The sequence below is a fragment of the Rhamphochromis sp. 'chilingali' genome, assembly GCF_963969265.1.
Source record: "Rhamphochromis sp. 'chilingali' genome assembly, chromosome: 14".
NCBI classification, from domain to species: Eukaryota; Metazoa; Chordata; class Actinopteri; order Cichliformes; family Cichlidae; genus Rhamphochromis; species Rhamphochromis sp. 'chilingali'.
The window spans coordinates 23587708-23731886 of record NC_137941.1 but is presented as its reverse complement, the minus strand read 5'-3'; the positions used below and the strand labels follow the sequence as shown (position 1 = coordinate 23731886).

At 40.8% G+C, this 144179-nt stretch overlaps 4 protein-coding genes across 6 annotated transcripts in view; 2 read left to right on the top strand and 2 right to left on the bottom strand.

Annotated features, from left to right (window-relative positions):
• Positions 1-31557: 31557 nt before the first annotated feature.
• zic2a (zic family member 2 (odd-paired homolog, Drosophila), a) lies at positions 31558-35480 on the bottom strand. The gene is made up of 3 exons (XM_080903650.1): positions 34110-35480; positions 32761-32924; positions 31558-32564 (listed from the first exon to the last, which is right to left on the bottom strand). The coding sequence occupies exons 1-3, from the start codon at positions 35080-35082 to the stop codon at positions 32370-32372; spliced, it is 1332 nt and encodes a 443-aa protein (XP_080759776.1). The 5' UTR covers positions 35083-35480; the 3' UTR covers positions 31558-32369.
• A 4325-nt stretch (positions 35481-39805) lies between these two features.
• Positions 39806-47080, top strand: zic5 (zic family member 5 (odd-paired homolog, Drosophila)). Of its 2 annotated transcripts, XR_013974143.1 has the most exons (3): positions 39806-41052; positions 42352-44319; positions 44623-47080. XR_013974143.1 is itself a non-coding variant. In XM_080903429.1 (2 exons), the coding sequence occupies exons 1-2, from the start codon at positions 40011-40013 to the stop codon at positions 42789-42791; spliced, it is 1482 nt and encodes a 493-aa protein (XP_080759555.1). In that variant the 5' UTR covers positions 39806-40010; the 3' UTR covers positions 42792-47080. The 2 variants fall into 2 exon arrangements, 1 of the variants encoding a protein (XP_080759555.1); XM_080903429.1 differs by having other exon boundaries at positions 42352-47080.
• Positions 47081-57708: 10628 nt separating this feature from the next.
• clybl (citrate lyase beta like) lies at positions 57709-127591 on the bottom strand. 2 transcript variants are annotated; one of them, XM_080903300.1, is made up of 8 exons: positions 127432-127591; positions 85929-86142; positions 70845-71033; positions 66185-66286; positions 64729-64822; positions 63919-64086; positions 59939-60063; positions 57709-58773 (listed from the first exon to the last, which is right to left on the bottom strand). In XM_080903300.1, exons 1-8 carry the CDS (start codon positions 127473-127475, stop codon positions 58678-58680), a joined length of 1032 nt encoding a protein of 343 aa, XP_080759426.1. In that variant the 5' UTR covers positions 127476-127591; the 3' UTR covers positions 57709-58677. The 2 variants fall into 2 exon arrangements, with proteins under 2 accessions (XP_080759426.1, XP_080759425.1); XM_080903299.1 differs by lacking the exon at positions 127432-127591 and adding an exon at positions 93390-93537.
• A 9388-nt stretch (positions 127592-136979) lies between these two features.
• The window catches only part of LOC308410064 (G-protein coupled receptor 183), a 12927-nt gene continuing 5727 nt past the window's right edge, over positions 136980-144179 (top strand). The window contains exon 1 of the mRNA XM_080903153.1: positions 136980-137044. Within this exon, the coding sequence (XP_080759279.1) occupies positions 136981-137044 (64 nt within the window). The 5' untranslated portion in view covers position 136980. The remainder of the gene's footprint in view (positions 137045-144179) is intronic.

Sequence of the window (144179 nt, the reverse complement as noted above, 5' to 3'; positions counted from 1 at the left end):
ATATTGATTTGAATGGATGGAAGGGAAGAAAACCTAGTGGCCTATGAATAAGTAAGTAATGGATAATATGGGCTAAATCAAAAGCCATTCAAACTGGATATGCGTTCTCAATGATGCAGAAGTCCAGTGTGTCTTTCTCTCTACATGAGGGCACAGCAAACTACAGTACTGAACCGTACTGTCAAGCCTCCTCATGTCATGTCGCTAATATTCTCCAACTAAAAAGCACAGAATAGAGACAGAACAGAAAAAGGGAAAATCAAAAAAGATGAAAACTCTTAGCTGAATGAGTCTCATTTAGATGAACTAAACCTCTTTGCTCAAATTGTGTCAAATATTAATCAATATTTTACATCAGAAATGCTAGTGAAGTTTATTAAAAATGATATTTTGATCGACAGAACCACTCACCAATGTGAATATCACAGTAGTCGCACCACTACTACAACTTATTAGATTCCTGCAATGACTGTTGGCTATTTTGTTTGGCTTTTAAAATCTTAATCACAAATTTCTTCACAGCACTTGAGAGGCTTCAGTTCTTTTTGAATAAACATCACACACTCATCGGGGGTTTTAATTTACCCAGCAGGAGAACTTGTGCTAAATACCGTGTATTTGAAAAATGAAACTCCCCCAAACTTCTTAATCCCCCTCACTCTCTTGCCCCTCTTCTCCTTTCCCACTGCAGAGAGGAGTACCACAAACTGCAGGAAACAGCGTATGAGCGCAGGGCCCTGCCAGGCCCCGGCTAGCTGTGATTCGTGTTCGACATGATGACACTGCTGTTCAGACAGACACAGCTGAAGACGTCGGGTTGATAGCGTGGCACCATTTACACTAGCGCAAGCTCCCGCACGCCATCCCTCTGTCATCTCCCCTTCCCCTCACCTTTTCAGCTAGCCCCCTCTTTCACTTTGACCCCACAACCCTAAATCCCCCTAGCACACGGCAACATGGCAGACAGGCAGCCACGCAGACAGGTGACCGTAAACAATTAATCAACATTGTGACACCTCTACATCTGCCAGGCCCAACACGGGGAGGGGAGCTGTCAGCTAGCAAAACAAAGCAGCCCCCAACACACACACACACACACACACACACACACACACACACACACACACACACACACACACACACACACACACACACACACACAATCATGTTGGTGAGTGACTCACTAGCACATAAAGAATGTCACTCACAAAACGCAGAAGCTTGTAGACATGAAATATTTACCACACACTGAAGAGGGAGTGACATGACATGCAGCGTTTAACAACTGATTTTTTTTGCCCGCTACGTGTCAGTGGATGCCACTTGCAGCAAAATGTGTCAGAGTTAAATTTTTAACAAAAAATTATACAGATGATATTTTATGTATATACTACTACTGTCTCGTGGCTCGTGTGTAGGTAAAAAAACAGTGTTGAGGTTTTTTAGCTTCCAAATAATAATACTAAAGTCACTTTGAAAGAAAAACAAAATGTTAAGAGTCAACCAGCAGATGTGCTTTTCATCCAAACACACCCAAGAAATAAAAATGCTTTCCACGTATTTTATAGAAAACAGGTTAAGTGAATAAAGCTCACAAATGATAGCAGTTTTTTCTTATTTTGGTCGTTTTTGTTACCTGTAACCTTCTCTGATTGTTTCCTTTTGTTTTTATTTTTTATTTTTATTTTTCTAATTATAAAATAAAAAGGTCCTCAATTACATATTTATGCCTTTGCTCTCTACAAGGCACATTTTTGTCCTTAAATGGTTCTTAAAGTAAAAATCGAAATAAAAAAAGTAGCTTGCTAATCAGCGTTAGCTTGAATTTTGAATGAAAAACAAGCATTAAATGCAAAATTTCCACAAAAAGCTCTCCCTATTCAAATTGATATACTCAAGTTTTTGTTTTCACCTTTTAACATGAACCCCAATATGAATACAATCTGTTACCCTGCACAAATAATTGTTTATCTTGCCAGTGTTTTTTCCTGATATGTCTCTATTGTCTTAATTAAACTCCCCCATGCCCTAAAGTTGTCCTGCAGGCTAAGAAATAGAAGTGGATAGTGTATTCATATGGATAAGTGTGGCTAACAGGTGATGAATGTCACAGCCACTGGTGGCCTATTGTCACCGAGGACAAGGACAATATGAGAGGAGATGGAGAGGTCAAAGCTGCGAAAGCTGCGAAAGTTGTTAAAGTTTTAAGCCACTGCTGACTTATGTCATCCATCAATACAAGGTAGAAGCTCTGGTGCAATTCTGCATGGGAATATGCAAAACTGCTGTTCAGGATGATAATGAATAATTTCAGGAATAGCATTTTAAAATGAAAATGTTCTAATATTTTTCCTATTTACATAGCTTTTGGTGTCATTTCACCGCATGTCTATACTGTGTATATGTTGGGTCTTGCTAACACCAAAATGCAGAGGGGTATGCCCCTGCACAAACACTCCTGGGGAATCTAATAACAATACTGTGGTCCTGGGGAGCCACAGAGCTGCTAGAGCTGTCAGGCCTTTTGTTTCAAGGGGCCACTCATTACATTACAATCCCAAAGATAAGAATCCTTTGGGGGGTACATAAGGCCGTGGAGGAAGAGGTATTGTTCTTCACAACATGCACACCTCTGTGCTTTTGCAAACCTGCAGGAAATGCACTCTTATAAAAGGATAAATGGTAACAATACAGAGATGTAGGCAAGGGCACTGTGCACCTGGTGTTAGGAGTAAGGGAGGACAAGAAAGAGAGGAGGGGACTGAGGAGGAGAAGAGAATGGAAAAAAAAGCTAACTTGGATTTAGATTAACCTGCCATTTTCATAAAGGTAGTCATTATGCTGCCAGTAGGAAACTTGTGGGATGAGAGTTGAAAGCAGAGGAGGAGAACACAAATCTCTAATTTGATTTTTTTCTTCTTTTTTGTCCAGAGTGGTTATCCATTTTTGCGAGGTAGGTGATGAACAGGTGTACAGTTGTGGAGGAGATGTTTACACTGGTTTTGGGTTTGGGGGACTTGTTTGGCGTTCGGGTTTTGACTGCATCTCACACATCAAATTGAAGCAAAGTAACATGTGAATGTTGTGACAAATAAAAGACACATGACAAAAAGCAGAAGTAGGTGAGAATTGGGAAGCAAAGGGAAGGTTTCCCTGGGGAATGCGTGTGAGTGTGTGCTTATATATAAATAAAACTGTGTGTTCAGATCCTGCATGTATGTGGAAGCTGGGTTTTTTATAGCTGCTGAAAATGATAAAAGCAGCGTTACATTTTGGGTCATCATTATGGAAGCATTTTTAGCACTTAAAAAACCACAAAGGCGTGCTCCTGTAATCGTTTTAATGTGAGGAAATCCTAAGTGTCCAAAACTCTTTCACTATAGTCTGTCTCACATTCTCCATGGAGACAAGGGTGAAGTAAGGCAAAAAGCTTTTCAGGAGCTTTTAGAAGTGAAACACTAATCGTCTAACGATTATAATTAAGTAAGGAAAACTACCCTTTTTCACTGGTGATTCTGCTGATAGCAAAATCAAATTGCATTTAATCTATACAGTACTAAAGGAGTTTGGCAGAAATCAAAGCATGCATTTAGGAAGATATAGTGGATTCAGAGAAAAGCTAATAATATTATGATCACTGCCTCAAGTCACTTCACTTTGATATATTTAAAGTGATGTAAGTAAAAACAGGACAGCCAAAGCAGTAAAAAATTTGTAAAAAGTGGAGATTTAACAAAAAAAAAAACCTAAATACCTGCTTGAATGAAGGAATTCAGTCAGAGCTTCGATATCATTCATTTGCTTTAAATTTGCTTTTATTAATAAGTGGTGATGCGCTGCTACATTTCCGTATCTGGCCAACTTGCTGGAAGTCGGTTCCTCAGAAAAACAGTTCAACCTGAAAAGGTTTCCTAATCTAGCACAAGTTTGTTTGACACGGTGTGCAAGAACCAAAGATGCGCGTTTTCTCTCATTTGGTAGGTGCGTCAAAAATCTTACTCAGTCAGCAGTCACGTGAATACACACCAAACCGTATTAAACGGGCATTACACACAATGGATCTGCTTCGGTAGGTGCAACACTTGGGTAATATAACATGGTGTTTAATGCACTACAGCTTTGCTAAGTTCGTATTTTTGATTTGTTTTGTTGGAGCTGAATACAGCCCTACTATATTTTTCATTGTGTTTGCCAATCACATTTGCTGTGGTCCCCAAGCGGTACCTCACAGCCTCAAATGCAGTAGCGTTACATTTACCTGCAGGCGTATATTTGCTGCAATGTAGCCAAATGGATGTAACTCTTAACGTTGAGGTGAAACCACATTACTTTATCTTGAAAATTGAATTATTACTACATCGCAACTGTATCTCTGCCCTGTGAAATGTTTTTATTTGTTTGAACTAAGTTGAGGTGGCAGCTCAAAAATGTGGCAACCAGCATCCAACAAGATGTCAGTGTTTAAAATACTGTGGTCATTAAGGTCTAGAAGACCGGTCTGTAATGAAAGGGTGTGAAGGAAATAACACAGTGATCCCCCTTGCTCAAAAAAATCTGACGACACTTTCATCACCTCGCTGTCTCTTTCTTCCTGCAGCCCTTTAATGTTCCACAAATGCCACCAAGACCTTCTTTTAAGCAAAGATTAAAAGATGATCATGGGTTTTTTTTTTAGAAATATTTGATAGCTGGATCCATTTGTTTTGCATGTGTTTATAGAGCTCAGTGTGATAGCTTTCTTAGCTGGAATAAAGCAGCTATATAAATATGCAGAATTTAAACTACATTGGCGTGTTCATTACTTTCTTTTCATACAGGTCCTTTGCAGACCCATTCTTGTTCTTATTCAGTATTAATAATACACTGATACACTTTTGCACTAGATGGGGCCGTTCTTAGTGTAGATACATTTAACTTAAGTTTGCATCTTTTCTTCAGAGGGCCCTAGAAAAGTGAAAGTTGATCCAATCTCAGAGCCTCTAGGCAACTTCTGCTCTAACTAGGACAAGCCTGAAGTCTCTTGTTTGAAGGATTCTACCTATACAGAGCACTGTCACTGCCACTGTTAGCTCTTTTTGGAGATTGCAATGCTACTATAAAACTCACACAAAGGCGTCTGCTTGAGGTGAGGGTTACCTTCCAGACTTTAATGTAGAAAATGTGGTGATTCATTGATAAACGTGTCAGCCTGCCACTTTCCTCTCCTGCCTGCCGTGTTCTGCTCAGGCCATTTAAGTTGTCTAATTATCCATACAGAAATAATTGGTCCTCCTCTAGGTACACTGACCCTTGTGTTTCGTGCATATGCGTGGGCAGGCACACGTGAATGCACGTACGTGTGCAAATCAAGTTTTCACCCTGACAATCACAGCTTTAATTAAATTATAGCAAAGGTGTTAAAGCCGCTGATTGTCACTGTGAACGGGCGAGGAGCACATAATACAATGCATATCAATGCAGCCATGAGTGACTGCAGTCCCCCAGGTGTCAGCCAAATGAGTGTGAATATTCAGCTTTTTCCCCTCCACTTAACTCTCATTTCACTCTGATGACATTTTATTAGCCCTTCCTTGGCAGCGCTGGTGGGTAAGCGTTCCGAAGAAAACTGCTTTTTTGTTATGTTCAATCCAGCCAAATACAAAAAGATGCAAATAGAAACAAGCAAAACAAATATTTTGTCTGCCTAGCAGCAGAAGCCCGCTTACATGGGTTTTTTATTTCATTCAAATACAACCAATTAAATTTTGTTGACTTTCATTTATTCTGGTTTAACTTTTTAACCAAGGATCTTATTAAACAGCATTTTCATAAATGACAGCTGTTATTATTGTTATTATTTTTATTTTATTGTTTTAAATCCATTATTTGAAAGCATGCGTAATTTGAGGAGATACACTTCTCCCCGCTCCGCCTCCTTCAGGTGTGCATCGTCTGCCCGTGTTCTTCATGTCAAAGCAGATCTGCGCTCGCTCCTGATGGCCACTCCCATTCAAAGTCAACCTCCTCTTTCTTCTGCGCTGCATATCGATTCAAATGAAAACAAGTTGCCAATCCAAATAAACACCATGTCAAGGAGCCATCCAAGCAGACAGAAATATCTGCCCAGCATGATACCATAGGGCAGAAAACCACAGGGGCACTGGTGCTTCTGACCTCACAGGGGGTCCACAGAAGAAAGTGAGGTGTATGTGTGTGTAGACACGTGCATACGCTCATATGTGCATGGGTGAACATATGAGTGCCTAATCATGTGTGTGGTTGCGACTCTATACAAGACATTTATCTGGTCAATAAGTGATATCACTGGTATTGCAGGAGCTGCACTGTATTATAAGCAGTTCTGAAAGCACTCTAATATAGATTTGCTCACATAGAAAGATCTGCTAATCGGCTTCTGGTAGTAGCGTAATATGGCAAGAGTCTATAATGACTTCTCAATTGTCATTTTATTTATTTTTCTATTTTAATTTTTTGCAAGAAGCTACTTTTCCTGATAAACACAATGCAATACTGTTCAGTAAAATGTAATTCAATCAAGACCACTAAAGTCTTTGAGAGATTTTATTTTAGCTCTGGTCATTTAGATTTGGCAAGCTGGATCTGTTATGAACCTTTATGTCTTTGCAAGTGCGTGAGTAGAAAGCTGGAGGCTGGGAATGAAACTACAAGACCTTCATCACAAAACTGAGCAGGCATCAGTAACAACAGATCTGACACTTATAAATAATGGAATATAAGCAGGATTTTGGGAGAAGGTGCTCTGCAAAATGGCTTGCAGATGTACAGCAACTGTGCAAAGCCTAATGGTAAAATTATGGTTCAGGAATGGTAGCGATTGAGCAGTCTGTTGGCAATTCACGAGCAGCTCCAGACTGTCCGTCTATCTGTAAAGAGTGTCTTCTGTCAGAGGAGGGCAGTGTCAAAAATATGTAATACAACTAGTCTGTGTGGGCTATGCTTGTTTGTGTCGTTGTTGGTCCATCAGCCAGCTGCAGAGAAGGGCATTTATACAAAGATTTTCTGACTTTGACTTTTTTTCGTGTCTCTACCATTACTGGTTATATCTGCTGTTGCTCACTTCCCAACCAGTCAGCATCTGACCAACACATTTTTATCCACATTATGCACTGTGCAGTTGGGATTTTGGAATTGGTTAACAGTGGTTAACCCCTCTCCGCAGGCTCTCTGTAGTCAAATACATCTGTAGATACAACAGCAGTAATAAGCCTAACGCAGATTCAGTACTGTAATCTATATTCTATTTATCAAATTGAATTTTTAGAAGACTGTCACACAACAGTTTGCCAGAACTGCTTGGAGCCCAATCAAAAGTGTTGTTCAATGGTATCTTTTCCAGCCTGTTGATACATGTCACTTGCCAAGGACTCCTCTTCTGCCTGACAGTACCCTTACAACTGGTCTCATTGTTATACATAGTCCCCCCATTTTCAGATGGTCAAAAACAAATGGACAAATTAACCAAATTTAAATGTAAGGACTGTTTTTTGTTTTTAATTCATGGATGGAAACCTATGCAGTCTAGAACTGCAACCTAACTGAAGTCTTTAACCCATGGACATCACCATATGCTGTGTTTCTTCCCTGGAGATATTTTGCTAGGCCTTTAGTGCAGTCACTTTCAGTTGTTAATTATTTGTAGCCTCCTCCTCTTTTGTCTTGAGTAAATATGTAAATGCTCGATTGGGTTGGGATCAGGTGACTGATCAGAAGATTTTTTTGTTTCTTTGCCTTGAGAAACTCATGGGTTGTTTTTGCTTTTGGTCATTGTCCATTTGAACTGTGAAGTGTTGTCTGTTAGTTTTGGAGCATCTGGTTGAATCTGAGCAGGGAGCCCTGTACACACACGATTAGAATTCCCCCAGCTACTTCTATGAGCAGTCACACAATAACATTGCCTTCACCATGTTTGACAGATGATGTGTTATGCTTCAGACTGTAACCTATTCCTTTCCTTACTGATAATTTAGTTTTCCCATCCTCCTGGTACAAGGTCATTTTGGTTTCGTTTGTCCAAAGATATTTTTTCCAGAACTCTGCAAGGTCTTTCAGATGTTTTCTTGTAAAGTCTCACAGGTTTATTTTGTTTTTTCAATGTAATGGTTGCCTCTCTCACTGGCATCAACGTCACTTTCGGCCTCATACTGATAATTCCTTTGAATAGCTACCAAATGCAAGTTCAGCACTTGGGACCTACTCCAGATCTTTTATCTTAATTTATCACAAGTGAACAGGCCTCGTCTGTTTAGGATCCCCGACCCTTGTTTTAAATCCAGAGCAATTCGTCTTTGGAAATTATAGTGCCTAACCTTTGGAACACCTTTATCCAGCCTATTAGGTTGGATAAATCTGTTGTTTGTTTTAAATGACAGCAAATTTTCACAGGTTAGCATTTCCTTAATCTTTCTCACCTTATTTTTTGGCCACAGTTCACATCTGCATAAATGGACGTGTTTATGATGGAATGAATGTAAGACTGTAGGTTTGATTGTGTGTTTGTATGCTGGAACATGCCACATGTCAGTCATTTGTACAGTTGCTTTAGAGTCTCTGGAAATGGGCAGTACAGTGCCTATAATTCCCTAACACGTCAACCAACATATTTTTAAAGCTTTTGAATTAAAGCTAAAAGCCTTCACTTCAATGACATCTTGATTTTGGATTTAAGATCGACGATGGTGGTATACAGAGGGAAAATTAAAATAAATAAATGTAATTGGCCAGAAGTTTGGACTTGATTACATCTGTTATAAGCAGGGTTGGAGGGGCTTTGTAGAAATGGTATGATATGACTGACAAACATATTCTAAAAGTCTTTTTCTTGCACCTGAACAGTGGAAGTATCAAGTTTTACACTTTTTTGAAAAGTAAGCAATCTCAGTGACAACAACAACTCTACAGACTTTATTAGTTTTAGAAATTGTAAAAGACTTTGTGGCATCAGTTTGTTCTGTGATACCCAAAACTCAAACTTTGTCTTGTAGAAAATGTAATAAGCAATTCATTAAAATGTCTGGAAGTCATAGAAACAGATTTTTCATTTTTGTGGTTTTCTGTCCTGATTTGCCCGTAACAGGGAAGTTACCAGTTTGTGTGTTTTTGATGTGTATAGAAGCATTTTCAAAAATATTGGAAAAACCTGTGGTGGGCTCATTATATTGAGGTTGTGTTTTAAATTTAGCCAGAACATGCTTCTGCATATGGTTAGGTTTTTAGCAACAAAAGGACATTTTTGTTAAAACTAAGTGAGGACTCTAGTTTGATTTTAATGTGTTCTATCATAGTATTATGGGTACTTGTCATGGCCTCTGACTGCCAAAAAATACCAATAAAGTTTAGTTGTTCTTTAATTCTTGAAGTCAGGACTGTGCTTTAAAAGCATATTCAATTGAAAACAGTGAAACAAACAACATTGTTAATGAACATTTACTGGAATACTCATTTAGTTGATCAAAAATGTATTCCAATAAGCACCTTCTTCATAAAACCTATTGGCCATTGTAAATTAGCAGCACTGAGTTGTGACCTTTACAAACTATTTTAGGCTCCTATTAAATATCCTTTTGGTGTTTTTAGCTTGGCTTACTCTATTACACAAGTGCTGCTTCTTTCTTGAAGGCACAGTATACTATGAGCATGAACAGTCATTACAACCAAGTAATTTAAACAACATTTAAAGAAGCTGTGGAACCTTAATTGGCTATGTGGAAACTCAGAATGCCTTAACATGACTCAAAGTAGAGACATCCTTAAAGGCAACAATTTAAATCCAACAACAGTCTATGCTGCTCATTTGAGTAATGATGATTTGGGGATAGATGACAAAGAAGTTATCCTCAAGGAACCTGGGGGACCTGTGACCCCGACTTGTGTCCTAATGTATTCCCTCAGGGCCCCGTGAACTAGAAGGGCCACAGTAATCGACTGGATCCTACTGTGTGTGAGCACAGCTGCACCACAGTCGGGTCAAAAAAGAAGGACAGGCAGAACTAGTGGTCTACAGGGCAAAGGAGAATGTGCCGGTGAGTGTCAAGGCTCTCGTGGTGTTTTTAGGTCATGCTAATTGCCGTGGATTTACAGCATGAGCTCAGTTAGCTATACTTCTGCTGAGGAAGATGGGGGGTTGAGGAGGTGGTGGTACAGGTGTGGACCTTTAATTAAATACCACTGCAAAGGTTAATGCACAGAACCAAGAACTGCAGTCACTGTTAAGTGGAGGACATTTAAACAGGGCCAAGAATATGCCACACACTCTGTGTGTATGTGTGTGCAGTGTTGGGGAGTAACGGAATACATGTACCGCCGTTACGTATTTAGAATACAAAATATGAGTAACTGTATTCCGTTACAGTTACCGTTTAAAAAGGTGGTATTCAGAATACAGTTACTTTGTTGAAATAAATGGATTACACTGCGGTACTTTCCTGTTTCATTTTGTCGCGGGTCAGGACTGTTTGGGTTTTGTTTGACAGCTACGTTCTTTCGTTCCAGGCGGCAGCGTTACGGTTGCCATGGTTACAGGGCGACGCTGTCTCTCTCTTTCTGCGACTGTGTGTTTCTTGGGTGAGAGAGCGCCTTTTCGTTGTTGTTGTTGTGCTAAGCTAACAGGCAGAATGCTACAAGCATAACTCTAAAGAATGTAGCATCATGGGCAGTATAGTCCGTGTTGCAGGGAGAATGCACTGCCATACACGTTATGTGTCTGTGAGCGCGAGGAGGGAGAAAAAGGCGAGTGGAAAGGTACGAGTTGTCGTCGAGGAAAAACGGGAGCTGGAAGCATGTAAATATAATAATAACCACTGCAGCCAAGAAGAGTGCCTGATGAGCCCAGTTGTAAGTAAGCTATTAAGACTCGACTGTACACCGTGTTCGTGTTTTCCTCCGAAAACAATAAGTTCCGTTGGAGCAGTCTTTCAACGCCTCTCTCTGTCTCTCGCAAGAAAAATTGACCCACACAACAAAGTAAAGCTATTTTTCGGCTATGAGCCGACAGGGACCCCGCCGTATTAGTCAGAGGTCCCTTTACTACAGCTCGGAGTCGCGGACCTTCAGTAATAGTAATAAATCACACAGCAATAGTACATTCACGTTGTTGTAAAAAGCACGATAATATATTAAGTAATCCAAAGTATTCAGAATACGTTACTCTCATTGAGTAACGTAACGGAATACGTTACAGAATACATTTTGGGGCATGTATTCTGTATTCTGTAACGGAATACATTTTAAAAGTAACCTTCCCAACACTGTGTGTGTGTGTGTGTCCATGAAGAGGAGGAGGTGATTTTTTTTTTTTTATAAAAAGAGTGAAATTTAATCTGTTCTCTTTTGGAGGTCCAGGAAGTAGATATTGCAGTGTAATGAAAAATGACAGTCATTGCACAGAAATAAGACTAAATCTATTAAAGGGCTAGTAGTTGATGAAAAATGCAGTGCAGTAAAAATAATCTCTACACTCTGTGCAACGTCATCAACTAATTTCATCCTCTGTTAAGTGCAGCATCTGTATGATTTCGCAAAATATATTGCAAAGAAAAAGAAGACGCTAATTTAAGAGGTATTGTGACCCCATGAATAACCTTAAATAATATGCATGTGTGTGTTTGTGTGTGTGTGACCCTTGATAATTAGCACCATCTGCCATATTAGAACACCTCTGGAGAGACAGGTGAGCTTCACAAATGGAAAGACAGACAATTTGACATGAATTTCCCTGCGACTGAGACAACAAAGACTGTGCTGGTTAAACACATGGATTGACAAATTGGCTCAATGAGACAGGAAACTGTCTAAATGAGAGACTAACAGAAGCGCTTACGAAACATAGGCTCGGAAACCATTTGCTCTGTTTCTTACCATTTCTTCTTCTCCACACCTAAAAGACCTTGTGATGCAGCTATGCAGTTGAAATACACAGTCTAGCTGTAGGTGGAATCCTCCAGCGTTCAACAAATAAATATATAATGAATAAATTAAACACGTCTGCCCCTATTACAGTTTTGGCTTGAGATCAGCAGCAGAATTAACACTTACACACATAAATGGCTACATACATGCATAACTCGCTCCTCAGACTCACCATTAGGGAACTGCGGACTGGAAAAAACGAGCTTAGGGATCATTTCAGCATAACAAAGATATTCACAAAGCCAAAGAATACACACCAATTCAAATATGTCCTCCTGAGAAAGAGAGAAAACACTCTTTCATCTCCAGACTCAAATTAGTCAAAACACATAAGAGTGAACTTGTGTAAAAACTAGAAAAAAAAAATCAATGCAAACTGCTTGTCATGGCGTTAAAGCTCTGCATCTGGAAAGTCACTATGTATTATGAACCGGTGAACCCATGGAGAATAGCCAGGCAGTGGTTTGGGTTACTCTAAACCTACCCAAGCATGCTATTAGGTCCTCACTCAAAGCACTAATTGGGTATTCATGTGGCGTTTTGTTTGTTTATCACCGTATTACCACTGCAAGTCTTCGTTCAGCTCATCTCATTTTCATCCACAACATGAAAGCTGGAGACAGTGGAATTTTTGCACTGTATTTCTGCCACAGAGCATAATCTCGGTTAACACAAGACGGTCCCAGTCGTTTTTTGGTCTGAATTACCTCCCGCAGTGGTTTTCTTGTCCCCCTCACACCCCCATCCCTGCATGTTTTGTTAAATAATTCAGTCTGCCTTTTAAAATTCTCCCATTATATATACCTTTTTGCATGCAGAGGGGTGAGGTGGAAGATGGCGAATATGCTTATGGGTCTTATTTAATAAGTAGGTGGCGGTGGTGGGCATGACGCATGGTTACATGGTGAATGGTAAAGAAAATGAACATAATGACCTGAATTCTAATCTACATGGTTCCCCTTGTGTTACCACAATTCAAATACTCAAGTAATACCACACTGGTTGCGCTAAATCAATACATCCATATGCATTATTCTTTTTTTCACATTTTAACCACATATCCTTTCCTTGTCGTACAAACGAACGTGTTCGTGACCGTTTTCCTTTCTCATCCACACTCCAGAAAACTTGCCCCTTTTTCTGACCATGAACCCCTGTGACCCCAAAACCTATCCTAACATATGACATCCCACTTCCCCCTCCCATTTGTCTTATTTCATTCAGTTTATTGGTCCTTCTCTTTCCACTGCTCCCTTTTTTTTTTAACCAAAGCCATGTATCTCAACTGTTTCCAGGGTTTTGAGTTTCGGGTATGTCTAAGCTGCTGTCCGGCTGAGAGCTGAATCTTGCCTCATTCAAACTCACAGCTTGTGCTTGCCTCTGTACTCCTCCTCCACCTCCTCCTTTGCCTTCAACTTCTCCTCCTCAGCTTCCATGTTGTGGCTGCTGCACGACATGGAAGCCTTTTGGGAGAGGACCAATCCCAGCAACCACTACCGCCATTTTCCCAGCTACCAGCATGTCCATCTTACATGGTGCGCATGTAAAATAAATCAAAAAATGGACACTTCTTATATTCAGTCTTGACCAGCCGAGCTGCAGCTGTTGCAAATACCAGAAACCATCAGATATTTCATGTAAAAAAAGATTTACTCTTTAAGTAAGAAGGCGGTTGCCTACAGTCATGGGCTCTTCTTACACAATCAGAATCACATTTGATTTAGGTCATTCTTCTTCCACTGACAAGAGGCCGCCTGTTGTACAAAAAGTAATGAAATTGCTAAACACCCTTTTTCATATCAACACTATGCAGCTGTTATTGCTACTCTGTGTATTTTTGAAAAGAGAAACTGTTGTAATTTAACTTGTTTAGTTTTCAGTGCAGACAGTCTTAACTCTCATTGAATAACCTATTTTTTTATACTTGAGAATAAATGGTTGCCAAAAACAGGGTTGTCACAATATCATATTTTCACTCCACACTTATCCTGTACAAAACAATTCATGATACCAATATCTATTGAAAAAAGTGGTTATCAGTCACTGGGTGTTAGAAGCTCCTAATGCCTTGAATATAGTTCATAGCATAGCTGTTTATGTGAGTATGCTAGGGTCCATTCAGGTCCAAGATACACCTGCCTGATTTTTGTTACCCCAGCTGACTCGTTAGCAGAGAATTTACATTAAAATACATCAACTACACATGCGCCCAAAGCAGCAGGCTGTTAAGAAGAATGGCTGTTTGGTCATCGGATCTCAAAGTGAATCTGTCCATGTCCACAACACAGTATGATCAAAGATTAACACAGGATGTGATTTTGGGGTTTCAAAAACTGTTCCACCAAATCTTGTCAATCAAGAGCTGAAAAATAAAGTAACTAACAGACATTAAAAAAAATTGTTTTTCTCAAAAACATAGTGCTAGGTCTGGGGTTTTATGATGGCGATGAGTGTTGAGGAAAAAATAGAGCAGTCGGTCACGTCAATCACTCATCTGAGAGTCAAAGCAGAGTGTCACTTTAAAATGGTGCAGCTAGCATCTTCTAATGCTGCTTTACTATTTGCCTTGGATGCCAGATGTTGGAGCTGGGAGTGACATCACTTCTGAGTGGAGTAAAGTCAGAAAGGCAAAAACAGGAATTGCTTTACTCCTTAGAACGGTAGAGGCAGTCATGCAACACTACCAATAAAACTCAAGCTTGTTTATTGCCCCTTTGAAACACATGCAGCATGGATAGAGGCTAATGAATGCTCGTTGTATGGCTTATTTATCCAGTAACAAATAAATAACAGATTACAAGTTTCACAGTTTTACTAATGTTTGCATACACTTCCACCATTTTGGATTGCGAAGATGGGGTTGATGGGACTGCTGCAACTTTCTGAGTTGGATGTTCAGTTTCTAACTTGAGGCTGTATTTTAGTTGAAAATTCCAGGTAAGAACTCAGGAATTCCAACTTCTGGCTTAAATGGAACGCACTATGAAGCCAAGAGAAAGCTAGGATCCACTCCTCAAACACATGGCTCAACACAGGAGAGCCACCTCAACAGGACAAGACTCACTACATTTAAAGGAGAAGGGACACTCTTGCAAGGATGCCAGTGTTCCCATTTTGGACCGAGAAGGCAGATGGTTTGACAGACAAGTAAAGGAGGACGTCTTTATCCACTGTGAATGACCATCATTAAACAGATGCGCTGACTTACGACACCAGACACTTGACACTTGAGAGCCCCACACACTTTGCCTCAGGTGACCTCAATAGGTCAAATGATGGGGTGTGGCAAGGTCTCCCAGTGGTTTATCCCCTAACCACCCCCCCCCCCCCAGTAATGGTAATGACCCGCTCCTTTTTTCACACTTTGGCTCATGTAATGACTAACATGCTTAATAGTGGGTCAACAACCTTCAGGACCACCTCCAAACTGGATGGCCCCGACTATTTAAATACCTGGGACCCTCCACCTTTTATTTTTAGAACTGAAGAAGCTTCTTGGATGAGGAGGCGAAACGGCTTCACAAACCCAAAGAAGGCCCCTTGCCTTTCGCTTTCAAGCTCTCAAGACTGCCATGATCTGGATGACAGAGAACCTACACAGACTTGAGGTCAGAAAAATGTAGATCTTGTCATCAGACAGTGAGCACAACTGTCCGTGTGGACATTTGAACGCATCTCTGTTTTCTGTAACTGTGCAGACTTGTCAGCAGAGAGTTTACATTACACTGGGCCATCGGCAGCTGGAATGACTACTTGATCACCAGGTCTGCAGCTCTCTGTGTCCTCGTGTACAAAGCAGAGCACAGTCAAGGCTTTAGGGCACTTTGAAATCGGAGAAAAGAAAAAGAGCAGCAGTAAGTAAGCAAATTAGTCACTTAGTGATTAAATTCTTAACAGCTCACCTGCCTCCAGTTCATCCAGTTTTCAGCCTATATGCACTTGCTTGAGACTAAATCTAACTTGGCAAATTTGTTGTGGGTGGTAAATCTCTCGCAGTGTGTGTGAGAGAACTAAATGCAGTTTCCAGTAGTCAGCTTATACTTTAATCAGCCGTGAAGTGTGTACATACGCTGAAGCTCCAGTATAGTAGTCATTAAAATGAATGAACCTGCGATAAACTGGAAAGTGAGTCTGTAGCCTAAGTGACTAAGGTACATTTGCATATTTTTAACATGATTTTATTTTAAATCGCCATGGTTATTGTCTATAGTTGCCTCTTTTCTTTTGCAGGACCTTGAAGCAGAGTAGAGAACTTGAATGTTGTCCCCTTGGGCCTTATGTAAATAATTTAGCATTTTGACATGCTGATATGCTGTCTTAAAGCACCTTGGTCACTTTTATGTCAAAATCTTAACATCAGTCTCACTAGGCTGGACCTTGTAACATTTCCATGTCGCTTTCAAGTAGAGTTGTACAAGTCTGAGTTTAGTGCTGTCAGAAAAACGCCATGCCTTGCACGCTGTCAGACAATATAATAGTGTAGGCAGCTCAATTTGTTCTCTAATAACTTTGTATTATGATATTGATGCAAATATATGAAAGGATTAAATGAGAGAGGAGGGGGTGACTATCCCCGGGTCTCGAGACGATAGTTAATTAAGGCTTCGACAGCCAGTTCTAAAGCCCATCAGTGATGCAGACCTCGAGAACAGAAAGCAGTCTTCTTCTTTGCAGTCATGATAGTTTCCTTCACTCTCCTCCTGTGTCTCTACTCCCAGCTTTTTCTTGTACTCTAAGTGCCAGAAATTACAAATGCATCCAGATTCTGTAAAAGCACTCTTACGTCAAAATGAAGCCATAAAGAACATAAATGTCACCTTTTTTTTAAAATGACAAAGTTGTGTTGTTTCACTGCATTTCAAGATGTGTGCCTGCAAGCAGAAAATGAACAACTTTTGATGACAAGCATGAACTCATTCCTTTTCACTCACTTAGCCACCTTGCTTCACATCAAACATTTGGGTTCCTACTACCTGCTCGCACAAATTAGTGTCATGGCTGATTTCCTATTTTGAGTTTTTCCCCCCTAGAATTTATTTCAGTGTAGTTAAGCACACTTAAGCAACACAGTCTAGCAAGAGAAAAAAAGACTCTGTGATCTCACATATGCCACAAAACACTAGAAAAAAAACACCTTGTCATTGATAAGTGCGAAAGCAATGTGTTTTACTACATCTAAAAAGAACGAGGGGAGCCTTTTAATGGTCACACGCTCATCTCCTCTCCACACTAATCTCAACTGCTGTTTCCTCCCAATTAACAGAGTTTGTGGTTCCTCTCATCATTTCCTCCCCTGATGGATCAGCTCGTTCCTAAAAGAAACACAGCTGCTTTTCCACGGATGTCCATGAAAGTATATTTAATGTACCCGAAAGTGTGTGTTGGTCATCGTAGCTCCACCCGGCTGCCAACATTGTTTATACATGCAGACTGAAGAAGCAACATTCAGATGCTGCTCTGCACTGGCACCCTGGGTAGATTGGTATAATTAAATGATTCGACTAAAAGGGATGCAGTGAATATCCAAACACAGGGTCAGGTCAGCGTTGCTCGCAAATTAAAGCCAGGGGCCAAAAAAAGGGTAAACACTAATTTATCTGAAGTGGCAAAGTAGAAGAATATGTTACCGGCTTAGCTTATGTTTAATTGTCTGTATTTAAGAAATTCATTTTTGCATTCTGTGGATGAATTTGATTTGATCTATTTCTGAAACTGTATTTTTTTCAGCAGTATTCAGTAGTATAGATCTGTTTTGGGGGTGGCTCCATATTGCAATAGTTAAAACATTTGTCTAACAAGTGCAAGATCCCTGGTTCAAGACCGAGACAACGCATAGATCCCAGATCAATTCATGTTGACTAGCATAAGGCAGAGAGAACACACCTCCAAGTCATATATGGAAATGGACAGATCATGAAAGATGGAGGTGGGTTGCAAAGCAGCTTGCACTGGTACAGCAATTAAAAGATGCATTCTTTTTTTTTTAGGTCTGGATAAACTAGGTCAACATGATAAAATGTTGGAAATAAAATGCAATGAACCAGCTCTCTCCCACAGAGCTCCCTCGTACAGGTCTGGGGAAAGCCCAAGGTAGCGACACCAGAAGATTATGATATGAAAAAGCATGCCTATGTCTACCGTTTACTCTCTGTATACTATCTTCTATTTCATGCACGCATTAGGCTCTGCAAACATAAAAATAAACAAGGCAATTACAATTGACAAAACAAATGACACGTGCCTACTCTCCTCACAGCTGTATATGCATGCTAACACAAACAAATTTACCTGCAGCATGCGGTGCTAATTAAGAGAAAGTGAACAGCAGGGGGTATAATTCCAAGAAACCTATCCCCGACAGCAGCAGCATAAAGTATGGAATCTGTATGTGCCATGGGCACTATTGTGCTCCTTCGGTTCTCCTCATGTCTTCCTCATCCCTGTGTCTCCAGTGCTTATGTTCTCTCTCCTCATTTGTCATGTACACCCTCTATTGCTTTTCATGGTTGTGGATTGGCAGAGTCTTTGGACAGCCTTGGAGACAGTTGTCTGTAGCTGTTTCCTGTCACTAGGGGGCAGCTTCACAAACAACAGGTTTCTGGGCTGCTTTTGCTTGCACTGTTGTTGGTCCTCCAACCAGAGATGAAGAAGAGTGAAAGTATAAGTAACAAAAAAAGGTCAGAGTTAAAATGAGCGTTGAAAACAATTGTTTCACTCTCTTCCGTGTTGTAGCCAACCTTTTAACCAGTCAGCAATACACATCTTCAAGCTAAGTTCTGTTGGTGTTTTTGGAGGAGTGCACACAAGCACATCTTCTTAGGTTGCATACTCAATCAAATATAATACTATAAAATCTGCATTATGCTTAATTTACATTTCATCAGTGCATCTATGTAGAGCCTACGATGTAGTCACTCAAATGATCATTGCTGTTGCTAGCATGCAGGATGCATCACCAGGGACATGTACTTCCTTTTCTAGGGAGGTGCGCAACAGAGGTGGCCGTTATGATTTACCTGCAGCATAGATTTAACACAGAAGTATAAATCCCCCATTAGTCCCTCCCACATGAAATACAAGCAGAGTAGGCAAAAAAGACACCCAGGGAGCGAGAGAGGAGGCAAGTGGCATTTAACAAAATGAGGCATTGTTGCTTCAGCTTTATCATCTGTCCATTCTTTCATTAAAGCCTACTGCTGCGTTTGCTCATAGCTTCTTTGGTAAGCCTTTGTATTCAAGATGAATTTTAGGGTTTAAAACACCTTTCAAGATGGCCAATTGACACACAAGTCAGGAAGCTTTAGGAGCCTAATCTTTATACCATCCTTTACATATTTGCTAGTAAGTTCGGGTTCCTGTAAATTTCCTCGTCAAGGGATGCACGTGAGGCTGTGTGCAGTCTTCTGCATATCCTGCAATCTGTTGCGACTGCACAGTTTTTTTTTTAATGATATATTATTCATGTCTGAATATGGTATTTTGAATGGTAACTGTACTTAGATCAGTTCAAGGATTACCATAATTATCACACCACGGTAAATGAGCTCTGTATTGACCCTAGAAATGTCATCCACTGAGCCAGGCTGTAGTTGAAAAGGACAAAGACGGAAACAAGAAGTGAAGCATAATGTGACATGTCACTAAATGCTTGCTTGACTCTTTTGCTATCTGAAGAGTACCTAAATTCAATTCAGTCTAATTAATTCACTTCATTAAATCAAATATGGTCAAGTCAATACGAAGGGGTTTGCATGAAAAATGTGATTAGCTTGCAAATGACACCCTGATTCTTGACACCATGCCAACTGCACACTTCAGCCTTGTAGTGGCTGTAGCTGGGCAAAATGACCCGACACTACATGTTCTGGAGCCTGATTGATAATGACCCCTTCTGTGGGGGAAAACTGGTGCTCCATCTGTAGCTGCAGTTTCTAGAAAGTGGGATTGGGAGCTGGGAACAATAGCAGAGCAGCTAAACGTGGTCAAAAATAGTTCCTGCTCCACAAGAAAAGTTTGTTCATGACGTGGATGCAAATCCGAAAGGTAAAGTGTGTATTTGCAAGGTTTGTTTTTTATAATTCAGAAACCATCCACATTCCAAATGCTGTGGAGGGCTCAGATCAAGACGAGTTCAAAGCACTTCTTGATTGTGACCTATACTGATCTTCGTCCTGTGCTTGTGTTTTTTTTTAAAAAATGGAGCAGAAATACAAATCTTCAATTTGCAAACAACCATACTGTAGTGTCCCACTATTAGTTTCTCTGGGGATGTGCAAAAGTGTTTCTGGTGTATGACATACACGTTTACCTTGAAGGTAGCAAGGCAATCAGAACAGTGAGGCATTTATACATGAACTTAGAGAGTGGAAGAAAATACTTTGATTTTTCTTTTTTAAAGACAAAAAAGAAAATATAAAAATATAACAAACAAACACATCATCTTTGTCCAAATCAAACTGAATGAGACATGATTTAAGAAAAAAATAATAATGAAACAATTTTTTAGCATTCACAGTTCCTATCAGAAGATTGTTGTTTATAATGTTAAACTGAAGAGGCTGGTAACAACTCCATTGTGCATCAGGCGTGCCTCTTATCGGTGCACAGAGCCTCTGCATGTCAAGCAGAGGTGGGGCACTGTCCCTAGAGTCCACTATCACAGCAGGTTAACCTGGCACTGCTTTTCTAAGGACTGATTGCCAGGCCCCCTGCAGCTCGAGGTAAACCGACAATTTTCCATCAGCAGGGAACGTGGCTTTATTAGCAAAAGTAGGGGGGATGGTGGGAGGTAAGGGAGAAAAGTGAAATCAGGTTCACAAAGTAGCTGCGGTTGTTATGGAGGAGGGCAGCAAAATGTGTTGGCAAATCCAAATCTTACATTTGATCATGATATTAGTGTCTAATGTTCTAAGGCTGTTCCACAAACAAACAGCATTTAAACGACCTCCGAATGACAAAACAAAACACGCCCCGGCGATATGGCAACCGCTCCTGAGCTTAAACACAGATTTTATGGAGATTTTTTTGGTGGAGTTTTTGCAAATTAGCTCTAGGGTATCTTTCAAAGTAGTCAGATAACTGTAAAAGGCTGTATCTAAAGACTTAATGTCAAACAGTATTTCATCTTGCAAAGACTTTTTGACAGGTGGGAAAACATTCACCTGAATAAAAAAAAAGCAAAAAAAACTGAAGCCCTTGTATCTGAGATGAGACAAGCTCTGCACAGCAAATCAATAGAATCCCTGGGCTGCATGTGAATTTGGAAGGGCCATCTCTGCAGAAGACTTTATATTTCTAAACCAAAACAGAGGTAAATCTACAAACAAACACAGACCATGAAGCTATCTGGGCAAAAAAATAAAAATAATAAAAAAAGGTACAACTTAGAGGGCAAACAAGCAGTGCCTTATGGTTTTCAAGGTCTCTATTTGTTTTTCCATGTTCTACTGTCAGGTGCAGAGAGGGGAGAGAGCAGTGGAGAGAATGGCGAGCCATAGAGGGTTAAAAGGCCATGGCTGGGATTATAGCACAAGTAGGGACCCCATACTGTGGCTTGACATGCCTAGCAGCTTACAGTGCATTTTTCTCTGACAATGCAGGGTCATACACTGTCAGAAAGCATGAAATGTCTTCACACACATGTTGGAAGACAAGTGAGAAGCTCAACGTTGAAGAGTCTCCCCCTCAAAAGGTTATTTGCTTCGCATTATGCTTTTTAATGATAATGTCCCGTTGCAAAGTCAACATCCAATAGTTGAAAGGGCATTTTGAATTGTGACCCTGCAAGGGCAGCTCGACATGCTCCTGCGCACTTAGCGGCTGTGAGCCTCATTTCGTCTTTGCTAGTGCTCTCTCTGGACTACGAGTGACACAAGGACTTAGTTTCTCTTAAAATGATCTTCTGTAATGATCTTCAAAATGTCAAAACGCCATTGCGTATTGCAAATAGATGCCATAAAGGCTATGGTGTAATCACATATACAATAATAAAGTGTTGTAGCTGAATAATCAGAACTCAATTCTGCAAAGTCATGAAACCAGAGAGGTATTAGCTCATGAAAAAGTATCTAATATATATATATATATATATATATTTTAAACAGCAATAATACACCATTTACTAATGACTCACTGAGTGCCTTTGAAATAATTACGCAGATATTTGTTGCTAGGTTCTTCTGATCTGTTGCTGTTATCAAGAGGCCAATGTGAAAAAGGACATAGTGAGGCCTGCTCGGTAGTTAGCTGCTAATCAGCATGGGAGCTAGCTAATCCTGCCACCAATGAACTCATCTGTCTGGCCACTCCACCCTCAGACATGTGCTAACATGCCATAATAGTCATAATTCTACTCCTGCCATGGGCTCTGCCACCTCAGCTACCTGATTAAGGCCCAAGTCCCAAAGGTATCGGTGTTAAAGCTTTACTAATTCCACCCTTAGCTTCACACCAGCCTGTCTATAGCCTTTCCATTAAATATGGAATATCTGAGTCAGTGAGGAAGACATGTAGACATGTGTATAGGGGAGGGGAGATGGGCTGTTTTCTGAGAAGCTTTCTGTGCATCTGACAAAAACAAGAATGCTTCTCAGTGTGTCATCTGCATTGCCCCGTGATGCAGCATAGGATTGCCTTTTATCAACAACTAGCGATGACACTTTCCAAATATTTAATTCATGGGGGAATTTCTCACTCAATCCGAGTGTGTTTAAACTGAAAACTGTACTTCCTTCGGAAAAAAAAAAAAATCCCCCCCTCCAAATCATTTTTTTTCCTCCAGCCACGAAAATATCATGTCATGAATACCACTCTTTTCATGTAATTCCCCATCCTCCTGCTTCACTGTAAGCACCTGTCAACAGTGTGTCTGATTTATTTCTTAAGTGTTGGCGGTACAGGGACTCCCACATGGCACTCCTGTACCACGCTTCGGGGGGTGGGTGTGAGGGGTGGGGGCCCAGAAGGGCAGGCAGAGTCTCATTTCCTGTGGCTCAGGAGACTCGTGGTGGGAAGTAAACTTAGCCAACGCTCCTGGAACAGGGTGCCACACACCCATCAACGCCTCCTTAGCGGGTGAACGAGAAAAGCGGGAGGAAACGTCAGTCTGTCTCTGAAAAGACTCTTGTGTGAGGTGGTTTTCGGAGTCATGTTTATATTCATGTTTTGTAAGACTAATATGGATCTCTCAAGAATATATGCATGCACCTGACACTGATAGGAACGAAAACATACTGACAAACGTGCTGCCCTGACACTTTTGATTGTCTGTCGACAACACGTGTAGACAACACAAACTACTATGCATCTGTGTCACGCCAAACAGTGATGACCCAGCAGATAAAACTTCGGGAAAACAAATCCCAGCTCCTAATACAATTGTAAAATAATCATAATAATAATTTAGAAGAATTGACAAAATTTAGCCAAATTCAATCATGGCGAGTTGAATTTATAAATGAAAGCCTTGTATTTCTGTGCCCATGGGTTTAGTCAGAAAATGGCCGTGGGTGGCCACAGTCATCGCTAACTAAAGGGCCCATTATGACCCCTGTTCTCACCTTTGCAAGCACCAAAAGCAGTGTCACATCTGCTGGTGCAAGCCATGCTTTGTGTTATTTTAGCTGGTGATGCACCTCTCAAATTTATTAACCGTGTGAGGTTGTCATGGCCACCGCTGCCAAGTTACCCAGACAGCACCTTCCATCACTGTGATGTTGGCATCACAGAGGAATGTAGCTGGTAAAACAAGCTCCTTTAATACAGCGCAGTGATGTATCCTATCTCTGAGTGACTCTACCCAGGAAGCATTGGGTTGTTTGGAGAGAAAGCTACATTAACGCTGCTCTGTGTTTGTTGTGCATAGAGAGTTGGAACCTTGGCAAAGCAGCTCTAAACAATGGAGAAACAACCTCTTCCCACTGCATAGCACCTACCACCACCCACATAACAGATATTCGTCGACGGTAAGTCACTGTCATTATGGCTTTTACCACCATTTCGGTGTTAATATGGTGCAGAACTTCAGCTATTCCCAGATTATACATGGGGAAGTACTTAAACAGCTTGAAAAGATGAGACCTTCTTGAGGAAGGCTTTCTGCCACGTTCCAGGTACTTCAGATGTTGGAACTCAGGAGTCATGTAGCTCCTGAATTAGTGCAATCCAGTAATAATGTTGGAAAAGTAAGAAAAAACAGGATTGGTTTGATTTTTAATAACTGCTGTTTTGTTTGTTTGTTTGTTTGTTTGTTTGTTTGTTTGTTTGTTTGTTTGTTTGTTTGTTTGTTTGTTTGTTTGTTTGTTTGTTTGTTTGAACTTAAAAACGCTGTGCAGTTTTAATACTACTTATGCTTCCTGCTGCCATCTTGGATTGTTAAGTAAGGGTTGGTGGGGCCGGAAGGTATGCATATACTCATTTATACACCTACATCAAATAATTATTATCATTGTAGCAAACTTTTTTTGTTCAAACAATGCAAAGTAAATTTTTTAAAATGTTGAAACATCAGTGACTGTGCCATCCAGTGTCCCGATGTAAATAATGACCTCGGCCTGGTGACCTTACCCAAACTAAGTTTATTCCTGGGTACAGATACTTTGCACTGGGGTTAAATCTGCCATAATCTCCCAGACTGCTGTCAGATAAATCAGTTCTGCCAATGAGAAATATACACAAACACCCAGAATCTTAACAAGACCAAGACTGGACTGGACATTGACATGTCAAGTGCTAACTGACTGCCTGTCAATACACTCACTGACCAGAAAAGTCTTACTGTCAGGGGACTGTGGTGTACAAGGGAGAGAAAAGAAAAGGAGGTGAAAGTCAATGAAATTAGCTCCTTCCAGCTCACTAAACTCAAGAAGTAGAGGTAAGCAAGTTCACCCTCGTCTCAGAGAACAGACAATGTCTGAGTGGTACCCTGCTGAGAAAGCCCAGCACTGGAGAAAACTTGTCATACTTCCAAATTTCCAATAAAAGAAGAATATGCAAGAAATATAATCAATACCATATATCATTCCTGTGACCAAATGGTGAATTTAATGGAAAAACAAAAGTTGAGGATTGCTGATTTGCATGTGACAAAGCCTACACACGTGTGTTATTTGTTTGTCTCCTCTGGTGAGTGGAACCCTCTGGAGAGAAGCAGACTGTGAAAATGCTGTTAAGATCAGAGTGATAATGACTTTGTGAATAAGAGTCTGCGTCGCGACGACCGCAACTGGTTTGATCTCTGTCCACTTTCATTTCTTTCTTATTAGTTAAACCAGTGGAAGTCAGACAGCCTTTTACCACTGATGTGCTTTAAGATATTAAGCATTCAACACAGTCACGTCGCAACACATCAGAAATGAAATCATCTCAAAGTGAGGCGAAGATTTACTCCAAACTCTCCTCGCTGCTTTCCTTTAGATTAAGCTCATGTCAGGGGTTGTCTTGTAAGATTTGAGAAGAAGATCAATAAACAAAATCTGAAAAGATGAGAAGACACACAAGTTGACAGAAGGTTTGTAGGCTTGCGTTTGTGTCTGTGTGTGTGTGTGTTGGGGGGAATTAGTAGGGGGCATATTCAACTCATTCCTGTGTCATGTCATATAAAAATATTTGAATATGAGCAGTGACTTTTGTTTTCTGATCGTTCTTGATCTGAATGTGAGTGACAGCGGAGGGGGGCATGAGCACTGCGCTCGCACCTAGCTTCGCTGGCATGAATCGCTTTCCTGAAAGAAAAAAAAAAAGTAAAATAAAATAATAAAAAAAGGTCCCTCAGAAACTTTTCTAATCTGTCACAGTGAATGTTCAAATGGGAAGATCAACTGAGTGAACGTGATTTGCAGTGACTTACAGATTGCATTTTCATATTGCGATAACGTTTTAGCTGTGACCTTTTGAGTTTGCTGTCACTGTCGAGAGGAAACAAATCAAATGCTGCTCGCTACAGCTTAAGCAAAAATCCTCAATTTGCCCATTTCAAGTGCTATCAGTGCAGTCTTTTTAAATAAAAATACAGACTAACACCTCATAAATGATCAGCTTAGACTGTTCACCATGATCGTATTTGCACAAGAGGTGAAATGACTCCCTTTGAAACCCTTCTACTCACTTTCTGACTCGCTTAAAATGCTTTGTTCTTTTTTGCACAGGTACTATTATTTTAAAGTGTTGCATTTAAAACATTTTGACCTAAAGTGGCAGTTTTTACTTCAGCATTCAGGCTGCAGTCCTTGTTCTTGGACTTGACTGTGAGGTGATCGGGCTTAAGCGTCATCTGAGATGCTCCTCATTAGGAACCCACTACAGCATGGGCTTAAAATATGAAATGCAAAATGGCCGTGAGGTATGCTCCATTACCGGCCAGCATTCCTATAAACCAGAAAACACACACCACCTAGTCACCCTTTCTGCACGGGGTCCCCCAGGGCACAGCTCTGGTCTGTTTGAAGATCAAAAGAGCTGAGGTAAAACAGCATGTTTACAGGTGTGAGGAAATTGAAAATTTCCTTGGCCTTGTCTCTCTCTCTGTGTGTGTGTGTGTGTGTGTGTGTGTGTGTGTGTGTGTGTGTGTGTGTGTGTGTGTGTGTGTGTGTGTGTGTGTGTGTGTGTGTCAGAGACAGAGAGAAAGAGAGAGACAGGGAGTAGTGTACTTCTTGCAAATTTCTCAAAACATTCTGCAATGAACTTGTCACATGTTCCACATTCTGTGTGTATAAAAATGTGCAAACTGTGGATACATGAGAGAGAAAAAAATCAATAACATAATCTGATTTCTGGTTAGCTTTGTTTTCAGCATGCAGATAATTGGTCTTTGATGCTACACCTGCTCCTGTCTTGAAGAGTCTTGGCTTTGGCCAGAGAGAAAGAAAAAAAGAGGAGTTACCTGAAAACGTCTCGTATTAGCAGCACATTATCTATTGTTTAATAAACAGAATTGGCAAAGTGATGTGTAGGAGCCACTTCGAGAACTTCACTGCAAAATCAGCAGCAGGGGAGGATGCAGAGTTTTTTGAGGGATTAGTGGGTTTCAAACTCTTTTCTGGGGGGACGAAGACAACAATAAGTCAGTCCAGCTCGAGTATGTCATTTACTCTGCACCTCTCCACTTTGTGTTTCTCTGTGTGCATAAGAGGACCAGTCATGCCAAGCTTTCTGCATGAAAGGGAGAGTGTTTAGCTTTTAAGGCTATTTGTGCTTCTGACTCTGTAGTGTTTGTGTCTGATGGGAGGTGCCTGCGCCAAGCTTCCTTAAAGGAGTAGGGGGTTTTGTTTGTTTCTCCATCGTGCCAGGAGAAGTGACAGCCATTCCGGCTCTTTCACAGAAACACATTCATCTGTGTGAGAAAGGCGGCCGCTGAACTCAGATGAAAGGCCATGAGAGCTGCGTTGTACAGGAAGGCAGACTGTGCATCGACTTCAGTACAAAAACAACAGAAGCCGTGTCACAGACAGACAGACGGGCAGACAGACAGACAGACAGAAAGAACGAAAGAAAGAAAGACATTTTCTCCCCAGCGCTTCAGAGAATAGCAAATAAAAGATGAATTAATAATTAAATAACTTCATTTTTACTTTTCTTTATTTTTATCACTGTTGTATATATAAATTTTTCACTTTCTCATAATACAAGGCCCTCTATCTATCTATCTATCTATCTATCTGACATAGTGAAAATGTTTATATTCTACTTAAGCTATTTATTGCTCTGGATATTAAGTGGACTGCACTTGTCTGCACACTGAAGTGACACCCCTATTAACTTTTACGAGGGGAGACCAGGAAGGCCTTGTCACACCTCCTCCTCCAAGTCTACATGCAAATTATAATATCAGCATTAAACTAATCTTGTCAGTCCAACTTTAATTCATATATAAAAAGATAATAAAACATTTTTTCTTTACATCATGTGAGTAAAACTAACGTGAGCTGTGACTGTAAGTTTTTTTTTTCGTTTTCTATACTGTTTCTCTTTCATTGTTGATCTTTCTTTAAGGAAATCCTACGTGACATTTACTACACGTATTAAAATTCTCTTTAAGGTGGGAACGCCCACTGTTTGAAGTGACAGAGCGGCTATAAATAACACGCGCAGGCGAACAGACGCGTTCATTAGAACGGTTCAAATTCAATTAAAGGATGTGACGTTTTTGCTTTAAAACTTTTCTGACCAAACATGCTCACCGACCGAAGAGCGCTCATGTTATTTCTACTGAGAACGGCCCGTTTGGGAAGTAGCCTGCCTGCATCGTGATATGACATTTCTTTCAACGCCAACTAAAACAGCAGAATTCACAGATTTGGTAACGAAGCAGGGCAGAAGAAAAGAAAAGCATATATATATATATATATATATATATATATATATATATATATATATATATATATATATATATATATATATATATATATATATATATCGGTCAGTGTGGAAAAAAAAACCTCACTAATCCACCCACTGCCCCTCAGTGCTCCGCATCATTACCGCGTTCATAATGTGCATCGTGACGTTTGATATCTCAAAGTAAACCGGATCCGTTTTATTTACCCTCACGCTGGCTGCCTGTCTGATCAGGGGAAGGTAAAACAGGTGTAGCTCTGTCCGTAGCCTTCGCTACATATAGGCTACATGGACAAAATGCTCGACATTAAACTAAAACAAACAAAAAAACAAGCAAGCAAAGGGTGCCATGAATATGAATTATGAATGACAAAGAGCAATAATTTATGCTGTGGTAATAACCGATGGGCCTGCTGTTACTTTAATTTTTTATTTATTTCTTTTTTTCCCCCCCACAAGACCTCTAACCAGAAATAAACACACACACACAGCCACACGTGTTACAATAAAGCACCTTCACGTACATATTTATACTGGCTGAAAGCAAACCGTGGACACTTAGCGTGTATGAGAGAGAGAGAGAGAGAGAGAGAGAGAGAGAGAGAGAGAGAGAGAGAGAGAGAGAGAGAGAGAGAGAGAGAGCTCCTGAAATCACCAACGAACGACGCGTCTCATGTGTTGCTGTGGTTGCAAACCCAACAAACTACAGCAGCTCAGGACACGCGCGTTACGACTTGGTTTAATTCCCAGGAGGCCCACGGTCCCATCCAGAGCTGCCTCCCTCTGTTACTCAAACTTCAAACCAGCTCCAGTCAGCAGATTCCCTTTTAGCTCACATCTTGAACTGCAACTCCGGTGCAGCTGAATTTAGATATTCTCGAGTCAAACGCTGTACCTAATAGTTGTTTGCCGTAAACACGTCCCTAATTATGACCGAGGACATCATTCACAATTCCCTAACTGAGTGTAATACTATCCCCATTCTCCCTGAGAAATGACAAATAAAGTTGGGTGCAATAGTATCCTAAGTAGCATAATAAAGGCGAAAAATACACTTGTCATTTTTTTTTTCCTATTTCGTTATCTACTGTATTCTATAAATGCGCAATACGCTGTCTGTTAAAGAAGCCATTATTTAAAGTAGCCTATAATGTGAGTGAAACCTGTTGTTTCCAAGCTGATTTTATTTTACTGACATGTTGGTCGCAAAGGCGACGATGGTCTAGCAATCGGGGTGCTGATTGCGTCTCAGTAGCAGTTTAAAATCCAATTTGTATTCTCCATCTCGGAAATTAAACATCACCCCCAAATAGTCGTCCAATTTTTATTTATTTATTTTAATTTTTGCATTTTTTTAATGCATATTAACAGGTTTCACCTCTGCTGTCCGCATATAGTCTGACCGCAAAAGTGACACTTTGTCAAAGTCAAAGTAAACCTTTTTGTCATCTCTGTTATATACAGTACAGTAAGTATAAAGAGAGACGAGACGACGCATAACACGTTGTGGAGTGAAACATCACAAGACTTTAACAGACCTATATGTAAGGGCCCTAGTGAGGCAAGTCGAGTGTGCCTTTACAGTATACACTACAGTATTATCCTAACAGAACACAATGTAGCCTACAAAGAGATGTGAGAAGGAAAAAAACCCGCTTCCTTCTCTGCGGATCAATATCAGCACAGCAGGAGCCGAACAGGAACCGACATCGACACACTGTGTGGAGCTGACCTTTCCCACTCCCCACAGGTCATACCTTCCTCATGCGAGGAGGTCACCGGGCCAGCCACTAAAAAGGCCATTAGGAGGTGATTTCAAGTGCTAAATACTGTGAAAAAAAATCCACAACTAATAATTCTTTCGTCCATCTCTGCCACAATGATAAAACAGCACCAAACTCAAGTTTGCGCTCTTGATTGGCACATAATCCAAGTATGTGAGGCGGAAAGGAGTCTAACAAAACTCAGATGTATTAAAGAATTGTAAAAGTGAGAGAGACAAAGAGAGAGAGAGGGGGGGGGGGGGAAATAAAAACATATTTTTATAAGGTTCTAACAGCTTTTAGTTAATATTGTCTGGTCGTAATCAGCCTGACTTCCCGGAGGATCCACAATCTTTTCATTAACCACATCACTCCGAGAGCCAAGAAATGTGAGCACTAACTCAGTGTTTGCTAACAGCTCAAGAAGACAGAGTGCCACTTGCTGCTACAGCGGTCTGGAAAAGATAACGAGTCCCACTTCGCGTTTTTCTTTGCTCAACATCCATGAAGCACGACTCATGTAAAAATAATGACAGCAGCTCGTTCTGGTAAGCATGCGCAATACAGCAGAGGCCGGCGTCTCTCAAAGCGTCACGCCACTAGACAAGCACTTGTCGTGGCCTCAGACGGTGACATTTAGCCCTTGGGGTGTAAACAGGCTGCAAGGTGACACTGATATTAATCTGAGTCGTTAAGTTTAACAGCAGCAACACAAACCTTCACATCCGAGCACTAAAAACCATCTATATTAATAGCAGGACTACGGGAAACACATGGTCATCCCCAAGAACAGGCTGAAACCAGAGCACCAAGATGAGCTCCCAGAAAACAACTAAAGCTGTGTCAAGTTCAAGTTCACGGCTGCTTCACGGCTGCACTAAACTCCTGTCCAGTGAAATGTCCAGCGTGGGGGGAGGGAGGGTGGGTTATATTTACAGTTTCTATTTTCAAATAAAAATCCCCGCACCTGGTTTGGGAATTTTTTTAAAAGGGATAAGACAATGATGTACGGAGAAGAAAAGCTTTTGCTCCCCCCACACGCCTGCGCGAACCGAACAGCTTTCGCACGCATTTTGTTGCGTTCACGTGCGCAGAAGTTAAATTGCGTAGTTTGCTTTGTTTTCCTCTTTAATTAAAATAAAACTAATGTACGAATTGAATCATTCTTTTTAAAAAAGTTAGAAATTAAATTCATTATTTCAAATAGTTTGGCTTTCAGAAAATTCAGACTGTGTGCGCACACAGGCCACTTTTAATTCCGGGACTTCTTATTTATCTCCACAGCCCCATTGTCTTAAGGGCCTGACAGCATGATTTCCACGATGCCTTTTCCTCACCGAAAAGAAAAGAGTTGACAGCATGGACATTTAGAGGGGAGATAATGACTAGTTTAGAAAAAGAAAAAAAAAATTGGTGAAGTCATAAAACTTCTCTGACCCATTCCAAACCAGACTAAATCCCAAACTGCGTGTAACTCACTACAAACTGCACCAAGCACCCAGCAGCGTAAAAAGGAGGAAAGGCAAAAGGGTATTTAGCACTTGCAACACCTTTTATTATATTTGTATGCAGTAAAATTCTTATCACAATAAGGAAGAAAACACCTCTTAAAACTTTGAACAAAAGCACATAACGAAACAACTGCCCATGTTTAGCTCGTAATTGTACATATTTATAGTAAAGAAACATTCTTTATAAATACTGTTTCATCTGTAGCAAGTAAATACCATAATTTAATTACAAATGGATAAATATGGCAGCTGATATTTACAAAATGAAGGGTGTAGTTACAGGAAAGAAAAAAAATCGAACGGCACAACGTTTATTGTCCTCACAATCTTCCAGATAGTGTTTCACAATTCCAATTTGCAAAGCACAAAACATCACAAGTTAAGCCCAGCAAACTAAAATATACATTCACAAGCATAATATTGTGGTCTGTTTGAGTTAAATGTTAACTTTGGCACTCTTTCCAGTTTATAGATGTTTAGTATAGTACAATCAATTTGCCTTAGGATCACAATATTCAACATTATAGTACAATTTTATTGTAATGTGTGCACTAAAAGGTCCAGTTAAGAGAAATAGCTACCATTGAAGGAACATCAACACACCAAAGACAGACGAACTATCACAACCAAATGGAATTTGGGCTTTTAGTGATTATTTACATTATATGAAATACACCTCAAATATTATACATATTTTTCCTCTGTTGGTAATCATCATCTTCCCTGGTAAATCCAAAATAATAAGATTAAAAAATAAAGAAGTGTTCGTGTGCCTCCTGTGTGCACATGTCCCAAAACTCAGTGAAACGAGTGTGTGTTGCTTCATTTCAGCGTAGTCCTAAACATACCATTCACTGAAATTGGAGGACAGGCCACTGTGGTTGGTGGTGTTGTGCACAGCTGAGGCTGGGGAAAGGGTGGTGTTGCTTTGAGTCTCCGTGGTGGGTGACACCAGCCCTGGAGGTGTGGATGATTCGTAACCAGAGCTGGCTGCTGGTGATGAGTCTGACGCTGGTGGAGAGGATTCGTGGACCTAAAAAAAAAAAAGAAATAAGAAAAAAGAAAAGAAAAAAATACATATTTATTTTCTGATTTACACGTTAAACAAAAAAAAAACAAAAAAATAACACACCATAAATTCTAAAAACCACCTGGTATTAGACTGTACAAAAATATTTTTTAAAAAAAATAGAAGAACACACACACACTTCCCTCAACGCCTTACTTACCTTCATGTGTTTTCGTAGAGAGCTGGGATGTGTGTAAGACTTGTCGCACATTTTGCAGAGATATGGCTTGTCCGACGTGTGAACGTGCATGTGTTTCTTTCGGTCGCTGCTGTTTGCAAATCTTCTGTCGCATCCCTCAAACTCACACTGGAACGGTTTCTCTCCTGCAAGAAAGAAATAAAGAAAAGAAAAGATGTTTTTGAGACTGCCTCAGGCTGAAGTGTGTAACAACAAGAGCTTGTGCAGAACCAGTCTGTTGTAAAAGTTGAGTGCAGAGTATTGCTGATGCCATCCATTTAAAAAAAATGTAAATAAAACGCAGGGTTAAAAGCAACACGTTTAGCCGTAACAATTGTGACAAAGTTTCAAGCGTCTTTTAAAACGAAGTGGGGGTGCTGCAACGTCTTATTTAGCCTAAATAATGCGCATAGTGATTGGAAGGGGGTGGGAGAAAGACGACGAGGCCGTCCTCAGTAGGCCTGCAGAAGGCATATCATTTGCCGGGAGACAATAAAAATCTAATTAGCACGTGGCCAATTTCATGGCACGGCACCGTAATGTATTTCCTAGAAAATAAGTCAAAATGTGAGAGGCTGGTAATGGCCCTGTCTAGCACCTCAACACATATGAGAGAGGCGCATGGGAAAACAAAAGGCATTCCTGGCAGCATTGCTGCTACTGTGCTCGGCTAAATCTACACACAACCCCCGAGCAAACACCAAGTGCAAATCGTTTCAGAGCTAAATACAAATATTTAATAAGGACACAAGGAGAAAAACCTATATGGAAAAGGGTGGGTGGGGTTGAGGAGACGCGAAATACACACATACATACACGCAGAGTATCATGAATGAGCTGATGTGATTTTACTACGAGGCTGGCTGCTCTAGGACGCACGCAACGCGCTCTCTCTATTCCCTTTGACCCATTTCTAAAGTTTAGCCTGAACAATAAAGCTCCCAGAGAGCCAACTAAACTGCTTTCTGTGCGTTTTTAAAGCACCAGAAGAAGAGTTCGAACGGGCCCAGAGTAGCCGTGTAACGAAGAAATGAAGTATCCCCACCATTTTAAACGCATTTGTTCTCTCTTCTCTTCTCTTCTCCCCCCCCCCCTCTCCCTCTCTGCCCTGGATGTGATCCTGGAATACTACTTTAGCAGCCTAAAATACCCGCTGGTAATTAGATCTTAATGTGTGTTTGTCTTGGCAAGACACGCATTTACAACAGCGAAATAAATCCTCGGGTACGCTCGGTGACAGCACCCACACCGGGCTTACTATTTAAATAAAACAATTTTATATCAAATAAAGCTTGCGCGATCGTTATTATTTGCATTATTATTTTAATTACCTGTATGCGTCCTCTTGTGTATCTTCAAGTTTTCCGACCGTGCGAAGACCTTCCCGCAGCCAGGGAAGGGGCAGGGGAAAGGCTTTTCTCCAGTGTGCACCCGAATGTGGTTGACCAGTTTGTATTTTGCCTTGAACGGTTTGCTCTCCCGGGAGCAATCCTCCCAGAAGCAGATGTGGTTGGTCTGCTCCGGACCACCGACGTGTTCCACTGAGACGTGAGTGACCAACTCGTGCATGGTGCTAAAAGTTTTATTGCAACACTTTTTGGGGTTGCTGAGCTGCTCGGGGTCGATCCACTTGCAGATGAGCTCCTGCTTGATGCACTGTTGCCTCATGTAACGGAAAAAGGCACCGGGGTGGTGGTGGGCTGCCATGTTCATCCCCATGTTCATATTCATGGAGCCGTACTGGTTGTGGAGCTGCGCGGCCGAATACGGGTCGGTCCTCGGACTGGAAACCTGGTGGTATTGGTCGGAGCGTCCGAAAACTTCGCCGGGTAGTCCAAGCCTCATTTGCCCATTCAGGACGTTCGGGGATCCGTGGGACCCATGCTGGTCGTGGATCCCGGGGAACAGAATGTGGCCTTGAGTGTCTGTGTGGGAGTGATGAAGGGATCCCGCCGTGGGGCCAAAAATAGTGTGTTGGCTACTCGCCGGAGAGGATTCTCCGAAGCCGCGACTACGAAAGAGAAAGTCCCTGGTGGAGTTGAAAGGGGAGCTTGCATACGAGGTGACATGGGCGGCGTGAGCCCCCAGAGCCGCTGCGGGGTAGCCCGGCGCCTGGGTGGTGAAGGCAGAGCTCTGTCCTGGGGAGAGATCATGGTTCAGCTTAAACGCACCCATGTGTGCAGAGTCAACAAAGCTATTTTGTGCCAAACTCAAGTCTCTCTCCTGCATCTCGCTGGCTGAGTGATGCCTGGCAAACGAGCCCACTCCGAGTCCTGGGAACTGGTGACCAGCATCCAGTAGCATTATGTCTTCAAAGCGATTTCTTTTTTTTTTTTTAAATATAAAACACCAGCACAGAGCTCGAAGCTACAGCAAATTAGTAAAAGAAGAAGACGGAAAAATCAAATCTCGGTGCTGGCACGCGACGATTGAACTTCCAGCCTTGGAAACAACATATCAGGCGTGTTTCAAAGCGCTGCTCCGCTCAAGAGTTGAAAAAAAGAAAAGAAAAATGTAAAAAATAAAAAATAAATAAAAGAGGGAATCTCGGCTTATCGAACACTGAATTTACTTCTAGTTTACTTGTGACTTAAAAATCCAAGAGTTTCCTCGTGTCCTCTTCTCTTGACTACGGCAGTTTTTTTGTTTTGTTTTGTTTTGTTTTTTTGCGTTAAAATTGACTCGAAGAATTAAATAATTATCGTACTAGGTGCCTTCTGCATACAGCAGAGAGACAGTAGCTGGGGCATCTCAAAAAACGCCGTTCCCAAACGCGCACGTATTTATTTCTCTGGCTTTGCCCGTGTTTATCGCGGAGGGTCCCTGTTTCTCCGTGGACTGGCTCTACCTCCTCTTCCGCCCCCTTTAACTGGAGAGCGTTCATTCATTCCTCGCAGTCTCATTGGCCGCCGCGCCTCATCAATCCCAGGTGCCCCTCCAATAGCAGGTAGCGCTTTGGCGACTTAATAGCGCAACGCCATTTTCCACTAATAATTACCGCCTACTTTTAGGAGAAGATTTGGGAGGTGTGCGGGCGAAAGGATCACGACAAGAGAGAGGAGAGCTGTTTTTGTTGTTTATATTCTGAGGGAAGTTGTAGTATGAAGGATACAAACACAGCATTTGATGAGAAATAGTGAAGATTGTAAAAAGTAAGAGTTGACATAATGGATTAAGGTATTGATTAGGTAGTTTTGTAGATGTGACGTAAGTGGTCTGTGTTTTACTGTATCCCTGTTTTTAAAAAGCGCTGATGTTGTATTTAATTTACAGAAACTGACATCAAAAATAAATTGTCAATTAACCACAACGCTATACAGTCATATCATCTCAGTAAAGCCAAAAAAACCATCTATCCATCCTTACCAGAAAAAAATAAATAAAGTTTGAGTCACTTAATTCATGACAGCTGAAAAAGCATGTGTGGCTCCATATGGAGTCCAGTGGTTTTCCACTGGTTGTACAACCACAACTGGGCCTTTAGTGGTTCTCCAGGTCTCACCCGGGCAGCCGTCAGTGGTGGCTGACGGTTTCTTTAGTGGTTGTATATGTCGCTAGTTCTGCTTCGTTGGTGGTTCTCACTTTACCACACCAATTAAGTTACATGTTACAGCGGTGAACTGGGCTAAGGTGAAAGTTAACCCTTAGTGACCTATAAGGTAGAGGTTGTGTTGAACTGTCAGTGACGCATTTTCGGCCATAAAGTAGGATGTGTTGATAGTGACATATGGTGTGTTTTTGTAAGAAAAAAAGTCGATTTTTTTGCCCCACGTTAGCACAGTAATGTCTACATTGGATTTCTTGTTCTTCTTTCATTTTCCCCCTTTTTGGTGTCCCACGCAGCCAGACAGATAGAAGTCAAATACTCCAAAATACTTCTGTGAATTATTTACTGACACCTTCCCACAACAAACACACACTGAATCTGTAGCCACATAAATACACAGGCCGTGCACCAAAGCTGCTTATTCACATGCAAGTCAAAGGAAGTTTACTTACATTTTCACCCCCCAAAAAAATCCCACAAGCTCTGCGGTTCCGTCACACAACACAGCTTTCTGCCTGTCTCAGCTTCTCCGGTGCACTCTTGACGACAAATAATGGTGAAGACCAGGGAAACGTTTTAAAAACTTTTTTTTTAAATTGTGTCTCCTTGCTCTGAGTGGGACAGGCTGAGCGTTGTATGCCATTCTTCCAAGTCTATTTCAACTCGCACCACAGGAAACGCAGGAGCTGATCCAAGTTCAAAGTCACGTCTGCCGACCCCTATAAGAAGTTCTTTATTTCTCTGAAGAAGAAAAAAACACACAAAAACCTTCCCCAGATAGGGGAAAGGAGAAAGAAAATTTTGAGAAAAAAAATCAATCATCAAGAGGCTGTGGGTTTTCCCTTCTGCCTGGAAAAGAAAAAGCCTCCAACCTATTCAAAATCCCCCACAGACTAGTATTTCAACAGGTTTTAGAAGTACCAATACTCACTATGCTCACACACGTAACAAATAAATCACGTGAAATATTACACACACAATCTACAGTTACAGCTGACAAAAATACAAAAAAAAAAAGAAAAGAAAAAGCCATCTGACAGGTTTATAACATTAAACCCAACAATCCCGATCGCGCAAGGGGCGCTCTGCCCGTGTGTTATAATGGATGCCAAAGGCATATTTCTCCTCTCCGTTGTCTGACAGTATCAATATGTTGACACATTGCAAGGTTACTTGTGTGGCTTGCTTGACCTTGTGTTTCATGCATGTTTGACCTCTGACCTGTTAAGACCACATATGTTGCCCTCTTGACTCCTTTTGGTAAAATAACCCTGTTTATGACAAAGCGTCTTTGTTTTAGAGGGAGCGAGAGAGAAAGAGCGAGCGAGAGAGAGAGAATAAGAGAGAGCGAGAGAGCAGTAAGACGCCCCCCTCTTCTGTCTGAGGCATCGACAGCTTTGGGTTATTTGGAAACTATAAGTAAATAAAAATTAACCCATTCCTACACCGATTCAACAAATCCCAAACTCCATTTATTTATTACTTTTTAAAATGTATTTTCTTTTTAATCATTTTATAATAGGATTCATGTTAGAAATGGGGAAACTACGTGCCAGTGACCAGGATATGTAATGTCCTTAAATTGCCACGATCAAAGCAAAATATTTATAGCCAACTAGCAACCAGTGCTTTACCACCAAAGTGAGACATTTGTTTTATGAATTTCTAAGTGTGTAAATTATATTAAACCCAATGTGCTGCTTAATGTGGTGAGCGTAAATCAGGGGCCCTTGGAGAAATCATAAACAATGCACTCACTACTCTCTGGAAATCCATAAAACACAGGAAGCTCTCTTTGGAGAAGGGAATAATTTATTTATTTAATAAAGAGCACAGTCGGTACACACACGTGGTCGTGGGTGGATGTTTTTGTGTGTGTGAATTTACAATTCCCATAAAAATACATTTGACACAACAAGCGACAATAATATGGGTGCCTATAACTGCTAATCTTGAAAAGTCTCTTTCTCTCTCTCTCTCACACACACACACACACACACACACACACACACACACACACACATATATATATATATACTTAATGTCACTGCAGCGCCCTATTTGTACGTATGAAAGGTCTTAAAGCAAAACCTTCAGTTGCTGATTATCAAGCTCATAAATCAGTTCAGCAGGGGGGCACGTGCAACAGGACCATAACGTGTAGAGGTTTTCCTCCAACATAATGAAAATCAATTACAAAACTTCAGTGTCCGTGGGGAAGAAAAATGCACTGCTTAATAAATATTTTAGATTCTCCCTATTTTCAAAGTCGGCTTCTTTTTTGTTTAAGGTGTACAATAAAACTCCTGACACAACTAGCTGACATGCTGATTTGCGGTTTGAGGCGAGACATCACAATTCGATTGGAAAGGTGAATTAAGACATATCAGTGATGGATACACGTACTGCTGTCAGCAGGGGTTACACCGTCACGCCATAATCTGTCATATGAAGTAAACTTAAATACAGCTGAAATGTCTGCCAACCTAAGTCATAACCAATATTTTTTTTTTTAAAAGCTGGTAAAAAAAAAAAAAAGAGCTGGTGAAATGAACTGAGGAGAAGGGTGTAAAAATAAATACATTAAAAATAAGTGTTGCCTTTGCAGTTCGCTAAAATAAAACGAAAGGTTAGGCTCTGCTACTCTTGTCCTAGTGTGCTGCTGGACCTTAACACCTCAAGCAAAAAAAAACAAACCTGGCTTACATTTTCTATTTATAAAATTTTTATTTTTAATAATTATAATAGTTTTTGTAGTTTTTTCCCATCTTTTGTGTGTGGTGGGTGGGGTAAGATGTGTGAACATAAATATATATTTTTTTAATCTTCAACATTAAAATTAAATGACTGCCTGTAAACACAAAGTTATTTCATATTAATCAATATATTGGGGAAATCGGTCATGTGTATATAACACTGAGTACTTAAACAGTTTTATGCATTAATGTTTAATTGTATTTGTGTTTTACTTTAAATTAAGATTTGCATAACTTCCACTTATCAGGAACGTGGGGCGTCCACTCTTGTATTTTGTGACAAATTATACTACGTCTTTGTACGTATGAATAAAAAAAAATAAAAAAAAACAGAACTCACTTCACATTTGAATATTTGTACATATCAATACTTGAAATATTTCACAGCATCCACAAGCGCCCCCGCCCCCCCCCCCCCAAAAAAAAAAAACAAACCCAAAAAAACAACAAAAAATGTGGATAAACCAAAGCCGGAGTAGACTAAGGTTTGACATGTCACACAAACTGTTATTTTGGTCATCCACATGCACCAGCAGCAGTAAACACAAAGCCGCCCAAACGGATCTGCTGGTAACTTTGAGTACAACTTTTTGGAGTCAACAGCAATAAAGAGAGTGAGGGGGCGGAACCCTGCTGAGCCCCTGCGCTGAACGACAGCCAATCGCTTCGTTCTCCTAACTGCCAGTCACCGAAATCCGTCCAATACCCGCAGTGCCATTTCTAAACTGTATTCCCCACTGTGTCCTCCAACTGTTGTATGTTCTGCCAATCGCTTGAGGACAGAGTGGGAAAAGGAGCAAGCAGAGTTAGAAGCCGGACAAAAGAACTTATAGACCCCTTATATACATATTTTCCTAATGTTTTAGAGAGCGTAGTGTGGTGGGGAAAAAACAGTTGCGGTGAGTGCGGATGGACTTGTCAGTGTAGTTATGGAACCCCCTTTAAGCAAGAGGAATCCGGCGATAAGATTAGCGGATTTGGCAGCGACTCAACCCCTTCCTCATCAGAATATGACAGGCTTCCCGGGGCTAGGGGGGCATCACCCTCTCTCCCACCATGCCCACCTCCACCCTGGGGAGCTGGGCAACGACCCCGGAGTGGCACTCACTCCATTTGGACCAGAGCACATGGCACAGACAAATGCTCTCAAACTTAGCCCATCTCAGCACATTCAGAGCCATCCCGAAGCCCAGACCGCGGCATCTTTCACTTCTGCTCAGACCACAGTTGGTTTCCCCGTGGCTCACCCCCACTCAGGCTACTCAAGCAGCAGGGACTTCATCCTCAGGAGAGAACTCTCAGCCTCTGCTATGCATGCACTTGGCGACCAGCATAGTTCCGCCTCCTCCCCTCATCACCATGGCATGTTCATCTCCCCAACAGGTGCTTATGGGCACACGGAAAGTGGGGCCCATTCACTTTTCACTGGACTTCACGACCAGGCGTCCCCAGGTGCCCACCACCATGCCCTCAACGGGCAGATGCGCCTGGGTATACCGGGGGACATCTATGGCAGGCCAGAGCACTTCGGGCACAGGCCAGAGCACTATGGACCGTCTTCTCTCCACAGCTACAACTCCATGAACCTCAGTGTGAACATCGCTTCTGCTCCTCACGGAGCCGCGGGGGCGTTTTTAAGATACATGCGGCAGCCCATAAAGCAAGAGCTAATCTGCAAATGGATCGACCAGGAGCAAAGTCAAAAAAAGCCCTGCTCTAAAACTTACAGCACCATGCACGAACTAGTTAACCACGTCACGGTGGAGCATGTCGGGGGACCGGAGCAGAGCACCCACGTCTGTTTCTGGGAGGAATGTCCACGAGAAGGAAAAGCTTTCAAAGCGAAGTACAAACTGATAAACCACATCCGAGTTCACACGGGAGAAAAGCCTTTCCCGTGTCCTTTCCCGGGATGTGGGAAAGTGTTCGCGCGATCGGAGAATCTAAAAATTCACAAGAGAACTCACACAGGTCAGTACTTCAAATTGAATAAAGAATACGCACCACAGTCTGAAAAAAACATGGCTTGGTTGCAGAGAATGAGACTATGTCTGAGGCGATCTTGTTTTACTGTTCACACTCGAAACGGACGTATGAAACGATCGTGCGTAATTGCGCGCAGAAGCGAGAAAAAAAAAGACTTTTATTGATTAAAGAATTCGCGTGGTGAGTTACCGTGTTCCATTTTCTTTCTTAAATATAAACTTTTTTTTCCCTTACTCACCAAGACACTCGCAGTAGGCGTGAAAGGATTAGAGCATATGATTTGTAAAACGTGCTTACGTACCTACAGCACAGCGACAGAACACGCGTAAATGTAATTGTCTTTGGGCGTAGGATCCTTACGCAAAAGCACGGTTAATATATTGATGATGAGTGTATGCACATGGCAGATGGCATTTAAACAAAAAACACATGCTTTAGGCTTCGACAGATTTATTGGTAACCTATCGGGGGTGCAAAATATTTACAACTACCTCTCTGAGAGTGCCTTTAGAGAAAGACAGTTTGCTCTCATATTCTGTCTACTAAAGTCTGGCAGAGCTGCTGAGAGATAAAGAAAGTCAATTTTAGCCGAACAACTTCCTTAAATTGTAATGTGTGCTCTTTATGAGAGCTGTTTATGTTTTTTAAATAGACTGAAAGTCAAATTTTGACCAGTAAATAGCCCAGTTTTGGCTTTTTGCCACCAGTATAAATAGGCCTCTTCGCCTAACTGAATTATGTAAAATCCACAGGGGAAATAAATAATTCACTGAAGAAAAAACGTGGAAAACCCTTTGGAAATACTCTAACCAATTATTGTTATGAATATACAGGATGCATTAGACTTCACATTCCATTTGTTGTTGTTTGTTTGTTGTGCGAGACAGGGTTGTGTGTGCGTGTGTGGGAGAAAGAGACCAGTACGGCACATATAGGTCTCCTGGTGTTTTCCGAACTGCCCCCTTTTCAACTACATACACACATCCCCTGTAAACTAGAGGGGCCTAAAGGCATGTTACACGTGTTCACGCGGGAATATAAAGTGGGTGTGGAGCAGTGGGTGTAATGGACGTTTAGTCTGCGGAGGCATACAGGCTTCTACACTGAACACTTGTATTTATTTAAGGTGGAATGCTGACAAGTTGTGGTATAATAGGTACAGAGCATTCAATTCCAGTTGTTATTCTGACTTATTAAAAAACTACAACAAAAACAAAAGCCATAAAGCTTTAACTTCGTGATGTTATCACTCGTAACAGTATCTGTGTGTTTCATTTCTTCAAGGAGAGAAACCTTTCAAGTGCGAGTTTGACGGCTGTGACCGAAAATTCGCCAACAGCAGCGACCGGAAGAAGCACTCTCACGTCCACACCAGCGACAAGCCTTACTACTGCAAAGTGCGCGGCTGTGACAAATCCTACACACACCCGAGCTCGTTGCGGAAACACATGAAAGTGCACTGCAAGTCCCCTCCGCCCCCTGCCACCAATGTCACCTATATTTCCTCCACAAACCCTCTCGGAGACCCTCTTTCGCCCACTTCTGAACCGCACAGGAACCGCTCCTCGAACCTCTCCCCTCAGGTCACCAACCTCAACGAGTGGTACGTGTGCCAGGGGAGCGGAGGGCCCAACCACCTTCACACCCCCTCCAGCGACGTGCCAACTACAGATTCAGACGACGAGGACTCTTTCAGAAATTCAGACCCGAGGACAATGCTCTGATACCTGGTATACATCCACGGGGACTTTCAAACTTGTCATCTAGTTGACCCGTTAAAGTGTGCATCTGTGTTGTTCCCCCACCCGGTTCACTTGAGATATTGATCAGTAGTGATACTGACTGTCCTAAAAAACAGCAAAATTACATTCAGTGTGGATGCAATGTAGCTTCATCAAACAAGAAAGGATTTTTTTGTCCCCTTTAACCCAGATGACCCCTGACCTTAACCTAACATGTAAATCACAACTGTCCAACAATCAGTTTAAAACGGAGATTTGACATTGAAAGAAAGAACAAAATTTGCTTCCAATTTGAAAGAACCAAAAAAAAAATTTTTTTCTTTGAATCAGGTCGGACTAGAACTAGATTAATGTGTGTGTATTTTTTTCCACGAGATGAATGCAGGATTTAATTAACTGCATAACTCAAGACTCCACTGGTGTGCTGAAATGACATCTTTCACATCCTCTTGCAGTTAATAACTTCACTGCAATCAATCAGTGTCACATTAAAGAGAAGGTACTGCTTGTAGCTCCACAAGTAGAAATAATGAATTTTAAAAAAATCTAGAGGCTAGAGAGGAGGCCTTTTTTCTATTTCAGCTAATCTCTTTAAAATGTGGTACAAACTTTGAAAAAACTAATAAGAAAAAAAAAAACAGGAGAGGAGGCAAACATCTGAGTGTCTTAAGGGTTCGCATTTACCTTATCAGATTTATACATGTGTTTGGATTGAATTTTGTAATATTTAAGAACTATTTAAGACTATATTTTATGCAAAATACACAAGTTTAACACTTGTTAAAGAGTCCAGTAAGTCCCTTGAGACCCTAAATGTCTACACTGACAGGCTTTGATCCTGTAGGATTTGTACATATGTAATTGTGCTGATGCTTGTGAATGTTGTGTAGTTTTTAATTACAAGGAAAAAAATGTTGTTTTGTACATTGTAATTTATTTGCTGGTTTCAATGTTGTACTGGAATTACAGAAACACCAAAGAATAATAATATCAGTTTTGGTGATGCATAGTACCCTGCTGATGGTTTTTGTTTTTTTGTTTTTGTTGTTTGTTTGTTTTTTTCAGATTCACCTTTTAACTTTTTGAGTTTATATTTTTTATTTGTGCTCTGTAAAAGAAGAAACATTTACTTGAATAGGCTGTGTAATGTGAAAAGTCCCTCTCCCCCCGCATGCCTTTTGTAGTGATCTGTCTTTCATATTGAGGTGCATGGTGCCATTGGATAATAATGGATGGAGAAAAAGAGAGAGAGATGAATCAGCTATGATTGTGCAGACCTTTGATGTTCAAGAATTAATTTACAATATTAAAAAAAAAATCATGCTAAAATTTAATAATAAAAACAGGACATATACAGTAAATAAGTGTCACATTATATCATTAACATGATTTAAGGGTGAGTTTGATTATAAGGGGTCATTTGTTTTGGCCTTAGAAGTTTTTATAGGAGGACTGTGCCTGTACTTCTTCTTGTTATTATTATTATTTTACGCTATGTGATTTAGCAGACGTCTTTCTAACGTGGACTACACACAGTGACTGCAAAACATCAACATCAGTCTCACCTCGAGTGAAAAAGCTGAAGCAGCTCTCTTCACCTGCCTTACTGACGTTTCTATAAAATATCCAGCTCTTCTCAGAAACAGGCCTAACGGGCCAAGGAGGCTGGTACAAACTAATCACTGAGCTAATGGGAAAACTTATAGCCCCCTGATGGCGCTACCTCTGAAAGGCGCGACGGCACAAAGCAGCCGAGGCATGAATCATTCATGGGAAAAATAAAAGATAAAAAGATATCCGACAATAAGCAGAGCCTTGTATAGAGTGTATAAAACAAGCTCCCCCTCTTATTTCCTCCATTAAAACGCGAAATCTCACTTTCAAAGAGTTGCCTGTCCAGTCTATAGAATTAAAATTGACCAACGCCAGTTCTGCACCACTTCAAAGGCTGCAGCCTCTGAGAGGAAGGCTGGCTGCTTTGACAGTCTTCATGGTGCGTTAGGATTTCTATGGCAATTGGGTAGTGAAACGCTCGCATTTGAATATGTCCGTTTAAAAGGGGAGAAAAAAAATGCTAACTGCCACTAAATGAATTATAATCAAAGCATAGGATGTACCCTCTCCAGAAATGTGTGTGCTGTCACAAATATACCTTTGGCAGGTTGGCACCTAAATTCCAACCAGTCTGTGAGCGTATGTGTGCAACTAGATTCCTGTGATCACAACAAGAAAAATTGTTATCAACTAACACTCGCATATAAAAAAAAAAAAAGAACAATGAGAAATGATTATGAGATTTAACTGATAATACACCTGACTTGGATCAGCCTGGGAGGATTTGGGGACTGAGGCAATAAAAGGCGCACAAGGGAATCGTCACCGGCGCGTAAAACAACATTAAATGAACCTAATTTTACAGCCAAAGAGGAAATAATAATAATAATAATAATCACAGCAGCACCGCAAAGCTTTAATACAAGGGCAAGTTTGTATTACACAAGCTTGATCAATTTTACAGCTGCCTTCTCAAGGGAAAAAAAGAAAGAAAAATGGGGGGAGAAAAGAGAACACTTTATCTGCCGCTTCATTCAAACTATACGCACTTGTGGGCCTCTTCTTGTTTTGTGCCTCGACTTTTTTCTTTTTTATATATATAGAAGGGGTAGGGGCCAAGAGAGTAGCGTGCTCTTGTATGTCCTGTTTGGAAACAAATGCTCAATGAATGTTACAAAATAAACACGATGAAAAATAACCAGAGACATTAAAAGGAGGGAGAGTTCATTTAAAAAAGGAGTGAAGCGGTCACCCTTCAGTGAGAAACGCTTTGAAGTAGAACTTATTATCTGAGAAATACTTTTTTGGTTGTCCTAACGACGCTGTTGAATTGGAAAGGCACTCCTTTGTCAACGATTTGTTCTCCTTAAGAGGGATGTCCGTGGAAATCACTTACATGGGCCACCTTAACATACTGCCTGCAAATCAGTAACCGGCAGAGTCAGACATGCAGACGCCACTTGGGAGAGGACAAAGCAAGAAGTCGCAGTGAGAGCGCCGCTGCTTCTCAATCGCGCCCCTTTAAAAGGGGGTTGAACGATAATTTCTCAGACGAGCGTGGAGGCAAAACAAACGCCGTCTTGTCAGAGTTTACAAGCATTATCCATCTCCTGAATACTACCGGCACAATGCTCGCCAAAATTGCATGTGAAGTGATCTTTTTTTTTTTGGTCACAAAAGTTAAGAGTCTCGACTCAAGACTGCAAGAGATTTGATCCGAGTACCTGCGCCAGAAACTGCAGTGCGCATGGATCACCTTTACGGCAACAGAAAAGTGCTCTTGGGTTTGGGGGGAATAAAGTACAAGAAGAAGGAGAGACAGAAGAGGGAGGATAAAGAAGTTGGGTTTAAAAAAATATTTTTTGATTAACTTTACTTTTAGTTTTGGGGAAGCAGAAATCAGGTGCGGAGACGCAAACGGCACCTCTTCACACTAACCCCCTCTCACCTCCCAGAATTCACATACAGCAGAACAGCAACACCTTGTGATACCTCTGGCCCGTTTTACCATCTCACCTAAAAATAAATAAATCACACTTCCCCCGTTTCCTCAATATGAGAATGAAGACGAGGGTGATAATCGTAAGCCACCACTCCTGTAAATAAGACACGGAATATGGCTAAATAAATCTGACATGTCGAGATTCTGCAGGTATTTCACGTCAAATGGATACCAGTTTATTAAAGTAAGTGCACAGTTCACCTACTCAGCTCAAACAAACGTCCTGATGGGTGGAAATAGTTTTTATTTATTTTCTTTAAATATTTCCTATCAGTAAGAGAATCAACCTTATAAACTAGCAGCCAGTAAAAAGACAGTGATAATAGCGTTACATTATCTGCCAGTTCTTGCTGTGGAGCCAAATGTTAATGGAGACTGATGTTTCTGAATGATGGTGGTAAATTACGAGCAAGTTCAGTTTCTCTGCACTTACAGCTTTAAAGAGCGTCTTGCCACAGGATTCCACCTGTTTGTGCGCATAACTTTGTGAGTGGGAACTTTGTTTTTACTGGCTTCATATTTGCAGTGCAGGCATTTTGCCATTTTTCAAAGCTCCCTATCTGGTTACTAGCTAGTTTAAGTTTCATGAGCATGTCAGAAAACAAGGCAGCTCAGTTTCAGTTGCACGGCTCCCGCTTAACTTCCACATTCGCAACTCCAAGGCTGCCTTTAGAGCCGATACCCCCCACCCCCTCCTTTTTTTTCTCTTCTTTTTCCTCCAGCAGAATCAAAGTGCCCCTTTTTCAGTTTGCTCTGCAGCCATTAAGTTTTACACTTTGCACTCCAACCTGCAGGAAAAAATTAGAATTCCAAGTTAAAGGATGCGATTTAAAACATCTGCGTTTTTTTTCTTTTTCTTCTTTTTTTGTTGAGGAGGGGAAATGAATCTTTTTCCAGAAACATGGATTGGGAACGCTTGGAGAAGTGAAAATTCTTCGTCTGCTTTTACACTCGGTGCTCTCGGACTTCTGCATGTCGCTCCTCTTCAGCCCGACATCAACAGCTGTGGTTTCACCTATTAGCCCTGATGTCTTTCCCAAAGGAGTCCGGGACTTTAAACATCTGACAGTGGGCACGCAGGGGGGGTTACTCTACTGACCTGTAGCCTACTTGGTTTTAGTTTCATAGGAACTTCATTAAATCAATTACTGTGAGCACATCATCATGTTTATAGCGTTAATAGCAAAAATATGTTGGTGTTTTTTTCTCCCCATTATAATATTTTGCCTGTTCTACAAAGACATGTAGGAGCTTTGCAGGTTTGGGCGCTTTTATCATTTTATATAAACAGAACCTGAGTGATGAGGAAAATTATTCTTGCTCTGACATTTAGACTAACTTTTTGTTAAGTGGTACCACTAATACAGGCAGAGTGTACACAAGAGCTTGCTCTTCTGTTTCAAAGTCATTTTTAAAAGCTTTCCATGACTTAATTTTAAATGCTTTTTTGGGTCAAAACATATCCAAAAAATGTCCCTCATAAGGACTATATTTTATATATATTACACTAATCGAATTAAGACTAATTATTGTGCTTTCAGCCTAAAAAATATTCTGGAGGGGCACAAGAAAAAGAAACTCAAGCAAAAAAAGCACAAATGAAGTGTAAAAACCTGCTCACAGAACACATTTCTAACAAGTGCCAGGCATCTTTGAAACACAATACACATGTGGATATTTGTAATGTTAGCACTGTGAAATTAAATTTGAAGAGCTAATATAATTCTATGTGAATGAATTGAAACAATTACATGTGGCATATTTTCAAGCCAAATAAATATTTTTTTTTATTCTAATGCTTAAACAAGAAACATTTGTGTATTGTTTTGTTTTAAATGTAAGCTCTACGTTAGTCATCCCTGATGATAAACACTTTGTTCTTTACCTTGTCCTTTAGGAGGTAGATAATCTCTGGGATGAACGATCAGTGCGTCACTGGTAGAGGCATAATTATAACATTTTAACTAAGTCTTTTAGGGACTGGGTTACTTAACTGATTTCCTATGTTGTCACATGTATCATGGGTACTTTGCAGGTGCACTGCTACTCAGAAGAGTGTGATACATCACTCAGAAACTGACATAATATCTGGTGGCTCAGTAACATCTGTGGGGGTAGAGACTTGGTGCTGGTCCAAAGCCCCCATCCCAGGACTGGGAGCCACTCCAAGGCAGTAGGTGAGGAGAGCAAGGTCGTCCACGGACAACCGCATGAGCCAGGCCCTGCTACCTGGCCCTTATATTGCCCACCGGCCAGAAAGTAGAAACTAAAGTGCAGATAAGCGTGAGCATGCTGCCCCAGTAGTCTCTTATTGAATGACAGGGCTTTCCTAAAAGCCTCTAAATGCAGGATGTAGGCTTCATCGTACTTGGAAACTAGGGATGAGAGGGGTGGAGGGAAACAGTGAACTATATGCTCAATCAAAGCGAAGCAGATGGACTTTTTAAGTCAAGGATATTTTGATTCGTGCCCAGGGATGGAACTGCTTACAGGGTACTAGGTATATCTAAAAGAAACAGATTCATATCTGGCACATAAATGAGGGTTGCTTTCAGATATAAAAGCACAATCAAATTAAAAATGTTTTGATTTGAGCTCCAAAGAAAAAAAGTAAAAAAAGAGAAAAGGCATGACACAAGCTCCATAATATAGCCAGTTTATATTCATGCACTGACCTGGGTCAAGTACATGAAGGAGGCCTCTCCATAAAATAGGATTTACGTTCACCACCTGAATCCCTGCTTATCAAATTCAAGTCCATATAATACCCTTCCTTTTCTCACTTTACATATCTTAAAACCCATCTTTGATTGCTAAGAATAATTTCAGAAGCATAGTGCCAGTCCACCAGTTTATTTCATTGCCTTTTATAAAATAAAATAAAAAGGCAATGAAAGCCTCTCTTTTGCTTGTAGTGATTGATATCAGAACCAGATTTGTGGAGAACTATCATGCTTGCAACATCAGAAAGACGGCCCCTGGATGCATCTGGTTTATTGCAGAAAAGGTCAGCATTTAGAGAGTGAAAATCACTCTGTCGCAGCTGGGGAGAGGGAGGACGGGGCATACTTGGAAAGGACAAAAAAACAAAAGAGGGTTATGTCCAGATAAGGAGGAGCAAAGAGAGCTCAAGACACAGTCCTGTCAATAAAGAAAAGACAAGGAGCTATTTGTGCCAACACCAGATAAGAGTGTGACTGGCGCTCTGCCTGCGAACATCTTGCTGTCTTTACATCGCTGAAGCACTATATGTTCATCATGGGCAAACTGGTGAAGTTGGCTACCAATCATCCTTAGCTTCGAGGTCACTGCAGGAGCTCTAATCCAATGTGATAAGGCAGTGTGCTAGCAGTAAAGCTTCGAGTATGGAGGCACCACTGCTTCCTCAACCATGCAGTGCCAGTACCTCCCTCTGACTTCATGGAGATGTCTGCGTGGATCCCAAACATCATAAGCAGCCTGAAAACCCATTCCCTTCTTTTAAACATACTTGGGTTTGGCGGTGACCGATATGGCTCTGAATGAGCAGAAGAAAATGTGGAGTCTTGATGTTTCCAACTGGCCAGGGATAAGCCAGAAAGGAAATATCGCTGGATGGGCAATAAGATTGAGATATGGGGGTCTCAATGTGACCTGGGGATTCAAAGAGATGTGGTTTGGGTCTGCTGAGGCCCCAGATGAGGCTTAAGACATGAACGATTGAATGCCAAGATGACCTATGGCAGTAATGGTGTCCTGACAGATTTCCATCCGCCATACATTTCCCTTACACTTTGTACTTAAGGGCAAGTTTGGTTTTAACGCTGGCTAGAAATCACAACGCTCCACCTCCATCTAAGGACATAAACAGCACTCTTTTACTTGCTGTGAAGACACTGATGACAGCCATAATGTGTCTGCTTGTCCCACAGGACACTTAGCGCGGGACTGTCCCAATCACAAGACTAATTGTATAATTAGGCCAGCTCCACTGGGGACGGGGACCTTTCTGGCCCTTCACAGACATTTGCCATTGTAAATGACAGTATAGCTCACAAACCATCAACGCTTATCCATCTTAGTGACACAGGCCTTGAGAGATGGTGATATTTTATTAACATGACTGATAGTTCACCAAAAGGAAAAAAAGAAGTAAAACATAACCTGTAACTCTCACCTGGGGAATATTTATCACATAACGTGAGGTAATTATGCAGGTGCACTGTTCACTTCTAACAGCTCCAGCACTCGCACATTTCATAGGCATTTGAACGGAATCAGATTGTGAGAAGACCAGCCTGCAAATTATGTATTCATCACTTCAGTGGGGAGGCTGCAGAGTGGTGCTTTTCTATCAGGAGTGTGTTGGTCCTGAGGAGAAATGCAAAGCCAGAATCACCCCCTCCCCTACACATACTACTACTACAGTTCTTATTTCCCTACTACAGCCCCTCCTTAGATTTTCAGCATCACCATGCGCGTCATTATCGTTGTCAAAAGTTGTACACAGAGTATGAACTCTCGGGGATGCGGGGCTGTGGCAGACCCTGCCGGGGGGGAGCTAGAGGGGAGGAGCAGGAGGAGGTGGAGGGTGACGCGCAGGTGTCGGTGCTTCAATTCTGACCGGCCGTGACGAGGTTAAGACACTTTTCTCCATCCAGGAGGGCCCCCATAGGCGCCCTCATTAAGCAGGCCCCTGTAGCACCGAGCGGCGTGAAGAGGCGAGGTCCGACTCCTCACTCTGAAAACCTACCGCTCTCACCTGGCCTCTGTCTGTCTCGTCACACTTCCAATGGGGAGAGCTCCCAATATGAATGATAATAAGCATAATGACGACCATGCAGGTTGCTGGACGGTTGGAGTTGGTTAGGCAAGCGCCAATTTCGCGACGCCGTCTGAGATGTCATTTAAAGCGGCGCAATGCGCTGAGTAATCACTTAAAGAGTAAGCTGCACCGAGTCGCTGGTGGCTTTTTTCTTCTTCTGCAACAGAATGCGCTCAAATGACACTCCGAAATGTTTCTCATTTGTTAATTTGCAGCGCAGTCCCACACCAGCCCTCTCCTGCGTCATTTTATTTATGACGCACGTCGGAAAAGTTAAACAAATGAAGTTTCTTCAAACTTCCCCGCCGCACACTGTGACCGAGATCCAAAGGGCAAGTGGTGCTTCATTAACCGTATCCCCATTTACTTTAGATCCCCCCTGAGTCTCAGAGCGAGCGGATTAATGTCAATTACCTGTCATTTTTGCCACATCCACAATATGTTATACCGGCCTGCTTAGACGAAGCTCCGAATAAAATCCTCAGCAATGCATTCCCGCGACTTTTAAAAGAACGCATTTAATTTGTGGCGAGTTCAGTTCATTTTGAAACTTTGATTTCGTTCATCTGAGTTTTCAATTTTTATGATTATTTATTGTATTTTTGTTAAGAATCGGTGGAAGTTTCTACTCCAGACGTGGCTTAATGAATACTGGGGGAAAAGTAATTAATTCCAGAAGGTGCCGTAAAACCAGTCGTTTATTTGTGTTTGAGGTTTAAGGGGTTGGAGGCGGTGACGAAAAGCCAGGGCTGAATGTTATCTAGTTGTTTTTTCATAACAGACACAGGCCTAATCTGCTTAAACAAAAAAGGGCAAATTAGGCACACTTTAGACGTCGATTAATGTTTCCTAAATCCCAATTAGCGGGCTGTTTGGATTACAAGTTTTTCCCCATTTAGCGAGATAATAAAGAGACTCTAGATGTTTGGAGATTTATTCATTTTGTTTCAATAAACTATTCTTCGCTGACGCAGACGAATAACTGCCACCGACTCAATAAACGTGATTTCCCTTTAAAGACCTAAATTAAAGGGCTGCTATGCATGATGACCGTACCGAACAAAAAGCCACAGGACCGGACAAAGAACACACCATCCAGCTCGAGGACCAATAAGGGGTTTCTTTCACTTTTCAATCACTTCTAGTCGTGCCCGGGATTAAGAGAGGGCTCTTGACTCTCTCTTTCACACAAAACCAAGAGTGCTTGTCAGCAACTCGAAGGGAAAAAAAGAGGAGAATAATAGTGAGTCCAGGGTTATCGTGTTTAATTGGATTAGATGGTGTCATGTTGAAGTCCGGAGCATGACAAACAAGAGATAGACGGCAACACGACCGGGATAAATACAGCATCATTCCCACTTAACAGTTTTTTTTGTTGTTGTTGTTTTTAATTTTAAAAAGGAGGAGGCGGATAATTTGGTGAAGGCATTTTATTTGCTTTCTTATTTGGATAGAAAATTGCTTATACGTATCCAGTTCCTGAAAAGAGAGCATGTTTTGGCGTCTCTCTATAAAATGAAGTGAAACATGCTGAGGCTAAGAACTGTGGCGCTGGAGAGGTTTATATTGTCGGGATTGTGTTGTCGGGTTTGCGCTGTGCTCATCTATGCGTCAAGCAGCGGCAGCAATAACAAGGTGCGCGCAGCTGTGTGCGCAGGTGCAGGTGCGAGGCCTCCACCTGCTCAAAGAGGAGAGAGGAGTGGGAGGAAGGTCCACATCAGTGCGTGCTTTCCCCCTTCCTCCTCATTTTCTGTTTTTGTCGAGATTGTAAAAATAAATAAATAAAAATAGTGCAAATAATGCCGAATTCACGTCGTTGCGTTTTGCTTTTATGACGCTTTTATAACAGTTCAGTGATTTTTTTTTTTTAACAAGGCAAAACCCTTGTATTGTTCTCCCATGCAAATTGTGAGCGCAGCAGAGAAACACAACCCTTTTAACGCGCCTTTAAACTTTTATCTCGGAAGGATAAAGTTGTTACAGCCTCTTATTCGTCAGTTATGCTCCATTTTTAACAGGTCCGACTGTCATTTTTGTTGTTGTTGTGCGTTTGTGTTTGTCAGTTCTGCTTCAAACCGTCATGTGTGACTCGACAAATGAAGCCAGTGTGAAGGCGTTTTTATAGAGGATGAGCAGATATTGATATTGCTCAGGTAAACCGAACAAAGGGACGGCGTGTAGAGAGCAGGATCACAGGGTGCGCATCAGTGCCCAACCACAGCAGATATTTTGCCAGGAAAAAAGAAAGAAAGAAAAGATTTTTAAAAAAAGTTGCAAGGTTGTGAGGAAGCCGTAAATCTTTCTATAAATAAGTTTGTTTTCAACTTTTTTTTAATCGCTGTCAAGTCATAAATATATAATCCATCACACATTTGGAGATGATACCGACTCTTAGAGGCAGGTGTGATATTTGATGTCTGGCCCTCCTCTTTAAAGACCATACACACACACACACATACAGCCCCAATCGCGTAAACTTTCCATCTTGCTGATGCATTCAGGGACATTGCAATAAAACAAACAAAAACCGAGTGGCTTTTTCCCCCTCAAAACTAAGCAGAATCGGTTTCATAGTTTATTCAGGTAAAATAGTCAAATATGGAGGTGATGTCTCATTAAGCTCACAGATGGGATATGAAGAAATACATATATACATTCTGACAGCACACGACAGCCTCCTGTTTGTACGCTTGCTCTAAAACTGCTTTTTGTAATTCATCGGAAATGAAGTCGACTACAAAATAAGGAGCTATTGAAACTCATTATTCAGTAAAGTCAATAGACGAAATAAAAATAGAGATACTAAAATGTGACGACAGATGGACATTTGAGAGGAGGGGGAAATAACTTTTTGAGACTTTTGAGCCTCTATAAGGAGGCTCATTACCATGCCACCCCTCTTCCCTCTCCTCCTCCCGGACACCCGTCCTTACTCCTGGCAACAGCAGACAAAGCGGGCCGATTTTACTGGTCTCCGTCGGGGCGGGCAGCCCCTTTGATCTGAGCCCGTTAAAAAGAAGTGAATCGAGGGGGAAGTTCGAACAAGACAAAGCCTGGAGGAAGGTAAAGTCACCTAGATTTCTTTTTAAAAAAAGCTTACCTTTAAAAATAATAAAATCTGACCATAATTTAACTTTTGAGGGCATCATTCCTAATTTGCTCTGAAGGCAAAAGCAAGCTCTAACCCGTCCAAAGGTTAGATCTCACCAGCCTGACATCTGTTAATAAACTGCACTATCTTCTTTCACTAAATGCAGATGACATTAAACGGACACACCCCGGACATCCAAAAGAACCAAGAGGGCCTTCAGAGGCCTGCGCGGCTTTGGGGGCTTCAGCTCAATAGATACAGTTAAATCCCGCCCATCATCGTCAGGATGGGTCTTTAGCAGGTGGATAGAAACTAGAACAATATTTATACCCGTGAGGAGAATGAAGCGTCGTCATTATTCGGCTTGCATTGGGAAGAAAAAAAGGTCATGAAAATTATATAATTTATGGAATAGTTTTAGACACACTGCATTTTTTAAAAGAAAAGATTTATGGCACAATTTAAAAGTGAGAGGAGACTTGGGGTTTGATATCTCTCCTGATTTCCTCCCACGCCGTCCCATCCTCTCGGACTTCACTCGGTGATGGGGACACTCAGACAAAAGGTCTCCTCAAATGAAGTTAGTAATGGTCCACATGTGCCAGATGAATCACGCAGCACAGACAGGGCCGCGATGAATTTCATTTCATATCATCCAAACGCAATGTTTTTGTTTGTTTTATTGGGGGGGGGGGGGGGGGGGGGGGGGGAGCAGACGAAGAAGAGTGGACATGCCCCTGCCATCAGTGGGAGAAATTTAAAAGGTTCCGCCAAGAACGAGTTAGTGAAGATTGTGTGGACGCTGCCAAGCAGGCAGACCATTCAGAATACAGCAGCTGATATTAAAAGAAAAAAGACCCTAAATCAAAGTAAAGGTAGAGCATTTCTGTGTGACTTGACACAACCTGCAGTTCAAATACACGTGCCACATTTTTACTCTTAAAAAAGAAAAGAAAAAAACACCTGAAAATTGTATTTCTGCAAGGCCATGATGATACCTAAAAAGAAAGTAATTTCTTTTTATTTAAAGCCCTTTTAAAAATATATATATATAATTTATTTTTTGTATAAGCAGTCCGTGGTAAGGGATAACATTTTTGCGGGGTTGTGCGCCTGAGGGCAGTGATATAATGAAAATTAAGAAGCGACTGTAACAGTGCCGTCACAGTTTCGTAGAAACACGGCCCATCGCAGTCACTTTGAAAATGTCCTCATTTATTTAAAACAATATTACTAAATATTGAAACAGAGTTAATTATCGTAAACGAAATGTTTCTATATTGAGCAGCTGTGCACACCTTATTTTTAAGCCGTTTTTGCTAATAGCTTTACACTTCTCAAACTGTGCGCCAAGCGCAATAACGAGGTATTTTATTGCTTTAGAATAATCTTCTGCTGCAATTAGTTTGTCATATATTGTCATTACAAGTCTATTAAAACATCAAGTCATTATTTGGGCATCCCCGGGCTGGGGAATTAGAATAAAACTATCTTTGCCACACGGGTCCCATTTAGATTAATGGAAAAATATGTAAAACATTTCGTTTTAATTTTCTTCTGACAGTGTTTTGCATACATGCATTTTCTCCGCCTGCGCTGTCCCTCATTATTTATGAAAGCAATCTCGACCAACACATTACCGGGCTATGAAATACTGCTTGCAGCCTAATTGATTCCCGTCACAATTTTGTGAGGTTATAATCGTGTTAATTGTAATTTAATCTCTCTGGGAATACCGGAGAGATGTATTTAAATACAACAGTCGAGCGAGCTGGGAAGATTTTATCAGTTCCACACATAATAGAAATGTCATGTAGAATTACACAGGCAGACAGGGATGCATTCCTCTAATCTACAGAGATGTCACCTACATCGTTCACTTTGCCTGCCCCCCATTTCCAAATGTTACGGAATTGGAAAGTCGTCTAAGTAAGTGCAAAGATACCAGGAAAGGGGGGGGGGGGGGGGGGGGGATTAAGAAATACCCAATAATAACAAGATCATTGGGCGGAAGGTAAACATGATATTATATGTGGCTCATTAACCTTCAGAGGGTGTTGTGCTCTTTTTTTTTTTTTTCAAAACATAAAGTGACCAAATCATTTCCTGATCAGCCACAGACGAGCTGCCCTTTTTGCTTTGTCGCTGCATGATGCCATGTGCTGCTTCCTCACTCTGAAATCTGCCTTCCTGTCTGTGGGGACACCTGTTGGCACAGAGCAACTTGGAAAAGCCAGCTTGTCTCATCAGACTGGTCGCGCTGTCATTGCTGGACTCTCATTCTACTGCGCTCTAAACAGTTATTTTATTAATGGCGGCAATGCTACAAAAAAAACTAACTAAAACTTGACTAATCAAAATAATCAATGTATGTATTTAAAGTATACTAAATATTTCATCCATCTGCATACTTTCACATTAAAAGCAAGGTGTGTTTGCTGAATACATAAGATAAAGTATACAGATGGAGGGAATATTTAAGACTCAGCATTATATAAAGTGGGGACTGACGCTGTCTAGACAGTCAATCATTTTATTCATTTGCTTTATCTTTATTTCTGCAACTTTTTAAAAAATTCTCACTCAGATCAAAAATGCATCAATAACAAAACACCTAAAAGTTAAAAAGTTAAAGTAAAGTACTTCAAAGTTTGATGAAAGTCTCCACTGAGTGATTTTGAAACAAAGTTACACCATAATCAAAGCTCATAATGCAACCCAGAGGTAAAAGAACTCATCTCTTTTAATTACTACAGTTTTTGTCACAAGGATGAGCATAAAGATGCCCGAGATCTGTTCTGAATGGAATGACCTACAAAGCCTCGCAAAATAACTCTACCTAAGTAATATTTTGAGGAGGAGGTTTATTTAGTGGAAGTCAAACAGCAGCAGTGTTTTCCACCAAATTCAGGGTATAATTTGGCTGACAACAAACAAACAAACACACACACACACACACACACACACACACACACACACACACACACACACACACACACACACACACACACAAGCTGAAGGGGTGGGGAAAAAAATTATGTGGCCAAATGCCAAAGAGACAGCTTACTGTTAGGGTCTTTGGCTGGACCCAGGAGTGGCTTCGATCTTTTTGTCTGGGCCTGGCCTGGCACAGACACCAACCCTGCCCCAGACACAATAGATCATACAGTAAGAGATAGAGATAGAGAAAGAGAGATGGAGAGACAGAAAGTGGATGAGGTGGGGTAGAGGTGGTATGGCGCCTTTCATTACCATGGTCACCAATGGCACTATTAACCATTCAACACCCCCCCAATTATCCTCCTATCCACAGTCAGAGAGAGACAAAGCCCCAGTCCTGGTCTGCTGGAGCAACATGGCCACTAATCTGTCTCATTCTAACATCACACCCACTTCACTGTCTGTGCAAGTCAGACACGGACAAGCACTTCACAAAGCCCCTTTATGCTTCTGTTTGTGATGAGACAAACTTCTCTGCCTCGCTCGCTAACGAGTTCATCTTTATGTTTCGCTGTTTATAAGATTAAAGTTCCTTAGATGCCAATTTAATATCGGATCACCTTAATCTCAAGATAAATGATTCATATAAAGACTACTGCTACCAGCTTGTGTACTTTTTTCGTCGAAGTTAATGGTGAGCCTGACGCCACACGCCTTCTCCATCAACACACAATCAACCACAGGCTCACAGCTGTCACAGAAAGAGCTGCATGCCATTACTAAGGAGAATGATACCAAAAAAAAAGCTAAATTGTGAGTTTATTTGCTTCCATCTGGGTTTTTCTTTTCTTTTCTTTTTTTAAAAAGCAAGCAGGACTTTGATGTTTGTGAGTCAGACCCTGCGCAGGGGGCTGAGGCCTGACTTGAAGTCTGGGGCCCAATGAATAGATCCACAACAGTGGCTTGTTGTGTTTGTTTACCCTTTTGCCCAGCTGCCTGGACCGTGGAGATGGGAGAGCATTTATCATGACCTAGGAGAAAGAGGAGGCATGGTCACACACACAGACACACACACACAGACACACACACACACACACACTGCAGAGCATGCCAAGAAAGCTGCAAGGGCAATAGTCCTTGTAAGTGAGTTTTAAGAGGCAAATACTGTCGACACATGATAGTTGCAGAGTTGGTATTGCTGAAAACAATGTGAATTGGACCTCAGCAGCAAAATTAACAACAGTTTTGGGTTTTTTTTAAAAGGGAAAAAAGCTACATAAATCAACCTTAATAAAACCAAAAATCACAAATGAAATCCACAGTTTCCACACTGCATTTTTGTGAAGCAATGAGACGATGGCTGAAAAGTTTTTGAAATGTCACTTTAGCCACGAGATCAGCAGCCTTTCCAGTTTCCTTTGACCTCCACGTCCCAGATTAGTCGTGTGGTTCCTGCCATTTCTTCTCACCAGTTGTGTTATTTCCTTGGCACCGCGGCAGAGAGTGTTATTATGTTCTGAGCCTGCTTCAGCGAGGGCATGTCTATCATGCTGCCGAGGAAGGTGAACGCACCCTGAACAGGTTTGCAACACAAGGGAGAACACAGAGAGAAACATAAGATCAGACGTGCCCAATAAAACGCATTTGATCCTGATTTGCATGACGAATGCTCGGAATGTCTGCCGTACAATATAACCCTCAAGTGTTATTTAAACTGACAGTTAGCAGCAGACATATTAGTCAAAACAAAAAATCTGCAGAAAAAAAACCCTTTAGTCAAAATTGTTGTCAGTGGCTGGAGGTAAAGATTATGAAAGGCAAGCACCTGTCACATTGTAAGACAAAGGGACAAATCCTGCTCACCATTCAAACCATTACGTACGCACTCCCCTCTCACACACAGAAAGACACGTACACATGCATACACAGCAGAGGGATGGGTAAGATATGAATCCCTCGGGCGATGCTTAGTAGGAGCAGCCCTGGCAGTGAGAGAGGTGTAGGCAGATTGTGTATTACCTCAGCAGATAGACCACAGAGCTCAGCACACAGGATCCAACCATGCACTAAATTAGGAACAATAATATTGTACACTTAATTGGCCCAGCTCCCCCCACCCCTCCACCCTCCTATGTTGTCTCTGAGAGTCACCCAGGGGTGTACAGTACGTATTCTCTGGAACTACAGAGGTGTGTATCACAAAAATTGTGTATCACAAAAGATCGGTCTGAGTGATAGAGCAGAGAAAGACCTCGGACCTGTCAACAGACAGTCGACACATATTTTACTGTCCTGGACACGACCATTTAAGGGGGAGGGATCACTTGAAATACTCTTACATCATTTATAAAAAAGGTTTTCAGTCAGTGCATCTTCTGAATGATTCACAAAAAAATATTACTGTATAAAAGAATAAAAATGGAATTCAATTGTCGCTGCAGCTTGAATACAATTGCTAAAGAGCCAATACTAACAAACTGATAACCAAAAAGAATATACAGAGTCACATTTTGGGTTAAAAAAAAATTGACATTTAAGGCAAATGACACACCCATCTATGGAGCTGATGAATTATAACAAATTAATAAGATCACCTTCACACTTACATTTTATCAGCTACGAGAAAAAATGTTAAGACATTTTAGACCAAAACACTGCCATCACAGAGAAACTCCACTGACTTTTCAAAGTCTGAAAAAAAATGCAGTTTTACTTTTCTCAAAGGATGTTAACATTACCTTTCCCTCCTTCTGATGTTGGTCAAAAGCAGCAATGAGCTCTTTGGCCCACTGGACCCTCTCCTTGCTGGGGGAGAACTCTTCTTGCACAGCTTGGACCTGCCCTGGGTGGATAACCTGCTTACCTACGGAGAAACACACACACAAAAAGAAAATTAACTGTGCTAATTATAACAGCGGGGTTTCAGTGCCTTCAAACGAAACCAAAAAAAGAAGAAGAAGAAGAATGTGTTCTAAAAACAATGCTTTTACTTGTTGATATAGAAGTAATACAATTCGTGCACGACTAAAACCAGATAAACTGCTTATTTTCATGTGAACTGCTGCACAAAGATGATAGAAAAAGAAAAGCAGGCTGAGAATTAGGAAGGACTGAGGCCGAGAGGCAATGAGAGAGGAGAAGCAAGAGCGAATTGTATAAGTTTCAGAATGACGATAGTCAGGAAGCTGAACGGGGCCAGACGATGCTATGCATTATGACAGATAAAACGTGTCTCCGCTCTGCTTGCAGCCCTGCTGTTAAGCAGAAATGTCACTAAATGCTTAGTAAGACTTCATTATGTGACAGAAGTCATCTAAAAAAAACACACTTACTGATGAAGGAACAGTTTGTGAAAGAACAGTTTGTGGGCATACACAGGTAAGTAAATCACTGGAAATTGACAAGGAAAAACAAGGCTAAATAAGACAGTGCAATGTATATGAAGTGTTAATTTTATAACCACAGTGAAACAGTTAATAATCCAATGTCTGAATTGACACGTATCATTTTTCTATATTTAATTTTAGGATGCCATATGATCAGCAACCCTGCCTTCACAATGACACTGATCTTAAACAGAATCCCAACATGGATTTTCCAGCTCCATCTGCCACAATCCCCCCACCTTCCCGCTCCCACTTCCTCTCACTTAAATGTGGGTGAACGGCACAGACATAATCCCATGTACATTTGCAGATCAAACTTGTAGTGATAAGTTAAGGTTATGAAACGTCTGGGTGAGAACGGCAGCTCTGAGGCAGCCAGCAGGAACTCGACACTTTAGGGCTTAGCACTGTCGCCAACAACAAATCCTTCAAGGTGGCTGAGCGGGCGGGCGTGCTGCACGGGCTAAAAAAAAAGAAGAAAAAAAAAAGGGGGGGAGGAATTCGGCCCAGGAGAGAGGAGGAAAGGCAAGGAGGGGAGACGAGGCGAGAGAGAGAAACCCTCTCTTCATCCTGCTCCACTCACCCTGGTTAACCCTAGACAAACCCGCAGCGCTCGCACAATCAACACGCCATCGTTAAAGGCTCGAACAATTACTTATGAGCCCACATAATTCATAAACCGCCATTTGTAATAAATAGACACCTTTTAGGAAAGTGTGCATATGACAAAATATGTTCAAAAACCCATTCTGTGTGTTTGTGTGTGTGTGTATTTGCGAACTGCCAGTGACTGCTGATGGGGGTTCAGTGTGTGAAGCAGAGATTGTGACAGCACATTTTCTGTTGAACAAACAGCCCGAGGACTCCCCAGGCCACTCTGGAGTTGTGTATGAATGTGTACTTGTATGTCTGCAGGCTTGTGCATGTGTGCATGTGTTTGCGCATATGCCACTGCAACAGTTAGTCTGATTCATTTCAACATAAAAAAAAAAGGTAGAAAGCAAATATTATGTGATAATTTTTCAGTGGAACATTGTGCCTGTATGTTTAATCAGAAGTGAGAGAGGACGAGTGTGTGTGTGTGTGTGTGTGTGTGTGTGTGTGTGTGTGTGTGTGTGTGTGTGTGTGTACCCTTCTCTGCCACCTGTTTTACTTCTGGGCAGAAGACGGGGGCATGTTTCCACACAGAAAACCACCAGGTTTATAATATGGAAAGAGGGTGTCTATTTGCGTCTGTGTGAGGGTGTGTGTGGTTGTTTAGGACAAGGGGAGAATGACAGAGCGAAGAAGCAGACAAGGGTGACTCAGGTGCCCTCAGTTACAACCCATTGGTTCTCCTAAAATACATCAATCATGCCCTCCAGCCAATCCCGGCCTGCCATGTGGTGCTGGCATCTCATTGGAGGATTGCTATTTAGCAAAGTGCTCTCAAGCGAATGATGGGCAGGGTCCCAGGGATGGAAGTGAAATGTGGTCCCTAAGAGCAGAGAATTTGTGGAACAGTGCTGTTTCTGAGCAGCAAACATTTTCACAGGGATCACTGAGCCTTAACAGGAACCTGATTTATAGCGCATTAAAAAAAAGTGCTAACAAAGTAAAGAGTGAACTGATAAAGAACTCAACGGATGATATTCCTCCCCAACATATATTTGCATAGGAGTTTGGCTTAATTTCTGCTAACCAGTAAACAGCAGCGAGTGTTTAGGTTTGAACAGTGTGTTCCATGCTCAGCACTAATGGGTGCTGTATGCGGCTTAGTTAGTGCCAAGGTCAATTACTGCACAGGTAGAAGCTTTTGGCTGCACCGCATTATTGCTTAAGCACACTCGGGCCAGTAATAGCTACTAACTAAGATTATACAGAGTGCCCATGGCTTGAAAGCCACTAATCCACTGCTTTAAACAGTTCTGCTCCATATCAAATCAAAAGCATTTATTTCTTCAAATGACTGTTTCTGTTAATTCGTTTTTAAAACGTTTGCTTCATGTAAACCACACTTCAGATTTCTTTTGATTCTCTTTTTGCTTGGAATCACGCCGAGTCCAACAACTAAACAAAAACAGTATATTACACGTCTAATAATGGCATTAATGTGAGGAACCCCTGTACTAAACATAATATACATTCTGAGTAAAATAGCAGCATAATTAAAACAAACAAACAAGAAAAATGTAAAATAAAAATAAAAATAAAAGGCACTTGGCTATAGTGCAATATAGAGTAATTCTGAGATAAACACAATCAAAAGAATGCACACAAACATGCTGCACCGGAGAATAGAGGTGGCAAATGAGGTCACCTGGAAGGGTTTCTGTATGAGACAACCAAAACCAAAAAATCAAAAGCAACAAAAGAAGCTCAACTCCAGACTGATTTGTTGATTTTAAGTGCAAGGTAACGTGTGTGTCGAGTAGATGTTCAGAAGAGTGTACAAAGGGATTTACGCTTTTTGTGCCAGTGCTTATTTTTTCTCCATCTTTTCCCAGTGTGATTGGCGACTAATGTCCGATGCTGTTCTGCTAAAATGATCTGAAACTGGGGCAAAAAATAAAAAATAAAAAATCCTAGCCATTACAAATCCATGAAATTCAGTCATGTGTTGCCTTAGTTTATGTGGATCTACACCACACGGGGGGAAAAGCTACATATATTTTGGATTTTAAAATCTAAAAAATGGTACAAAAATATCAAAGAATTATTTGCAGGATTGCAAGAACAGTGCCTGCAAAAACACACTGTGGGAACAGGTTGTCCTGCCTTCTGTGGTCTGTTGCAGGCAGTCTGCAGGGCTACACACACATACACACACAGACACACGCACACACAAAAAGCATGACCTGGCTATAGACACACTATCACACACTAATAACTCCTTTTAATTATACATACTCAAGTGCACACACACCCATTCATACAGGCACAAAAGAAATGTGAGATCTTCATTGCAGTGTGCAATACAAGTATATAAATAACAAATGAAAAGCCAAAGGATGCTCTGTCACCTCCCAGAGTGTTTCATGTAACATTTTAAAGCATTTATCAGCTGGTTCATTCCCCATTCTCATTTGGAGAAAAAAACAAAACAAAAAAACCCCACATGTAACAGAGGGCAGAGGGAGTGAAAGCTGAACTGCCTGTATGCCGCTTGCAACAGGAAGTTAGGGATGCCCGTTGGCATGCTATATTCAGGAAGATAAATTAAGAGCAACAGATGAGAACAATGTGAAGCAAATGCAGAAATCAGAGGTAAATCACAGTGACAGACATGATGTCTCAAGTCATGACTTGAAGGAACAAGGGCAGATTTCAGATAAAGAAACAAGAAACTTTACCTGTGAAGCCCATGAGAGCGCCTTCTCTGGCCTGCTGCCTCAGCCCCTCCACATCTTTGTAGTCGATGTAGACCAGGTCAATAGCCTGTAGCCCAAAGGCTTTAGCAGTCACAACCACCCTCTGCCTTGCATAAAGGAGCTCTCTGGCATCCTTGGTCCGTGTGGCACCTTATGAAAAAAGTCCAAGGACACATGCACAGTTTGCCAGACAAGATCTCAAAGAGACGCTGTTGATCTGTAAGTAGGTGTAGGTTAGATGAAACTGTGATGGGCGATGAGCAGCAGGTATTACATAAAGTACACTGACACATCCTTTTATGTAATAAAAAATAAATAAATCAAGGTTTATTCTGTCATTTCCGATTCTTGCTGCCAAACAGTCGATTGGGATTATTAACCACTGGTCTCTGTGCTTCATTACCCATTAACTCTGTCCTTTAAAACAAACCTACTCATTGGGTTTAATGATAAGAAACAAAAACCAAAGAATAATCATTTAGACACAATGTCCTTTTTTACTCATGTGACCTGATTCAGTGAATTAGATCTTTGAGTTCCAGCACATTTACATTTATCACTTAGGTATCCCACGTCTGTAAATCATCCCTTATTTCGACTGGAAAAAAATGTCTTCCCTTTTCCTGCAGTTCTGCAATTGTGTGTTCAAAATTGAGAACATGTGACATGCATTATATTTAAAGACTAGCAACTAAGCTTGTGCATTTTACACAATTTGAACTTCTCTGCCATGAATCCAGGAGGAGAATAAGAGAATTTGGGGTCAGCAGTGTCAGAATGTGAAATAGCTACCTATGCTTGCACAGAAGTCATCAGAGCCAAACACCACGCCATCATGGTGCAGACCAACCTTAGGACCAAGCGAGCGAATTTCCTCACACACCGCCTGGAAAGAACAAACACCAGCCCGATTGAGATGGGTTAAAGTAAAACAGATGAAAACAGGCTAAACTGTAACAAATGGTCCTAATTTTACACTCGTCACCACAAAACTATCCTAATTACTCTTTCTGAAATCTTTAACATAAAGGTAATATAATAACACACATCATTTATCTCTCCCAATTACACTCCAAGCTTTCTTTCCTCAATGACTCATATTATTATACCAGCCCACTAAAGGTGCCACCTGCAGGTATGTAAACAGACACCTGGCTCGCGGCTCTTAAGGAAAAGTTGCATATCAAGCCTCCCTGCTATTTTACACAAGGTTTAATTTGTTAAGACTGAAGCAGTAAAGTTTTTAAAACCTGTAAGGTAATCTTAAATGTTTCCTGTTTTTTTTTATTTAAATGATTAAATGTTTACATTTTTGCATATAACAGAACAGTAGTTTGTGTTAAGAAAACACGAATCACTAACACATCGTGGAGCTGCTTTATTTTACTAAAGGAAAACAAAAAGTTTTTCAAATTATATTTCATTGCTCTTCAAAAAAGATTTGAAAAAAAAATCAAACAACAACAACAAAAGCAAAGACTAATGGCTCCAATTATTACAGGGGAAAGTAAAACTTTAAAAAAGAAAGAAACCCTTTTGAATGCGATTGTCTGTGGCGAAGGCTGTGAAACAATATGAACATGTTTCCTGCTTTTGTTGGCCTCCAAATTAATTTCACCACTAGCTGTGCCACAGCGAGTCTTTTTTTCATGCTTGTAACCCTGGGTTCAGTCTGGGCAAAAAAAAAAAAAAAAAAAAATTACAGGGTGTTCTCAAGACAGCACACAGAGCCACCCCCTGCCACCAAAACACATATACTTCCAACCACAGCCCCAGAATTAGGCTGAAGAACTAAAAGACAAATCAGAAGAAGCAATGACAGCTGGTTTCTCCCCAAATGCCCCAAACCGTGCCCTCTTTTCTCGTGTAGCTGAAGGTCGTGATGTACTATTACCAAAAAAAAAAAAATCACTTTGATGCTATCTGAAATATCATTAAGAACTTTTGCACTGTGACGATATTAAAATGGTTCTAATTAAAAAATGTCAGCATGTCTGAAGAGGACAGTCAGAGAGAGGGACACGCGACGGAGAGGTAGAAAAAAAAAGCCTCAAAAGGCTCGTTTTGAGGGGGACAGTCTGAAAGCTTTGAATCCCTTTTATTTTAGACATGTGGAGTTCTCTGCTCACTGATGCAGTCTTTAATCTAAAGTGAACAATGGACAAACAGAAAAATGTCTTACGCATGCAGTTTTTTTTTCCTTTTTTTTTTTTGTGTGTGGAGGGGGGAGATGTTGTTTGTAATTTACCTTAAAATTGAGCAGGCCCACAGCGGTTTCCACAAAGGTGATGAGGCGAATGGGTTCTGTCAGTGCCCATCCTTTCAAGTGGTGCTGAAACCTGTCAACAAACTAAGCACACGGGGACCATTTCATGCTCGTGCACTCATTAACAAAACCCACTGTTTCTGTGAAGCGAATGCAATAAACTCATTTGCTCTCGCTACCCTGTACAAGATAATACACAGGATATTTGTGCTTATTTGGAGCATTCGATACATGTCTTAACACTTACCATAGGAATATTGAATTTCCATATGTATAATCATCTTAAACCCAGTTACAATTTCTTGGATAATTTGTGCATCTACTCTGCTGCAACCCTCAGTGGACTTATCAGCGCACTATTAGTTAAGCAAATGAGAAAACGCAACAGAAAGAGAAATCTGAGGCACAGAGCGATTGTGTGGTTGTGTGTGTGATTTTAAAAACTGGAAGGAAAAAAAATATTCAGCAGTAACAATTGTAAATGATTTGACACATCTTTCAAAAGTCACTGTGGGATAAGACAGAGAAGGTGGAGAGAAAAAAAATCTTAATGTGCAAAAACTCACTTTTGATACAAATCTTGACACCTTTATTACTTGCACTGTTCCCATTTCGGTCCTTATTCAGAGGCACATCTATGAGGGTTCAAATAGCGCAGAGAGCAAGCACAGGAGAGCGGCAACAAAAGCAAGTGAAATGAAATATTTTACATTATCACCAGGGTTCCCCCCTTCGTCTGAAGTCTTCTGCTCTACCTTCTTTCAGAGGCTCTGCACAACTACAGAATGTGCTCCCCCGAGACTGTGTGCACACATGTAAATGTGCACACGCACGCCCCAGCACATGCACACACACTCACACACAGCAAAACCAAAGAAGAAACAAAATACGGAAAAGGGGAGAAGAAACAAGATTTAGGATGTCTTTGAGTGTGTTTTACTGTGACATTATTCTGTTTTGCGTCCCTCCTCCGTGGCAGGGAACAGGGAGACTGGAGCAACAATCAGAGTGTGATGTGACATTTTGGTGAGGCCTTTATCCTGCACGACTCCTGCTAATATGCAAGCTCACCTAAGTAGGCCTTTAAAACCAAGTTTAATTCTTTGAAGACCAAAGCATTCCAATTTTTTCCAACAGACCAGTTCACAGCTAGCCCTGGACTGCCAGTGGGGTAGCCCAAATTCCTAAATCTATCATCTGGAAACACACAAAAGCCCCCTCCGTCAGATATTTCCTTTCAAAGCCAGACAAAAAAAAAAAGACAAAAAAGAAGAGAGTGCAAAAGCTCAGAGTAGAAATGTCTACCTCCATGTCCCCCCCACCCTCCCCCCATGCCGTTTTCTTCCTCTTTGACACACTGGGGGGAAAAAAAAGAAAGGACGGTTATAAATAACCTCAGGTACGGTGCTACTATTTTTCTAAACGAAGAGCAAAATAACCCCCACGCTCACACTCACCACTCTTGTTCTCAAAACTGAAAGAGTGGGCCTCCATTGAAGGATTTCAAAAAATAGGGGCAATTTTAATCATCTCTCCATTCAATCTCAGTTGGATAAATCATATCTGAGAGATTTGCATAAATACAAACCATCAAAGTCTTTTCATCTTCAAAGAGGTTTTCAAGACCCAATAGGCTTTGTACTGTAATCATCTGAGGTCACAACCCTGTGGGAGCAAGGTTGCTATGGCAACATAAAAACTAACGCTGGGGGCTTAGCATAATATCCCCCCCCCCCCCCCCCCTCTTTCACAAACACAGGAAGGGGTGCGGGGGTCCGAGAGGGAGTGTGAAAAGAGGGTGTAGATAAACCTATTTCTGTGACAGAGGAAACTAGATAGATATGGCCTGTTGTGGGGAAACCTATCTGATATTACACACGGAGATTACCACCAAAACGCTGCGCCATGCAAACCCTAACAAGGCTGAGTGGACTGTTTGGTTTCCACCAAAGGGAAACAAATGACAGCTCCACGCAGTACCGCCGGCTGAAAAGCCTCCGAGGCTTTCTGATTACATGTTTATGTCCTTCTGCTGTATTCTCCTCCTCAGCTATTATACACTTTAAGGGTCTGATTTACACTGCATACAAGAGGTACCACAGTCCTTGTTCACTGGTACTCAGATGGGTGCAGCAACCATTAGCTATCAATGGCTCTTAAAACTAGGTCCTGTTTAAAATGTTATTCCGCCCAAAAAGGGAAAAAAGAAGTAACGTTAAAAGAAGAAATAACACCTCTTCTCTTCATTCAAAGCCACGCTGCAAACAAGGCCTCTGATAATTTCGCCACCCAATCATGAAAAGAGAAGGAGGGGGAGATAGAGCTAGAGAAAGGAGGCTATAGTGGGACAAGTTTCAATTAATTTTCTTCAAAAGGGGGCCAGATTAAATGTTTCCGGCCAGCTGAAGTGTTCATTTCACAGAGGGGAAGCGGAGAAAGGGATGAGGGGAGGGGACAGGAGGAGGAGCAGAGGAGGAGGAGCGGGACAGGGTGCGATTCTTTTGGTCCCAGTGCACACCAAATAGTGTGGTGGGCAAAGAATGCACACGGCTCCGAAATCTTTGTGAGAATTGTATTCAAACAAAGGAGGGAGTTACGCCTGTTACAGCCCAATAAGGCCTGTCAGTCACACAAGGGCCGGAGGAGAGGAGAAAGACAGAGGAAAAGATTTCCACACAAAGAGAAACAAGCAAGTCCATCTTTTAGCGACAAATCAGTCTGGAGGTTCCTGAGCTAATATCAATAAAAAGGGAGGAAAATAAACAAGTGAGGGGATTTACTGCACTGCCTTACAAGAGTGGAGAAAATCAGACACTTGTTTACAACACAAGGAACATGAATGCGCACACAGACGCACAAAAAAAGTACAAAGCGCTAGAGACTGAAAAAGTTGGGAGGGATGGGATAAAGATAAGACTCAGGTCCTCATCGAGTGCCACCAAGTTCACTTTGTCTAAGGGTACATATGCACCAACTGATGCAAAAATCATACTGGCAAATAAATCAAATGCTTAAAACAAGCAAGCTACCTACAGGCTTTTTCTCTTAAGGGGTACAGTAACAATATAAATGGCTAACTTAAGTTTTTTTATTAATATTAAAAAAAAACCACCACATAACATAAACAGACAGTTATCCACAACTTAAAGCTTTCTAAGTTGGCTGAGTCACAGCATAACAACACAAGTGGATTTTTTTTAAAGTAAAAAAAAAAAAGACTTTCTTAAGTGAATAAAAGCAGCCAAGGGAGAAAGGAGCTAGGGGAGAGAATTAGTGAACACCTGTCAGCAATTATACTTGCAAGAAAGAAAGGGCAGCAGGAAATAGACATGTTATAATTAAAGCCACTAGTTAAAAACTTCCTGCTCCTTCCCTCAGACCAAGTATGAGCATAAATGTGTGCGTGTGTGCATGTATGTAATAACACAGAGGCAAAAAGAAAAAAAAAAAAGAAGCAGACTAGACATACACCTTCACAACGTGTCGCAGTTGTTTAATCAACTGTAACTGTTCTGAATACATGCAGCTTGATATAGTAGAGACCAAAAAAATGTTACTTTAAAAGCTATATCCCCCACTTTGCATTGCTTGCTTGGGGTACTCAATGCAAAGTGACAGCAAGAAAATCATTTAGACGTAGTTCGAGCACCGTGCCTTTTTTATGAAAATGAAGGCCAGCAAATGATGTCGATGCAAACAGTAAGTAGACTGGGAATAAATCTTGCTTACCCTGGCATGTGACTGGAGCTGATCATACAGGTCTGCATTAATGATGTCAATGTCTGCTGACTTTTTGGGCTTGACTTCTCTACATCTGTTTTCCTGGTCTTGGCCATCTTGGTTTGTTTTCCTGGTATTGGCCCTACCTTTAATCTATAGAAAGCAGAGGTAGGGCCAATACCAGGAAAACATCTAACACTATTGCTTCATATTAGATTTATCAATTCAGTTTAGCGACCTTTTTCAGAGAATCAACCTTTTTAATATCTGGCTTCAGTTTTTGATAGGCAGTGCAGTCGTGGTTAGGCTTTTTTTGCAAGTTTGCACATGCGTAAACATTTGCAACATGCTATATTTAAAGGTGTTATAAGAATAAGAGAAAGTAATGAATCTGAAGCATTCTGGTTTGGCTATCGGGTATTACATTTGATTAAATCAGTTCTTAGACACAACAGGACACTGTTCACAGCAGTCCTCCGTGAGTTCACCAGAGGCAGAAGGCACCATTGCGCTCTTACAGAAAGTTATCAGGCTTCTGAAGTTAAACCGAAGAAATGTCATCTGTTTCTTGAGCAGCAGCCAAGAAAAACACTCTGTCTGTCCCTGACAGGGATCGATTCCCTCTTTTACTTGGAAACGGGAAAGCTTGTTATGACTGCTTTGAAGATTCTCGAGGTTTCTTCTTACTTCATGAGTTTGTGCAAGATCACCAGTGCTTTTTAAAAGACTGTCAGAGTTCAAAGAAAGAAATGCAATGGGAACTTTAAGTGCAGCTGTTTTTTTGCTGTTGTTTTTTTTATTTATTTACTTTTTCATACATTTTTTATAGGCTCAGAAAAAAACTCAACTTGTGACTTTGAGCCTATTTTGATTTTGAAAAACAACAGTTATTTATACATGACGATGATGATTTTTCACTCACCCATTGCACTTCCTGTGTGTCCTCTACTTTGGGCAACATGATGGCACGAGGGAGAACCTTGGCCTTCAAAATTACCTCCAGGTCCGCCTCAGCCAAGCCACTAGACACCGAGTTCACTCTCACACACTTTTCTGTACGGCCCAGGTCCAATTCCGCTAGCATCCTCGGAATAGTTTCTCTGGCTTCTGTCTGTGAAAGAAACCATGATTTGAATATGCAGCATATAGTTGTTTTAAAATAAAAAATGAAAGTGTGTGACATTGTTAGATTAAAAACTCTGCATGGTGAAAGCACGTACAGTTAGATTTCATCATTGCTATAGTAGTTATCTACTAAAACAAAATGCTTAAAAAGGACAAAAATCTCTCTGGTGCTGAAAACTACCTACTTTGATTCAACATATACAAAATGCAAGTTCTTAAAATTTGCAAAATCATTGGAAAAGTTCAGTTTTCATCAAGGAAACTACAAAAGTGAATTTGGACACTGAGATGAGCATGAAAATAAACCTCGCATTATGAACACAAACTGTGTGATCAAAATGAGCGGCCGACAAAGCACACAAATACGAAATGAATGACCTCAAAATGAAACATTAAACGTGCATGAAAATACAAAACCAAAATAACATAACATAGATCTGCACTCTTTTTTCCTCTGTAGTGCATCTATATCCAGTTTGTCAGAACAGAAGCTGCACACTCAGCTTTGTTCTCTCAACGTAGGCATTGTAGGATCTGAGCAGGAAGAGAGATGATGAAAAATCAAAGAGAAGCCTACACTCCCTACTTCTATCGGTAACACAGTAGCACGCACTGCAATATTCAAACCAGATGCTGGCTACAGGAACGGAGAGAAAGATGGATGGAATGGGGAGAGAAGCCAGACTAGGGAGAGCAGAGAGGCTCAGTGGGAGAAATGTGGTCTGAGTTAAGCAGCATGAGGAAACGGTGGCTTAGGAGTTGTCAGCTCAGATCAGAAGCTGGAGCCTTTGAGTGCTTGTGTATAAATGTGTGTGTGTTTGGGAATTCTCATACTGGGATTTTTCTCCTGATTCAAAGACTACCACTAACAAAATGTTAAGAAATGTACACTCAACCTGATGCCAATTGCTGGGTGAACCACAAAAATGTTCCGATAACTCGTGAAATAAATTTCAAGTAATTCAAATATTGCACCGAAAAATGCTGGCAAATGTGGCACGATGCCATGTGATGTAACTCCCTGGATCACGCAGAGCATATAGTAGTGCATCTAAACAGGGTGATAATCAGCAGACTGACAACTAAAATAAGTGTGTGCATAAAAGAGAACATATAGACAGACATAACATATTGAGCCCATATATCACAAACGCTTGTAAAAACTCAAGCGGACAAGAGTCAACCTTGGTTCAGTTGTATGAGTTTAGGGGGTACTCTCAAGGGTCACAAGGACTAAACCAGTCCTAGCTCTGATCTCCTGGAATGCAGAACTGTATGTGATATTGTAAACACCCTCCCAGCATCAATAAAATGCGGTATCAGAGTACATATCAAAGATTTCCTTGGATTTAATAGGGTTCATGAACAGGCTGAGCTGCTGTGTGTCATCTTTGTCTCCTTTTTGCCTCACTGAAAGAGACAAGAGGGATTGTCACACCATATGATGAGGGCACTGTGATCTTTGACTCTTACTCAAATTTTGCTCTCTCCTCCTTTCTCAATGCCGCTCCCATAAGCCAACACAGACCCGCAACTCGATTGCAGTAACTTGAAACGGACGGAGACGATTTACGCAACCATAACTCACTATTCATAAACCTGCTACTTGGTGGATAAAATTCTGTCTGTCCCTGCGTAGTTCATGGTGACTAGAGAAAATTGATCTGTGAGAACTGCTGGCTGTTTTATGTGCCAGGAGTCACATTGATCCCTGACCAAATTAAATAAATAGATACCCAGAAACGATCAAAAAGCGTGCTTATAACGTCCTCAGATCAGAGACGGGAACGCTCCCAATATCTTTCTCAAGGCTCAACCTGATATACTGGTGACCCGCGTGTATAAAATTCTTCTTATGTAAGCAGAAATCACTCATGAAAAGGACAGATGTCTTTTCTTCTCTTTTCCAAGGCCACGGCAGCAGAAGTGGTCAAGGAGACGGGCTGGGGTCTCATATAAAAAACTCTTACAATCAATTTTCATCTTAAGAATCCTTAAAGAATCCTTAAAGATGGAAAACATAGAACACTATAACAGTGAGTTATTTTGCACCAAGAAAATGTTAATTTTGAAAAAGTGATTATTCTGCTGTTTACGTAGAGACACTCAGGCCTGTGGTTCTTCGGCAAGTCATTGTCAGAGTCGTGGGAGGGCTGGAGGTGGCCAGCCTGATGCAGGCTAGCACAAAGAAATAGACAACCACTTGCACTGACATTCACAACTATGGCCAATTTGGTAAATGGTAAATGGCCTGTATTTATATAGCGCTTTACTAGTCCCTAAGGACCCCAAAGCACTTTACATATCCAGTCATCCACCCATTCACGCACACATTCATACACTGGTGATGGCAAGCTACATTGTAGCCACAGCCACCCTGGGGCGCACTGACAGAGGCGAGGCTGCCGGACACTGGCGCCACCGGGCCCTCTGACCACCACCAGTAGGCAACGGGTGAAGTGTCTTGCCCAAGGACACAACGACCGAGACTGTCCAAGCCGGGGCTCGAACCGGCAACCTTCCGATTACAAGGCGACCTCCCAACTCTTGAGCCACGACCGCCCAGTATTTACCCACTAAGTGCATTTCTTTGGACCGTGGAAGGAAGCCAGAGTACACGGAAGGAGAGAACCACTCGAACACTGGGAGAACATCCGAACTCCACACTGAAGGCCACTGTGCTGCCTTTTATGAACATAACAATAAGATATGTTAGTGAAAGGTGACAGGAATTGTTTGTCACACCGAAGGCTTTCTTGTCCTTGAGTTATGGAAGGACAGTGAAAAGTTAGTTTGCAGATTTGACAGACTTTATTTGCACATAATTGCCTTGCCTTCCAAAATAGCATCTCTCTGTTTTTGTTATCCACTAAACATTATAAAATGGGAAGCTACAAGGCAGGTGTGGTCAGTTTAAGTTGTTTTGTGATCTGAAACAGAAAATGACATTCTCAGAGCCTGTCTAAGCACCTTTATTTAGTCCTCAGCATCTTTCATGAATCGATTGTAAGCACGCGATCTAGACATCTGAACACATGATCTTAAGACTAAGTTCAAACATAGAACATTTTTATAAATGAGGCCCCAGGTCACTATTCACTATCCTTACTTTTATCTTCTTTTCCGCCTAAAGTGAGAGAGAGATTATTCTGCCAGACACCTTGACACCTATGGGCTCCGCTACTCTGAGCTTGAATAAAGCTCTTTGAAAAGAAGATATTTTACATTAATGGACAGCCATCCAACAAGTTGCTTCAAAGCTCCCTCCCCAATCACCTGGTGTCCTATGGAGAGCTCGCCCCAACGTCAGTGCCATCCCCTCTTTGATTCCCTCCATCATCCTCATCATTAGAGGCTGACACACAGGCAGGCAAGCTTGCAAGCAGTCACCCAGGCAGGCAGGGCCGTCGAACGCATAGATGCACATGAGAAGCTTTTCAAGTGCAGAGAGGCTGACCTTCCAGGAGAGCGAGGGCAGCTTCTTAACACACAGCCTGAGCTCTGACACTCAGAATCCTACAGAGTGCTGTATATATGTGACACAGCATGGCTACCGCCTTGTAGACACCAAATCAGACTACAGCATCCAAACTGGTATATGTGCAGTCCACAGCAGGACCAAATTCCTCTTTAGCATCAGATCATGGACTTCCAGCCCTTCTGCCATGTTGCTTGAAACAGGGAACGTCAAACACCCCCTCTGGATAGTCTATACATGTATACGTGTACACACAGTCTGTCCCTTCATTCAGCTTGAATTGTTTTTTCAGTAGAGGCATGATTATGGTGGATATACAGAGGATATGTGACTTTTTTTTAAAGGGCATAATTTGGGCTAGACTTATTTTTTTCTCATACAATATTGTTATAATATTGTTATAGTTATAGTAAATAGCAAAAACATTAAGATGTCATAAATTAGCATTATTTACAACATTAAAAAGTCAATGTCATTCTAAAAAAAAATTACTCACATCTGTGCACCTGCATTCACAAGAACAGCTTATATGTTCATCCCACTTTTATCATTTCCATTGTGCCTTCAAACAGTAGAGTGCTGTATCTTTAGCCTGAAAGTGGATATAGGGTTTCATGTCTAAGGAGTGCAAGATCATGAGTCACAATGCGTGTAGTTGTTTTTCCTTTTTTTAATACCTTTTAAGATCGGGTGTTTTGCACCCTGCTGTGTAACTCGTGATGCCATTTACAATGAGCTGTAGACTCTCGCAGGTGAAGGCTGCCAGCCTCAAGTGTAACTGTCCGCACTTGTTCATCTGTCTTTGTTAGTGTGTGCCAGATTGTGTGCGTGTGTGTGTGTTTTTGTAGGCTTCAAGTTATCGTGGATGCGTTTTGACAAGTGACATGCTGCACTCTATAAAGTGGGAGTGAGATGACTGACTAATTCAGGCTACGCAGATAACTGAGACGTAGCAGGAGGAGATTCAGGCCTTCACTCTGTCAGTCGGAGGCGCTCTGTGTTATCTGTTACACTGTCAGTGCAGACAACAAGACATAACTAGCAGGAAAGAGGAGGAGAAATTTGTAAATCATGAAACCTGCCTGTCATTGATGGTCAAAGCTGACAGCATGAGGCAAAAAACAGCTAGTTATTACACACTTTAATTAGCCATGAAAGGAGCTCATTAAAAAATCTTTGGTTACAGTTCATTACAAGCTGAAATCCATGATACCATATCAATCCATGAAAAAAAAATACAGTTTACATTTTTATTTTACATTCTGTAAAATAAGAAAAATTCAGATTCCACCAGTCTTCTCCAAACTAGTGCCAAACTATTGATCTTTTGGATACTGCAGGTTTTTTATCATTTCATATTTGTAGTTTTAAAAATCTTTATTTATTCCAGGATAGCTTTTGGGCCTCTAAAACCAAAGCAGAGTTCTCTGGTCTAATTGTTTACAATTTGATTTGATACCTCAAAACACATTTTTCTGAGTTTATGGCCAATACAATATATATATATATATATATATATATGACTCCGTATTAGGGTTGTATTAGGGCCCCTATTACATGACTCTGTAACAGGGAGTTGTTTTGGGGGTTGAGGGTGGCTATACAATATATTTACTTTTGTCTTGGATTGATGCAACATTGTGACTATTCTCTGATCAATACCATAGGCCAAGCCAATGAGTTTAGTAAGTTTACACAAGACAAGCAGTAGGACAGAGACTTCTGAAAAGCGTGGGCAGCTCCTCAATAAGTCACAAATGTAGTTCCATTTCATACATCCCAGACGCATTTCGTCTGTATTTCCTGGAATGCTGTCATGTTGAGTTGGGAGACTGCCAAATTCATGGTGATCACAACAACTTCAGTGCTTGTTGCAACTACAGAAGAACCCAGCTCATTCAAAGACCTTCCTCCTAAACCAGCATCTTTTTCTGACAAAAACTCTCAGCAATGCTGGCAGTTCTTTGTGAGCTTTGGATCAATGTCTGTTGATTATAAAAAGTAACTCCACTATGTTGGCAGATACTAAGAACATCAAACAGTGCCATTTGACGAATAACCAAATAACAACATGTATAAACAAATAAAACCAAAACAAACCCACTATAGTTTGATTACTGCTCTATAATATCAGAATTGTGTGTATGTGTGTGTTTAGTTCTATTGGTATGTGTCCTTTCTATCTAAACAACATTGACTGGAGGTTAGTCCTGTGCAGAGTGTGGACCAAAGAATCATCTGCGGTACAGGAACAGAAATCTCATAGGTGACTGAGGATGGGTACCGGTATCCGGTGCCATTATTGCACAGGTCCTGACAAACGGTAGTAACCAGACCGAATTTTAATTTGAGATGTCATACACTTTGGATTCTAGCCAATCATTTTACCTTTCCAAGGATAGTAGGTGGGCCCGGGTACGTACGTTCTTTTAGAGCAGAGCTACAGGTTAAAAATGCCCAAGGCGATGCGGTCAAAAGTCTTGCTGTACTTCACAGCAAAAGATGCAAACTCAGCAGCCTGCAACAAGTGCTTTAAGCTGATACTGTGCAAAGGAGGTAAACACCTCGAATCTGATGAAGCACCTGGCGATGCATAGCAATTTTTTTAAAAGCTGAGAAATGCACCGTATTTGATAGCTTGCTGCAAGACCTCACACCGACCACATCTACTGCAGGTGTGGTGCCTGTTATCGGACCCAGAGTTAGCAACATCCCCCAAGAATCCGAAGAGGAGAGTCCTGGCCCCTAGCCCTGCCAGTGTAGCAGAAATGATGACGAATGATGATGGCAACAGCAGCCGTTCTTCTCTGGGTGAGTAGCTTAATGTTTTTTGTGTGTAATTTATGTTAAGTAGGCTAACCACGTTCACCTTAATGCACGTAAGGTGAACTAGCAAACACCGTCATAGTTACACACCCACAGTAGATGTGGTCGGTGTGAGGTCTTGCAACAAGCTATCAAATACGGTGCATTTCTCGGCTTTAAAAAAAAAAAACGCTATGCGTCGCCAGGTGCTTCATCAGATTCGAGGTGTTTACCTCCTTTGCACAGTATCACCTTAAAGCACTTGTTGCAGGCTGCTGAGTTTGCATCTTTTGCTGTGAAGTACAGCCAGACTTTTGACCGCATCGCCTTGGGCATTTTCAACCCGTAGCTCTGCTCTAAAAGAACGTACGTACCCGGGCCCACCTACTATCCTTGGAAAGGTAAAATGATTGGCTAGAATCCAAAGTGTATGACATCTCAAATTAAAAAAGGCACCGAAATGTGCGTTGCTTTTTGGTCTGGTTACTACCGTTTATGTCAGGACCTGTGCAATAATGGCACCGGATACTGGTACCCATCCCCAGTCACCTATGAGATTTCTGTTCCTGTACCGCAGATGATTCTTTGGTTCACACTCTGCACAGGACTAACCTCCAGTCAATGTTGTTTAGATAGAAAGGTAAAATGATTGGCTAGAATCCAAAGTGTAGGGCATCTCAGGGAGAAAAAAAAGCACCGAAATAAAGCACCGAAATGTGCGCTGCTTTTCAGTCTGGTTACTACCGTTTTTGTCAGATGGGTACCGGTATCCATCCCTATTCACCATACATATATTTATATAACATTTGCTGCATTTACAACCTTTTTGAGTGATGCTTTTTGTCTTCTCACCATCTGCCCACCAATGAAGTCTGACCATTTTACTGCTTCTCAGCTGATTTAAAGACTTAAACCTCTCATCCATGCATTCATTACATCTAGACTCAATTTTGACATTATCATATTCATTGTGTATCATCCAAAATCCTCAGTAAGCCCCAGTCTTCCCGAACCTTTAATGAGTCCCTGTCACAATGCATTTGATTCAAATTTATTATAATCACTCAAACTCCACCCTAAAGCACCTCGTACCTCACCAGTCTTCACAGCCACACCCTTTACTAGAGACTGCACCCCTTAAAACCACCCACTTATACAGAACCAAGCAATATACCTGGGATTTCTCCAAGTGTGCCCTCACTTGCTAAAGCTCTCTCCCAAAGTGCATTTAAAAGCAAAGCAAGAAGGTTTCGGGTTTGAATCCCCTTGCCAGTAGGGCCTTTCTATGTGCAGTTTGCATGTTCTCCCAGTGCTTGTGTGGCTTCTTTCTTTCCAGCTACTCTGGTTTCCTCCCACAGTCCAACGACATGCAGGTTAGGTTCATTAGTGTCTCCCTTGGTCTAAATTGACCATAGATGAGAATGTGAACGTGAATGACTGTATTTCGTCCCACATTTCTCCCTCTCGCAACTCTGAATTGACTAAGCAGTTTAAAAAAATGGAATGGACGCATACACAGTTAAAATTAGAGATATCAGGAAAAAACAAGGTAAGAAAATGTGGAAGGTATATTAAATGCATGAAGGTGAAATTTGTGTGCTGTACAGATTCTCTGAACATTTCCACAGAACTATAATTAATTTCCTGCTGAGATTCAACCATGAATCAGACTTAAACACAATCATTTTAGGGTTCTGTTTTAAAGTAGGCACTCTTGAAGGCTGCACTATATAGTTACTGACCAAATGAGCACAATCCCAATTAAAACATGTTAATTTACCTTCATGCTATTGATATACAGGTTCACTAAAGCTCATTTGCAGTTTAACTACAGCTCAGTTCAATAAAACAGAGAAAAACCCAACAATCTATGAGAAAGTGATTTGGAGGCAGTGGAAAGGAAAAACTCCCTTTTAACAGGAAGAAACCTCCGGCAGAAACTGGATAGGGAGGGATGGCCTTCTGCCATGACTGATTGGGAGTGAGGGGAGGAAGACAGGACAAAGACATGCTGTGGAATTAAATGCAGAGTGTTGTATAAAGACATTGAGTGAAAAAGGTGAATGAAGAAGAAGCACATCGTGGGAAGCTCCCAACAACCTACTGCAGTTTAACTTAAGGGAGAATTCAGGGTCACCTGATCAAGCTTTAGCTATATGCTTTGTCAGAAAGAAAAGTTTTAAGCCTAATCCTAAAAGTAGAGATAGTGTCTGTCTCCCAAATCCAAACTGGGAGCTGCTTCCACATACGAGGGGCCTGAAAGCTGAAGGCTCTGCTTCCCATTCTACTTTTAAATATCCTAGGAACCACGAGTAAGCCTGCAGTCTGAGAGCGAAGTGCTCTATTGTGTTGATATGGTACTATAAGGTCTTTAGAAAAAGATTGGGCCTAAATATTCAAGACCTCGTATATGATGACAAAGATTTTAAATTCATTTCTGGATTTAACAGGGAGCCAATGAAGAGAAGCCAGTAAAGGAGAAATATGCTCTCTTTTTCTAGTGGATTTTCATTTACCTCTACTACAATTTAGTATCTGCCCCAAAATAGATGAAACAATTAAAGGACAAATAAGCAAAAAGAAAATAAAAGAAAACAAGAACTGGTGAACGATATATTTAAAAAAAATAAGACATACATTTAAGATGTGCAAAAAACAGACATATTCAACTTATATTGCCATTTTTCACTGTTATATATACAAATGTTATTTTCAAGTGATTATGATTTAGAGCAAGAAACTTTTTCATAGGTTTTAGTGTATGTTATTTATAGCGCTAACTAGTAATTCAAGTTCTTGTTCCCTTAATGCCCACCAATACTTAAACACAATATTAAATTTTATATTTACATCTCTTGTGAAATAAGAGCTAAAGTATATTCCCATCTCATCCTCCCATCTGCTCCATCCCCTCTCTTCCTCCCATTCTTTAATGTTTTCATCGCCTTGTACTCCTCTCCATCAACACTACTCATACTGGGTTACTTTCTAAGCACTGGGTGGGTTGCGCAAGCCACGTAGCACAGAGTGGTGCTGGCCAGTGAAAACACAAGAGTGTAACAGGATAATGAGAGGCAGAGAGGACCTCTCTGTTCTCCATCTCGGCATTTTCCACTGCCTTGCTCAGGTTCATTCCTCGCACTCAGTCCACTGAAGCTGTAGCACAAATGAGTTTCAAAACGCAACCAGAGGGGCCGAAAAAAAGCTGTTAATAGCAAGTGTACAACTTCTGAAACTGAAAAAAAACAGACACACAAAAGTACTGCTGCTAAAAAATTTATAAATTAAAAAAAAAAAATCAACAAATACATCAACATTTCATCACAAAGGATGCTAATCACAGGACTGTTATCCCTCCCTTGTACACCCTGACCACTTGGTTACTCTACCCATGGTACTCTCAACAAACAGACCAATTGATTCCTGACAAATGACACTTAAAACACGCACGCACTCTAAACAGTAAGGTTTGGACTGGATGGTATTTCTCGTATGGCCAGGACAGGGTCTACTTTCTGGCGGAGTGCATTACATCTCAGTTGTGAGTTTTGGCAGACAGACTGGGAGTTTCTCTGGAGTCTCTGGGGTCTTCTGAGATGTAGAGCACATGCACAAGCACACGTACAAGGATGTAAATACGTGTGCAGTCCCATCCTGTATAATACACAATAAGTAGAAATGTTTAGCATTCATAATTCTACCGGTTACCATTATTCCCCAGGAGCACTTTCTGTCAAGAGTTTATTCATTTGAATCCACTTAAACAGGGAGCGGGCCTTTGAGTGTCCTCTGAAACAACACAATGAGCAGTGAACTGAGGTCACGTATCAGTTGACAGTTGGCTGCATAATTTATGTTAAGTTGCAATTCTCTGGTGTCAGACACAGTTCATGCATAGACCATAGCTCATGCATTGACTGACAATGAGATAAAGTTAATATACAACTATAATGATGACATCCACTCCACAATGTGTCATTCAACTGAAAGTACCAAGACCAGTGGATATTAGTGTTACTGTAAAAACAGAATTACAGAGAAAAGACAAAGAGAGAGAAATGTCTGGCTTAACACTATGCATTACGAATTAGATGCTGTCATGTACACTTAACCATCACTTCCTAAGTCACTAAGTAGAGCACAAAGTAAAGTCAATGTAAAGTGCTGTAAATATAATTTGATTACTCATTTTGAAAATGTGAAATATGGTCAATTTGGTAAAAAAAAAATCATATTTTCTTAGACTACAGGGGGCGCATGACATTATTATCCACCTATAGACAACTGCCCTCTAACAAACAAGACTTTTGTTTATTTGTTTATTTTTGTCGTAAAAGTGTCACATTCAATATTCTGTTCATGTGTTAATGCTTTAGTTTGCCTTGCATTTTATTCTATGGAGGCCTGAAGACTTTGTGCATCCAATGTAAGAGTATTATATATAAATGAGATTTAATAATGCAAAACCAAAGGTACAGTGTATGGCTGTAATCACAACCTTCTGTTTATTTAATCTTACAGTCTACTACTGACCGATTTCTGTTCATATTAGCACTTTAAACACTACTTTGGGCTCTGATTACTCCATTTATTCACCGACTTTCTATTTAGTTGTATATACTACCTACACTTTAAAGTGAATTACCTCCTTTCAAGCCCTAACAACTGTTCCTAGTTCAGTAACATACTGAAATGAATGCAGGACACTGATGTACAGTGGGATACCAACTGTAACAATCTGTGTATGTGTTTATCTGTGTGTACTTGTGTGCGAATGTCCGTATGTGACTACACGTACACACTCATGCATGTGTGCATGTTTGTATTCTGCTGGTCTTGTGTGCATTTACAGGCGCGTGCGGGTGTGTGAGAGGTGCTCCCCGTTGTGCCGGCCGCGCCACTATGCCATCTGGAGAGGAAATCGAGTGTGAAGTACAGTATAGTTTGGGACCAAGCTCCGTGGCAGCGGCTCAGCAGTTAGTTCATTAGTTCCAAACTTCCAGGGATTAGGAGAGAATCTCTGCGGCAGGGAGGCAGGGGGGAGTCATGGAGGATGGAGGGACCCATGTGGGGAAAAGAGAGGCAGAAAGAGAAACACCAGGAGGAATACTGGACCAAAGGGCACCAAGAGACGGAGACAGAACATGGGGGGAGAGAGACATAAACAATCTTAACCCTGCGGACCCTAGAGAGGGGAGACGAGCGAGAGAGGGGGACGGTAAAGAACAAGACGACGAGGGAGTGAGGAGGAGAGAGGACAGGTGTAGCCGTCAGTTCCGCTCTGGGGTTTCAACCTGCCCTCCCTTTTCCTCCACCCCACTGATCATACAGATATGATGATATGTGTAAGAGTGTTAGAGCAGTCAGCCTTGTCTTCCCTCCCCTCTCACCTCCTCCTTCTTTCCCCTCTGGGTCCGTGGCGACAGTTAGCAAGCTCTGGGTGGCTCCTACCCTTTACTCCCTTTCTTTTCTCCCTACCTCTTAAGCTGCCAGCATTACTGCCAAGATGGAGTGCAGACATTTTTAGAGTCAAAGTGGCAGGCAATTAAAGCCAGCATTCCTGGATTTCAATTTAAAAGGGGAGGGGGGGCCAGAGTGACCTTCACCACGTACCTTTTTGTCATGAACATCCTTTCCTGTTTTAAGGTGAAGGTGAAAGATAATGAAAAGAATACATTAATGAACACATAATAGGAGTGTGGTGGTGGGCAGTAGCCCCATTTAAGGCCTACTCATGCATACTCAGTAACTGCACTCAACATTTCGCCATCTCGCCATTGTTATATTCACCAAAACAGTGGTTCAGAATGGCATTTAGCAAGCTGGGTCATTGCTTTGCTCCCATTAGATATGCATTATGAGACTTTAGGACATTGTTGAAGCCTGGCATGCCTTGCCAAACCCACAGTGCAGACTGTGCAGTTGTCATGGTGAAGATAATCGTTTCTAGGCTATACGGTGTTGAAATTGTCAGCAGACACACACCCACATTGTAATAGCTAACTCTCATCCATTTATAGATCAGTTGGTCCCAACGCACAGCTCAAACTGAGTTAATAAAAGACAGGGTAAGGGTAATATTTTTGACAAGCAATTACGGGGTATGCTTCCAACGCTTCCTGCAAATTACCATTCACTAGGTACACACAACTGTGTCAGTGCATTATTCAATCGAGCTTGGTATTTACTTGGGCAGTAAGATGCATGCGTGTCCAGCAGCAGCATCTGCATCTGATTTGCATAAAGTTACATTTACTCTGCAGATGCTATTGGCACAGCGACTTCCAACAAACACATCCAAACCTAAAACTAAGCAGGAGCCAAAACGCATCAAAAATTGGCAAAAATTTTAATGTAGGTACTTGACTAAACTTACTGTGAGCCACGAGCCGCAAGAGAAAGCACATAAAAACAGGAAGACGTGGAAGAAAAAAGTAACAGGCAACGTTTTTTTGGCACTAAACGAAAAGTTCCTTTGAAGATATTTAATAATATTTTTAGTGGTGTGTTGAGTTTTCATGTCAATAAACTGTAAATAGTCTCTCAACCAACCTGTGTGCGCACATTACACAACGTCCGTCAAAAGAGCAGCATCAGTTCTCTTTCACTGACTCCAGGTGTGTTTATGTACAGAGCTGTCAGGTAATTCGTCTGTGTTTTAGCAGCACTGAGAGCCTAATAAACAATTATTGGATTTATGCGTGCATAACTGAATAAAATAATCATAAAAGCATAAAAGTATGCTTTGGGTGTAGATATAACCATAAAGCATCAAATATGAGCCATTACACAGCCTCTGTAGGCAGCAGGCATCAATTAGAAGTGCATCATTAGAAGTGCATCACCTCTGAAGCATGTAACACCTTTTGACAAGATTTTTCACCTCCTTTAACTAGTTGTTTAATTTCTCAAAAACAATAAATGTAAAAATTTGTATCAGCACCTGTTTCCTCACGTGTTTTGCTTCTCTCCACAAGAACCGCTGAAAATAATGCCAGACTTAAGACACAATATTTTGTCAGTCTGGCTTTGATGGTTTAAAGGGGTCAAAAAAAAATCACGATAAATACCCCCCCAGGCTATGTAATGAAAATAATTTGAAAAAGTTTTTTTTTTAAACACACAGTGAAAAGTAAAACAATTATTTCAGTCAACTCATTTCCACATAGAAATTTATAAATCCAAAACAAATGTTTGTGGTATTCCCAGAAACCCACAAACACACACACACACAGAAACACACACACACACATTCACACAAAGAACTGTTCATTGAAAAGGAAAAAATATCATCTTAAGGGAAGGTACAACTACACAACATCCCCCATGGATTTCCAATTGCCACAGTGGAGAAAGACGCCAAGAGTGTGGAAAGTGAAGAAAGGGTGCCAGTAGGGAATGTGCATTTTGTTATTGAGTATATTACTAATTTTTATATTACACAGCACGACCTAGCAAACACATAATAGGCTACAAGACTTTTTGCACACTGTGCTGAAAGCCAACATGTCAAAAAGTGTCAAAAGCTCAAATCTGTTCTGACGCTATGTTCTGCTTTTATTTTCCAGAATTTAATGTATTGGTATTTTTATGTGAATTACTCAGAGAAGTAGTAGTGGAAGGTAGAGTGGTATGCCTGCTGAGGGACATTACTCTGCAGTTTGAATAAATGGGTATATCCTGTAGCTATGTACATTTTCACTTTATTTGTAAAAGCACATACTGGGGCTATAGGCACAACCCAGCAGTAGCTAACACAGAGGAGACCTTTTGAAAATGAGAAAAACAAAATTCTGAATTTGCAATTGTTGCCTACAAATTCAGCCCCCCAAAATGTTCATGTTTCAGGTGAAATGAATATGTTGGTGTAAAGAATATGCTGGAGCAAAACACTTCTGCTTAAACACAAGGAAGATGGGGACATGGACCTGCTGACAGTGCAACAGTCCAGCATCTGAAGCCTGAATGGCTCCTTCAGTGCTGCATTCCTCTCCACATTCTCCTTTATCACACAATAAAGACAGAAGCTCTTACATCCCACCAACACCATCGCAGGGTCACAGTTTTAGCTGTCAGTCACACAGGCCATCATCTTATTGTCTTTGTCTACTACAGGAACAGCCTCCAGCCATATCAATCATCTTTATTATCATGACTTAAAAACCTTTGTTAGTTAACTTTTTGCCCGGGCCCCTTCTTTATCCCACTCTCCAATCACAATTTCATGGGAAGTCCAGCAGGGCCAATGAGGAGGTAGCGTGGGCAGGAGGAGAATGCTTTTAACCTGCTGCATCTGGTGCTTTCCCACTGCTATCCCAGTGGGACATGGTCACCTTGTTTTAAATGACTCTAATGCGGTTGAGGGGGGGAGCGCTGTCTTTATACTATCATAATGGGGTGAAATGTGCTTGTTATAAACATCTCACTTAGGTAGTTTTCCTTTGAGTGATTAAGACCAAGCACCTGTCTGATAGAGAGATATGGGAATTAAAATATATCCAAGATCAGACAGCTATGGGAGTGTTTGTGGCTTCCCCGCTATCCTATTAATACCAAGCTGAATTTCATTTACAAGCATGCATCTTAGTACTTATGTACCTTTTTGCTGAGGGCTACTCCATCTTCACAGTCCAGCACAGCACAGTCGACATCCAGTGAGGCTAGTTTCTTCAATTTTCGCTCATCGTTGCCAGGGCAGTAGAGAACTGCCCTGCGGGGTATGTAGTGCAGAGAGGAGCCTGCAGAGTGATAGTGATGACGCCATGCTTCAGCATACAACTGCCAGACTGCGGCCCGGAGCCACCCGCCCTTTCTGTCAACAACAACATACACATACATAAGGACATGATGATGTAAGGACATAAACATACATGCTTTGGTGCACAGAGTACATACATAGAAATGGCAGGCAGGTGTACTATGAATGCACTAATTCATGTCTCTGGTGCATATATTACTCATGAGCACACACAGTATCAATAAGTAGCTAAGGGCCATGAATAATTAAAGGCTGTTGCTGCATTCATAATATATGTAGTGTTTATAACACTCATGGAGATCCAGTGAGGAGGACTCACTCAGACTTGAGTGAAAGTCTGGATGCATTTCATTTTGGGAGTTCTGTTTGCCCTTCAGCTTTTCATTGAAGTGAATGAGAGACGCTGACCTGTGCTTTGGCAGTCTTTGTGAGAACAAACTCACCCAAACACCGAGCCACTCATATGCTAATTATTGCCACGCTGCTGAATATCTAGGCACGGCAGAAAGTGAATGAGTATCAGAGTCACTGTTGTTTAGTGCTGAGTCACAGAAAAACTTGTCTTAAAAGTGCGGATCTTTATTCCTACCATGAGCTCTGAAGGTAAAAATCAATTTTACATAATAATGTTTTCTTTTAGTCACATAATTCCCAAATGACTAAGTATACATAAAGATAATGCAATTTAAAATTAAATTGCAAGTATGCCATGTTACGAAGTCACAAATTGCATTGTCAGTGGTAGTAGTAAGTAAATTATAGATATTATAGTCAGCTAACATTTGGTATCGAGCCAAAAAAATATTTAAAAAAAAAACAGAGAAGGAAATTCCCCGATACCTGCTGATCCTTTGCTCAAAGAAGGTGGGGTCACTTCAGGTCTGGAACATTTTAACAACAATCGTGTTGTAATGACAGCAGAGAGTTCAAAACCCAGCTGAGCTCCAGAAAGACTGACGGTATATGGTCGCAACTCTGGAACCTGATATGTGCTGACTGAATAGATATTTATTAAACCTTATGAGAAGCTTGGGGGGAAACTTCATGAAGCACAGATCCATGAGGATTTGAGCACTTCCTGAGTATTGCTCATTTTGCATTAATGAAAACAATTGTTGTTTCATGTTTTCTTACAGCAGAGTTCTCTCAGGGCACCGGATGTCCATTCTGTATAAATAAATATTTATGTCTCTCATTAATATGGTTTGCCCTCTTGTGGAGATAATGTGATATTCAAATAAATCGATTCTGTGTGAATGAAAACCCAAAAGTAATTGTGTGCACACAGGCTCAAAGCCTGGGAGTCACTGTCAGTTCATTTCTCTGTTGAGAAAGAAGTTGTTTACACTGTTTTTAATTGTAGTTGCCAATGCTGTATTTATATCTGTACCCATCACGAAAGCCTATGTCACTAAAAGTTCCTCTTATAGCTCTTATGAGACACTGACAGCAGGAGCTCCAAAAACAGAGTTCTAAAAACTACAATAGGACCTAGAATCTGCTGCGCAGACACAGAAATAATAGGGTACTACATTCATCAGCTCCTGCAACTATGGAAAGGTTCCTGAAAACACCTTTTAACATTGCTGTACTCTTTCTGGGTATCAGAAGTCTGAGGATCCTATTGGTAGATTGGTGTCTTTCTTTGCCTGAGGAGGGCAAAAGAAAGAAAGAAAGCAAGTGAGGGGATATCCCTTCTGTAAAGAGGGGCTGAGTTATTCTCTTTTCATGTTTCTCGCTCTCTAAAGGAGCTAAAGTGACTTCAATAGCCACTTAATCCTGTCAACTACGCTTCCACATGCCCTCCAGTCCCAATAAGGCCTAATCTACACTGAGATGTTGCAGTTGTAGCAGGCAGTTAAAACCAATTTAAAATGCTTCCAGCATTTTAGTGCTTCCAGGCATTGAGTGTGTTTACAAAAGGCTTGGGGACAAAGTTTGAAGGGAGAACTACGGCCAACCCCATGCAAATTGTAGACCCGTTAAAATGGGTACAGCTCACAATACGTTTAGGAACTTAAATCTAAAGGACCAAAAACTGGTGAGAAAGAGATGAAAAACAGCAGCACTGAAACTAGAAAGAAAGACAGCGGGTCCAAGAATCCAGGCGAGTCTCAAAATGAAATGAGTCTATTCTATTCTATGCACACTGCACCAGGGGAACTGTTACAACGCTATACTAAGTACCAATCGATAAATCACTTTTTCATCGGCATCATGATGGGAACATGAGCAATATACACGCTGAAAAAGACTGTGTGAAATGCCATGAATGTGAAAAGTTCTTATATTTATATGTGGCATGTACTGACACTCAGCAAGCAGAAATAGCACCTTGCACAATAAAATCAAATTTGAGGTCATTTTGCATTGCAACACTTGAGTGGCTGGCTTTGTAATGCCAAAATGTGGCTCTGGAGACACATACCAAAGTGGGAACTGCCACAAAGCTGATTCTCACAGGATACACAGTGCATAACTAATTTATTAGACCACCACCCAGAGTAAGGTTTATGACACAGCCGCCCTAAATTAACAATATTGGTAACTAACAAATGTTTGTGTTTGTTTTTATAATGTGTGTAACCCTTTAATCAAAATATTTTAAATGCTAAGGTATAATTACAGTAGATATCCAATCAATTTACTGAAAAAAGACAAAAAAAAGACAAAAAATGATAAATTATTATTTTTTGATTAAGTGGCCAAACTACAGTTCATTTCCTGATCAGAAAAAATACTTTGGCTGGATGTCATGCTTGATTAATTTCTGACTTCTCACTGTAACAGCTCAAATTTGGATACAAAACTGTGAATTTAGTTTATTTGACCAATAAATAACTGTATTTTTTTAAATCTGTAAACAGGTTTTTGACAGATTTATAAATTATTTGTGTTTTCTTGTTATTCATGACAAATTTGTTAAGCACTGCATTTTACCAACACATTAATGACACAGTCATGATAATTACAGTCTAGAAACTTTAAATTCATTTAGTTTTAATCAAACTGAAAGTCAAGATTAAAGTTAGGTGCAGTCTGACATAGAGAAAAATACTCTTTCTGAATTCGCTACTGTACTTTTTCATTACAGTGGATACCTTAGGCCACATATGTACCCGGTCTGCAATTCCTCCAGTGCTGAAGTGGGCAGCATACACCTACAGGTGTTGTAGTTTATATGATTAAGAATAAGAAGGACGCCCAGGTGCAAAGGAAAATCTACATGTGGAAGACAGTGACTAGTGCAGCTACATCCATAGCTCTGCCCTGACTCATTGATTAGACAGGGTATTTACGCTTCTGTTAAATTTTAATGTGCTCATAACTCTCCGTATGATTTGATATGATACATATGGAGTTTAAAAATAATATTTTCATAATGGGTGTAGTCTGAATGTTCACAAACGTTGCACTTATAGTGATCCTATTATAAGATGTTCTTGATAAAATTGACCAAAAAGCTCCCAGGAGTGGTCGATACTAGCTGCTAGTATCGACCACTCCTGGGAGCTTTTTGGTCAGTAACTGGCAGGACTGACTTCCAGCCAGGTGAAAAACATTCTCCATCTTTACCCTAAATTCAAAATGTACCAGAATGATGGGAAGAAGAAAACGCATACAGAAGATCTGTAAAAGCTCATCATTGAAGAATATAACATCATCTGTAAAACATAGTGGAGCCAGTGCAATGGCATGAGCGTCAATAGCTTCCAGTGGCATCAGGTCACCAGTGTTTATAGATGATGTAGGAGAAGACAGAAGCAGCAGGTAAATTCAGTAACATATAAAGATTAACTTTCTGCTCAGTTACAACCAAAAAGTTAATTTTTCACATTGTAACTGGTCATTGACGGAAAATGGTGAACTTAATTTAATTTGCTGTTTTGGCATTGGGATTAAAGATGGTGAGTGTGGTTGTTTGCATTAAACATGCATTTAACTTGCATTAAAGTTTTCATGAAAACCTAAAGACACTGCTTATATAGTCAAGCAACCACAACAGCGAATGAAGGAGAGCTCCGACAAATGGGAATCTGAACATCCTAACCAAATACACACATAACTTCTAGATTTCTGTTTACATCATACAACATCTGTTTGATATTTCCACATTATTAGATCAATGCATGATATATTTGCATTCTACATATTTAAAGAGTCCCTAGAGTGCTGTTTTCCCCTGTACTCCTTTTTTACTTTCTGGCTTTTTACATGAGGGGTTATGACAACTCAGGGCTATGTGACCATATAGCAGCTGTAAAGTGGTTGAGGCTTGCCTCATTGACTGTGTTTACTGGTCTTAGATCAGAGGTAGCGATATGTTAGTGGGTTATATGGTGCTGGGTGCGAATGTTTCTTATTAGAGAGGCAGCAACAGACGCAGGCCTGGCGGCACTAAAAGAGGTGGGGGTGGTGGGTAGAATGCAGTAAAAAGGGTGGTAAGCTCAGTGTCAGACTGTACATGGGTACAAACCCCGACTATGGTATACTATGTTTGGACCAGCAATCTAACAGTAACTTGTCAATTAGTATTTTACATGCAGATTTGTGTCTTTCGTCAACACCAGACAGTGTCTTGGACAAAGCTGTTCACAAGTACAGAACAACCAACTGATCTTCAACTCAAACAGACTAGCCTCTGATGATGTGACACTCACTGTCAGAATCTTTGTAGACTCCAACTACAATAAATCCACCTTGAACCACAAATCCTTGAACTACACATCTTATCTACCCCACTCTGACTACTGTACACGTTCACCATATTCATGTCCTTATCTCTGAAATCCCCTGTTATTTAATCCAGGCAGGTGCATCAATGTGTCTCTCAATCTCTCAAGGTAACAGGCATGTCACTAAGAAATGTCAAACTTTGTAACGATTTCACACTTCCGCCAACTTGTTTAGACCGTTGAGGAGTTTGTGTTCTGTTTCAGATTCTGCTTCTGGCATTTGGGGGTCCTGTGAACACATGAAAGTTCACCACAGCTTTGGGTGGTATTGCATGTTTAAGTGACAAAGCCTGCTGCTGTGGGAATGATCACAGTTACTCAGAGGAGAGAGAAGCAGTCAAGATATGGATACAAACATCTGCTGAGGTTGGGAAAGTGTAGACCCTACTGTCAAAGATGGCAATCTCAAGCTATACTACTAGTAGTAGTTACTAATAGTTTCACTGAGCAGGAAAGGCCTTGTTTGTTATAGACGAGCTTATTGCTACATAATTTATATTTTAAATTTAAAAAAAATTATCTTTCAATTCTATAAAACATTTTCCCCCAAAAAAGTTGGAAAGAATTGTGTAAAATATGAATACAATAAACCACAAACATTGTAAGAACAGCTTTCCACAAATATCCTCCCTGCTTGTTCTTTAGAATGGACAAAAGTCCACCGATGAGCAAACATTTGTAAGTCTGACAGACAACAAATGAAGTGTTTCTGGGAGAAATGTTGTTTCTTGGATAATATAGGCTTATTGAATAAAACAAAATGTGGAATTGCTTTTTGAAAGGTGGGCTAAAGACGAGATGGACTTTTATCAGTGTATCTGTAGTGGTATGGGGATGCACTATTGCAATGAAACTTGTACATGTATGAAAAAAATATACACAAATACACAGGTTTTCGAGTCATTGAGATCAAAAATCTCAACGCTTAGACACCTTATGTTAGTCTTTATGGTATTTACAATGAATACATTTGTTTTTAACAATACTAAAAATCCAGTATTTTAATTTCATTTAATCTAATTTTTCTTTAACCTTTTTGTATCTGAGTGTGTGTGTTTGTGGGGGTTGGTCAAACTTGGGACACAACAGTGTTCTTTAACTTTATCATTACAATTTTTTACTTTATGTTCTTGCTGATTTAACTGCATACTACTGTAGACCATGATTAATAATCAATTTGTCATAAGATATGTGTGTGACATAACAGTTTCAAAGCACTGTTTATTGTACTCTGGCATTCAATATTGTATTCCGGATACTCTGTAGTAATTGCTTCATTATCATGACATGATGATCACAGTTTCTTGTAACTCTACTGCCCTCCACATGGCAGCATAATAGCCTAATTCAGGTGGTCATATTCATCCAACTGCATGAATTACAGGAGATAACAAGAGGCCCACTCCAAAACAGACGCCAGTGACAGCCTCCCTCTCAATATGTAGATTTCTACAATTATCTCCAGCATGGTGGTGCAGGCAGAAGCTGTGTCTAAAATGCACAAAATTAAAGATCTGTGTTTCTACCCCACAATAATCAGCTACTTTTTAATATGCAAACTACATTCCGAGGTCTGTGGCGTTTAAGATTCAAGATTAAATTTGGTGAAACTAAAGATGAATAAAGAGTAGGGAGGAAATCAATGTTACTGAAGCATCAACAAGCCCTCTGTCTGCAGAAAGCTGTCTGCGGGTGGGAAATAAAATGGTCAAAAAGTCATCAATATTTACCTACCTTCATGTCCACCTGCCTGTCTGACACTTTTTGTTTTTTCAGAATGAAAGAGCTGAAGCATTCCCCGCACATGGTCCTCCTCTCAGCATGATGCTGTATGTGCATGGTTTTTTGTTTTCTGTTTTTCACACTGCCTCAGGACTGAGGACACAACTGGATGGCAGAGAAATGTTGAAAAATTAACCAGAGACACCCAAGACAGGGAGAGGAAAGAATCAAACACTTTTCTACTACTTTTGTGCCCCCTGCTTTCTTTGCTTGCCCTCTAGCAAGTTGGAGCTCAGGATGAGCAATCCGTTCCCCTCCAGTATAGATCAGCTGGGGGTTTCAGAATTTACTGGGGGCTAGTCTCTCTTTTACCAAGAGAAGCAGGAGAGACAATGGCTTACTGGCCACGCTAGCATTTTGTTGCTGACGTCTGTATTGACTGTACTTTGCAAGGGATAGGATTTGTTTTATTCATTTTGCTCTGAATAATCCACATCCCCTCAATAGAATCATGTGCTGTTCCACTGCCATCATAAAGATTATTTAATTTTACATCTAAAAAAAAAAAAAACTTCTTTAACCCAAGTCTTCACTCATTCAACTAAAGAAACCTTCATGTGTTTGCAGCAGAAATTGAAAATGTCAGATTATAACATTGCTCATGCTACATCTTTCTTGCTTTTCTTTTAAAAGCTATTTCCAGTAACAATGTCCCTCACCTTACACATCCTCCCGTTCACATCTTCTCCCCTTTCCAATCTCATTAGTTTGGGTTTTATGCCTTAATCTACAGAATGAGGACAAAGTCATGGCAGTTATCTTCAGCAGCCAATGTCTGCCTACCTGTAATCCTTCTCAAAGTCCCCGGCTTTCTTCCAGCTCACAAATTGGCCCACAATGCTTTTATGCAAGGCCTCCATCGTAATGCTCACAGACGACAGCAGCCTTTTTTCTTCTTCTTTTTTATCCTTCCACATAAAACTGGTTGAATAGATACATCTTAATCTAGATCTCAGGACAGCAAAAAGCCACGATGCAAAGGACACAGGTCTTATATTTTGCAGTCGCTTGCAATGTTACGTGATGATTGGCAGATATCACTCCAGCTTCCCCGCATTGTCTTTGTCTGTCAAAGACTCAAATCTCAAGACAGTATTCAACAATGTCATGCTGTATGCACACTATGAGTTTGATTAATTAGTTATACAGAATGTAAAAGAAAACACAACATTAAACACATGCAGAATAATCCACTTGAAATGAGTGTTAAGACAAAAAACTAAATCAATGAATTTATTATTAAAAGTTAATTGAGAGGGGGACTTAAAGGTCAAACAAGTCGGTCTATTGGAGGAGGGCATAAGGGGGTTAGCTTTTAACTTAGCATTTTTATTGACTCTGACAAAACAAAATGAGCGGGCTCTGTAGGATTGTGCACTCTGCATTGGCCATTCAGGCCTTCAGAGCCCCATTGTAGTACTTTGAAGAGAATGAAAGGAAACCCCACTGGTGGAAATGCAGTGGAACAGCCCCACAACAGGCCACAACTGTTCCCTTATGCATGAAAGGCAGTGACATAAAAGACAAGATGGACTTCTGAGGTAGGGCCAAAAACAAAAGCAACAAAAGTGCTGATCACGAGGGGATGACACGACTCGTCTCAGCAGAAGGAGCAGGGAGAAAAGGGGCAGGGGACAATAGCACTCCCAGCCAAATGACATGTTGAAGAATTGAAAAATCCACACAAGAAGTGTCTTCTCAATTCACTAAACCCACAAGAGCTGGGTGAGTTGGCTGGACCTTGGTCAGACTGAGTGTGTGTGTGTGTGTGTGTGTGTGTGTGTGTGTGTGTGTGTGTGTGTGTGTGTGTGTGTGTGTGTGTGTGCGTGCTGAGGAGGGGGGGGGGGTGAAACAGCCCATGGCTTTTCTCTAACTTTCTTTCCCAAATCTTTTCCTGTTTTGGCAAACAACTTGGCAAGGGCAGAGACAGACTGGGGTGACGGCTTTAGTCTGTACACACCAAACCGAAACCAAACCAAATCAAAGCGTGGTGGATTCCTCTCCCACAGCTTCCGTTTTGATCTGTTGGCTGTCTGTGTGTCTGATCTGTTTCTGTTTGTGTCCTAAACACAATTATGCTACTGCCCAACCTCCATGGAAACAGTCAGACGGACACAAATGTTTGCTTGCACTCAAAAGGATCCTTGTTTTTAGAGCAACAGTGTAATGGCTGATATTTGGCCCAGCATTTCACAAGTCATACTAAATAATGCTTCGTTAATAACAAAGCTAGATGATGCTTTTGAGCCTGAATACATCTAAGCTGAAAAAAAGCTGTGTTTTTCCCAGTACATGAAATACTTTTCTTCCATCAATATGATGAAACACAAAAAAGCCATGTGTGCATGTATTTGTGTGAGACAATGGGTTAGCTCAATTTAAAATAAAAACCATGATTAGTGCAAAATGAATGCAATTTTCATAATCTGCTCAAGTTTGCATAAATTATTAAATAGCTTTCAAATGTATAAACATTGACATTTCATCATTTGAATAAGAAATCTTCTGTATTAAGTCACATTTATTCTTTTAAATCAACGGTTGGCACTACTTGTTAAGCCAAACTCTAAACACTGTACTCCACAAATGAAGGCCCTCCTCCACGATAGCCTGAGGCCTATCCCACAATTCTTCACACATACCCATGGGCCCTTTCACTGGCCATCACCCTGTCTGATTAATGGATCGATGTGGTAATTGATTAGTGAAGAGGAGGTGGGAATAGTAACATAGGTCAAACGTCAATAATGTCCCCCTGACAAAAGATGGAAGACGTAAAATTTACCAGTGATAGCCTGCAGCCAGACCTCTACCCATCAAAAGCCCTGGCAGGGCTAACATAAAGGTCCCCAGCACATTCTCCGGTGAGCCCTGCCCTCCCTCCTCACAGCTCCTTTTCTCTTGGTAATGCTGTCTGTTAAAGTGGCAGGAACCATTCTGGGAGCTGCTTGTCAGCTCACCTTCATAAAACAAGCCGTAAAGCAGCAAATAACAGGCTTATATGGCTTCATTATACTGGCTATGCAGGATCACAGCCCTAGGCTGAGGGGTGAGGGGTTTGTGCTGGTAGCGGAGAGGCGGGGACAATGTTGGCAGGACAGCATAGTTCTCGTGGAGATTTGTTGTCGCATCGGCTGTCACCATGTCCATGTTTGCTTGGGATAGGGGGAACACTTGACCCCTTTCAACCCTGTATTACCCAAAATCCCAAGCTAGACAAACAAAGAGGTATGACTCAATTTGGAAATGTTGTGACAGCTCCATCTAACAGGACTTCTTTAATGTATCTTTTTTCACTCTAATACTAAAGTAGAAATATTCCATTTTAAGCATCTAACAAATGTTATGCAAAATAATCACCAACCATGGTTGTGTACCTGAACAGTTAAAGAATGAAGATAAGGAGAGGGCCAGATGGAGCATGCATCTGCGACAGTAAACCTTTGGCCACACAGGGCTGGATATGAGAGACATTCTCATTTATTTAATGCAAATATCTAAAGGCTGTTTCACAACTTGACAGCGAGGGCTAAAATGCAATCGGTATCTCGTGCCGTGTCCCCAAAATATTTCTTCTTTTCTTCAGAATCAGCCATCAGAGGTCCATCTCAATAGAAGCAACAGTAGATAGGTGTGCTTCCCAGTATAACGGTTTGCTTCAAAAGGAAATTTAGTTCCTTTCAAGAAAATCATTCCATGTAGATATATGATAGATATGTGTATATATTAAGGTTCAAAGCAAAGGCAAAACTATAGATGCTCTGCTGATATTAGTAATTCAAATATGCATATGCAAAGGCTTGAAGTACATCTGGTGGACAAGCTTACACGACACTCACCAAAGTGACTGCCTCATTATGTCATCTTCCCAGTCACAGTCATATCGAGATCAATTACTTAACGTTTTAGTGATCAGCACTAAGAGTGAGCGGCATTACTTGTGATCACTCCATAGTTAATTGTCACCTCGATCAACATTAACACTTTCTAACATGCGAACCAGAAGGGGGAAAAGGGGGAGCTGACAGCACACTCTATTCTGAGGCTGACACTTGTTCTCTGAGGGGCGTTTTTTTAGTGTCAGGATTACAGTGCTCGGAAGAAAAGAGGCGGAGGAGAGGTGGGGAGCCTTCTCCGCAACTCATGTCACTAGGTTTGTGTCACAGTAGCACAGGAAGAAAAGAGAGATATGGGGAAAGGTAGCACTGATTGGCATTTACTTTTTCGCTGCCTCTCAACCAATGGGAAACCAAGGAAGCTAGCATGCACGACATCATCTTCCCATGACAGCATCTCATGGGCCAAATTAATCCACCTCCCACCTCGTTTGGCTGCATGATAGATGCTGTGGCTATATGATCTCACAAGACCTAAATAGGCCTATCTGGAAGCAAACGCCACAAGGCAAGGTGAGGTAAAAGGTTCAGCGTAAAGACAGTGGCACATATACACACAAACACATCCACACACTGCACAGCATCATCTACACATATTTGGCACCAGGCCAGAAGGATTCAAATGTGTCACCGCCAAACCATATGGACACACATATCTGAGCTAATCTAACAAACACTGCAGCACACAGACACATATTCTAACCAGCACACAGACACACATATCCTGACTGCTAAACAGCATTGCCATCTTGAGCCCTGTGGATCACTGGAGCCACGTGACACCGTGGAGCCTGAATGCATTAATGCGGGCAAGGTGGCTATACTTTCCATCTTAGCTAACAGTGTTACATAATCGTCCATTATATGAATGCATTAAGGGTATCAATTCTGCAGGTGAGAACACTTGTCCCTGCTCAGCAACACTAGCACCTCAAATTAACTTCAAAATAAAACCGCACAATTTGAAGATGAAGTTGATGACATGATACCTGGTCGACTTTACAGGTGGAAAAGCATTGGTTAATTTTGCTGCAGAACAGAGTGAATAACGCAGGAAAGCACTTATATGGGTTAGCTTTAAAAAGAAAGCATGGTAGCAACAGACCTACTATACAAGCTCTTAGGCTGGGGTGTGTCTGGGTGGATATGAACCTGGATATGGATATGACTGGGACAGTAGATCAGAAGGTAGATCAGAGCATTAGGATATTTGGCCTGTGATGTGATATGTGCGTCTGGTTCCTTGCCCCCACCCATTTACCCGCTCGAGCCCAGACACAACTACACCCCCATACCCCTCCTCAGACCTCAAAAAAAAAAAAAAAAGTCTGACAGATGGGTGTACTGGAAAGATCCACTCAGGAGACCAAAACATACTAAGGCGTTGTCTGTCTGACGTTTGGATTTGGAGGAAACTATAACCACAGAAAAACAGGAAAGGGAAAAAAGGGGACATCTGTGGTATTTGCCTTATTTTCTCTCTTGTGGGATATGATGTGTTATGAGAGAGCATTGAGTCTTTTGGATCATATTCCATTTAATTAATGAACCCCCCCATGTACAACATTCACACCCCATCTTCAAGCTCCATCCCTGTAAGTTGCCTGTGCCCCCAAGTGGTCTAATATAATAACTGCATCTTTTTTTTATTATTATTATAAATAAATCTGCTTCAGCAAACAAGACATCTTTTACTATAAATTTGACCTTTAGATTCAAGATCCTAACATATGTATACTTCAAAAAGCACTGAGAAAAAGGACTACACATGAAGGGCTTTTAGATGGTGCACTATAAAGTACTTCTCACTGTGACAGAAACGGTAAGCAGTAAACCAGAGTTGAATGAAGATTTCTCATAACAGAGTGAACATTGGTATTCTCTCATAGTCAAATGTCCAAAGCCAAAATCACACGATATGCATACAGGACATCCCTCTTGTATACATGAAATTGGTTCAACCTGTCAATTTCATCAAGTCACAAGATGGCAGAATGATATCTGACTGTGCTATTTATGAGGCACTACTATATTATAATTTGTCCACGTCAAAGCCTGAATGGTCAGTCTCTTTAAAGAGGAATTTTAAGTAATAAAGCTGATACTCCCCATAGTGTTGTAATGACAGACAATTCATTCTTTTAACCAACGGGGATGCCTTTTGCCCTCGACTTCTGCCCAGCCCCGAGCCTTTAATTAAGACTGGCTTAGGCCTGATTGATCCTGACACACCAGGAAGTTTCTTGAAAATCTTACTGCCAAAACCATGGAAGTATTATATAGGCCACAACCCCCCAAAGCATCCCAGAGCCCCTCCCTACATGCCACATAAAAAGGACTGTAAGCTGAAAGCCCTTCTAGTTGGTCCAGTGGGACCCTGCATTAATAAGGTATGACTGTACATTTTGCATCAGCCCTGAACGACAACATCTGGATTCTCGCTTGTCTAAGTAAGTGATTAGAGTTTTTGGCAAGTATAAAAACAAGAAACAAAGTAAACAGGGGCCAGAAATACACTTCTTTCAATCATTTTTCTTAAGTATTGTTTTCACTGGATATCAAACTTGAGATTGCAAATTAGCTACAAAACTATTATGAAATTATTTGCTAATATAAAGCAAGTTGTATCCGAATTTAATACACACATTCATTTATAACCTTGTGAATTCCAGCAGTTTCTCCTGAACAACAGACCTAAAAACACCACCACATCATTAAATCAACAACACATTTCCTGTAGCAAAAGCTGTGATGCAAATAGGAAGCTGGGTAGTAAGATTGTCAGAGCTCTGTGTTCGGCAGGTGTTGCGCACCACATGGAGAGAATTCTTGTACCGGCTTTCACCGCAACACAGCCACTGATGAGTCAGTAAACCCCATGAAAGTGCAAGAGCTCTACAAACGCTGCCTTCATTCCATGGTGTTCCCATATTCCCCCACACCAGAACTGTTTGATAATGTAAATTTTACAAATAAAGTAGATTATATGCAGATTAAAAAACAAAAATAAATAAAGTACAATACTAAAATGTCTAGTTGACAAAAGGATGAAAATGTAAATAAGGTTATAAAAAAAAAACCAATTACATCTTATATCCAATTTTTTTCTTTGCTGAATGTAGTCCAGATGAACTCCTTTAACCTTCTACTGTCTGACAGAGCCTCATGAAAATTCCTACAACATAGATGTGAGGATGGGACTGATGAATCAAGGACACTCTCCACCTGAGGACCTTCCGCATGTCTATTTAAGTCTGTGTTTTGCTTTCATAAAACACAGTAGGTAGCAATTAACACACATTTCCCTGTGTACCACAATTGGGTTTGTTCGCTATTTACATATTGTGGTGATCTGACGCCAAACTGCGTTTTTGTTTTTCTTCTCCTTTTTTAATCTTTAAATGAGTGTTCAGCTCACACCTACATCTAATCTTCCTATTTACCATGGGGATTCCCTACTCTTTCTAAATGTGGCACTGCTAAAAGCCAAAATGGCAGCTTCCTTATAAAGAAGTGGCAGAGTAGGTCTCCCTTTGCTCTCAGTGCACCCGTTAGCTTAGCACCTATCGCTGGCTCTGCAGGTAGTCTCGATCTTGTGGAAAATATGGGGAGTCATTTATTCCACGCTGTGCAGACCTTAAATCACCTGGGAACTATGGCAAACACTAGGAGTCATATACACACTTCTTTTCCACATACCCAGAACCGATGCAGCTTATACTTCATTATTATTTTATCATATTTTTTGGATTTTCCCGACAAAGTCTTTGATTTCGATTTTTGCATTGTGTTTGTAATGCACCGTTTATACTGCGGCATTCACTGTGTGTGCTCCTGCTTTGTACCATGCTTGGTTCCCTAAATTATAGTGTTGGTTTGGTGTTTTAATGTACGTTTCATGGTGGAGTGATATTCTAAAATCTTCAACTCATTTGGGGGAATAACCTAGTGAAAGATCTAACTTTGTTAGCAATCACATCAACTGGTTCCACAAAATAAAAAATTAAAAAATTAAAAAACCTAAGAAAACTGATACACTATAATTGGCAATATATATTGTCTATCAGTACCTAATAACAAAGACATTACTTTTTACTCACTTCACTCTCTACATGTCAAACAGCAGTTTGTAAGATAAAGAAACCATAGGAGTTCTGAAACTCACCAAATCTGTTATTATACATTACCAGCACGTTGAGTGCTGGTTAGCCTGCTAGCTTGAGGCCTGTTTGTATATATTACTCCTTATTCTACCTGCTGAACCTTTAATGTCTGTAACTGTTTTGCATATTGATGTAAATATTTTACATTTATTTTGCTAATGGTTACTGCCAAGATGCATACTTTTTGATATGTGTATAAGTTACAATTAAGATTTGTATTAGACAGTGTAATCTTATTTAAGAAATCACACTGTAGACACACAGCATGAATAGAATTGTCACAGTATAGCATAGGGGTGGGCGATATAAACGAATTATGATGGAAAAAATATAAATTTGGCCAACAATAGAGATTTTGACTATACCGCTCTATCGCGATAGCGCATGTTGATGATGTCATCAAGCTGCGCCTGTTTTGGTCGAAAGCATCGCAGTGGCTACAACAATTATCATCTGCAAATTATGCTGAGAGTCATAGCAAAGAGATGAAGCACTTTTGAAATATGGGGAAAGCCGAAAACTGCGCTTCCTCCACTTCCGTAACATTGATTCATTAATGTTGAATTCTCTCGCAGCTGCTCTATGTTGCAGTATATTAATAACTAACCTTGTATTGTGGATGAATGATCTCAGTTGTTCTCCTGACTGAAGTTTGGCCCGTGTATAGTATCCTGCTATACGATTGCATTTGTCCCCAACCACCAGAATCCCTCGCGTTAACTTTTATCGAGTGGAAAAAAGTTGGCGTTCATCCTCCAGCTTCACTGTGCTAATGTTATGCTAACATCAGTGTTGGTCAAGTTACTTGAAAAAAGTAATCAGTAACTACTGTTTACTGATTACTTCCCCCAAAAAGTAATCTCGTTACTTTACTGATTACTTATTTTCAAAAGTAATTAATTACTTAGTTACTTTTTAAAAACACGATTTACAACCTGAAGAGGTGATAAAGCGATAGATCTTTCAGCGCAATTCTACTTTTTCTACATAATCCATCATACAAAATGTAATCAAATGGAAAAGTCTCTTTTTTTAAACTTGTTTTATCAGTTTTAATCTTTTAACTTTATGCATCAAGCAAAAATTTAATTATATGCAACATTCTCTGACTTGAATAAATTAGTTTAACATTGAAACCTATTTTCTGGACATTCCAGCACATAAAATATTTTTTTGTGTGTGTTTACACTCACTCTTTCAAATAGATGCAAGTAAAACACAGCAGAAAATAAATAAAGTCAAAGACTCAGCGGTCCTGTTGCTCTATTTTCACCTGTAAAGCAGGACTGCGGTAGGCGGAGGTTTACCCTGGTGCAGGTGTGCCGCGGTCAGTTGAAGAATCCGCGAGTTTCTCTGTGAGTTTCCCATTACGTCGTTGCGCACTCGGTGCTTGCTTGGAAGTTTAGGGGGTTTTTTCGCTGTAAAAAGAAGTTTTCTTCCCACGCACGATGGACGCTAATGTTTTTGTCACTTTTTATGGAATCAAACTCAAAGTAAGGTCAGTACTTCCACGCTTTAAACGCTGCACGCTCATACTCTCTCCCACAATCGATATGTGATCCATTGTTGATCTGCACACAGCTGTTGTCACTAACGGCGCACTCGCTTACGTCACTGTCGTGAGACATTCTCGCAAAAAATCACGGTTTTAGTAACGCAGTAACGCAGCGTTACTACGGGAAAGTAACGGTAATCTAATTACCGTTTTTGCAATAGTAATCCTTTACTTTACTCGTTACTTGAAAAAAGTAATCAGATTACAGTAACGCCTTACTGCCCATCTCTGGCTAACATAGCTGTGTTGCTAGCAATCACGTAGCACAACATTATATACCAGGTAGTCCAACTTCAGTAACCCTGCAAACCCCACTGCTGTTTAGTTTTCTGTCTTCATTATTTTGGAAGTGGTAGCAGAGCTGTACGTTTTAATTAGTTTCAAAAATCTCTCAGTCAGAACATGGTATGTCATGTTTAGGTGGAAACTAGTGAGCCAACTTCCCGTTAACTTCTAACTCCGTTAAATTTAATAAATTCTGTTTTCATGGATGCCTGGGTGTTAAACTTAATTGTTACACCTGGTAAAGCAGCAACGCTGATGATTTTATTAAAGATGAAAGAATTTAGACTGTTTTTAACTCTCAGTGTTCATTTGACTTTGGGACCTGAAGCGGACGGAGTTTTGGACCCAGATTACTCCGCGAAGGTCCTCACTACGGCAGCCGTAATGCTCTGACAATCCATCAAGCAGTGCGGCTTGCCAAAGTTGTACTAAAACATTTTTTAACAGATTTCTGCACGCCAAAATCGGTTCGAGGTCAGTAAGCACAACCAGAATTCACACATAAGGCACACTCTCGATTTTTGAGAAAATTAAAGGATTTTAGGTGTGCCTTATAGTGTGGAAAATACATTATACAGAAGAAAAGAATATATCGCGATATATATCGTTACCGCACATGCTTCAAATTATATCGCAATATGAATTTTAGGCCATATCGCCCAGACCTAGTGTAGCATACTGTGAATGTTCTTTAAGAGAATAAAGACATATGTCTAAATGTGGACTAAGACTATTGTTATACTTGCAATAACTGAAGCAGTAATAATGTGTTAGTAGATGCAATGCTTTGAAAAAAAAAAAAACATTAACATAAGCCCAGTTTCAATGTTAAAGGTCACAGGGAAACATCAAGACCCAGCCTTGGACTATTTCTCCATTAAGGGTGTGGTGTGAGGGAGGGTGGGAAATAACCAGTGCCCCTTCCTTCCCTTACTGGGAGGATCATGGAAACTAAACTCTGAGTTACATTTTCACTTTGTTTATCATCAACTTGTGTCAGGACCACATTAAATATTATACAGGTTATAAACTCACTTAAAATATTAAATCAGGTCTTTTAGGCATTTAAATATAAAAGTGATCATTTTTTTACTCAGGGAAAAAAGTATATTAGAACAGTATATAACAGAGCTGGTAGCACGTGGGTATCCCCTTTTAACTGAGTTGAGGACTTCAGGTTTAAACTATATTGTTACTAATAGTACATGCATTTATTGTTCTTGGTGTTAAGTTGGTTGATCAGATTTATCATACTAGAAAGGCTAGCTTCTAAAAACATGGCTGTGTGTTAATTCACACTGTACAGTAAGTTTTAGTTTTAAAACAGCCTTTATTTGCAGCAAGGACCATGACCAGTGACACTTTTGAAGCTGGACAAGTTGGACGAGTCACCAGTCACTGCTGCCCAGTTTCATATAAGCCAATGTGTCAAAAGCAGTGACAAAAACATCCACGTTTGTAATTGATGCTGAAGTGATTGCGTGCTAATCTGCCATGTGTGGATTGCAGAAAGAAAAAAAGAGAAAACTTCCATGCAAATATCCTATCATAATTTAACAAATACAAATATCGTGTGATCACATCACATGAGGTCAAAATCATGTTACGTATCTTGCTAATGATAATCACAAGAAAATAAAGGTTTCTGCCAAACTTCATGTCATTGAAAAAAATGTTTTTTCATTTTCTGCTAAAGGCCATAATTTTTTCCCTCATATTTCGAAGTTTATCTCTGAGTGTGGCTCACAAAGGCCATCAGATGGATTTTTGACTTGAATCACTCTCAAACAACTGAAATGAGAGAAATCCAACAAGGAAATGAGATCCTATTTCAACAATTTGACTAATACTGCTACTGCAATAATCAAAACTGCATGTGGCCAAAAAGCTGTACTTTAACCACATGATGCTAATGTCTATTAGCACAGTAACAAGTCCCAGGACCAATCAACATCTCATTCCAATTTATTTGGTGTGACCATAACAACATATTTAATTGAAAGGTTTCAAAAAAAGCTCACGTCTTCCAGTTATTTTTAGGAAATTCAATAGACCTTACCCAGGGCAACCTAATGAAAAAACTAATATTCTTTAGCTGCTTCATTTTATAAATTCTACACTTACAATTACTGTTGGGTTTTTAGAGTTTGTTTTACAAATCAAAATGTATTTTAGTCACTGAATTATTGAGAAAACAAACTGCCGAAATACATGCAATGTTTAGGACAGAAGTAGTGGTGGTATCCCAGTAACTTTGATGAATGCTCAACACCCAAAAGTCGCTTCTGCTTTTACCCAGCTGTAACATATGAATGTGCCTAAAAGGGATATATATTAGGGATTTAATTTACTTTTGCAATTAGAAGAAGTAATGCCAAACATATTAATATAAGATGCCGAAAGAAAAAAAAATCACATAATTAGGACTTTTCTCATAACTAGTACATAATAGCTGCAATGCATCATGATATAATCTTAGGATATCAATGACTATCCTGGTTAAATCCAGTCTAAGAATGACGTTCTGACTATGAAAGCAAATCTGGGACCCAGTGCTTCAGTGACAGTATTATTATTGGTGATTTCTGAACACAAAAGAAATGTAATGCCAAGCTTGAAAGTTGTGAGCATAGTAAAACTGATCCAATGCTGAAATCGAGCAATAGCAGGCGTCAGGTACAGGAAGCCATTAAGAAGATTCCATTTGGAGTTAGCAAAAGTTTCCTGATCAGTGCAGAATGGGTGTTGGCATGTTGTTACTGGAAATGTCTGTTGATTGACACAGGGCATGAGGACTGACGTGCTGTTTTGACTGGACTGCTGCCTAAAGATCAAAGTGTTCCACAAATGTTATGATATGGAAATCTTTATAAATCCACAGATATATGGTCATTTCACAAGGCCGAGTTAACTCTTATTATTTATCCAATTCCTGGTGAAGTTAAGATTCAGAAATGTATTTCAAAGATACAAAAATATTTTAATGGAAATTCTGACTTATGAAAAATTCTACTTTAAGCTCAGAAATCTGAAAAAAAAAAAAAAAAAAAAAACCTGGCCAAGTATTCACTTCGGTATTGGTTTCAGGCTTTTTCCTTCCTTTGGGTCCCAGTAAAACAGGATTTCAAAAGAGCCTTATCACCGTCATTCTCTTAGAAAAGAACACAGTAATGGAGACCGGATGTACAAGCTTACACTAGGTTAGGCTAACATAACGAGGAGTGAAGAAATGCTTTGAATGATGCTTTGAAAAAGGAAGAGCTCCTGTATCGCCCCCCTGACCTTCCCACTCCACTTCCTTCCTGAGAAGTAAAAGAATGCTGTGTCAGGTTTTATGAATTAGTAAAGACGTGTATTTTAACTTCCCCATAGCAGATTCCACAATTAATTCCCGCATGCTCCTGTGAATTGATTACAAATAACAAAAATGTAATGGAAAAATGGCATATTAAATTTAATGAGTTAACTGAAGCCTTCTTTAGACAACTATTATAGGCAACATTTTTGAATGTTTGCTTGCATTGGGCGATGGGTTCTATACTACAGCAGTTTTAAATCAGACTAAGATCCCACACCATGTAAGACTTTGTGCACTGCTGAGAAATAAAGCTTTTCTTCACATACACTTTGAGCATCTACAGAAAAGTGTGAAACCTGAGCGTGTTCCATGAGTTGATTTTACTACATGAAAAATCACAAAAACAGTGCTCATAAACCGGTACTGTGTATTTAAATTGCCAACAAATAAATAACTGAAAATATTAAAACAGATCAATAAATGAAGATTAAAAAGAAGCCAAACAATAAAAGTGACTTTTCAAAAATGCTCTACGGTCATTTTGTCAAAGTGGATAAAAACTTCTGTCCTATGCAATACTTTGTCATAAATAAATAACAAAATACATCAACAGAAAGACATCATGGTATTTAGAAAATGAAAGCGTAAAACAAAGTGGTTAGTGATATGTGGTGTCTTTTTGCAAGTGCAGTGGGGTTTTGGTTGGTGGCAGAGGTGGTAAACACATGGTTTTGTTTCTTTGGTATGGTTAAATTTACTAGGTTTAGTAAAATTTCATGGTTTGGGTTTCACAACTTTTAGCACTTGTGAAAGGTTTTCTGCCAGAAAGACAAATTTCTCCCATTTCTCCTCCATTTTCATGGTTTTCATGGTGTGGCCTATTTAAATCACAAACAGGTGGGTCCTATGTGCATTAACAGTTTTACTTTTACTACTACATAGCCATGCTACAGTATTGTTTAGTCTGTCATTTTAGTGCATTAGATGGTTGCTAGGCAACATGATGATCATAAAGCATCATTCATAAGTCATGATTTGTGGATAAAAATGTGATGCCATTGTTGCCAAATTAAAATAATACAATACTTTTAGAAGTTGTTGTAGTTGCAAAAACACTATGTTGGTCATTGGTTGCTAGGTAACATTATACCATCTAACAGTGATACAGACAACCTTCAGGGGGGCTAAAGCTACACCATAAACTTGGAGGTGATTTGCAGCAACTGGTGAAAAGACAAAACAGAAGGTCCATGAATTCAAGCAACTATGTGCACAATAACTGCTGGCGATGGACGTGGATAAGAAACGCTTTTCTCAACTTCGAGGCAAAAGACTGAAGTAACTACCAATGAGAGTCAGAAATACCGTTGACTGACATATAACCAGGTAGCCATATTTCACCCAACCAGAGCTTCTGGCAGAAATGATGACTCATTTCAGCATGATGACACACAGCTTGACTCATTCATTATTCTTGTCTTAAATTTTAGATATTCCAGGCAGCTGGAATATATTAAATTGATCAGCCATCAGCTTCAAAACCAAGTGCAATGACTAAACCTCTCCAGTGTGTTTGCAGCTTATGATGTACCTGTGTGACAAATTTTGTTACTGCCATCCTGATGATCTCAGAGATTTAATGTATTACAGCAAGATAAACCTCCGTGAATTTAAAATGTTTAGGGCAATTGATTTTTTTCCTTTTAAGTAACACTGCAAAATGACACGTCACCACCACTTGTGGTACTGCCGCTTCCACCTGAGAAACTTGGTGGCCTGGGTTTCAATAGTTTCTGTCTTCCCCAGGAACTAGAACAATATCATTCAGCAGGTTTGTGATCAATCTTTCTAAATCCTGGGCCCTGTTTCAGGAAGCCGGTTTAGTGGAAAAACTGAGTAAGTATACCCTGAGTTAACGAAAACTCTGGGTTTTCGGTTTCACAAAGCGAGTTCAGCTGAAGCCTGAGTGAGTCACTATGACGACACACGCCGTGAAGCTAACCTGCCCCCTAGCAGGTTTACTACAACTAACCCTGACTGTCTCCGCCCCTTTGTCGGAAACCTGACAGTAGGAAGTGTCAGACATGGCGTGTCCCTTCCTTGAAGAGCCAGTAGATCGTGAAGCCCAAATTCTCCGCAGAGCTCTCCGCCGGGAGAGAGTGATCAGAGCGCGTTTGGACATTTTATCATTTCCTGATGATTGTCTGTGCGAACGTTACCGTTTCTCAGCACAATCTATAAGTTATTTGGATAACATCCTCAGGCCATATATTACGCATGTGACACATCGCGGACATGCTCTCAGTTCTGTACATATTATTTGTATTGCACTTCGGTTTTTTGCAAACGGGAGCTTTCTGTATAATATTGGTGACGCTGAGCACGTTTCCAAGGCTACCGTCTGTCGGGCAGTCAGGAATGTTACAGTTGCACTGAAACGTCTCCTGTACACGTTTGTGGTGTTCCCCGGTCATAGACCCACAAGATTCATCAAAGAGGGATGCCACAAAATTGCAGGTATCAGGATGACCAAAACTTAATTTATGATGTGGTGATACTTGAACTACTACTTAAATTTTACATTTATTTTCAGGGTTCCCAGGCGTGATTGGCTGTATAGATGGTACTCACATTCCAATCATTGCTCCTTCAGTAAATGAAGGAGACTATGTGAACAGGAAGTCTTTCCACAGCATTAATGTACAGGTACATAGTTCCCTGTAGCATTTCAAACTAACAAATTATTTCATCATAGTAATGGATGCTAATTTGTGTTCTCTGCACTGTGAAGATCATATGTGATGCTGCCAACATTATCACAAATGTGGAAGCCAAGTGGCCAAGCTCTGTCCATGACTCACAAATATTCCGTGAATGTACACTGAGCACAAAATTTGGACATGGTGAGTTGAAAATACTTTAAAATATATAAAGACCAATTGCTTCAGGGACATTTGAACTGAAGTGTATCCTTCTGTCTTAGGAGAGTTCACTGGCTACTTGCTTGGTGATAGGGGGTATCCATGTTTACCCTATTTGCTTACCCCTTACTCTGACCCTGAACCGGGCCCACAGCAGCGATATAATCTGGCTAATTGCAGGACAAGAGCCAGAGTTGAAATGACTATCGGAATGCTTAAGGCCCGGTTCCAGTGCCTGCAAAGACTCAGGGTCACCCCAGAAAGGGCATGTGACATTATTGTGGCATGTGTGATTCTTCACAACATTGCCACAATTAGAGGAGAACACTGTCCTTCTGAACCAAACAGCAGTGATCCAAACCATGAACATCCTGACCCTCCCACGGACATACAAGATGGAAGAGCAGTCAGAGACACCATATGTCACAATCATTTCTTTTGACCCATCACCTCAACATGTTGAAAGAAGAATAAACAGATTTTTTGTTCAACTGGCTTTATTGGTCACCTGTGTTTCCTGTACACAAAGTATTAAAAGATGTAAACCTCATAAAGTGTCTCTGTTGCTTCCTCCTCTGTAACAGCTGTCAATGTTTCTTCATTATTTTCCTGTAGTAAAGAAATAAACAACATTGCTGTTCTACTGTAAACTCATATAATCTGTGGAGTATTACTCACAACTGCATGTTGGTCTGGCTCAACAGGAGGCTGCACCAGATGCAGTACACCATCACCATCAACTGATAGAATATGAGGTTTATACAGGTCACTTATAACTTACAAGGGACCAAATGGCAATTAACAAACATACCAATCACCTTACACTTCATTGTCATTATGCTCTCAAAGACAACCAAGGCTGAGGGAAGGCAAAATCAGTCGGAAAATAACTTCACTACAAAATAATCCATTATGGTAAAGAGTTTATCAAATGAATGAGTAGCACTGCAAAGGTGACTGTGAAGAAAGGATGTATGCACATCATGTATTATTTTGAATTTACCCCCTATGTAGGCACTTGTGTCTTGCGGGGTTATTGACTCAGAGGATGTCCCCACAGAGATGCCTTCAGCCACAGGGCGCCCACTGTTTTGGCTGAGGGCCAACTGCTCAGCCTCTGTGAGTGGTGGTGGTGGTGGAGGACCCCCACCTGTTTTTCGGGCCTCCGCTTTTTTTCTGTTGGCTATAACGGGGTCACATTTGAGCATACAGAGTAAGCAAATATGTACTTGTAATGTGCTCAGATAATTTCAATAAGTGCTTACAGACAGAAAATTAATGTAGCCTCTAACTGCAATTGATTTACATGGGACAAACAGACCAAGCACTATGGCTCATAATACAATTACACCTTACCTGTTTGGACTATATTTTTATATTTCATTTTTACTTGCTGCCAGGAACGTTTGGGGCCTGTTGGGTTGCACCTGCGCTCACATCACGTCACAAAATAAAATGTATAAAATAACAAATAAAATAACATATGATAAAATAACGTGTTAAATGGGTGGAAATCCCTAGATCAATGTTTAAATTAACACTCACGCATTGACTCTGTCGGCTATGTTTTGCCATGCATGCTCACTTTCTTTTGCAGCTGTCGCTGTGTTACTTTTTTCCGCGGAATTTGCATGTTATCGGCATATGCTGCCATCAGAATTTCGGCCTCAAGCGCTGTAAAATACATTGACCGCGCCTTCTTTCCCTCCGTCTCCATGGTGACTCACTTAATCTGTGCTCCACTGATCAGGGCTTTATGTATCCTCGTCCGCGCGCTTCACTTGGGGTTAAAGCAACTCCGCGTTGACTGAACTACTTGTTATCAGCCTTTCTGAAACCGAATATTCCAAGTTGGACAGTTCGGGGTTACTCAACCCTGCGTATCGTTTTTCACTCTGAGTTTTCTAAACCGGCTTCCTGAAACAGGGCCCTGTTGGTGGAATTCCATATTAAAATCATATTCTATGCCAAATCTTCACTATGGCAGATTCAGTAAGAAAATGTGCAAATGACAAATGCCTATCGTCCTCATCCAAAAACATAAAGCCAAGTCAGAGGTTATATTCTTCCTTTTCAAAATGTAGCATTTTAGTCATTAGCATAGTAACAAATATCAGTGACATCTTTAGTTCACACCTCCTAGTTGTGGAACAGAGAATTCACTTCAAATACTGTGTGTTAAATACTACAGCAAATATAGTATTTAACAAGGCCTCCTAAAGAAGGAACAGCAAGTATTCCTCCACTTTAAAGTGCATTCTGGCTTCACAATCCAAAGAATAAAACCAAATTAATATATTTCTTCCCATTTATATTTCCTTGTACATCTCTTTTGTTCCTTTCTTCTCCATCTTTGCAGTGGCTAACCCAGTCCAACACAAGGTCCCTACTTTGACTGTGGCTTCATCCTGTATTTTCCAATTATCACCTTTTAAAGGCCAGCTGGGTGCATTCCAAACCATCAGGGGGCAATTCCATTTGCATTGCTCTGAGACAAAGTCATGCACAAGTACTTTCATGCTTAAGTTCATAACAGACAGCCTGAATGGAAGTTATAGGTGCAGCTTAAAGTCATCCCGATAGAATACCTTCAGCCAAGTAAAATGCATGAATGTGAGAGCGGTGTGACTTTTAAATAAATGTTATAAGTTAAAACATTTGCTTGGTATTTGAAATCCCCAAAAGTTTGCAATATAAACACAGCACGCAGCTTCTCCAAACTTTCTCATTTTACACTGATCAATGGAGCTCTCCTGTGAGTGAGACTCTGTTTACAATTTCAGCTCATTATGCTGATTTTATTCTTCTTCTTCATTAACCTGATTTTTAAGCAGCTGGAGAAGTATTTTACATTTGTTTTATTTAGGTCAGTGTTTCACACAAGTTGAAATTCCCCCAAATTAAACGGCTCTTCCCTCTTCCGAAACAACCATCGCATGTGCGTGTATCCATGTTTGCATGCATGTGTTGTTTTGTGTGGTGACGGGTGGGGGAGTAAGGTTTCGTTTGCTTTGCACATTAATGAACACTGCATTCTCTGCCTGCCTTTAGGCTCCTTAATGCTGGCTCTTTAATGCTGGGCTGTTCACTTGTGTAAACCTGTGTTTGATTTCTCCTTTTCCCCTCCCTCTCGGACTGCATATAGTAGCATTTAGCTGTGAATTAATTTTCATGTTTGGATATATCCTGCTGAGGTGTGATGCCAGTGGTGCATAATCAAAATCTGCAACACTACACATTGGTAGATAGGCCTTGTGGGTGTTTTCACTGTGCAGATCTGTAGCTGGGTGGGAAAAAGTAAAGGACAGAGTGCAGTCAATGGCCAACACACAGACACAACAGAAGTCAGCAACAGGACAATGGACATTTAACACAACTGAATAAATCTATTATTTTATGGTGGGATCTGGAGCAAAGGATAACTTTTGCAGTGTGGTGTGCAGCTGTGAGTGTGCCTGTGTGATAATGCACATGTCTCTGGCCGTGGGACAAGACAAGCACCCAAAGCCACAGCTCAAACACCAGCAGCCCTTAACATGGTGTGTCTAATGCTCCTATTTAGCGTTTGGGGTGCAGTGGCGCGTGGACTGAGGTTTTTGGGAGGGGAGCGTGGATAGCACCTAGCCTGACAGCTGTGCCCCAAACTGAAGACAAAAGCCTGAGGAAGTACCGCATCAGCGAAGATGGGACTAAAAGGCATGGCAATTTGCTCGTGGTCTGGCCTATACTGCCATTTAATTCGGTGCATCATCCACCATTCATGCAAAATATAGCCCAACAGCAAACACTTCTTTTGTACACCAGAGCTTAAGCTGGTAGGACATCTTTAACAAACTCTGTTATTTAAAGAACAGGCATCATGTGGTACATTTAGATCAAAAGTAGATACACAAACTACAAATTCATAACAGACTTTCTTTTAGACAAACACAAACAGACAGAACATAGGCCACCTTTTGTGCATCACGTTTTTTTTGTTTTTTTTTCCACTGGAGTTTGTAATCCTTTGATTGGAGGGAGTCTCTTTGTCAATCCATGCACTTCAAAGCTAAGCTAATATACCATGCTGCTTGTGTTTGTGTGTCTGTGTGTGCAAGTCTGCATTCAAGTCTTTAACATTTCACATCAAGGAGCGTTTTTTTTTTTTTGTTTTTTTTTTGCTTTGTCTTTTGTTTAAAAAAAAAAAAACTCGACTGACTGATCGACTGATTGAATAACTGATCGACTGATCAGAAACGAGGCTGTCTGTCAACTAAAATTGTGAGTTTGAGGGCAGAGTTATGCTAAAATCTATTTAAAGCATTTAGCACCCAGGATTAAATTTCATACACATTAACCCTTTATTGCCATACACAGAGGTACCTCCTTTTCTGGGTTAGACTAACAGAAGAAGAGATAATTACTTGTTTGTTGTCACATCAACTATTAGGTGATAATTAGGCTGGGCGAGAATTTTAACTCGCCTAAATGGTTTGTTTGATCTGAACACGTGTTCTCAGATGGATGTCTGAGTATCCTGCATTAATTATTGTAAATTGAAGTATTATCCAGCCTGTTCAAAGATGGATGATGCTGATGCCTCAGTATGCAGTTCTCCTCACTACGGGGTGAAAAACAAATATTTCTTTTGAACCCACATGTCTTACTGTAAGATAGTTTTGTAAGTAAGCATAGGTGGGTGTGCAGATTTTCTCTTATGTTTTTAATCACTGTGGTAGGTTTAGCTTTGGTGTGAATTGATACTAGCTGTGAACTTTACTTGGAGCTGAGCGAGGCAGATGAAACGTTCGTAAACGTGAAGTGTGGATGGAGAGGTGCTCGCAAAGGGGTGGTGCTGCTATTTCTGGCCGCTACATCAATAACTAGCCCTGCAATAAAATGGAAAACTAAATATTTAGAAATATGTCTTAACATCAAAACAGGAAACCTATCCATGCCTCGCATAAAGGAACTACCTTTATTATGCCCTTGTGTCAATCCACACAATTGCAGAGATGTCAGAGGATTGAAGCTGACTCAAAAATAACTACTGGTTTAAATTAGACCATCAAACAGCCAGCTGCTGATTTGTTTCCTGTGTGTGCGCGTGCACATGTTGGAGTGTGGATGTGTGTATGTTGTGGTTGGATGGTGCACTGAGGGAGAGGACCGAGCAGGTTTCTGACCTCTCACGGGTGCAGAAAAGTGATTGCAACGGAGTCAGTTGACTAAAACAACAATGTGTGCAATAGGCCATTTCAAGCAAACTTTAATACATACTGTAAGACCTTTTAGTCTTATGCGACAATATTAAGAAGGGTCTAAAACTGGAATTTTTATGTCTAAACAGTAAACTATTACAAGTCATTTTTAAGGACAATTCCACAAGGCAGGGTCCTCCCACTCATCTTTTATAATCAAGAACATCAAGAAGAAATGCTTATTTTCTCTTAAATGAGAGGGGCATTGTTGATACTCCACATTTAATCTGTGACAAGTGTGTTATACCACAAGATACTTGTTTATTAGGTGAACTTAGGTGAAATGACCTACTTTTTTTCCTGTCATCCATCAGATTAGTTGTGCCTCGTCTCAGGTTGTGGCCGATTTCTGTTTTAGCAAGAAGCAACATAGATTTTCTATTTGCGCTTTCCAAAAATTCTTTAAAAAAAAAAAGAGTGGACTTCAACCAAACCCTACCCTTATGCCCAGCCTGAGGGCAGGTCACCTGGTACGTGTTTAGTCACGATGACTTTTTATAGCAATAGTCAGAGATGCCATTATCCTGGGTTGTTTTATATAAAGCGTACTCAAATGATGTCACTGTTAACTTAGTCTCACCTGTTATGTAATCAAATGTCAGCATATGGAAAACTAAAATGGTAAAAAGCTGCGTGCAAGTAGGTCGGAGATTTCGAGAGAAAGTATTTTTATAGACAGCCGAAGGCTAAACAGATGAGAACATGCAATAAGGCTTTCTAAGGAGCTGCTGAACTTTAAATAACAAAGCACATGGTTTTCAGAATAAACCAGAAAATTTAAAAAATAAATAAATAAAAGCCAGTTGATGATTCTGGTAAAATTTTCATAAAAATCCCTCCATAACAGGAATTTTTAAAAATCCTGCTAACAAAAGAAAACAAAAAATCAGCACTCTTTACATGTTGGTGCATTATTCTGATGCAAAAAGCCATCACTTTATTTATTTGATCCAACAGTTTGTTTTCTTCTTAGTAGCTTCCATTTACAGCAGCCGAGATAGTTTGATCATAGGTTTGAATAGCTGCCCCGCGCCCTTTAAATGGATAAGTGGAAGAAAAGGGATGGATGGATATTATTCACTCAATTAGGACATCTTAAATGGAAAACACTGCCACTGCCAGTGTGATAAGACTGTTCCAACCTTGTCAAATCAAAAGGTAAAAGTGTCTCTTCTGACTTTTTAAACATTGTTTATTTGTATAATTGTTTTGCCCACAATGTTTGTTTTTGCTCCACAACATGAGCATGTGCTAATAGTAAGGGTTCTGGTGTGCTGTAAAGCAAACCCTATGTGAGAGTGTCTGTGTCTTTAGAGGGCATTAGTAGAGGCATTATCTTGTTGAGCCAGACAGTTCAGTAGTAAACCCTCTGGCAAAGGGCCTCATAGTAAATTCTGATGGTACGGCACAGTAGAGCCGGAGTGTTGTAGCCTTCCTGGCACAGAGATATGGGTCGTGCTAGACTGTCCTCTCCCTAACCCCAGCACCACAGCCCAAACCCTGATGAGATTAGCTGGCCAGCCAGGCGCTCAGTGGTGGTAAAACACAAACACCACTGATTATGTGAACATTAAAGTCTGATCCCCTCACACTTTAGCTCAGATCCCCTTGTGCAGGGTCACAAGTGGGTCAGTAAAATGACTGTGCTGCCATTTGCAACCTACAGTATATGTCAACGCGACTTCTACCTTGGCAGCCACCGTGGACTTTGCTGATCGTAAACAAACGGAAGACTTATCCTGCGATTAGCGATTACATCATCAGAGACACGTGCTACCACTTTTAGTGGGTGAAGAATGGAACAGCAAAACAGCTGGCTTCCCAGAATCTGCCAAATAATGGTGTTTATTTCAGGAAACATGACTGCTTGCCCGACTTTCTTGACAATAGCCCAAATCAATAACAGGCCAAAGATTTTTATATTTCCTCGCAGAGACAAGCTTTTGTGGGGTAGGTGAGTAAACACAATGCTTTGTCCATTTATACTCTGTTAAATCACTACTAGAAATGGGATTAGGCAGGTTGGTATGCCAAGGTAATCACCCATTCAGCAGCAGCCAGAAGAAAAGGCCTCCTTAAGGAGAAGGGGTGGGTTTTATATAGCCGAGAGCTTTGATTACTGCCCCGTCTTAAAACCGCATCCGATGAGTAAAGACATGCACTGGTCCTCCCCCACATTTACTGGGCAAGTTGCCCTCCTGGGTTCCTGTAAATAAGTGATGTCACAGCGCTTAATGATGCCCAGACTAGACTCAGCGAGGTCCTGGAAAAAGGAAAAAAGAAAAAAAAAAACACTACCAGCTTCATCACTATTATAAGCATGCTGCCCTACTCTCATTTTGTGCACTGTATCTTAACAACATCAAGTGTACTCTTTCTAATTTTATGACACTAGAAAATTTAGCCCTCTCAGAAAAAAGCCAAAACATTGTCCTCATCTGACGTTCCATTGTTCTCCGGGTAATGAAGATGTTCCCATGATAAGCAAGAAAGTTTCTCCAGGCTTTCTCCCCATCTCCAACGACGTAGACTGGTAGTGACAGTTGTTTCCAGTTGCTACATATAAAAGGGCCCATCATAAAGCCTGGCTAGAGGAAACAGGATAAGCGCTTGAGCCAAGGCAGTAAAAAGCTCTCTGGGAACTTGAAAGCCACACAAATGAAGTCTGCGTCTGCCATCTGGAAACAATAAACAAACAAAACCCAGCAGCCAAACAAACACCACGAACGGCAGAGAGCGAGAGAGAGAAAGACACCAAGAGAGAAAAAGCGAGCCAAAAAGAGAGAGAAAGAGAAGTGAAATCTGGCTTTAAGAGTTTGAGAGTGTAAAAAGGGAAGGTATCAATGTTTAAATGTGTGCAGCATGCATCATTAGCAGACAGTGATAGGAAGACAGACACAGAGACAAGCCTTTGTATAAAATATCCTTTGATGCTGGGGAGATGGTCCTGCTGTTTGAACGTGTGTGGTACCACTGAAACCTGGTTCTAATGAAGTGTAGTGCTAACAGGAGGCTGCCTGTCTGCAACCAGTGCTGGTGCCAGGGATTTGATGAGAAGTTATAAAACCAAAATTTCCAAGTTTGAAATTCTGCAAAATACCAAAAACTCTTTGCTTCCCACCCAAATAAATCATATTTTTCTTTCCTTATTTTTTAAAATTCGGGTGAAAGAAGAATAAGTTATCTACTCCTTTCACCCGAAGGCTTAGCTTTAAGTGTCGTTAAATTTTAAATTTTCTATGAATCATATAGAGTGGCACACCTTCTTGAGAATACACTCAGGAATACCAGAGTAAACTTCATTACATATGATAGAAAAAAAGGTTCAAACTCGACAAACTTATGATCAGATTAAAAACGTGTGGTCAAAGCTCACCGTGATGCTACTAAACATTTTTATACCAAAACTCAATAATTAGTTTGTGACGTAGAGCAAAATATCAGACAGCTAAAGGTATTTGATGCCACAATGCAGAAAATCAGGTTTTCTGGGCAGTCACTTAGTGACAGTGTGTGACTATTTAATGAGGGAAATTCATGAGATAAAGCTTCACCTTCTAATAGACTAAAACTCAGAAGCTTCTCTAAAAGACTTTCTCATAAGAAGACCCACTGTCAACACTGACACCGAGGGGTTAATCAAAGAACTGCAGCCATGTGGCCACAACACTGACCCTTACAGATACTTTCACATATAGGCATACATACACATAAGCTTCCTAGCGCAAAATGATACAGGGAACAGCGCTAACACATACACCACACACACTCAATCCCCCCCTGCTGTGCCCAGTTAGCAACACTTTGCTATAAAAGCAGGCCTCTTACTCATTAGTTTGCTGTGTATCAGACAGGAAATGCTGGGTAAATTACACCTCATCGCGCTGGAACTAGCCGACCATCACCATGGCAATGAGCCAACCTTGGTGCCGTGAGAAGACCTAAACATGATCGTGGCAGAGGAAGACGTGATGAGACAAGATATATCATTCCCTGTTAATAACCGCTCAGTCCCAGTGACACAAATCTACTCCTACAGGTTTCTGAGTTGTTAACTGAATCCAAATCTCTATGAATTTAACAGGCCTCCAAAAAACTCTGGCCTTTTGACAGAGGAGCTAACTCCAAACCTGGAAGTAATATCCTGCCCACACACAACTTTGACTGCTACCCAATTAATGGTACATGGGCTAAACAGCAAGAACCAAACAGAGTCTGTGTGAGAAACTGTCAGTCATCTGTACAATATATGCTTCGGTAGAGTTAAATCAGTTGTAAGTAGGTTAAAACGAGTCATGGCAATCAAAAGAGATTGAAATGACCTATAATTTGGCTTTTAATCAATCAAAAACATGCTGATCATGATTTACTGATACATTTAGTTTTTAACAGCTTCCACTATGCCACTTGAAACCTATATAATGTATGCATTACATCCATTTTCAGCGGTTAGAACTAAAATACCTGTACGTTATACTTTCATCACAGCACTTGGATTGGCTCACATCTCTAAAAAGCAAAAACACAAGTTTCCCCACTTTTGTTTTCATTAATAACAGAATATTTCCCCAGCTTCTCATTCAATTCGACCACCACGCTCAAATTCTTAACCACATAAACCACCCGCTAGCCAAGTCCACCGCATGTCTCTAGAACAAAATTCTTTTGTTGCATTGTTCACACATTCCTCCCTGGTCGTGTTTATACAGATGCAATTCCATGTGCGCACCGAGGTCGTAAGAAGTCCTACTCTGGAGCCGAAGATGTGCTATTGATCAAAGGCTTAAGCGCTAGAGCAGAGATACTTGTTTTGATTGGATTTTTTTTCCCTCCCCCTCTGTAGATACAGGTTAACATATCCATCTGTTGGCCGTATGGATCCACCTTGGTCAGTTAAGGGACAAGTGTAGGCCTCTCTACTCTGCCAGCTCTTCTCTCTCATCCCTGTTTACTCAGCTGGTCCCCACGCCAGTCGTCAGAGCTTTGTTTTCACACAGCAACATGTGTTAATGCTCTGTAACAGATTTCAAAGGCGAGCTTAGCTGGGTCAACAACAGGTAATAGAGCAATTTATTGATTCTGAGGCTAAAGTGAAAAGCCCCTACTTGATAGTCACTTTTAAATATAGACACTAATGCTGTATCAGTATAGTTGGTATATTTAAGTCATATCCTGTATTTTGGGGGTGTTGCATAATTCAGCTTGATAAAACACCAGCTCAGCTGACATATAACATGAACAGTAAAGAAAAAAAAAGGTTAGATTTAGAAAAAAAAAACGGATAAAGAAAGGAAGGGTTTGATGTTACTTGACCAACCTGCTCACTCAAGGTCCCCACGGTTGTTTTCTTGCTTGATTGGATTACGGCCACACACCTTAAGCTCAGCTTCCACCACCAATCAATGAGGAAATGAAGTGTCAACACTCTGGTGTTTATTTAACACTCATTTATTTTCCTACCGGAAGCCAAAGAAAGCTCAGCCACAGAGGACACCAGATGAGCAGAGGGATTTTCGTTAGCCATTTAGAATTATTGCATATAACTGTATACTTCTAAGAGCATTACAAACACGGCTTTCTGTGGCGTGCAACTGCTAATTGCTTTTTCAGTTAATAAAATGTTGGTTTTTATTTTATTTTCCTTAATTGCTTTGCATGAAAATTCCTGTGGCATTATATAGTTTTGAAATTAAATTAGCCGAATTTAGTGTGAAATTACTAATGTATTCAGACTGAATAGCACTTTGCGCTACAATTAAGACATTATAATATTAGACATGTATATTCAAATTCTGCATGTTTCTAATCTCTTTTATAACTTGGAATACGAAGCTTTTAAACTCCTGGCTGTGCATCCATATGACCAAGCTAAAAGAACTGGTAATGGGAAGACAACAGGAAGTCTGTAATGCTTCCAGTCAGCATGAAGTGCCATCAAAATAAAATTCTGCACAGTAGCTGCTGCTTAAAACAACTGGGGCAATTGAAAATTCCCCTCACAATTTATGCCAAATTCCACTTTATAAACATTCTAGCACGACTGCCAAGTGTCTGCGCTGCTTTATACCCTTTCTCTTAATTGAAAACATTATAGGGGTGCATTACACTTAAGGATTTTATAAGCTGTGCTATAAAGCCCTAGCAGGCCCTGAGAGGGGAAACTGCCCATTAACTTATAAGGTCCAGGCCTTGGCTCTCTTAATTGACAACCTCTAGGCTACTTTCATCACTTGTCGACTTCATAGCAGCAATCAATGTTTCCTCCAGGATGCTGTTGCATCTTTGACACGAGGGTGTTTGTGACAAAGAGCAGTCTGCCGCCAATGCCAGGGCGAGGGCTCTAGGCTGTCCATAAAACAAGCACACACATTCCTCTCCTAGCTCCAGCCATCTGAGAGGGCTCCATTTAACCATTCAGGTACTGCTTCCCAGAGACACCAGTGCAAATTCACTATGAAACCTATTAAGAATGTGGACTTTTTAATACGCCTCTGCAGTTCATATCAGCACAGATGAGAAAAACAATTTCTAAATGATCCACTAAAACAGTTTCTCTTATCAAAGTGGTATTAAAAACATGACATGCTAAGCAAATATTAGGTAAGATTAGGAAAGAAACTATTTTCTTTCAAACTTTTTCATGCTATCCCCACAAGCGAAAGAAGACAGACACACACACCAGACTGGCGTGACAGTCACTTCACACTCTAATGTGGCAGGATCATCAGCTTTGTGCCTCTGGAAATTCATATGCCTTGAATTAGAGCCACATGTCACGATGTTGTTGACCTGAACAGACACATTAATAGAATATTAAACTCACTAAAAGTTCTTTGTGACAAACATGCAAACTGTTTGAAGTGTCTCATTATACCTCTTAAGAGACATGCATGACAATTTACAAATGTAGGAAAGCAATAAGCAGCTCTGACTGTTAACCACCTGTCAATGGATCTCGTGAACCATCTAACAAAAACACACTCAAGTGTAGCAGCAGTATCCCAGCAATATAATATTTGAATTCTATGAACTTATAAGTCATAAGCAAGAAAAAGGATTAAAATCAAAAGAGCAGATTGGAAGGCAGCACCGGTCTTTTTTTGTTTGTTTGTTTTATGACAGTTTACATTTAAATTTGTTCATCCTTATGTTTTCCTACAGAAATTAACAAAAACTATTGCTCCCCTTTTTCTTTAGTGGGGATAAATGACAGCAAAATTGAATTAGCTACATTTTTAACACATCATAAACAAACATTTAAATCCATTACTATGACAGATCCGCAGTTCATTTGTTAGCTGAAAAATCTGACTGAGTATTAACATCTACACATGGGTATCATGATACGTGGAGATGGAAATATTGCTTACATTTCTGTCTTGATTTTGGAATCATTATACCCCTCTTAACTATCCCATGACTATCTTATAACATTGCCCTTGTGTGCCATGGTTTACAGCAATATTGGCATGTTTTGCTGTGCTAGCTCGCAGGAGAGAGATTTTCAGTCAACTATTCTTCACCAAACTGCTCTCAAATGACTACACATACCTGGCAGTTTACACATCGACTTCATTTTCATTTATTTTGGCAGGAATTCCACACAGGAGTTCTCCTGTTTATATAGTCACATCTAATCTCAGTGTCACACACACTTTACATGTAATAAGATGCAAAATATTTAACACAAAATAGTCACATATACTGTTTGTTTATTTTGTTTTAAATAACTTAATAATTGTTATTTATGAAAATTACGACTATTCCTAGTCCATTTGCATTGGCCAAATATCAGTATCAGCTGATACTGGCCGATACTGGCATACAACTATGTCAGTGGCCAGTGTTTATTAGTTGTTCCAGTTTTCCACTGGTTTAATGTTAAAAAAGAGAACAAAATGGGAAATAACAAAAACAAAAAGCAAAAAAGAGCAAAAAGAAAATGAAAAGATTGAAAAAAAAAAGACATTTATTGTTGCAGAGGATGAAGCCTAGTGACTTGGGACATCATCTTCTCTGTAGTACCACAAGCCTGACAGGTGCCACACAGGAAGAAGAGACTCCATTGTTATTATTATTTGGTAACAAACAACTGAGCTGAAAAAGCTATATGAGTGAATCTTGTATTATTTCCTAATTTAATGAATACCAATTACAAACCCATAAAGGCATACCCATTAGCTTAACTGGTTTTCGCCTCCTGTTAATTTGGCAATAATATCATGCTAGTAGACAATATTAAGAAGCGAAAAAGAAAAACATACCTGCCTAACAAGAGTACTGTCTCTGTAAGAATGTAAGTACACTAATGTGTTGTCAAACTTCTAGACAAATTCCAATCTTGATTTAGAATTTTATATGCTTTTATATGATGAAACACTTTAAAAGTATTTAAGTTGCTAAATTACAGACTGAAAATTGTCATTCTTAAACACAAAGTCATTATTAAAGTAATTTTCAACAGATCGCTGGTCACCAAAAAGAAATTACCTGCTTTTATTCTACTATTTGTACTCTGGACATTTCCTCTTCTCAAACATTTGGGTAAAGTTGGTTGTTGTCATTTCCTACTCTGTGCTGTGCCTGTTGTTCAGGTACACACACCTGCCACTTCATTAGGTACAGCTGTTCAACTACTTGTTAGTCAGTCAATCACATGGCAGCAAACAAAAACATTTTAGGCACTTAAACATGGTCAAGATGATGTGCTGAAGAGCAAATCAAGTACCAGAGTGAAGACGAAAGGTGATTTATGGTTGTTGGTGCCACATTGGCTTGCCTAGATATTAAAAAAAAAAAAAAAAAAAGCTGATGTACTGCAATTTTCACACCAATCCATGGGTTTCCAGAGAACGATCCAAAAAGAGAAACTATCCAGAGAGTGGCAGTTCTCTGGGTGAAAATTCCTTGTTGATACCAGTGTAGAGATGCACTGATTTCAATTTATTTGACTAATTCCAATTTCTGATTTTTCGGTAAGTGTGACCTGGCAATACCGTTGCATATATAGTCAACTTAAAGAGATTATTAAACTTCACGATCTCTCCAAATGTATATCAAGTAAACAACTGATAATAAAGTGCTCTTCTACTGAAAAGACATACTGATAAAATGAGCTGCTGTACACCCACGTTTACATGACAGGTTTTACTTAGCAAGCAACAGCAAGTTCCCCAGAATTATATAACAAAACAAATTTCAGGTACTTCCATCATTTTCTAGTATGTTTATAGCTTCAGCAGATAAACGGACGTCAACCATTTCTCTTTTTCACTCATCTCCATAATTTTCCCATAACTCCTTTGATCATTTGCTCTTATTGAGCCTGCTGCCTTCTAACATACTCTGGTCTCTGGTTAGCTTTGTCTTTAGCCACTTTTCCTGTGTTAGCTCCTTTAAAATGACCATATATAAGAGTCTCATTAGGTTTGTTGTAAGGAACATTTTCAGTTTCCCCCTGCAGTTTACTTTAGTGAACTTTCACACTAAAAACATAGCAAAGATTGTAAAAAATATTAGTTGATCTGGCGAGTCTCCATTTCTGCTGTGACATTCAGATGGTAGGGGGAGATTTTGGTGTAAACAACATGAAAGCATGGATCCATCTTGAATTGTATCAACGGTTCAGAATACTGATGGTCTAATAATCTGGGGATATTTTCTTGGTACACTTTGGTACCAAATGAACATCATTAAAACACCACAGCCTACCCCGGTATTGTTGCTGGCTATGTCCATCCTTTTATGGCCACAGTGTACCCATCTTCTGAAGGGTGCTTCCAACAAGATATCACACATTGTGACAAAGCATCTCAAACTTGTTTCTTGAACATGACAATGAGTTCACTGTACTCAGATGGTCTTCACAGTCGCTAGATCACAATTTAGCACTTTTGGGATGTAGTGGAATGGGAGACATGCATCACAGATGCACAGGTGACAAATCTGCAGCAACTGCGTGATGCTGTGATGTCAATATGGACCAAAATCTCTGAAGACTGTTTCCAATACCTAGTTGAATATGCGTCACAAAGAATGAAGGTAGTTCTGATGGCAAAAAAGTGTCTAAAGATAATAACAAAAGACTAACTGTAAAATGTAACAGGCACTTTATTCAATCAGGCGCAATTCCATAAATGTAGTTTTATGACTGTAATGACCAGTTTGTGTGCACTGTATTGGTCTACCAGTATTCCAGATACTAATATCAATTCAGCACACATTTTCCACATTTAGAGGTTAAATTAAAAGAAACACCTCCACTCAGCATCACCACAAAGTACCACACCTAAAAACCTGAGTTAACCCTTGAATAGGGATGGGTATTGATAAGATTTTCACGATTCCGATTCCATTTTCGATTCTGTTTAACGATTCGATTCTTTATCGATTCTCTTATCGATTCTCTTTAAAAAAGGAGAACACTAAGGTCGATTAGCTTAGAACATAGGTGTCAAACTCTGGCCCGCAGCCTAATCACATTTGGCCCGCGAAGCCATACCAAATTACTATCAGAGCTGGCCTACTGGTATTATACAGCTAATATATATATATTGTTTAGTATTAAGCTTTGCTTATTCCATATTCAGTTTTTCAGCAAAACGTGTTTGAGTCCATAAGAAAAGATTCATTCTTATATCTGGAGCAATAAATATATTTCAATAAATATTAACGTTAGCCCGCAACTTTGTTCCAGTTTTGAATTTTGGCCCACTGTGTGTTTGAGTTTGACACCCCTGGCTTAGAACTTTGTTTTATATCTTCTCTTTGAACAAGATAGAAATTTAGGAGTAACATGGCCTTACAAACCCAGCAGTGAGATCTTAAAGAGATCCAGCCTACGGCTCTTCAATGGGGTGTCACAGGGTCCCCAGGAAAAAAAATTGTAAATGTAAAATAATAAAATAAATATTCTTCAGTAGCAATAACAAAGTATAACATAAATTGTTCTGTGGCAATTACACAAGAATATCCAGTAATGTCCCTGCCTACAATTAAACACATTCACTTACCAAAGTGAAATCGGGGGCATCTGCTGTGGCAAATGGGTTCAAGCCTTTTACCACAAACTTAGTCACTGCTTGGTGTCATTCATCTATCCTGGCCTGAAAGGAGACGCTACCGGTAGACTGCAGCGAGAGCTGCCAGCATCTGAGCCAGACTCTGTCTGTCTCTCTCATCATGGTCACCTAAATGCACAGTAATGGCAGGTTTTGTAATAAGGCAGATCGCGCTAACATAATATGCACTGTTAGTTGATTATTTACCTGCCGCATTAACGGGAGAGGACGTGCAAACGTTACCGCTGCTGCTGGGTTGAGCTTCACGAGTCCGGAGCGGAATTAAAAACACGACATTCATTTAAGGTCATCGCATGTTTTGTGAGCAAATGCTTTTGCATACTCGTAGTGTTTCCTCCCTTAAATTAAATATCTACTTTGCAATTATTGCAAGTTGCCCTGTTGTCATCCGTTCTCGTAAAGTATAACCAAACTTTTGAGCGTTTGAGCCGCTTACGCGCCGTGTTTCCTGCCAGGTAAATGACGCTCCGCAACGTGATGACGTCATTCGGGGCGACTGGAATCGATAAGGGAATCGTTTGCAAAAATGGCAAACAATTCCAAGGAATTGAAACAGTGGGAACCGGTTCTCAACAAGAACCGGTTTTCGATACCCATCCCTACCCTTGAAGAAAGTCCAGTTTATTGCAGGGCTGGTATATTGTTCCATTGATTTGATTATATGTCGCAAAAGTCATTAGCATTTGCATTTATCACAGCAGCATAACTGGAAACTGGCAACTTCCTTGCAACTAGGAAGGGAGAAAAAAATCAGTGGTTGCATGATGACTGCACTGAATTTTTTGTAACATTTACTCACAAACTGCCCATTAACTGAACGTGAAACAGCATCAGCACACAAGCTGAGCACAACTCACCTGCAGGACACCTCTTTGGAAGAGGAGACTCAATTCAACTGGTTGCCAACTGCTTGTATTCTGGTTATATTCCTATAATCAAAGTAAGGCTTCTGAGCACTTAGAGTATGTCACTGATGTGAGTTCACCTAGAATTTTGCTTGTGTCAGTGAGCAGGTGAAGATTAGTACACTAGCCTCATTTGAGTATCATTAATAAGAATGGCTCTCCGAGGTTGCACAGAGCTCCTTTAACAGTGAGGATCATTTACTTTTCCTCCAATTATGATGTGGTTTTGGTTTGATTTTCATATGAATATGCATCTTTTATTCATCACTCAACCACAGCATATCAAAGAAGTCTGCAACAGTGTAAAGTGATAGAGTATCCCATGTTATGCCTAAGTGTACAGCATTTGATATCCAGCATTTCAACTGGCTCCAGCATTTCTAAAGTGAGCACTGCAGGACGAATGCGTTTCTAGACCGGGCTTTTATCCACTGTCTAAGGAGAAAGGGGGGAACGTTGTCATTATGGGACTGTGTTAAATGTCTATCAAACAGTGCACATTTAGAGCAAAGGTTGACCTGTCACCATCTTCTGCTGCCTATGGAGAAAATTGCGATTCACCGTGAAGTCACAATTTATGACCGAAAGTACAGCAAAGAAAATGAAATGCAGCTACAGCAAAGCCAAGGTAGAAACTTATAAAGTTGCCAAAGGAAGGCAACTTTTCCCCAGGTTATTTTCAAGGAGCAGAATGCAACCCTGTGATCTAATCTTGTAAATGTGACACAAACATAAGAAATATGTGTCTTAGAAAAACAAAAACATAAAAAAGAGGTGTGGTGATATATTTGGATTTTGATGGGAATTCATCCAAAGATGATCACTAGAGAGAACAGCAGTAAAATAACTTTTTCTTTAAAAGTTACGGGAAAGAAAAGGGGCAATAGTGGAGTGGAGGACGACTACCGCAATGCAAGAAAATAACTGTCAAACTTTTATGTTATTATATTTTCTTTGCAAAGTCGTCGGAAAAGTTGCATTAAAAAAAAAGCAAATGTCCCTCACAAAAGCCAAACCTGCATAGCACACGGTCTGTGTTTAATGTTTTACTTAGTTATCAAATTACACACTACCTCTTGGCCCCAGTAACATTTTTACTTCGTTTCCCACCTCACATTAGATGTGCTGTAAAACTGCGACCCTGGGCAGAATGAGTCACACATTCTTACACTACATTACTAAAGTCGTTCAACAAATAACAGCCACGTTGCTACAATAAAAATAAACAAAAACTGTGTATTCCGTTATTTTGGAAAACGCAAGGCTGTAAAAACATGTTGCTACAAACACAGCTGCTTCTCCACCGCCTACAAAACAAGTGACATTTGACCAGCAGCTGCTAGCTGCACGCTATGAGCAGGAAAACCTATTCATAAAAATTAGCGCCTAAATGTTTACAGTGTGTTTTGTTTTTTTCCTCCTCAGCCGACAGGTCAAATCATCATTTTCAATCGAGATAAACTGAAAATAAATTGACTTACTGTGGGACAAGTTGTTTCACAGCTCTAGTAATGTGCGCCGCCATGTTTTCCGATGACGCTACAAGAGCAAGCGGCGATTGGCTTCACTAGCGGCGCGTGTGTGCAGCTTGAATCATGTGATTGGCCACAGCCTGGGAAGGGGCGTATCTGGAGTGCTGTTAGCACATGGAGTGGTAAACAGAGAGTAACTGGCTGAGACTGCTGTCGAGGATAAAGTGCAGCGGATGAAATATGTTTCCAGTCCAACAGTTGTGATAAAGTAGCAGAAATAAAGAGTAATTCAACAAAATAAGAGCAGCTGCATAAAAACTAAAGTCAAAGTTTCTGTGGATTACACATCATCTCAGAGTACTGTCTCTCTGAACTGGTCCTCACATGAACTGTCTGCTCTTTGAAGGCACAGACTGCCCGGAGCTTCAAATGGAAGGAAATGGGGGAAACAAAGTGAAAGTGAGATTTGAGCACGAGGCACGTCACCCCAGGAGTTGTCTCTCGCAGCAGTGGTGAATTACTACAGCTACCATCAGCCAGGTCCAAGTGTGGTGCACAAATGACACATAGTATTTGCCATGATTAAGTCAGCAGGAGATTTGCTCCAAATGTCAGCATTCAGAGGACAGCCTTTGGGCTGTGTTTGAATTTAAATGTGAATGTGCTGCTGGATTTATTGTAGAGCTTACTTCATGAGGGCTATAGAGCCAAATGTATCTGTTAGCTTAACTTGAGAAAAAGTCGAGAAAACGTCTCAAGTTCATGATTTGTTTCTTTTTTTTATCTTGCTTTTTGAAATGTAAGAAATGAAAGAAAGAAATCTATCCACTACAGATCATACCAAACAAAATATTTTATTTTCTCCTCATAATAAGATAAGATAATTGCCCCAGTTTTACATAAAGTAGAAAGTCCAAGTTAAAGTACTTTTTACTTAATGTATTTTTTATTCTGCATTATTTCTTCATTTTTTTTTACATTTTGAATTTCTTTTTTTTATTATTAAATATACAGTACACTACACCCTTGACACGGGGTTAAAGTATAGACACTGCATTACCTTCAAGACTAAAAAGCCAAAAACGCCAGGGACAACTGAAGGAATGGATTGCCATTATTTACTTTATCTTTGTCATAGACTAATAATACATGGAAAACATGACAAAAAAATAAGTTTGGTTCCTCTTTGTCACTTGAAAAATCTGAAATCTTTTTTAGATAGGCTAACGTACATTTTTAAAAACATGCAACTAAACAAAGAAAGGTCATTTCTACATGTGATAAAACTGCGATGGAGTTGGAAAATTCCATCCATGGGTTACTTGGAAACTACTTCTTTCCCTCCCCCTTCTGTTCATCGAACACAATTGTTGTCTACTAATCCAGTTTTGATAGCATTTGGCACACTTTCTTTGGATCACAGCAAGATGCTCAACTTCCATTCTGGTCTCCCCTAGGAACCTCTGAGCCCAAGAAAGCAGCCGACAACAGGTCGCGCCAGAGCAGGAGGGTTCTCCGTGTCCTCATGAAGCACAGAAAATTATTTTTTGATTCAAGTCACCCTTTTCCACACACACACACACACACACACACACACACACACACACACACACACACACACACACACACACACACACACACACACACATGCACAAGCTCATCAGTCTGGTATTAATTCCAGATATATGCAGAATATGTGTTTATTCTTGTCAATCTGTTATGTTGTTGAATGTTGCAATCACCTAATGACCCCCCTGTAAGGCAACAGAATATAAAATATTATGTCAAAGGAGAAAGCTTTTTGCCTTTGTCCCGCTCTGTACCCCCCTCCCCCCCATCCAAATGGACAATGCATCACTAGGCCTTGATGCCTCAGAAGTCTGGGTTCATTAAAATCTTGAACGAGTGCCAAAGCTGTAGTCATAGATAAAAGGAATATGAAAGGATAACAAAATTTATGGATGGCAAGTCACCACCTCACCCTGGCATTTATAATAAACAAATGGTTTCTGTTTCCAATTTAAATTTCTCATTATACTGTGACTTTTGGAAAATGTGTTTTGATTTACCAACATTTTATCTGAAAAACTGTATAATTGATTAGATTTACATGGCTCTGATTTTAATGCTGATCGCCTGCCTTCCCCCAGTAGCACCCTCCCCTCCCCAAGCCCAACACTCACCCAAAAAAAATAAAATGATCTGAACAGCTCCTGAGGCACATTAACATCATATAAAACAAACCTACATATCAAACAGTTTTTTTCTGATAAAATAATTGGTTTAAACCAGCATAGAATCCAATTCATCCCTTTGAAAGAAACCTCTGCGAGTGCACCAGAAAGAGAAAATGGTGAGATAGACTTCACAGCCCAAGTGAGATGGACATCAATGCGGTGTGCCAGCAATGGCTATATTAACCCATGGCTAAATCCCATCACACAAATGTCAGTGTATCCGTTATGAAACCATGACATTTAGATCCAAGGTCTCCATTGTGGTTTTAGAGGGAGCTGATGTTTGTCCATTCTTTGCATCCATCAAACCCGCACACAGCCTCACAGCCAACTGTACTCTAAGCATAGAAAGGTTAAAGATCATAAAGGTTTACATATCCAGTGTTACTGCAAACTGTTTTTAATACAGCAAGTTTTTGTTTTGTTTTGATGATGTAGGGAAGAAATGATCAAGGTAGTCTGTGCCAAGATTTTCATTATTATTAATGTCACGATTTGGCTAAGAGACAATTTATTGTAATTATATAAAATAAAATATAAATAAGATATATATTATTTTTCTTTTGAAATGATTCATTTTGTTTGCAGCATTACCAGTGATCTGTAAAACATATACTTCAATTATATATATTTTTTTCGCTGCACAAAATTTTGAAACTATAATATTTATTGAGTAAAAAAAATCTGAATATCGGTCAATTTGTTGAAATTCTTCTAATATTTAGCCATATTTGCTACTGATTTAACCTAGATAAAATCTCCTAAAATCACTTCTAGCATTACAACACACCAGGGTTGGCCTGGTCTGACACATCACGACCACTCATGAGTCGTTTGTAATGAGGAGCAAAAACCATATTCAGGATGTGGACAATGTGTCATGAAGCTCTCATGTTACAAGGGAAACACCTATAAGCCACTTGGCTGAGAATCATGAGATGTTTAATTGTTGCCTCCTTACATTAGCTTGAATCTCCCCCCTGAGGCATCAGTTTGGAGGTCAGGTTCTGGAGTGGTGTGTGGAAGAAGGGGGCGATACTGGTGGTGTTGGTGGTGGTGGTGATGATACGGGGGAATAAAATCCCTTTATTATCAGATCTCTCTTACACTCTCTTTCTCTCTCTTCTACCAACGGCAGTCCAGATCAGGAATTACAAATGATATCATGACAATTTTCCATGCTCTTCAAACCAGTGATGTTTTACCGACTCATTTGCTATGATACCTTGTTACGGATCCAGCTGTGAATCAGGGACGTGTCATGGGGCTAGAAGCCCACCTCCCGCTGAGCCTGGCCAATGACCTGGAAGGCAATAGGGGATGCCAGTGCCTGCAGCATGTGCTGCACTGACAAAGCAGCAGGGCACCGTCAAAAACCCTCTCATACAAACTTTGCAGATCACTCCGTTTTTAACAGATGAGTAAGCACTGGTGCTGGCTTTTTTTTCTCCGCACTAACACAAGGTTTATGGATTTCCCTTCACAAGTGTGTGGCTCTGGTTGACACTGAGCAAAACCCTTGCCCAGAAGGGAAATAGTGTAGTGGTGGATCTTGCGTAGAGGGGTGCAGATAGCATGTGGCAGGGTCACTGCGCAGGTTAAGCAACAATTCATTTGAGTGCCCATAAAGGAAGTGGAGTGTGGTTGGAAACGACCAGCACACCAGTTAAAGAGGCCATGCAATTCAGATTAAACTTTGGCCTTTTAACTGAAATCATTAAAAAAAAACAAAAAAAACCCTCAACTCATACACATGATCAAGGGTTTTAAAATCTTTCCTATTTAATCCTCAAAACCAGATCGGTTATTTAACCTTAGAGAGATTTCCTGAAAAGCAATCCCTTGGAATATGGTGTAATCCCAGGAGACAAAGTAGCAACTTAAACCAGTCATTAATTTTTGTATGCATCAACAGGAATTCAATGAGGTTAAGGTTGTTTGGGTTTCCAGATGAGAGCCCTCACGCAATCCTAGGCCCTGATGACTTCTGCATTACAAAAATGATGCTGCCAGGACTGATGGAGCTGAGAGTGTCAGGAGGCATTAGTCTTCACAGCCCAGAGCTGGTGGACAAAACCAGAGTGTGCCCCCTGACCCAATCCACCACCAAGTTACTGACCCAGCAATCATGAGAGGAATAAGGAGAGAGGGAAGGAACAGTAAAGGAAACGATTTAAGCATAAACCAATGTGAGATTAATACACTGAAAAAACTCAGGAACAAGAAAGGGAAAGACATATACTGACCCCCGGACTTTACCACATGCTAGCCAAATCATAGGAAATGGTCTTAAGGGCTTTTTTTCCCATTCGGTTGACTCTGATTCTGCCTCTTTCACTTCATTTAACTGAATTAATGAGCAGGTTCAGCCAGACTTCAGAATATTAACTTCTTGGGTATTTTGTTGAGGGATTGAGCAATTATGCGAATAATTTCACAATAAGTAAACATGTTTGGGCCTGCTTCAGTTACACTTTCCCACATTCCCACTTAATGACTGGTTTTGACACCTCAGGCCTTAAATATGATAGAAACCGCTCAGTTCAGAAAAGAGCTTCAAGGCTCCTAGTATGCTTTCAAGTGGGGAAAAAAGTTAAATAGATACAAATTATTTGGATGGCGAACAAAAAATGAACATCACAGCACTCTTAATTCTTGAAATTTAAGAACTGCTTGTAGGTTTATGAAAGAGTGTTCCAGCGGTACTTGCCTCAGTACACTGACACTGAGCAAACACAGTGGGATAGTGGCCTCGAAACACGACACCAGTTGACTGAGAAACACATACATCAGAGAGGACCTAAAGCTGTGTACACATGGTTCACCTCAGGACAGACCACCTTACAAAGCAAAGTCAGTGCTGGACTCACCCTGTGCACTCTGTCAAATGCGCTCTGTCAAATGTACAGTAGACAGTAGGCTCCCATAGCATGCTGCCCACTGTTTTATGTATGATGTAGTATTTTGGCCTGCAAAAGCACTTTAAACTGCATTGCTTTTATTTAACAGTAAAACCCACTGGCAAAAAAAATATGCATGCTTATTTCCATATGTTGTACATCCCATCCGATTTATGAAATGATATGAGTCCATTCATTATTCATATTGGTAGTGGAGTTATTACCATTTTCCCATCAGGCTTGCCACTGACACCATATTATTATGAAATCACAGTTCGCCCAAGGCGTTGCTGCTGCTGTGTAAAGTGGTCACAACTGACTACTTAGCATGGGCATGCAGAACACTGGAGACAAGCACTAAATGCCATACAAGTGACCCGTGAATTTTTAATACAAGCATAGCGGCGACAGTAAGATAAGTGACAAGAAAGAAAAATGACTGTGGAAGTTAGTGAGGCTTAAAACTCTGGCTCGAAACACCAAAACAGCCACGGCACTTTCAGCAATTACACCAATCTTAATGTAGTCCAGACTGTACTGTAGTCACGCCGGGAGTGAATGTGGTATCAGCAGGTTCCATTTGTAGATGTCCCACTTTTATAAAGCAAACTTCTTTTAAAATGAATAAAAATTTCATGCAACAGCAGACTTTGTTGTAAGCTAATTTGTCACAGGCTTATCAAGGCCTATTCATCACTGATCTAGTAATTACCAGAATGAGCTACAGGATAGCCCCCCTGCTCCCCATTTGCCCCCCACCCCCCTCGCAGCAATGGTCAGCCTGTAAAACTAGGATGTGTTGGCACCTTTATGATATAAATACTCACACACCCTGGGCATAGGAAAGCTGTCAACAGTACATTTGTTTTCCATTTTTCACCACCCAAAGCACTTCAATCTGAGGAGAAAAAAAAAAGCAGACAAGGCGTTAAAAATGCACTGCAACACTAACTATTTTGCCCTTTGGTAAATTTCGGTGCTTAAACAGATGGGGCTCAAACTGGTTCCTTTTTACTTAGTGTAGCAGGCTTGTCTGAATTTCCATGCAACAAGTTCTCACCTCTGCACATGCTTGGTTACAGCTGGCATACTGAGATTAGTGCTACACACACACATACACACATGCAGAGCATTCACACTTTAGTGAATATGTGCTGAAATGCACACACGACCACAACAGCTGCGATTGCTGCTCTCTCTTAGTGATCGTTCATCATTGGACTTCTTGTTTATTGAAAAACACGAGTGCATGTCAAGTGAACGTAAAGACAAGAGACGTCAAAACCCTCACGACTTGACCCACGCATGGACGTAAGCTGTTATAACCCCCCCCCCCCCACACACACACACACACACACACATACACACACACCCCACACCAAGCCCATCCACCCACACCATAAATAGATCAAAGCACATCTGTTTCTGTGTCCAGCAGCCACACATCTATAATTGCAGATTGGCCGTAATGGCTTAGAGCGACCCATCAGATGCTAAGCAGTTTGGACAAAGGGGATACTAAAGCATATGAGGATAGGGTGACCATCAGCAATCGCCGGCCAGAGAATTCTCTGAAGCCACAGTGGCGGCTGTCTGGTCTGTAGTGGACTGAAATAGATAGCACAGCTTCAGCCCTGGGATAGAGGTCCTGAGGGCCAGCACTGACCACACAGCTGGGATTGCGAAGAAGGGGTTGACCAGTGGTCAGAGTCAGAGATGCCGTTTGGATCACGGTTAGGTCTGGGTAATGAGTTGAGGAGTTAAAGAAATGCCTGAGCAGGAGATTATTGGTAAAAATTGAATTAGTTTGTCAGACCTAGAGTTCTGTTTTAGGCAAAAGAGAAAAGGCCAGAACAGTTAAAGGTTTTAAATTAGGTGTAGGACAGTCCGAGCTGGTCTTGGTTGAACGGAGTAAGCAGTGAGTGACGAGCGAAGCCTCAAGTTGGCCACTTGTCACAGTGTGAGGCTGATTCGGCCTAATGAGCATAGTGCTGTCACCACACATCTGCCTTTCATTCACTTGTAGAATCTGGCAGACTCAAAACCTGCTGGAGTCACTGCTAGATGCTGGAACTTGAGACACTGTTACTTCACTGGTTGCCAGATTGCAAAAATAAATAAAATAAAAAATCCTCACAAACTAACCAACTTTTGCTTTTACCAAATAATCTGATAGCTGATATAAAATAACAAAACACACATATTTTAATCATTCCTTGTCTTCCAGGAAGAGTGAGAAAGTATAACCAGAACGGTTACTTCTTACAGAGGCAATAAAAAGTTTCAATGACTAAACAAAAACAGTTTGTTTTAATTGAAACATATTTTTTTTAATAATCAAAAAATCATTTTAGCTCATGCTAGCAGTTTTCTATTTTATATACACACCTAATCAAACCTAATCTCATGACTTTCTTGCATGTCACAATTGTAAGATGGGTAAATAATGATTTAAATAATGTTCCAAAGCCATCTTGCAATTATTTAGAATAACAAGTGCCACATTCTATAAATCTCTTTTGCATGATCTAATAATTAAATGTTACAGTAATAGAATTAGTGTGGTGTTTAGTGGGTATTAGTGGTTCTGTTGATCAGAAGAGAAACACAGAGATACTATGCCCTTTAAGGTGATAATGATGATTAGGTCGTGGTGTCTCTGATCTGCAGACGACAGCAGTCATCTCATCTGTCCTGCCTCTGAAGGCGTGTCTGTAGACAGAGCAGCTACTCAAAAAATTCCTCATGGGCATCCTCCTGGAAAATAGCACAAAGGTTTACTAAACATCATTGTGGCGGTGGCACCAATTATTGTTAATATACATCAAATAGCCTCGGCTGAGTCCAAGGAACAGACTGATCACTCCAATGACGGCAACTGTCAGTCTCCTCCCCAATGAAGAGAGCTGTTGAAATAATTAGTCCATGCTTTGTGAATAAAACAATAATACAACAGCCGAGATGACATCCAAAATATGCACATCGCCTCAGATGACCCGAAAACTGGCCGTGGCGTGGACAGCGGAACAAGGCCACATCTTTAAACGCAATCAGAGTCACCGGCTGCAGATGAATGCATGCTTTGTTTAAGCTTGGTATACAAATATTGATGGAAGACCAGTGACAAGGAATTCCATAAACACACAGCTTTTGGAATAGCTCGTAATATCATTGATAATATTGTCTACCTTCACGTTTTTGCATTTTCATGTTTGCATACTGTTTTTACTGCTTCATAAAATTGTGTGTGTTTCTTTTATCTGCTGCTTGCATTTTATTCTTTATTCTTTTTTCTTTTCTTTTTTAAACAGAGTTTCACTAACTACTACATCCTCTTTAAAATGTATACACTTCTTTGCAAAAAACAAATCATCAGAAAATACACCTGCAGCAGTCCAGGTAATATGAAAACACAGAAGAACATATAAGTCAGAGTTTAGAGTGCTTAAGTATTGTTTCATTGCTGAGCCTGAAGATGGTGCTGCTCAGCTGCGCGCTTCCTGTTGTAATGGTTATGAAAATGAAAACCCCTGCAAACCGCACTAACTTCAAACCTTGTGTTAACCGAGCTCAGATCCTTTTTCCGGTAACGGATCTGTTCTGGTTAAACAGAAAATCACTGAATACCTTTCCCCTCTAGTGCTAGTTTCTGCGCAGCTGGGGTGGTGGGTGGTTCGACATGACATGAGGTTCTATAATTCTATAAATATAACTGAATATTCCAGCTTAATGTAGCTTTGCAGATAAATGTGTGTATAATATTGTCATTTATTTACAGTGTGATTAGTGTATATTGTTAAGTGGCATTAGAAAGCAAAATAGCATGTACAAAAACACGCTTTCTTACTTATTTCCTTTCGTTTTAAAACCACGTGCACATTTTGCAACCTAAAAACTTTTTTAAACTTTGTTCAAACTTTTAAGTTAGTTAGATGGGCCGTTTTGTTGGTGCTTTGTTGAAACTCTTGTGAGTTTGTATTGATTTTTATATATTCATACACGTGAAGAGTTTGGCATACAGTTCACATACAGTAAGTTCAAAGCATGTCCACTGCTGTGAAACGATGACACGCAATGGTTTGGTGCGTGTTAAAAACAGGCTGTGATCCCCTACGTTAAGACAGGCCCAGAATGAAATGTGAGAGAAATCGTGGCCTGCTAATCACAGACACCCGTGACAGCTTCTAACGGCTGCTTTTCGCACATACGCTCTCGTTCAGTCTCGTTACTCTCCCATAGTAACAAGAGTCGTGTAGCACCCTCGCCTCTCCGAAGCGAGCGGAGTTAAATTGTTTCCAGAAAAACAACAAAGGACTCATCAGTGATAAAGGTGACAAATATGAACCAAAGTGTGAAAGGAAAGTCTTCACGCGAGCATGGTGGCAAAGGGGACAAGGCCTGAGTAGGGCAGGCGGCGATTGATGCGACTGATGAGACCAGACACGAGCCACATGAGGCCCACTGACAACGCAGGAGTCCCCTGCGGTATGTCCACCAGACTGCTTATGCACGCACGCACACACTCACACAAATGCACGCATTCACACAAGCACGCAATTTTAACACTACCACAGTGATCCCGTGCAAACGCAAATAATGCAGACATAACAGTTTTAATAAAAAGAAGTTTTAAAATGATTAAAGCTTTTGCTTATTGCTAACTTATGAGTTCGTTTATCCTTCGGATTTGTAATGTTCGCCCACCCTCTAGTGGTTTTATATTATATTGCAATTATCCCAAAATTAGCACTGCACATAAGAACAGATTTTTCTTTTCTTTTTTCTTTCTTTTTTTTTGACATTTCTGTGTTAAAGTAAAAAAAAAAACCTGCTGTTTCTTCCAGTCATTATTTCTTCTATTTGGCTGCCAAACAAATAAACAGCAGCACAGTGAAGTTAATAAAGTACACTTTGTGTGTCTCGTGTGAGTGGGGCAAGTTTCACACGCAATTCATTTTGGCAGCAAAAAACATCCCAAATTTGGTTGGGCATCATTTGTGGAACCACGCTGACTATCCTACACATGTTGTGGACACCAGAAGTCATTCCCAGTTTGGCTCACCAACACACCCCTGGTTCCCCTCCACCGTGAGGGTGCCTTTAAAACGATATGCCTTCTGGGGTGTTCTTTTATGGACTGGAGTTGCACCATTGAGTATTGTGTAATTCTCTTCAAATCACTTTGTTCCCCTCTCTCCTCAACCCCCTCCTTTTTTTTAGCCCACCCCTGACTTAACAACCAGAAAAAGGTCACATTTTTGAGAAGTGACTTCCATGCATGTTCCATGCTGGGTCGTCACTTTCGATTTCCTAAGACCTTTCATGTCACACACCCATCAACCCAGAGAACTGCAAGCACGCTACTACAAACTACCATGTGCAACTTTTTATGCTGCTGCTGCCACTGGTGTTTTCTTCACTTATTTTATTTCAGGTTTGTCAGAACACAAAATATCATTCAAATGCACAATGTGCTGTGTATTATGTTTCTCTTGTACACCCAGGTTTTAAATCTCTCTGTGGGTACTGCTGAAGCCCATTTTGGGGCTTTAGTAGAGACCCTGCATGGGTAGGATTGGTGATAATCTTCTCCCTTCGTGTCTTCCTGAGCTTCTGCAGAATTTAACACTGAGATACCCTCAGGACACCTAGTGAGGGCTTAACGAACGACTGTCTTTTCCTTTTCCAGCACATCTTTCAGATGGTATGAGATGTTTAACTCAGGGCACAATATCATTAATGGAGCATGAAATTTAGGCCTGAAGTGCAGCAGGCTCCTAACCTGCAGGTGACACTGTCTGCATGAAGCTTTTATTGTGACTTAAGTGAGCTGTATTATAACCACATTTGACTGGTGACAATTAGTGACCTTTTGCCTATCCAGCAGCCATCCATTTCAATTACGCAAAGCTGGAAATCTTTTGTGGATAACCAAGTAAAATACTAGCCAGAGAGCTTCCACTGTACTTTTACTGTACTTTACTGCACTATACTTTACGGAACCAAAAATTAGGTGAGAAGGGGTCTATATTTATGGGTGTGGATTAACAATAGTCAGCTGCGTCTGACCTTCTGTGACTATATTAATATTTATTAGACAATATACCAAACAAGGAGGTAGATAACTTATGGATGAAGCCTACTATAGGTTATTGTGAGTTCTTTTTTCCAGTTAACTGTCCTCCTCTTCTAGTAAAAGTCTTTCTCGTCGATCAATAATTAATAAATCACAAAGTTAGATATTGTAATCTATGGTAAATTTGCTAGCCCCTGATGATGCGAAAACTGAGGCTCTCTCCCTCACATCACATGATGTGCTTAAGTTATGATATTTTTTGTGGATTATTGTTAGCATTGTCAAAGTAAAACAAACCCTTATTTTTGTACCTTTCATAAGTGTCCACAATATGTACTTTCAGCTTCTCACTTATTTTTTGTGTTTACCTTGGGACCAGCACAAAGAGTACACTAGCTTGTGACCTCCCTAAAGCTGGGTTTGTGTCTCTTGGTTGCAAACCGGGGATCTTTTAACCAATTAACCAATAAACCACAAAGCAACTTCCTAAGTGTATCCACAGTGAACGTCAAATAGCTTACTGTAAAACAAGAAGCACTCAAAAACCACAGAGCTCTGCAAAGGCAGGTTGCCCTCTGGGCAGAATTTACTTTAAAGTATTTTGTATATATTCATTTTGTTTTCTTTGTTCTTTTTAAAAGTACTTTAAGAATTTTATACTGTTATAAAAAAGAGACATGTTGGAGTCAACTTGAAAGAAAGTTGTCAAATGGGGCATGATATTTGGATGCAAACTATAATGGGATATTTAGAATCCCCATATACTAGTATCATTTACTAAATGTTGCCAATACAAACAAAGGCAATAGAACTTTAACAATAGTTTTAAAGATAAAAGACATTTTTAATACAAGTTTGACCTTGAAGAAGAGTTCAGATGTCCAAAGTAATTATATATTTAGAATCCCCGCAAATGTGCCTGGCACCGTTTTAAGGAATACACTATTACTAGGCGGGGCCTATCGCGCGGTGCCGCGCGCTTCACTCGGACTTTCTGACCACGTCATGATCCACCTGATCCCCACGTACAGACAGAGGCTGAAGCTCTCCAAACCTGTCGTGAGGACCAAAAAACTGTGGAGCAACGAGGCTGTGGAGGAGCTTCGCACGTGTTTGGAGACCACAGACTGGGACACAATGAAGGCTGCTTCTAACAGCTTGGACGAGTTTACGGACACTGTCACCTCCTATATCCACTTCTGTGAGGACAGCATTGTGCCATCACGCACCAGGGTGAGTTATAACAATGACAAACCCTGGTTTACTCCTAAACTCAAAAAGCTGTGGCTGGAAAAGAGTAAGGCGTTCAGAAGCGGAGACAGGGACTGCTACAGAGAGGCCAAGTACAGGTTCACTAAAGAAGTGGACATTGCCAAACATCAGCACTCTGAGAAGATGCAGCAGCAGATCTCAGAGAATGACTCGGCCTCTGTGTGGAAAGGTTTTAGGAATATTACAAACTACAAGCCTAAAACCCCCCACTCCACTGATGACTTGCTCTTAGCCAACACCCTTAACGACTTCTACTGCCGTTTTGACGAGCCATCAGGCAGCCTTCACACCTCCAACGACCCCAACAATAGAGGCACTTTGGACACTCATTCCCCCACCTCTCCCCCCTCCATAGAGCCATCACCACCTTCAAACTGTTCACCTGCAACACCCGCCCCCTCACCCCACACAAAAGAGGATTTCACACCACCTCCTCCGACCACAACTCTTCATATTCATGAAGCAGATGTGAGGAAGCAGTTTAGGAGTCTGAATGCTCGGAAAGCTCCCGGCCCAGACGGTGTGTCTCCTGCCACCCTCAGACACTGTGCAAACGAGCTGGCCCCAGTGTTTTCTGGCATCTTCAACTCCTCACTGCAGGCATGTCATGTGCCTGCCTGCTTCAAGTCCTCTACCATAATCCCTGTCCCCAAGAAACCTAGGATCACTGGACTAAATGACTACAGACCCGTGGCTCTGACATCTGTGGTCATGAAGTCATTTGAGCGCCTAGTTCTCTCCCATCTCAAGACCCTCACGGCCCCCCTCCTGGACCCCCTGCAGTTTGCATATAGAGCCAACAGGTCTGTAGACGACGCCATCAACATGGCCCTACACTTCATCCTGCAGCATCTGGACTCCCCAGGAACCTACGCCAGGATCCTGTTTGTGGACTTCAGCTCTGCCTTCAACACCATCCTTCCAGACCATCTCCGAGGCAAGCTTTCCCAGATGAATGTGCCTGATCCCATCTGCTGGTGGATCACTGACTTCCTGACGGACAGGAAGCAGCACGTGAGGCTGGGAAAGAATGTCTCGGACTCCCGGACCATCAGCACCGGCTCCCCTCAGGGCTGTGTTCTTTCTCCTCTGCTCTTCTCCCTGTACACCAACTGCTGCACCTCCACCCACCAGTCTGTCAAGCTAATCAAGTTCGCAGATGACACCACCGTCATTGGGCTCATCTCGGACGGGGACGAGTCTGCCTACAGGAGGGAGGTTGAACGTCTGGTGTCTTGGTGCAGCCACAACAACCTGGTGCTGAATGCCCAGAAGACAGTGGAGATTATTGTGGACTTCAGGAAGCACACAGCCCCACTCCCCCCCATCATCCTGACTGACACCCCCATCACCTCTGTGGACTCATTCCGCTTCCTGGGTACCACCATCACCCAGGACCTGAAGTGGGAGCCCACCATCACCTCCGTCATCAAGAAAGCCCAGCAGAGGATGTACTTCCTGAGGCAGCTGAAGAAATTCAACCTGCCAACACGGACGATGATGCAATTCTACACTGCAATCATCGAGTCCATCCTCACCTCCTCCATCACCGTGTGGTACGCTGGAGCCACTATCAGGGACAAACAGAGACTGCAGCGTGTTGTGCGCTCTGCTGAGAAGGTGATTGGCTGCAGACTCCCATCTCTGCAGGACCTGTACACCTCCAGGACACTGCGGCGTGCAGCCCGGATCTCAGCTGACCCTTCTCACCCTGGACACAGTCTGTTTGACCTGCTCCCCTCAGGCAGGAGGCTCCGGTCCATTCGCACCAGAACCTCTCGCCACAAGAACAGTTTCTTCCCCTCTGCTGTTGGACACATGAACAATAACCACATGATTGTCCCCGCCACTAACACATGACCCTACGCTGTGTCACTGCATCATTTCATGTTTGGCACTGATCACCACCTGCACTCATGTATATATCTTTCTACGTAGCACTCATAATTCTTATTCTCATGTATATATCTCATGTATATCTCATGCACATATCTTTCTTTCTACATAGCACTTTAATTCTTATTGTCTGCACTGAAGCACCACAGCAATTTCCTAATGTTGTAAACCTCAACATCTGGCAATAAACCCATTCTGATTCTGATTCTGATTCTGATTTTGCCAAAAACATTTACTCACCCATCCAAATCACTGAATTAAGGTGTTCCAGTCATTTGGTACAAGAACCCACATAGCAAGCAGGTCTGGCCCAGATCTGGTATCAAGTCAGCACTGCTGGATGACTTCTGGGATGGTAAGTGGTATGTCATCCAGATATGGGCCAGACCTGGTGGATTGGTTTATGTGGCCCAGGCCCATAGAAAACAGGTCTTCCCTGGATCCAGCATCAAGCTGGCACTTCTGACTGACTGGTGTCATGGCAGGGTGTATGTCAACCAGATGTTTGCCAGGCCTGGCAATGATGGCAATATTTATATTCCTATTCTCCTATTTTAGTCAGAAGACCCAAATGCCGTGTTGCAATACTATACTGCTATGGTAGCCAACGTTTCAAATGCAGGTTTGACAGGTTTGTGAGTGTACACTTTATCCAATACCTATTGACGGTTTACTCATCTCTGTCAGTGGGTGGCTGTAGCTCAGGAGGGAGAACAGGTCACCTTCTGATTGAAAGGTTAGTGGTTCGATTCCTGGCTCCTCCAGTCTGCATGTCAAGAGTGTGAATGTAGTTAGGAAGCACTCAGTTTAGTGAAATTGGGCAAGTTGTATAGAGCAATTTAAGTAATCCTGAAGAGTAGAAAAGCACTATAAAAGAATCAGTCCATACGCTGTCTGAACAGAGTTTTGTCATGTTACTTTTGCAGTGTTTTGCATGTTCCGGCATATGTTTTTTATTATATGGCTTGATTAAGGTACACATTAGGCTGACATCTGCGGCCAGAGCTGAAACTGTTCTGGGCCAGCACAGAGCCAGCGGTGTGTCTACTGCTGGCCCATGTGTGGGCCACATCTGGCAAACCTGATCTGGGCCACCAAAGGGCTGTCATTCTTTGCAGTATGTGGGCCATGTGTAAGCACATTGTGTGGGCCAGATCTGGGCCATACCAATTTTGCTATGTGGGAAGCACCTAAGCACGCAGACTGCTGCTACAAACATTTGTGAAAGAATGGGTTTCTCTAAGGAGCTCAGTGAGTTCCAGCATGGTACTGTGATAGGATGCTACCTGTGCAAGTCCAGTTGTAAAATTTCCTCCCTAATAAATATTCCACATTCAGCTGGTAGTAATGTTATAACAAAGTGCAAGGGATTTGGAATGACAGCAACTCAACCATGACGCAGTAGACCATGTAAAATAACAGAGTGGGGATTGGTGGGTGCTGAGGCACATAGGGGAAAGATTCTGCATGGGTTTCCATGACTGAGCAGTTACATCCAAGCCTTTCATCACCAAACATAATGCAAAGTGCCAGATGCAGTGCTCTAAAGCACATCGCCCGTGTACTCTGTCTGGCAATCTGATGGACGAATCTGGGTTTGGTTGTTGCCAGGAGAAATGTACTTGTCTGACTCCATAGTACCAAGTGTAAAGTTTGGTGGAGGGGTGATTATGGTGTGAAGTTGTTTTTCAGGCTCGGTTCTTCAGTTCCAGCCAAAGAAAGTTGGCCAATTTCATGCTCCCAACTTTGTGGGAACAGTTTGGGGATGGTCCCTTGCAATTCCAACTTGGTTACGGACCAGTGCACAGAACAAGGTCTATGAATGAGCAAGTTTGTTGTGGAAGAGCTTGACTGACCTGCACAGAGTCCTGAACTCAATAGATCACCTTCAGGAATTAGAGTAGGGACGGCGAGCCAGGCCTCTTTGTCCAGCATCAGTGTCTGACCGGTGACTGACCAATTATGCTTCTAAAAGAATGGTAATAAATTCCCATAAACATGCCTAAAACTTGTGGAAAGCCTTCCCAGAAGAGTTGAAGCTGTTATAGCTACAAAGGATTGGCCGACATCATATCAAACCTTATGGATTAAGAATGTTACTCAAGATGTTACTCAAGTTCTATGGCTGTGAAAGATGGCTGAATACTTCATAATCTAGCATTATTATCACTCAGTGTTGGGGAGTAACGGAATACATGTACCGCCGTTAAGTATTTAAAATACAAAATATGAGTAACTGTATTCCGTTACAGTTACCGTTTAAAAAGGTGGTATTCAGAATACAGTTACTTTGTTGAAATAAATGGATTACACTGCGGTACTTTCCTGTTTCATTTTGTCGCGGGTCAGGACTGTTTGGGTTTTGTTTGACAGCTA

Bases quoted from the DNA above. Each gene is read 5' to 3' on its own strand.
- zic2a (XM_080903650.1), bottom strand. From the start codon at position 35,082: ATGCTACTGGATGCTGGTCACCAGTTCCCAGGACTCGGAGTGGGCTCG. The intron at 32,925-34,109 runs GTAATTAAAATA...TCTTTCTTGCAG, and splicing joins ACACAAGAGGACGCATACAG to GAGAGAAACCGTTCCAGTGT. The intron at 32,565-32,760 runs GTAAGTAAGGCG...TTTTTTTTTTAG, and splicing joins CTCTACGAAAACACATGAAG to GTCCACGAATCCTCTCCACC.
- zic5 (XM_080903429.1), top strand. From the start codon at position 40,011: ATGGAACCCCCTTTAAGCAAGAGGAATCCGGCGATAAGATTAGCGGAT. The intron at 41,053-42,351 runs GTCAGTACTTCA...CATTTCTTCAAG, and splicing joins TCACAAGAGAACTCACACAG to GAGAGAAACCTTTCAAGTGC.
- clybl (XM_080903299.1), bottom strand. From the start codon at position 93,523: ATGTGGAAGGATAAAAAAGAAGAAGAAAAAAGGCTGCTGTCGTCTGTG. The intron at 71,034-85,928 runs GTACATAAGTAC...TTTCTTTCACAG, and splicing joins GAGTAGCCCTCAGCAAAAAG to ACAGAAGCCAGAGAAACTAT. The intron at 64,087-64,728 runs GTAGCTATTTCA...TTTTTTCATAAG, and splicing joins TGACTTCTGTGCAAGCATAG to GTGCCACACGGACCAAGGAT.